Raw genomic sequence first — 128,894 nt, 5'->3', positions numbered from 1 at the left:
CAGCACAGTTCGAAAGCATCAATTCTTCAGTGTTCAGCCTTATTTATGGTCCAACTCTGACACCCATACATGACTACTGGAAAAACCATAGCTTTGACTTGATGGACCTTTGTTGGGAAAGTAATGTCTCCTTTTTAATACACTGTCTATGTTTGTCACAGCTTTTCTTCCAAGGAGCAAGCGTCTTTTAATTTTATGGTTGCAGTCACCATCCTCAGTGATTTTGGAGTCCAAGAAAATAGTCTGTCACTTTCCATTTTACCCAATCTATTTGCCATAAAGTGATGGGCCGAGGTGCCATGATCTTAGTTTTCTGAATGTTGAGTTTTAAGCCAAGATTTTCACTCTCCTCTTTCACTTTCATCAAGAGGCTCTTTCGTTCTTCTTCACTTTCTGCCATAAGGGTGGTGTCATCTGCATATCTGAGGTTATTCATATTTCTCCTGGTAATCTTGATTCCAGTTTGTGCTTTATCCAGCCTGACATTTCACATGATATACTCTGCATGTATAGTCATGTATAGATATAAGAGTTGGACTATAAAGAAAACTTAGCCCCAAAGAATTGATGCTTTTGAACTGTGGTGTTGGAGAAGACTCTTGAGAGTCCCTTGGACTGCAAGGAGATCACACTAGTCCATCCTAAAGGAAATCAGTCCTGAATATTCATTGGAAGGACTGATGCTGAAGCTGAAACTCCAATACTTTGGCCACCTGATGTGAAGAACTGACTCATTTGAAAAGACCCTGATTCTGGGGAAGATTGAATGCAGGAGGAGAAGGGATGACAGAGGATGAGATGGTTGGTTGGCATCACCATCTTGATGGACATAAGTTTGAGCGAGCTCCAGGAGTTGGTGATGGACAGGGAAGCCTGGCGTGCTGTAGTACATGGGGTCGCAAAGAGTTGGACATGACTGAGCGACTGAACTGAACTCTGCATGTAAGTTGAATAAGCAGAGTGACAATATCCAGCTTTGTTGTACTCCCTTCCTGATTTTGAACCAGTTCATTATTCTGTGTCAGGGTAAATCGGTGAGAGATAACAATTCTCCTGAGGCAAAAGATGCTTACTGGGATATGATGAAAGCAGACAAGAAGAGAGCCGGCTTTTTCCTACCCTTGGCTGACATGACTGCCTGGAGGGTTTAAAAGCTTGGAGAAGGGCGCCTCTTTGACTTAGTGGGTTGGAGCCACTAAGTAAGTGTCGCCCGCCTGTCAGGACAAGGATAACAGGTTTTGGAGTCTAGGCCCAGTTCAGCCAGCTTCCTCCCAGCTTTGTGATCTTGGTCAGATCACTTCTCTGAAGCTGGGCTGCTCCTCCCTACCATGGGGTGAGGGCTGGGGAATCAGTGCTGGGCAGTGCAGGAAAGCAGCTTCCCAGTGAACCCAGGGAAACACTTGGGCAGTTGTCTTTCTGCTTTTGAGGTGCCGTGAGGCATGTTCTTTCAGCCAGTCTGGTTAGATACCCTCAGGGAAGTTGGAAGCTTGCAGGGGCTGGAAGTATTCCAAGGAAGGAAAATATATCACCTTCCAGAACAGTAAGTTACTTTTGCAGTAAGTTTCAGTTCTGACTGAAAGTTCTTCCTTGCACTGAATCAAAGTATTACTTCCCTGGTGGCTCAGCGGTAAAGAATCTGCCTGTCAATGCAGGAGACAGGTTCGATCCCTGGGTCAGGAAGATCTCCTGGAGGAGAAAATGGCAACCCACTCCAGGATTCTTACCTGGAGAATCCCATGGACCGAGGAACCTGGCGGGCTACAGTCTATGGGGTCATAAAGAGTCAGACATGACTTAATGACTAAACAACAACAACAACAACATTGCAATAGTCCGTGTATTTTGTGTCTCTAGTCCTGGTTTGAGCCTACACAGAACACCCTTTCTGATGAGAATAACTTCTTACCAAGTTATATATCGGATTCAGGGTGTTGTCTACTCTGAGAAGAAAAAAATGTACAATGAAATGTAGACAGTGTCTACACTAACTGAGGCATAAAAGGACTAAAGGAAAAAAAATACCATCAGTGTTTTTTTCTCATCTGCTTAACACCATAATATGTCATACTCCTCTCAACTGAATATAAGTTTTTGAGATCAGATGTATTATGTCTATCTTTCTATCCCCAGCACCTAAAACAAAGCCTGACACATAGAATATATTCAGTAAGGAGGTGTGGAACAGGCTTAGAATGTAGAAAGCTGCGAAGAATGTGATTCAGCATAATAATGAGAAACGGCTGGATAACATTTAAAATCATAACTTGAGCCCATCAGAGAACTGGGGTTGCAAAGCAACCAAGTAAACAGAATTCCAAAGAGAGACATGCCTCCCCAAGACAGATGGAACACAGAACTCTTTCACCTTTGGCAAAGAACAGGGGAAAGAGGTGGCTGCCATACAAGTGGGCAAAAGGAAATCAGTTAAAATTTTAATGAATTCTTCAAGGCCAAGCATGGACTAGCATGTCAGCTTAGAATAGCTAGGGGCCTCAGAAACAAAGAGAGCTTACTGTCTTCACTCATAAGTTCTTTTCTATAAAACCTCCATCAGAAGTCTTTCTTCACGAGAAAGATGGAGACAAGAGAGATGGAAAGAAACCCCTTGTTGGGCAAGCATCCAACTTTTGGTGCATGGAGGTAGAAGCCCACCCATTTCCTTCTCTCCTAGAAAGCAAAAGCATCAAATTCAGTCTCCCTTGGGCTATAGGCAAAGAGCCACAGCTGCCAGGGGTAGAAGCTGAATCCAGTAATCCCAAATCCTGAAGAGGATAGGAAGTCCTCCTGCTCTCAAGAGTCTAGGCAGAAATTCATTGCTTCCAATCTGAGAAAAATAGAAGGACCCAGTCAGTAGGCAGGTCCACATTGCCCTCTGGGTACTGTCCTTGCTCTCCACCTTTTATGAAGAGAGCCTGGTATGCCTGTGGCCAGGTAACATCTTACGGAAAAACCCCAACAATTTTTTTGGCCAGGGGCTTTCCAGGTGGTGCAGTTGGTAAAGAATCTGCCTGCTCAGTGCAGGAGACACAAGAGATGTGGGTTCGATACCTGGGTCAGGAAGATCCCCTGGAGAAGGGAATGGCTATGCACTCCAGTATTATTGCCTGGAGAATCCCATGGACAGAGGAAACTGGTGGGCTACAGTCCATGGGCTCACAAAGAGTTGGTCATGGCTGAGTGACTAACACTTCAACTTCAACTTCCCAGGTGGCATAGTTGGTAAAGAATCTGCCTGCTCAATGCAGGAGACGTAAAAGATGCAGGTTCAATCCCTGGGGTTGCAGAGTCGGACATGAATGAGTGTGCATGCATGCTTTTTGGCCAACCCAATATTTAGTTTATTCAGTTGAACAGGACCTTGCTGAAAGCCCAGTGCTACTCTAGGAAAAACTAGACATGCTTAGACAGTCATATGATGAATCACAAAGTAAGAATAAGCATAGACCTTATCCTTGCCCCAGTGGCAAGGATAGTTTGTGCTGAGAACAAATTGCTGACTTACAATGGCACAACATAAGAGGTGTGAGTGGTGTTTGTTCACTGCTGAGGACGGTAGCCCAGGAGACAACCTCTCACTTTACCTTGAGGTACTGTTTCAAAGAGATAAGGGAGGAGTCTGGATATATATGATTTTCTTTTTCTGGAAAAAGTGGTTATTGAACATCTGAAGATCACTGCAAATCACAAATAACAGCCATCTCAAATTAATGATTTTAGCGCTTTTCTCTTTTTGGGAAGACATAAGAATCTGCAGTCTCTGAAATTTTTCCTTAGTTGTGTTTCTTAACTATCTAGGGGCCAGTATCCAAAGCACATGCTTTCTGCTTGTCTCCATTCTGAATTCCCCTCAGTGGGTGACTGCCGTGGGTGCTGGCTTGAACCTTGTAGAACTGGAGTGGCAGGCAGCGTATTTTTTCTTTACAAAGCGAACACTGGCTCTCAGACATGCCATTTCTGTAGAGGTCAGATACTTTTGCAAATGACTTCATGGAATCATGAGCAGCCTTATCTGATTTCCACCAACCTCTATATGCTCAGGCAGTGCGCTTGTTATTGAAGTGACTTTAGTCTGCTTTCCTGCCATGGCAAACTGACACTGGGTGAAGGAAAGCACAGCCTTTATTGCAGGCAGCAAGCAAGGAGAATGGGCAGCTCACGCTCAAAGACCCTGACTCTTCAGTGGCTTTCAGGGACTTTTTTTTTAAATTAATAAACTCATTTATTTTTAATTGGAGGATCATTGCTTTACAATATTGTGTTAGTTTCTGCCATACGTCAACATGAGTCAGTCATAGGTACACAAATGTTTCCCTCCCTCTTGAACCTCCTTCCCACCTACCACCCCATTCCAACCCTCTAGGTTGTCACAGAACACTGGGTTTAGCTCCCTGTGTCGTAGAGCAACAAGGGAATGGGTTTTAAAGACAACATTGAGGTGAGGGTTTCAGCTCATGGGCTTCCTTCTGATTGGGTGGTGGTGAGTTAACAGGGTGATGTTTCAGGAACCTTCTCCTTTCAACCAGTCTGGGGTCAGCATGTCATCGACATCCTCCCCCTGGGGGGAGAGGGGCTGGGTCTTAGTTTCTGCAGAACAACTCAAAGATACGCATCAGATTGTTATGATAATTGTTGTGAGGAGGAACTAGGTCTCTGCTTTATTGATGAGTTAGTTTTTTGACTGCTTCTCCTTTGTTTCTACATTCCCTCATCTCCTTAATGAATAGATGCTTGAGTCTGGTCTTTGGAACTCAGGGAAGTCCTGGGAAACTAAACCTGTTTTTCACAAGAAACAGGGGACACGGAGGGGCTTTTGTACCCGGGAGGACCCTGTAGGGGTCTTCTTGATTTCACACTTTTGGAAATTCACACAAGTGTTTTTTTTTGGCCACACTGCACAGCTTACAGGATCTTAGTTCCCAAGATCCTTAGTTCCCAGGGATGGAACCTGCACCCTCTTCAGTGGAAGCACAGAGTCCTAACCGATAGATTGCCAGGTGATTCCCCTTGATTGATTTTTTTTTAATAGAAATTTAAGCTGATGCCATTACCTCCTTTAATGGGTTAAAAGATTTGAAATCCTCTTTCAGTTCAGTTGCTCAGTCGTGTCTGACTCTTTGCGACCCCATGGACTGTAGCATGCCAGGCCTCTCTGCCCATCACCAACTTCCGGAGCTTACTCACACTCATGTCCATTGAGTCGGTGATGCCATCCAACCATCTCATCCTCTGTCATCCCCTTCTCCTCCTGCCTTCAATCTTTCCCAGCATCAGGGTCTTTTCAAATGAGTCAGTTCTTCACATCAGGTGGCCAAAGTATTGGAGTTTCAGCTTCAACATCAGTCCTTCCAATGAATATTCAGGACTGATTTCCTTTAGGATGGACTAGTGTGATCTCCTTGCAGTCCAAGGGACTCTCAAGAGTCTTCTCCAACACCACAGTTCAAAAGCATCAATTCTTCGGTGCTCAGCTCTCTTTATAGTCCAACTGTTACATCCATACATGCCTACTGGAAAAACCATGGCTTTGACTAGATGGACCTTTGGTGGCAAAGTAATCTCTCTGCTTTTTAATATGCTGTCTAGGTTGGTCATAACTTTCCTTACAAGGAGTAAGCTTCTTTTAATTTCATGGTTGCAGTCACCATCTGCAGTGACTTTGGAGCCCAAGAAAATAAAGTCTGTCACTGTTTCCATTGTTTTCCCATCTATTTGCCATGAAGTGATCGAACCGGATGCCGTGATCATAGTTTTCTGAATGTTAAGCTTTAAACCAGCTTTTTCACTCTCCTCTTTCACTTTCATCAAGAGGCTCTTCAGTTCTTCACTTTCTGCCATAAGGGTGGTGTCATCTGCATATCTGAGGTTATTAATATTTCTTCCATCAGTCTTGATTCCAGGTTGTGCTTCATCCAGCCCAGCATTTCACATTATGTATTCTGCATATAAGTTAAATAAGCATGGTGACAATATACAGCCTTGTTACTGTAATATTTATAACATTACAATATTATACAAAATAATTGAAAAGTGAAATGGAAACTTATGTTTACACAAAAACCTACACTTGCAAACCTATACATAAACGTTTATAACACATTTATTTGTAATCATCAGAAACTAGAGAAACAGCCAAATATCCTTCAATTGAGCTAACAAACCATGGTACATTCACTCAATGGAAACTACTCACAGTAAATAGAAATAAAGTATTTATCCATGTAACCATGTAGATGGATTTCAGATGAATTATGTGGAGTGAAAGATAAGACAGTCTCCAAAGGCTATATGTTGTATGATTCTACTCATATGACATTCTGGAAAAGTCAAAACTATGAAAATAAAACAGATCAGTGGTTTCCAGGGGCTGGAAATACAACGAGGGGTTGATTACAGTGGAGCAGGGAGAAATCTGAGGGGTGAGGGGACAGTTCTATATCTTGATTGTGGTGATGGTCACATGACTATATGAATTTGTCAAATTATACACTAAACAGGGTGCATTTTACTATGTGTGAATTATACCTTAAAAAATGGGGAAAAAATGGGAAAGAAGTGCTCAGCGATATGGGACTTACAACACATGAAATAAAGAAGACTGAGAGCCGAAGAATGGATGCTTTCGAACGGTGGTGCTGAAAGAAGACTCTTGAGAGCCCTTTGGACTTCAAGGAGATCCAACCAGTCAACCCTAAATCCTAAAGGAAATCAACCCTGAATATTCATTGGAGGGACTGATGCTGAAGCTGAAACTCCAATACTTTGGCCACCAGAAGCAAATAGCTGACTCATTGGAAAAGATCCTGATGCTGGGAAAGATTGACAGCAGGAGAAGGGGATGACAGAGGACGAGATGGCTGGATGGCATCACCGACTCAATGGACATGAGTTTGAGCAAGCTCCAGGAGATGATGAAGGACAGAGAAACCTGGTGTGCTGCAGTCCATGGGGTCACAAAGAGTCGGACACGACTGAGCGACTGAATGACGACGCGGGAAATATCAAGCAGCCATGAAACATGTCTTTGTGTTAGTCACTCAGTCCTGTCTGACTCTTCGTGACCCACGGACCGTAGCCCACCAGGCTCCTCTGTCCATGGAATTCTCCAGGCAAGAATACTGGAGAGGGTTGCCACTTCCTCCTTCAGGGGATCTTCCCAACCCAGGGATTGAACTCACGTCTCCTGTGTCTCCGGCATTGCAAGTGGATTCTTTACCTGGAAAGAGCTTGAGCCATTGGGGAAGATCCCAAGATAAGTTTTTAGTGAAAGTATATTTAGGGGCATAAGAAATGTTCATGGTCAAATATTAAAAGAGTGAAGCAGGCTACCAAACCACATTCAGAGTATGATCCCAATTCTGTAAAACACACACTTCTGTTAACGGTAAGGACAAACACCTGCGTGTGTGTACATACAGAAAGAAGACTAGAAAAAACGCACCAGCATATCAGCAGTATTACCTCTGCATGTTAGGACTTTAATGTTTTTCTGGATACTTTTGCTTAGGTTCCAGATTTTCATCTGAACCTTTGTTCCCTTTACAATGACCACATTGTTATTTGAAGACGTTATAGAGGGGCAGGAGCAGCCTGGCTATCTTGACCGGCACGTGGCCGATAAGCTGCACTTGGTTTGCTTGCAGTCGGTTTCCCCTTGTTGATCAAACACCACGAGCTGAGGGCTGTCTGTTCTCAGACCTCTGGGCCAGGCCCTCGAGTTTCTGTGGCCTTCAGCTGCCGCACCGCGTGACACGGCTGTAGCCTGCTCACCAAGCCGGGGTGTTAGTTATCCTTTCCTCAGAGAGTGATGTTATTATTATCTCTTTAATTAAAAAAGTATTTATTTATGTGTTTGTGCCAGGTCTTAGTTGTCGCACATGGGGTCTTGGATCTTTGTTGAAGCTTGTGAACCCTTAGTTGCGGCATGTGGGATCTGGTTCCCTGACCAGGGCTCAAACGCAGGCTCCCTGCATTGGGAATGCGGAATCTTAGCCACTGGAAAGTGAAAGTGTCCGACTCTTGCTCCAGGCCAGAATACTGGAGTGGGTAGCCTTACCCTTCTCCAAGGGATCTTCCCAACCCAGGGATTGAACCCAGGTCTCCTGCATTGCAGGCAGATTCTTTACCAATTGAGCTAGCACCTGGGAAATCCCCAGGGAATGATGTTATTTATGCAGTTCATCTTTTCCTTCCTTCATTCATTTCTTAGCCTTCCCCACAGAGGATCAAAGAAGAAGTCTAAAACAGTGTAATCTGGGTTTTTTTGGATGGTTCAAGATTGATTTCTTTTCGCTTTAGTTCCACAAGCACTGGGGCTAGAAAGAAGATAAGGCGCCATCCCTGAACCAATGAGCTTGACGCCAGCAGTGATAACGTGGTGTCCAGAGCACACAGCGGGGCCTCTCGGGTCAGGTGGCTCTGATTCGGCATGACTCGCATCCTGGTAGGTAACTGCAGGTGAGCGGCCCTGGGGGCAGGCGCACCCTCACCCGCCGAGGCCGGCGCGCTCGTGGTCCAACAGCGCGACCTAGTGGGCAGGGACGGCACCGCACCACCCACGTCTGAACCTTGCTAGCCGTGCGGTAGCGATTACACCTTGGGCGAGTTACCTAACATCTCTGTGCTTCTTGTTCCTCACCTATGGAAATAGGAATAACGATATTACATAGTTCAGAGTGTTGCTGTGTTAAATGTTAATAAATGTCAAAGAGTTTAGAACCAGTTCTGGCATAGACTGAAATACCAGTGTTTACTACTGCCATTTTAAATAACCAAAAAACCCAAAATACTCTTGTCATTTATTGATGAGCAAACCAAGGCTCAGAGAAATTAAGTATTTTGCTCAAGGTAACATAACTAATTAAGGTCCCACAATCGGAGTCAAGTTCGAGTGCAGGGAATACGACCTCACAGTACCTTACAGTCGTATGCTCTTGACCACTGGCTTCATCTTTTCATGTTTGTAAGACTAAGTTTCAGAGAAGAAAAAAATATTTTACCAGGTTTTGGTGTGGGAAGTCCAGCCTTCTTATATACAGTTTCATATATGAATGAATATATGGCTTGGAGGAAGCATTCATGCCCAGCGTCTGGTTGGGGAGGATCCAGCATCTCCAGCTGGGACCTGCGTACTTCGATTATTATCCACTTGAGTTGGGATGGCATTTAGGGGTGAGACCACTTTCATAAAGTGGTGCCTTATATCTATGTGTTTTAACAAGCTCGTTCACACTGTTGACCCCAGATGATGATGAAAAAGAAAAGATGGGAACCATTTCCCCACTTTCCAGATGAGGAAACTGAGGCTCAGAGATATGAAGGGACTTGCCTGCGGACACAAGGTGCCCGTCCTACCCTGGGGGGGCGCCTCTCTCTCCACTGCCCGGCTGCCACTGAGCCCTCCCTGCCCCTTGCCAGGGATGGGAGGTCATGCTGGTCTGATGCCCCTTGCTCCCTGTCGCTCTCTTTTTTAGAACAATTTTTAACATTAAAAAAAAAAGATTACTTATCTGTTTATTTGGCTGCTTTGGGTCTTAGTTGCATCATGGGGATCTTTCATTGGGGCGCACGGACTCTCTAGATGTGGCTCTTGGGCTCAGCAGTTGTGGTACACGCGCTTAGTGGCCCTGCGGTATATGGGATCTTAATTCCCTAAAGTGAAAGTGAAAGTTGCTCAGTCTCTGACTCTTTGCGACCCCATGGAGTATACAGTCCCTGGAATTCTCCAGGCCAGGATACTGGAGTGGGTAGCCTTTCCCTTCTCCAGGGGATCTTCCCAATCCAGGGATCGAACCCAGGTGTCCCGCATTGTGGGCGAATTCTTTACCAGCTGAGCCATCATGGAAGCCCAAGAATGCTGGAGTGGGTAGCCTAGCCCTTCTCCAGCAGATCTTCCCGACCCAGGAATCAAACCTTGGTCTCCCGCATTGCAGGCAGAGTCTTTACCAGCTGAGCTACCAGGGAAGCCCTTAGTTCCCAAACCACGGGTCAAACCGACGTCTGCTGCACTGCAAGGCAGATCCTTAACCACTGGACCACCAGGGAAGCCCCCTCCCTGGCTCTCTTTGTCCATACTGTCCCTGCCTCCTTGGCCCAGTCTGTGGCTGATGGATCTCTAGGTCCCCAGGGCTCAGCTCCTGTGGCCTAGAGCTGGCTTAGGAGCGTCTGCTGGTAGTTTCAACAAATCACAGAGGGCATGGAATTGCAGGTTCTTAAGGCAGCTCTGACCTCAGAACGTGGCCCGGGTCAGCATCCCCTGGGGACTTGTTAGATGTGCAGACTCTGGGCCTCAGAAACTCTGGAATGTGGCCCGGCAAGCTGGAGAACGAGCGCCCTTTGGAGCCGGGCACTGGAGTTCGGACCCCGCGTCTGCCCCTGATTTGCTGAGTGCTGCAATGCAAGCCACTCAAGCTCTCTGGTCTATAAAACGGGGCTCATCATCTTGAGGTTTCTATGGTCCTTTGCAGGGAGGGGTGCTCAGCGCAGGGCCTGGTGTGTAGCTGATTCGTCAACAGCAGGCTGAGAAGCTCCCCTTCCCCCAGGAGTGCGGGGTCAGCCTGGATCCTCTGGCCCTGTGCTTGGCAGTGGCCCTGCCTGGGGGGGGATGAGCCTCAGACCTCAGACCTCAGCGGCTTCTGTCCCGGCCTCAGCCTCCCCCTGGGCAGCCCCAGTCTGTCCATTAAGGGCGGTGGCCCCGCCCTTCTGCTCGCTCCCTCCAGAGTCAGCGCAGGGGTCACTGCCGCCGGCTGAGGGAAAACCCCTGAGAGGGGCACAGACCTCCTGCAGGTGTCTGGGGAGAGGGCTGATGACGGGCACAGGGGGCAGCTGCTCGGGTCACTAGGTCAGAGGTCATTTGCCTTCTGAGCATGACCAGGGGGGCTTGCAGAGGATGAAATACCACCCCCCGCCCATGTGCTGGGGGGACTGGGGTGGGCTGCTGAGGGTCCCCTGGGGGTGGTGTGGATGCAGCCGTGGTCTCAGGGGGAGAAGGGGCAGTGGCAATGGGGCTGGGGAAGACAGAGGCAAAGGGGACCTGGTGGCCCGGCATGGAGGGTGGGGGGGCGGCCAAGGATGCCAGGGGGTCCTGACTGGGGCCGGGGGACACAGTGCCAGGCACCTGTGGCCTGTGACCCCGAGTTTAAGCCTCCAGCCGGGAGGCAGGCATTGCTCTGGCTTGGAGGGGATGAGGCCCAGGCGTGGGCGAAGTTTTCCAGCTGACCCTGAGGGCCAGGAGAGGGCAGCAGGCAGCGAGGGCCCCTCAGGATTCCTTGCAGGAGCTCTGGGGGGCACAGGAAGCAGAGAAAAGAGGTTTCACCCTGACTCCTGAGGGTTCCTCCTGCTCAGCCACCCTGTTCTTTATCCACTGATGGAGTGAGAACGGGCTCACCCTCAAGAATCCTGCAAATGCAGGTTTGAACTACGGTTCTGTCGTAGGACCTTGGGCAGGGCACTGGACTTGTTTTCAGACGGGGTGTCTTCTGTAAAGTGGGGACTCCAGCCTCCCCGTGGGCTGGCACCGCAGTATATGAGCTCACGGAGTGCCCAGGACTGGCCGGCCCAGCGCAGGCCGTGGGACTGGGAGCCTGCCCTGACCCCTCCGCTCTGACTCCGCTTGTCTCGCGGAGGCTGCCTGGGGCTGCAACTGGAAGCTGGTGACTGCCGGGGGCAGCGGGCAGCCTCGATGGGCTCAGCGCCTCCTCGGAAGCAGAGAGCAGGGCCCACCTCACTTGCAGCGTGTTTGGAGTTGGGCAGTTCTTTGCAGACGATGTCAGTGAAGTGGGCCTGATGCACAGCAGGGGCTCAGGACATGTTTTCGAAGAAGCTGGGGTGGTGAGTGGTCTCTGGTCTGGTCTTGCTGTCTGGGCCTCGGGGAGGGGGAGGGAAGTGCCAGACTGCTGCCCATGCTGGGGGCACCGAGGCCACACACAGAAGCAGGCTGGAGGGAGGAAAGCACCCCGAGGGGTCAGGGGCCTCGACTCCCCAGCCCCAAGCTTGGCAGGGACGGTGGGACAGGGACGCGGACCCAGGGCAGCGCTCCTGTGCTGGGGTCTTGTCCAGCTCCAGACGCCGGTGAAGACACGTCCACCAGCTGGTGTGAGCGGGAGGCACACGCGTGGCACAGAGACGGTCACAATCACCAGATCAACTGTTTATTGATTATTTTTTTTTCTAAAATACTATACGTTTAAAGAAACTCCTAAACTGAAAAGACTTGACAATTTTTGGTACATCTGTAGCAAAGGAATGAGGATTCTGCTGGTAAGTTTCCAGGACAGATAGACACACATCCTCAGGACAGACAGACACACATCCACTTTCCAAGCAAGACATCAAGCTCACCGGAAACACTGAGTAAAATGCATAGCTTGTGATGCGGCAGCCGTCTCGCCCGTGTCTGGTACACGGAGCAGAGGTTTTCCCTCCCTCGCCGGCCCTGCGGTCACAGGGCAGCTCCTGCCCCAGCCCGTCTGCTCCCTGATGGCGCAGGGTGCTCAGAAGGGACCCTTGTGCTGTGGGGTGAGACCCAGCTTTTGTTTGCTCACGAGGAACACAGATGACAGTGAGATCTGCAGCTGCTTGCAAAGACGCGGGAGTTTCATACAGTGTTCTGCTACAGAGAGGACCAAGGCCAGCTGGACTGAGGGCGCTGGACTCCCAGCTGGCCCGTGAGGACAGACTTCCCTACGGCAGGCTCCACTGGGCCCAGCCGGCCAGCCAGGCCTATGTCCGAATGGTCTTCAAGCAGTTTACAAATTGAAGCCACTGTCAAAAGCTCATGAACACAGTAGACGAGCTCTTTAGATTTTCTGAATATCAAATAGTATATACAGATATACACCAAGACATGACGGTCTAATACAGAGCATCTGAACTCTAGACGCATTCACTTGAAAAGTTAGTCTTCTATTTTAGCCTTTCAAAAATCACTGATAAAATTGTTAATTTGCAAGAGCAAAGTTTTAAGAACAAATAGAGTGAAAATAGATTTTGAATATGGCGACTTTAAAGAGGACTACATAAGGTTATTTGCAAAACTCACATTTGGACATCCCAAATGTGTAGAGCATTCACCATGGAAACCCAACCTTGTGTTCCCATCTTTCCACTGCAATCTCTTGCCTCAGACATGGTCTGTTCAGGCTGCAGGCTCTTGCCCCAGGCAGTGGCACGGGTGATTAACAGAATAGCATGGAAACAGAGATACTGCCTCAAGACTACTGGTGGACATAGACCTATGCCATAATTTAAGTATAAATGAATGCAAGAATGGGAATATAAAAAAGTAACTGTACACAGCCTTTAAATTAAAAACCTCAAAGTGTTCACTCAGAAAATGGCATGTAAGTTTGTTCATTTAAGTTTTAGCAGGCAATGGGACTTGTCAGAGGAAGGAGTCAGTGGAGCAAGGATTAGTGGAGCCCACCGTTACCATCAAGGTGGAGGAGAGGAGGAAAGACAAGGTCAAGAATACACGGATCCATGATAAGCCAACACACAGCGTGGGGGGGTGGGGGGTGGGCGGCGGTGATTCCTGTTGTCCTGCGGCTTCCTGCGATTGGCTCTCTCCATCTGCACTGTGGCAAGGGGGCCGAGTTCCAGGTGAAATGACCAGCTTGTCTGCCTTCAAGAGACAGCATGAAACCAAGAGCAATGGAACCATCATCTTCTGCAGGAAGAGGAGTGGATGCCCGCACGGCTGGCTGGAGGGGCCGCTGCCTGGGGCCAACGGCTAACAGAACTGCTGGGCCTCCGCTCCGTCCCTCCGCCAGCCAGCCCACTGGCCCGTCACTGGATCGCCTCGACGTAATTCGCGGGGTACAAGCCGACCTGTCCGCTGTCCAAGCGCCCCTTGCACCAGCCCTGCTCATCTTCGTCCTCTATCTTGGTCAGCTCATCCCCTGCAAGACAAAGGGAGCGGTCTTGGTGAGCCCCCTGGGCCCACTGAGGGTCTCTAACGTGGGTGGGAGGTGCATGCATTCTCCTGGCGTGATGAGGGCCCGGCTCTTCCTCTACTAAGTCACATCTGAAGTTGTGTGTCTAGTTGGGGGGGTGGCTCTGAGAGATTAAAGACCCCCATCTCTCACACAGTGCCCCTCGAGCACGGCGTTCTCAGCTGCCCGAGGGGCTCCTGCAGAGACAGCAGGATCTTGCCCTCTGACTGCCCCAGGCCAGGTCCGAGGCCTCGTCCCCCAGGGTCCGTGCCTCCCCCGCGCAGCTCTTCCTCCCCGGCCTGGCCTACTCGGTCTTCGTGAATCTCCTCCAGCACTGCTGCCGCGGTCTCCACACCTTCCTTTGTCTGTGTCTAGACGGCAGCTGTGGGAGGCATGGGGACCCGTTCCTTTCCCCAGCACCGAGCCCAGAGCGTCTGTCCTCTGACTTAAAGAAACCAAGCTTTCCCAGCACCCAGAGCGCGCTGGCCTGGTCCTGGGCGCTCCCTGAGGCTGTGTGTGCCCGTGCGGTCTGACTCAGCTTCTGTTTACCCAGGCAAGGAGGAGCCTCTACTTTGCGCCAAGGCCCTGGGTGGTGGAGGGGATACGGAGATGAGGGAGGGACAGATGGAGCCTGGCCTCTCAAGGAGACAGGCCAGGGGACAAAGACCACAGGTGTGATCAGGGGTTGGGGGGAGGAAGGTGCAGGCCTGGCCTCCTCCTGTTCAGGGTGGCCAGAGCAGCCCAGAGCCAGGGGACAGGAAGGAGTGGCCTGGTGACCAGCCCTCAGGGACAGCTCTGAGAACCGGCAGAAGACAGGCCTGCTGAAGTGTCGTCTTCATTGTTCAGTTCACAGCTTTGTGTTTCTCGTTGGCATTTTGGCTCACTTTTCAGGCTTAGCTGCACTGTTTTTCTCAGGCAATCATGCCTTGTCTAGCAGCATACCCTGACTCCTCCTTCTGTGGAGCAGCGGCACCGACCCAGAGGCCTGCAGGGCCAATACTTGGGCTCCCAGAGCTGCTGGGACACTGAGAGGCGCTGTGAGGACTAGGGGTGAAACCCGAAAGGACCCGGGTCGGCGCCAGCACGTAGCGAGCACCTGGTCCTCGTGGCTGCCCTGACTCCCACGAGAGACGGCTCTCTGTCCACCTGGGGACCCACTTCGTCAGCACCAGTGCTCCTGCGAGTCTGACCCGGCGACGTCAGGAGCTGATGCAGGGGGCCACAGGGTGGGCGTCACAAGTGGGAAACCCCTCTTCTCCCAACCCTGGGGGTCCCCTGTGCTCTGGCAGGGCCGACACGGCCACCTGGTCTGTCTCTCATCCGGCCTCGCAGGGCGAGGCTGCTAGGAGCAGACGGGCAGCAGCTCTGAGAGGGGGGAGTGTGGTGGGAAGCTCACCAGGTGGAGACCCTAGGCTCCCCAAGCCCAGAGAAGCGGGGAGCAGCCAGGGCACGCTCGAGACAGGAGGAAGCGGTGTGGCCAGAAACTAATGTGACCTCGGGCGGGGGGAAAAGAAAATTACACAAACAGACAAAACTAAACGGAACCTGCCAAGTTGTAAAAATGTAAACTGGTGATTAGAAAGATTCATTTCCGTTTGCTTTTGATAATGAGACATTTTAAATCTATAAAATTGCTGACAAGTCCAAAAGGTAAGATTTAGAGGGAACTCCCTGGCGGTCCAGTGGTTAGGACTCGGCGCTTTCACTGCTGGGGCCCAGGTTCAATCCCTCAGGGGGGATCTACAAGCCCGCACGTCACACAACAGGGCCAAACTTTAAAAAAAATTCAGAAAGAATAAAGTTAAAAATCAATCAATCAACAAACAAAGTAAACAAAGTGGGGGGGGGGGACACACAACCCCAGTCAAGGATGTCAGAAAACCCTAGGGAATTCCCTTCTGGTCCAGTGGTGAGGAGTCCACGTTTCCACTACAGGGGGGCATAGGTTTGATCCCTGGTTGGGGAATTAAGATCCTGAGAGCCACAAGACATGGCCAAAAAAAAAAAAACAAAACTTGACAAAGGTGTTTAAAGACACATGAGAACTTCCCAGAAGCAGCCAGTCACTCTATGACCAGTTCTGGGGTGGAGTGGGTAGCTGGCTACTTTCTGAGGGCCGAGAGAAGGCCGCCATCAGACACAGCTCTCAGCCAGGGTGGGCGGGAGGTCGGACACAGGGTCTGCCCCAGAGATGGAGAGTGCAGGGCTCACTTCAGCCTGCACTGGCTGAGTTAGGGCCCAGCACCCCCTGCAGTGGAGGGCTAGGGGTGATGCTGCATCTGGGGTGGCTCTGAGCGGGGACAAGGCAGAAGGAAGAACCCTGGCTCCCTTCTGGCCCGTTTGGAGCCAGGCCGACCAAACCTCTGGGGATAGGCTCTAAGACAGTGCTCTTCAGACAGAGGGTTGCAAGCCATTTGTTGAACTGTGACCGGCATTAAAAAAATAAATAGAAACCAGGATAGAAAATTTCCACGCACAGAGCTCGTATGATCAGGATCTAGGCTGTTTCATAAAACCCGAGTTTCAGCTACTGGCAACAAAGCTGTGTTGGTGGCAGGGCTGCAGGGAAGGATGGAAGGCAAAGCCCCGAGAAGAGACTCTGGGGGCCGTGGGGACGCTGCCACTGTGCTAGGGGACCCTCTGCCCGCTGCGGGCCTCTAAAGAAAGGCTCCCCTGGGGACTCGCAGGCACTGTTTCCAGGGAGCCTGCGGGGAAGCCGGATGGCCTGGGTCCATGTCTCTCATGCGCAGGCCTTAGCCTGGCTGGGGCGGCGTCTTGGGCAAAGGCACGGGGCACCTCGCTGTCTTCTAACCTTTAGTGTTGAGCATCTGCCACGTTTGAAATGGAAGGTGGAATGGGGTGGGGAACACACAAATGGAACTAGACTTAAAAAAAGCAGGCTGGGACTTCCCTGCTGGTGCAGTGGGTAAGAATCCACCTGCCAACGCTGGGGTCGTGGGTTAGATCCTCAGTCCGGGAAGATTGCACATGCCGTGGGGCAACTAAGCCCCTGCACCACAACTTCTGAGCCCAGGCTCCAGGGCCTGGGAGCCGCAGGTACTGAAGCCCACACACTTAGAGCCAACGCCCTGCAACAAGAGAAGCCACCGCAGAGAGGAGCCCCCGCTTGCTGCAAACAGAGAAGGCCCGTGCACAGCAACGAAGACCCAACGTGGCCAAACGGACGGACCGGCTGGAAGCAGTGGCCTCAGAGGCCAGCCGGGTGCCCACTTACCGGCCTTGAAGCTCAACTCGTCATGCTCCTGCCCTTCGTAGTCATAAAGGGCCCGGACCCGCACTTCCGTCCCCGAGGGGGTGTCCTCGTCAAAGGGATTAGAGTCCCCGTTGGCATCCGTGGAAGAGAATGGGTTGTTAGACTCATCGTCTGACCAGTCCGTGGGGTAGCTCTGGGTCTTCTCGTAGCTGCTCACGCTGCAAGAAAGGGTTGACCCAGCGGCCCTGAGTGTGGGGCTGGCAGAGGCCTGAGGCCCTGCCCGGAGCCTCAGACCCTGCCCGGGGAGGCTGGGGAGCCCTTGGGCTGGGCTGGCATTCCTTCTGTAGAGCATGGGCCCCTCAGCAGCACCCGTGTTCCTGTGCTCATGGGCCGGACCTTGACGAGGGTTAACACAGGGCAGAGAAAAAGCAACCACAGACTGTTAACTGGTGCCTCCCTCCCTGAGAAATCGAGAAGCCAGAGACCGTCCACCAGCCAGGCTGCCTCCTGCAGGCCTCATGCATTGCCCTGAGTGCCGAGGGGGCGAGACCTTGGACAGAGAGAGAAGAGAGAGAGATCGAGCGAGACGGAAGCCAGAGGGAAACGTTTGTTCACCAACTTTTTGGCCTTAATGTCCTCCTTCTCACTGACGGTGCTCCCCGTGTCGTCCTCATCCTCGAAGGGGTTGTAGCTGGACAGTGACTGCGCTGACCGTTCGGGGTTGCCCGGGACACTAAGGTCACTACGGGGAGAGAGAGAGCTTTCAGGGGACCCCAACTCGGCGGCCCCCCACGGTCCCGGGTGCTCCCAGCTGCAAGATCTCAGGATTTGAAGGGACAAATCAGCTCCCTGTCAAATGGGAGGAATATGTTGTTGGAGCAGAAAGATTGTTTTAGTGAAACACTTAGCAACACTTTGGCTCTTGAATGTGCTTAAAGCATCTAAGAAAGAACAAGACTTGCATTTTCCCTCCTTGTGTCTAAATACAGTCTGTCCTAAACAGGAGCCCTGGACGTGCACAGGCTGTTGCTGGAGCATAGGTGCTTCTGGGCTCAGGGCTTCTTTCCGCAGCCCTCCGCCTGGCCCTCTGCGGGGGGCTGGCAGGCCGGCAGCCTGGGGCTCAGCCTGGGGCTCTCCAGACCCCACAGCCCCCAGCGCCCTCTCCTTCTGATGACAAAAGGGTCCAATAGCCTCCTCCCTGGGTCTTCTGGGTCTGCAACTTCCAAGATCAGAGCCAAAGAATGTTGAATAATCCTTTCTAGGAAGAAAGGAAGGACCCCTTCTGTGCTCCAGAGAGAGAAAAACCTGTCTGCTAACTGCCTACTATGTGCCAGGCCCAGAGGGGACCAAAGAGAACTCTGTCTGCAGCCTGGCCTGAGCGGAGACAGCCAGATGATGAAATGCAGTGACTACAGGTACTGAGCATTGAACAAGACGGTAAAGAGATAAGATGGGCCCCAAGAGCCTGGGGACCCCACCGTGGAACTCTGAGTAGGCATGCCCGATCGCTAAGCCACAGGGCAGGGCTGCCCAGGCCAGCACCACCTCCCACCTCCTAGCCAGGGCAGCATGGAGCTGGCACGCTAAGTGCTGGGTGGATGGCTCAGGCAGGGTGGGGGAGGGGAGGAGAGGACACGCCTCAGATGCCACCAGAGGGACCCCCCAGTGGCCAGCCACTGCTGCACAGGTTTCAGGCCTGGCCGGGGCACCGGGCCTACGCCTGCCTGCTGCCTACATCTAGGCCTCATGTCTGAGGCCACCAGGCCCTCCCTCTTCCTTGGCACCTTTCTCCAGCTGACCTTCTGAGAGGGGGTTGGTGCTGCGCAGCTGAATTTGTGCAGCAGCCCTGGCCAGTATGGACCACCCTACCCCTGCCTCTAGGTGCTGGCCTGACCCCTGGCACGTGCTCACACCTGCAGTCACTTAGCCAAGCCCATCTGCCCAGGCACTGGCACAGCAGCTGAGTGATGAGCAGCCATATCAACCCAGGGAGCGCAGGTGGGGGCTTCAGTGCCCAGGACCACCAAAGGCCCCTGGAACCGTGCTGACCCTTCCCAGGAGGCCCGGAGCCTGAGGTGTGTTATCACTCAGCAGGGCGTGGAGGTCTTGGGGCCCCTGGGGCAGTGGCAGCCTCGACTCTATGGAGGACAGCAATGCTTATTTGCTGGGAACTCTGATCCTCCTCAAGCTGAGGACCTCAGTGCCACCTGTTTGATCCAAACTCAGAAATAACAGCAGGGGTAATTTGAAGAAGGGGGCACTGGACAACGAGTGCCCCACCCTTGAATCAGGCACCTGCGTATGGCACAGGAAAGTAAGTACAAACCTGGCCAGGGTCCCTGACTCCACATGAAGGACGCCCCCCAGTCACCTCCACCTGCCCGTGTGCACCGCTGGGACACACAGTGGACAGCACCCTGCATCAGTTCTTTCCATCACAAGGGGCCCAAAGTGCTCGGCGGCAAAGGCTCCTTGTCCGAATCTTTCCACAGCTCTGGCACTGAATGAAATGAAGATTCTCCCAACAGAGGCCCTTGGCTGCTGCCCAGCAGCGTGTCTGGAAAGATGCCCTGGGGTTCCCTGCAGGGCCCCTTTGGGGAGTCTCCCTGGGTCGGGGCATTCCAGCCCTGGCAGAGGACCCGGGGAGCCTTGCCAGGGACGGAGGTGCCCAGTGCCCACCTGCTGGGCTTGTTCTGCGAAGCCTGGTCACCAGTCTGGTTGATGCCCATGAGGGTCACACCATCAGCATTCTTCTTTTTCTCTTTCCGGCTGAGAGTTCGATTCAGGTCCACAGACCACTCCTGAGCAACAGGCACCAGGGGAGAGGAATCAAGAAGTTCATTCGTCTGAGGCCACATGAGCCTAACACCGCGGCCGCAAGCCAGTGGCCGGCCCCGCGCAGCGTGGCATCTCACCTTGCTGCGTCTGCTCTCCCCTGCTTCCTGGCAGATCCCAGGCTCGTGACACCCACCACTGACCCTCCTCGCCATGCAAGGTGGGTACTCCTTGGGGGGCCCAGCCTCCAGGGACAGACAGGTGATGGGAACACTGGGGCCAACACTCAGGGGTCCTCCCCGTCCAATCCCACCCCAGCCCCGTGGCACTCAGCCTCCAGGCCTCCAGGCCTTGCCAAGTTTCCTCACACTTCCAAAGCAGACAGAGTCCCTCTGAAGGGCTGGCATTCAGTGCTAAAGACCCTCCCATCCATCTCCTGACTGACTGGTGCCCAGTGAAGCAGGAGAGCTGGGTGCGGGACCTGAGCCAGCATATGGCTTGGGAAACGGGCCGTGGGTGCAAACAGAATCAGGTACAGGGGGCTCCCTCACCCCTCAGGACCCCGAGGGGTGGCACTCGCCACTGTCCTCTTCCACCTGAGCAACGTGTGGGGTAACAAAGCAGTGTTTATGTCCCCGAAGGCTCACTGTTCCCAGCATGTGAACAGGCTTTTATAAATTGTGCTGGAAATGGGGAGAACAGCACATGTGTATACATATGTGATGAATTCTTCCCCCCAACCCACTTCACCCATTATCAAATCACTTTATCTGAATTAATATTTGGGATGACTGACCCCACGGCTGCGCTGACATGTAGTTACAGGAGCCACCTTAGAAACATCAAGTATAACTGCCAATTTGTCACCTGAGGAAACTGAGGTCCAGAAAGAAACGTGACTTGCCCACGTACAGTTTGTGGCAGACCTGGGCCCCCAATCCCAAACTTAGGTCACCTATTTTCTTAACTGAAATAAGCTGACTGAGAACTCAATTGGAATTCAGAGTCCCCATAGTGACCTTTTGAATATAAATCAGTCCTGACAGGGTGGCTTCCAAGGGCCAGTGTGATTGACAGCTGGCTGACCATGAGGGGAAGGGCCTGCTGTCAACATAGATAACCACACAGCCTGGGCTATTCTGCGGCCTTGGTTCTTTAACCAGCACATGCTGTGGTTAACCAGAGCCAGGCCATGGATGCCACACACAGACCCACAGGCACTGATCACACCACAGGAGGTTGGGAATTCAACAAGTTAGCCATAAAATAGGAACTTACTTCATCCTTGTGGCATGGAAAATAAAAACAAATAATTTCATTAGAGAAAGTCAAGTAGGACGCTGTAAGAGTTGCAAGCATGTGCCACATGCAGGCATGCATTCCCAGGTCAAGGGGCCTATAGAGAAGAGCCCCCATAGGCTGTGGCCAGGGCACCCATGCCAGCAAGACTGCCTGTCAAATGTTCCTTTCCAGACCATTCTATTCCCTGGGTAGGGACCTGCAGTCCTAAGGGCATCATGGCTCGGAGCGGTGCATATCTCAAGGGGTCTCCAGAACCCAGGTATGCGCACCAGTTCCCTCACCAGGGGGAGGAGAAATGGGGCTGTGCTTTTTCCTCCAGGACCACTTCCACCTGGGAAGGCCCCAGGCCTCTGCTCTTGGCCCCTGTTGGGGGCAGGGGTCTTAACGACAGCGTAAGGGAAGGGCTCAGTTGTAGGATTTACATCGTCATGTGGAGAAGCTTTCTTGAGAAGCTCCAGAAAAAAGGCACTGGTATGAGGGCTGAAAAGATGCCAAGCTAGGATGGGGCTAGACAAGGTTCTCTGTGGGGGGCCCCGGGCAAGACCCAGTATGGACCAGGTCACTGAAGCTCCGGCCACCAGGAAGATGGATGCCACTGTCATCCCCATATTACACACGGGACGACTGAGTCGCAGCCAGGGCAAAGGACCCGCTTAGCATCCCACAGTGTGTAAGTGGGGAGGCAGGGTCTGAGTGCGTCCTGGGCTCCGGCAGTTATGGGTCAGAGGAAGCCAGGTGGCTGGGGCCCAGCGCAGAGGGGTCGCCTCAGCCCCTCCCGGGGGAGGCAACAGCCGTGGCCCTGTGGAGCCTCCCCAGCCCCTGATTTACCATGATGTGGGGAGAGCCCTGTCCCCCAGAGGGCAGGCTGCTGGGACTGTGGCCACTGCCTTCTCTGCGACCCTCAGGGGCCCATGTACTGGGAACCCAATTTGCAGACTGGAAGAGTCCTGAGGGCTCCAGGCCCTTGAATATACGTGTTAAAACACTGGATAGCTTGGACCCGTGAAAATGAGAAAAGAAAGCTAATCCTGCACCAAAGCTGACTGAATTTATCTAAGGAAATAAGGAAAAGATCCTCCTGTGTAAGAACGTGCACTCTGAGACTGTGCCCCCTCCCTCCCTGGACTAGCAGCTACTGAGCTGGTGTCCATGGCCCATCAGGCCTGGAGCACTGTGGCCACTCCTTCCCTGGCTGTCCTGCAGGGCTGAGCAGGGACTGCCAGGGACTCTCCACCAAGGGAATGCTGAGGGTCAACAGGGGACCATCAAAGTTCTCACAAAGAATGTAACTGCACCTTCGCCAGAGACTCAGAAGGCCCCTCAGCAGTGCCCAAAGCCCCTTGGAACACCAAACATCCGCTTGGTTTCTAAGGTGGCCATGTGCAAACACTGCCACGTCAACAGGGCACAGGCCAACTCTGAGCTGGAAGGAGAAAGTGTAGGACTCAGTGCTGTGGGCCCAGGTCCCACCCAGGCCAGCGGGTCCTCCTACCTCAAACTGTGGCCAGTTCATGGACATGCCTGGCCCATGGTTGGCTCTGAACCACCTCAGGTCCTCCACCGCGTCGGCGGCTTTGATGCTCTGCTCCAGGTCGCGGTAAACGTTTTTGTAGCTAAATCAGAGAGAGAAGCATGACTGTTTTGGAAGGAAGAGAAGGCCACCAGGCAGCCTTGCCCAGGGCCTGCCCAGAGCTAGCACCACAGTCTGCAGCCACACCAGGGTCGACATCACAGTGCAGACCAGATGTCTGCCCTGCTTGCTAGACAGTCATCTGGCCGTGATGCACACAGAAGGGGAGAAACAACTGTGGCATAGAAGCCACAGCTTCGGGTTCTGACAAATCAAACCAGGAGGCAGTAACCTGGCTTTGTTCTGTGTCAGATAATACAAAAGGTGCTGACATCTGGGCAACAAGGGCCCCCAGTCTGTGTGGTTCCATTTCACCACGTCCACAACTGAGTGTCAGGAAAGTCCCTCCTCATCCCTTCAAAAAAGCTGGTAAGTTTCCATTCAGCAAGTGAAGACTGGCCAGTGCTGTGGGGCTGCACATGCCGTCAGCCAGCTGGGGGGACTCCTGCTTCTGCTCCACAGCCCAGAGTGGCCCACCTCCCTAGGAAGCTGCCTGTGAGGGACAGGAGGACAACCACCAAGGGTCCCGGAGTTCTCACTTCTGGTCTGTGTGGCCGGCAGTCATTCCCCCTCTTGGGGTCTGTGCCCTCCTCTGTCCAGTGGGCACAATCCACCTGTTATGGGGTGAGCCGTGTCCTCCAAAACAGATACTGCTGGTGTCACCCCAGGGGTCTCAGGATGAGACCCTGTTGGGAAACAGGGTCTTTACAGAGGTAATCTGTAAATTAAGAAACCCACCTTTTTATAAAAAGGGGGAAACTGGGACACAGGGACAGACAGGGGATGATGTGAAGACCCAGAAGATGGCTGTGTGACTGGAGGGATTTGTCTACAAGTCAGGGAAGGATCCTCCCCTAGACCAGAGCCGTCAGAGGGAGCGAGGCCCACTGACACCTTGATTTCAGAACTGCGAGAGAATAAATTTCTGTTGTTGTAGGCTGCCCAGGTATCAGTATTTTATGATGGCGGCCCTAGGACACTATTAGACTATCTGCTCCCCAGGGTAGCTTGGAGGACTAAGTGAGGCAAGGCAGTTACTCCACACAGAGGATCCCCGCAGCCCCACCCTGCCTCTGCCAGCAGGGCAGCCTTACAAATACAAATACTGCTCAGTCCATGGACTCTAGCCCACCAGGCTCCTCAGTCCATGGAATTTTCCAGGCAAGAGTATTGGAGTGGGTTCCTATTTCCTTCTCCAGGGGATCTTCCCAACCCAGGGATTGAACCTGGGTTTCCTGCGTTGCAGTCAGACGCTTTACCCTCTGAGCCACCAGGGAAGCTGGGCAAGTGACTAAACCAGGTCTAGCCTCTACTTCCTCATCCCTGAGATGGGGAACAATGCCACCAACTGCACAGGCACTTGTAGCGCTCCATTAATTGTCGGCACAGCAGCTGAACAATGACTGAACACTTTGCTTCTTTTTAATATTCAGTTTTAGTTCAGTTCAGTTGCTCAGTCATGTCGGACTCTTTGTGACCCCATGAATCGCAGCATGCCAGGCTTCCCTGTCCATCACCAACTCCCAAGGAGACAAAAAGAAGGTAATTCTCTGTTGACGACAAGCTCTGACTTGTAAGTCATTTCTAAATGGCTCGGCTGTGTGGATGACAAGTCGAGGCCCGGGGTTAGCACAGACCTCTGCCCCGATGAAGGTGTCACAGGACCAAAAGGACCATGAGGAAAGTGGGGAAGAACTACCTCGGCCTTGTATCTCAATTCAGCACTGAGGCTCCCGGGCTATGCTGCCCAAGGTCCCAAGCCCCTGGAAGTCCAGGGGCAGACTGGCAGGCAGCTGCTCTGGATGGAAAGGAGCTTGTGAAGGTCCTCACAGTAAGGCCAACCCCCGGGCTGGGTACACCAGCCGGTGACTACTGGACTTGCTCCTGGGTTGATTTCAAGCGCGTCACTGCAGCCAGTCCGAGCTGCGGCCCTCCCTCGCTGCCCAGATGCAGAGCCCTGCACCCGGAGCTGGCAGAGCGTGGCAGGAGGCCATTGGACTTGGGCCAGCAAGCAGCCGTCCGGGACAGCAGGACCCCGCAGGGCCACAGGCGGGCTCTGAGACCACCGCCACCCCAGGTCTGGAGAGCAACAACCAAGCTCCACGCAAAAGCACCATCCACTGACTTCGCCACCCTGTGCTCCCCGGCGAAGGGCACTCACCTGGCCATGTTCGACAGGTCCAGGTGCTTCTGCACCTCCAGCAGGACTTCCCGGAAGAAGCGCAGGCGCTTCTCCTCGAACTGCTGGCACTGCTCGAACACCTGCTCCATGCTCTCCATGTACTGCGGCGTGCCCTGGCCCAGCTCCTTCAGGGACTTCTCGTACTTCTCTTTGCTCTACGACAGAGGCCAGGTGCGCGAATGAAGACTCAAAACCACCCTGTCTTTGACAGTTAAGGGGACCATCAACGTGATGGAGCCTCCTCGGGTGAAGGGAGGGATGGCGGGGCTGGGGTCACCCATTTATCACAGTTGTTCCCACTCTCAAGACCCTGAAAATGGGGTTTGATCATGGATGGGTGGGTTGGCCTTTCCTCTCTGCTCTTCTGTTCCTGACGACAACACAGGGCCTTCTGAGCAGGGAGTGGACCCTCCCTGAGCTTTTGCAGGACTCTGCTTTTAAGACCAAGCCCAGGCCTCAGGCCCGGCCCTGCTGCCTCTGCAGCAGCTTCTCTGCCCCCACTTGGGGGCAGCAGTGAGGAGCATCGCAGAGGGCACAGCTCTCCCACGCTCCCATCACTGGGCAGCACGAGACTGAACCGCTCTGAGGGTCCTCCATGTCCTCCGTCACAAAACAGAGATGCTGCCGCCTAATTCCCCTAATTTCCTCAGAGACTCTTCTGAGGCTCAGGACTCCTGCTTTCCCTCTGGGCATCACGCCGTAGTCCTGAAGCTCAGTGCTCACTCATCTCTAATTTCACCTCTTTCTCCAAACCCAGGCTGGGACTTCCTTCTGTGGACACTGCAGCAGGGCAGGCCCTTGACGGTGACAGCCTCTAGCCACCACCAGCCCTTGGAATAGGGCACAGGAAGGGAGTGGGACCAGGGACGAAGCTGGGAGGCAAGGGCTCCGGAGCCCTTGCTCACATCTGCCCTCTCTTCCCAGGCTCTTAAAGGTTTTTCTAGCAGCTCTCTGTCAGCAACGTCCCAAGCTCCTTACTTGGCCTGACTGTCAAGCCCACTGGTCCTCACAGGCCTCCATACCTGCTCACCTGTCAGCTTCCTGCTGTTGACATTCACGAGCTAGTCCTTCCCACCTCCTGCCGGCGGCCGCCCCAGCCACCCCACACCCTGCCTGCCACGCACAGGAGTCACACCCCGCCTGCCCAGGCTCCGCCCCGTCCTGAGGCGGCACTCAGGGCTGTGGTGAGGTGACAGTGACCTCCCTGATGCAGCCATCCGTCCACGCATCTGACCGAGCAGTGACAGAGGCTCATGGCATGCCAGACACGTGAACAGGTGAGGCATGTGCTCTCAACATGCAAAAAAAACCCCGCACAATTTACCTTAAGAACATCCTGCTTGCACTTCTCTACTCTGTCTTGCAGTTTCTTAAGCTGCTCAGGGTTGAGGGACGGGTCGGCTCTGCTGTTGTTCTCGCGGGATATCGCCAGCTTCTCCTCCTTGCATGCTGCGTGGTAGGCCTTCTTTGCTGCTTCTACCTATAGGGAGAAGGAGTTCCCAAACACCATATTTAAAGGTCAAAATCCTCGCTCAAGGTTACACCGACTGTGGGCAGTGCCTGTGCTCTTAAGAAACAGGAAAGATCAGGTACTGTATGTTCAGTATAATCACAGCAAGTTAAAACAGAGGAGTTCATTCAGCGAATATCTACAGGGTGCCTGCTTTGTTGTTAGACACCGTCTAAGCAGAAGGAGTACAGTGGTAGACAAAGAACCTGGCTTTCACGCAGCTCACCATCTAGCTGGGGGAGACAGCTACAAGAAACAGGGAACAGAGTAAGTGAGAAGATGACAAGTGCCGAGGAGGAGAAGAAAGCAGGGAAGAGAGGCAGGTGCATTGGTGGGTCTGGGCTATAGCCGTACGTAGAACGGCTGGAGAAAGTCATACACGTGACCTGGAGCGAGACTGTGATGGAGGTGTGGGTCTGAGGGAAGAGCTGGCCAAGCAGCTGGAAACCTAACACAAGAGGAGTGTAGCATTGGGAGAAAGGGTTATAGGCCACATTCCTATTCCACATTTTCAATGACTATTTTACATAAATACACACACATAGCTACAGATATAGATGTATGTGTATAATTTAATAGATGCTTCTTAACTGAGCCAAAGTCACAGATTTCATTCTAGAGCAGAAAGCTGAGTTTGTAACCAGAGCTTCATGAGGGAGTTTGTCATCACAAACAGGACCAGAGACAAGAAGGAAGAGAAAGGGGACGTGGCAAAAAAGACAAGACACGGAGTAGACAAGTGAAGCCTGTTGTCACAACCCGGAGACGGAAGTCTGCTCAGGGTGACTCTGAGAGGGAGGAAGGCAATGCGGTTCCTGAGAAAAGCCCCTGATGGGGACGGGACTGGTAGGAAGTGGCACCGGTAGGAAGTGGGGGTACCCTGAGCAATGGGGGAAGGCCAGGCTGCAGGTCTGCCTATGCTAAGGGCTGGGGCGTAGGTATGACAGTCTCTGGAGAACCAAGGCTGGGTGAGACTTGATGGTTTCCACTTGCTACTTTAAAAAAAAATGAGTATCAGCATCATTGTGAATTTGAGAGAAAAACTCATGTAAGAGAAAGAACCATTTAAAAGTTCAGGATTGGGGGTGGCCTTGTTAGCGGTTGAGTGTTTCTGTGTGCCACCAACAGCTCTTCTAAAACCGTGCTATTCAAAATGTAGTCCACAGACCAGCGGGCACAGCATCACTCGGGAGATTACTAAACCTGAGCATGAAGAGGCCCCACTTCTGACCTCCTGACCATTTATCTCCAGAGGTGGGGCCTGGGAATCTGGGTTTTAGGAAGCTTACTTATATTTAAAAAGCACTATACCACAACAGTTTCATCTCAGATAACCTTTGGCAACTGAGGACTTACTATTCTGATAGACCAGAAGGTTCATGACATGGAGCGGGGGGTGGGAGCTTCAGTTTTGAGCTCTAGGCTATGTGTGGGCTCTCACCCTGCTCCCAGGACAGGAAAATGGGTGGATAAGGGTTCTGTAAAAACGGCACATGCAGCACTCAGCACACCTCCTGTGCCTAGGCAGTGGCAGGAACTCCGGGGAGGGCAGGAGGGGGGCCAGGGGAAGCAGGCGGCGGGTGGGGTGGGGGGCGGCCTGTGGGCGGGGCAGGCCCTGGGGCGGATGCACCTCTTTCAGTTTCTTGGCCCAGGGCTTCTGCGCCTTCCGAAAGCCGTCCTCAGCCTCCTTGGTCTCCTTGAAGCCGCCCATCATCTGTTTGTGGAAGGCGTCCTTCTGCCAGTTCTTGATCTTCTCGAAGTCCTCGTTCATCAGCGAGGCCTTCACCTCCAGGTGCAGCTCACTAACCTTCTCCGCCTCGGCCATGACGGCCACCCAGGCCTTCTCCACTGTCCCGTACTGGGGCCCTGGTACAGGAGGGAAGCTGGTGGGTCACTCGGCACTGTGGGGCCCAGACAGGCCCCGGGAGGGGATTTCCTCTGTGAGCCCCCCTCGGCGCTTAGGATGGGGTTTTAGGCCAGCAGTCTGGCTGCCTGGCTGGGAGGCTTCCTTTTGGCTGTTTCAGATATTTTTCTGTCAGTGCTGTTCCTTTTTCAGTTCCTGGGATGAAGAAGAGAATAAGGAACTGAAGCTGGATCTGTTTTCTTTTGTCAGGGGAACTGGGGGATTACACACATTTCCTTTTTGTAAAGACACTGAGCTCTTTAAAAACTCCAAGATGAAGTTTCTTCATTTTGGAAGTTTTGATTTGCTTGAGGCTGGCTAGAGAAGGAAGGCATTCTGAAGTGAACTGACCTCTCTGCCAGGCCAGTCTGAGCCCACCCCTTGGGTTCCTGCTGCCTCCTGGCTTCCCCTGTGTGGGACCACACATTCTCCTGAGGCCCATTCCCTTTTCGACCACACGTTCTCCTGAGGCCCCTTCCCTCCATGAGGAGCTAGGCCCTGGAAACAGCTTGTGGAATGAAGGCCTGAACCCTCAGCAGAAAGGAAGCCCTGGCCTGGGGAAGGAGAGCAGGAGATAGGAATCTGGCTGGCTCTGGCCTGGATGGAGCTCTCCAGACAGTGGGGAGGGTTGCCTGGGTTGCCTCACTTACTGTTCTCAGGAAGAAAACTCCTAGTCTGACCTGTCATTTTGCTGAGGGTGTAGTTGGCCTAAGGTGACAGAGATGGGCTATGACAGAAGCTGAGGATGGAAAGGGAGGACACAGGGCCTGCCCTCAGGGTGCTCCCAGGGCACAATGACTGCTGGCATGGGTAATGACAAGAGAGACATGGTGTGTGTGCTGAGTAACTGTTAGCCCCTCAGGACCTCTGACTTCTCACGTCTACAAGATGAGCAGCTCCTGGTCCTGCCGAGGACCAGGTCCCACAAAGGCGGAAATAAGAGTGCCTTATGAACCTCAGGTTCTGAGTAAGCAGTGTGGATGGTGCTGACAGCTGGATCCTGAGAGAGGGACTCAGGCAGGTGGAAATAAAATAACAACAGCCACTGCTTACTGGAGAAGCCAGCGCACCCCAGCCACCCCACTCTGCACCAGGGCACTGTACTCTGCTCCATAGGTCACCCATTTCAGCATCTGGGGAAAGACAGGGAGCTAGTCTAGGCCCCTGCTGCCTGGGGGCCCCTCGCCCTGGCCTGGCTTCCCCTGGTCAGCTCCTCCAAGGATGGTCAGTTGTGGTAGAAGAGTCCGCCCCAAAACCCACCCTGAGAAATGCCCATTAACCTACTTCTTTCCCAGGAAATCCTAGTCAATAAAGCTCCCTCTCTACTACTAGGAAGTACATTCTCAATACCATCCACACATCCATGTCGCTGAGCTCTAGAATCATCTATGTGTTTTGCAAGGCATGGAGAGGAAGTAAAACCTGCATCATATAATGGGTTTCTCTGGTAGCTCAGTCGGTAAAGAATCTGTCTGCAATGTAGCAGACCGAGTTCAATTCTGCCGGATGTCAGCATCAAGTCTTGCCTGACTGGCTACTTGGCTGAACTTACAAATAAGTAGCCTTGGTGCCAGAAACCACGGTGCTGAGCAGCAAGGCCCTTGACTGGACAGGTGGCTACTCGAGTCTGGGCCCCAAAGGAGCTGCTCTGAGTTAACTCGGCAAGCACAGCATGTCCTCTGCTAACAAGGACTGCCAAGGGAGACTCGGGTGCTGCTGGGGGACAGCAGTCCTGTGTCCCCAGGAAAGGGGAGGAAAACTCACTTGGCCTGTGCTGCTGGGAGAAAATCGCAGCCCCCAGACTGTGAGACAAACTCCTGCCCTGATCTTCCAAGAGAGGAAAGTGGCTCAGAGAGGGTGGACGGTTTGCCCCAGACGCCCGGTGGTGGCCTCCCTACCCTTGTCCACAAGCTGCCTCCAGCGCCGGGCCCACTCGGTGAGCTGCTGCGCGTACGCCTTCTCAATGCGCGCCCGCTCGTGCAGGCAGTTCATGAGGTCTGTGCACAGGCGGTGGCCGTCGTCGATCCGCCGCACGGTCCGCTTGTAGTTCCCGACCTAGGAGACAGAGCCACACTGAGCGCCGGACCTCCACGCTGGCCAGCTCTTGGGCGCTTGCGCCCCCTCCCGCTTCAAAGGTCCCCTGCATTGTTAGATGACAAGCTACCACTGGCAGGAGCAGACAAAACAGAGATTAGGAGCTTCTGCACCACCCATGGGCCAGGGAGGGAAGCAAACCAGTGTGAGAAGGTTTGTGCGGGAGGGAAGTGAGGGGCTGAGGGCACCCAAGGGGGATCTCACAGACAGGACCAGGGACAGCTTCCCAGAGTAGGCAATGTCTAACTAGAAAGATGGAAAACAACAATAGAAACAGAATTTTTTAGTTGCTCAGATTAAAGTGATTTTATAATTAACATTAGAGACCCCTGGCTAAAGGCCTTTGGAGCATTACTGGAATTAGCAGGTTCTCAGGTGTCTACTGGCTTGATGTCACCATATGCTGGATTATTACTTCGCAATTAGAGCCAACAAACGCTATTTCCCACCTACTGAGCACCCACCATATCAGGCACCACAGGAGGTGTTTTACACGCCAAATACTGCCTCTGCCTTAATGAGCAGCAGTAACTGTCCCCATGTTAAGATGAGGACAGCAAGGCTCAAGGAAGTTTCACTGTTTGTCAGGACCCCACAGTAGCAGCCTTAGAGGCTGGGCTGCTGCTGAGAGTTTTCCACATGCTTCCAGGTTGGGGCTTGATGGCAAAGCTCAGGCTCTATCTGCTTTGACAAGGGCCAAGGTGTGGCTTGACTACTTTTTCTCACATATGAGAGTTAGCTAATCTAAATTATAAATAATATAAGAGTAATTGGGAAAATATTAGTGGCTAATGTGGAGTGAAAAATCAAAGCATTTCATGTGCTTTATTCTCTGACCTGCTGATTAGAAAGGATACCATGTAGCTGATACTGGAGCCCTTGCAGGAAATACGACAGAAAAATATAATCTGCTGTATTTGCAACCCTTTCTTCCCGCTGTCTTTAAAAAACGTAGTCACATTTTTTCCAGTTTTGCAATTTCTAAAGGTCTCTGCCTGAAAACACTCTCCGACATAAATCACAGCAGGATCCTCTATGACCCACCTCCCAGAATATTGGAAATAAAAGCAAAAATAAACAAATGGGACCTAATGAAACTTAAAAGCTTTTGCACAACAAAGGAAACTATAAGTAAGGTGAAAAGACAGCCCTCAGATTGGGAGAAAATAATAGCAAATGAAGAAACAGACAAAGGATTAATCTCAAAAATATACAAGCAACTCCTGCAGCTCAATTCCAGAAAAATAAATGACCCAATCAAAAAATGGGCCAAAGAACTAAACAGACATTTCTCCAAAGAAGACATACAGATGGCTAACAAACACATGAAAAGATGCTCCACATCACTCATTATCAGAGAAATGCAAATCAAAACCACAATGAGGTACCATTACACGCCAGTCAGGATGGCTGCTATCCAAAAGTCTACAAGCAATAAATGCTGGAGAGGGTGTGGAGAAAAGGGAACCCTCTTACACTGTTGGTGGGAATGCAAACTAGTACAGCCACTATGGAAAACAGTGTGGAGAGTTCTTAAAAAACTGGAAATAGAACCCATATGACCCAGCAATACCACTTCTGGGCATACACACTGAGGAAACCAGATCTGAAAGAGACATGTGCACCCCAATGTTCATTGCAGCACTGTTTATAATAGCCAGGACATGGAAGCAACCTAGATGCCCATCAGCAGATGAATGGATAAGGAAGCTGTGGTACATATACACCATGGAATATTACTCAGCCATTAAAAAGAATTCATTTGAATCAGTTCTAATGAGATGGATGAAACTGGAGCCCATTATACAGAGTGAAGTAAGCCAGAAAGATAAAGAACATTATAGCATACTAACACATATATATGGAATTTAGAAAGATGGCAATGATAACCCTATATGCAAAACAGAAAAAGAGACACAGAAGTACAGAACAGACTTTTGAACTCTGTGGGAGAAGGCGAGGGTGGGATGTTTCGAAAGAACAGCATGTATATTATCTATAGTGAAACAGATCACCAGCCCAGGTGGGATGCATGAGACAAGTGCTCGGGCCTGGTGCACTGGGAAGACCCAGAGGAATCAGGTGGAGAGGGAGGTGGGAGGGGGGATCGGGATGGGGAATACATGTAAATCCATGGCTGATTCATGTCAATGTATGACAAAACCCACTGAAATGTTGTGAAGTAATTAGCCTCCAACTAATTAAAAAAAAGATTCAAATTGTAAAAAAAATAAAGGTCTCTGCCTGGCTGAGCACTCTCGTATTTCATCTCTGTTTAGGGTCGATCTGGACGTTCCTAGAGAACATGGAAGACTAGTACACACTTCTACCGAAAAGGGTACAGTCCTCTCTCTGCCCTGTACCTCTGACTGATGAACAGTTCAAATGACCTGAGTTCCTCCATCTCGTGCTGAGTTAGCCAGGTGAAGAGGCTATAGTGGAGCAGCAGGAAAATCTTGCAAAGAGACAGAACACATGGAGACGGGCATCGGTAGAGCAGGGGACTGTGGTCCCTTCAGGAAAAGCTGTCCTTGAGGCCAGAACTCTGGACAGGCTGAGATGGCCCCACTCGCAATGGGAACCAGAATCCTGGGGAACAGCAGCTCACCAAGACACAGAAGCTGAACCTGAGCTTCCAACTCCATCCTTTAGCGGCCCCTTTTTAGGAAGGAGAAAGCAAGCATTTCACAACCAGTCAGAAGTGACTTCACATGTTCACTTCCCTTAAAATAGGGCCTTGCTGTCATTTTGAAATTTACAGCAGGAAGAAAAACATAATCAACAAAACACAAACTTGGTATTGCTGAACTGGTGGCAAAAAGAGCTAAGACAGTGGCAGCTCGACACAGACTTGACAGCCGACATGAAATCATGATGCAGACCTGGTTTTCATCCCACTGTTACCAAAAATATTCAAATTGGCAATCAGTATTAAAATATGTTGGCTCCCCAGAAACCTGTCTACCTCTTTGCTTTTCAAAACTCTTGTGAAAAGCTTTAGGGAAAAGGAAAAGATATTTCTTAACAAGGTACACACAGGTTACAGCCCTTTGCATTGGCATAGATCGTACATAAATACCGTTCATCTTTAAATGACAACTCTAGAAATCTGAAAAGCAGCAAGGAATGCAAAGGATGTTTCTGAAAGCATATAGGTTTAAATGCTGGCACTGCTGGGGCCAAGGGGACAGGGGAGTGTTCATGACAACAGGCGCCCAGACACCCCTGCAACATCTGCCTGCTGCTCTCTGCTCAGGGAAAAGGCTGCATGTGGGCTGGAGACAGGCCATCACTTCAGTCCACACACAGGGACATTCATCAGGTATCAATCCATCTCCACCTCCACAGACCACAAAGAAGAGAGCAGGGTGTTGACATAATGAAGATAGTCTGACAGCATGGAGACCTGGCCCTGAGAAGTCCATCAGAACCTGAACATGCACACAGAACGCTGGGGGATGACTAGAGACTTGGTGGGGCTGGGTGCAGTGGGTGGCGTGGGAGGTGGGGTCAGTCAGACAGTGAAAAATCTTGAGGGTCGGGCCATCATCCTGAGGGGTGCTGTACTCAGGGAATGGTGGGGTGTAGGAGGGGGAAGCCCTGGAGGGTAGGTCTGAGTAACCTGCTGACTCCGGGGTACAACAGTGGGGATGGGAGCAGGAAAGCAGGAGAAAGGAAGCATGCTGTCCTCCAGGTGGCAGGTGGGGGTGGACAGAGGCAGCAAGACTCAGCTCCCGGGCACCGCGGGTGGTGGTTCCTGCAGGCTGGACTCATCATGCAGAAGGAGCAGAACCCATCCTTCCCAGAGCTCCCCAGAAACCACTTTCCCACCTCCCTCCACCCAACTGCCTGGTCCTGCCTGGGGCTCCCCGGAAACCTGACCAGCCCGCTGTCCTACTGCACTAAGCTCATTTCGGCTGCTCTACCCTTCCTACCCACAGGCCCCCACTGGGTCTGGGCTGCCTGTGTGTTTGGCTCTCCTCTGCCCCCAGGCCTGAGAACCCAGCATCAGATGAGCCTTGGTTTGTTTGGGTCAGCTAAACGGAGTCTGAGGCTGGAGTTGGCAGAAACATCTGCATAATAGGGGATCAGAGCAGAGACGGTGGACTCTGCCTGAAATCCAGCGGGCTTGTAATTACAGGGGTGCTGGGAAGGGTGGTTCAAACAGGTTGCTCCAGTTCCTCATGCATACTCTGGGTGTAAACAGTCTGGAGCTGCCTCTCACAAGGACACTGGAGAAGGTTTGCTTCTCTGACTTCACAGCCTGTTTACCTTGGCCAACTCCTTTCTGTGGAACATGGTGGCCAAAGGCAACAGGAAGGCTGGAGGATTTGGAAGCAGGTCAGTGGGACCCCCCAGGACCCCAAGTGGATGTGCGGGAACGTGAACACGGGTGCACAGCTCCTGCCACCCGTCCACCCCCAGTGCCGGCTCAGTTACCATCTCCCGTGGGAACTGTGGGCCAACAGGTCAGGGAACCTAGACGGTCACGTCACAGACATCTTCCACTTTGCTCCTTTTACCCTTCTCTTTGGTTGGTGACCATCAAGCCCATTTCCCAGACAAATTACCTGATTACAACCAAAGCTCCAGGGTGAATCCAGTGGCCTGAGTGAGAAGAGAACAGGGCAGAATACCCCAAAGCTCATGCTCTCCCACCCCATGCTGCCTCGGCCCTGAGGCGTGAACCTTCACACCCGAGGCTCAATATCACAAAGAATCCCGGTGGAGTCTGGGTGTCCCCAGGAGCCCAAGGGAGCTTTTGGCTGTCTCACTGTTGACTTGATGCACAACACAGAGGGGCTCCTAGGCCCGGGCCCCGGACCACCCTGCGCTCCCCTAGCTGGCCCCTCTGCCCGTGTGCAGACCAGAGCCTACAGCACACAACCTCACACACCTTCTGACTGTGCCCTAACAGCATGGACCTTTGTCTTCCTCATCGACCATTCTTTCCTGACTGCCTTCCACTCACTGGGTCTCAGCGGGCACTCAATAAAAATGTGAAATGTTAAATCAGAGACAGACTAGAAGAAAACGGAGACAAACACCCTTGTGACTTAGGGCAGCGGAGGATCCCTTAAGCAAACTTTCAGAAGTAAAAGCCATGAGTGTACACACACACACACAAACTAAGGATTTCTGTTCTGAAACCAACAGCACGGGCGAAGTTAACAGATTCAAATGCTGACTGCTCGTTTGGCAAGTAGGCAGTGTTGACAAGGGACTAAAATCTGGAATATCCCAGGAAATCCTATATATTAATATCAACATGAAAGAGAGGTCCCTGGGGGAGATGGGCAAAGGTGTGAAGTGGTAACTTCAGAGAGACGTAAAAGTCCGCAGGACTAATGGCCTGAGTGAGATGCTCATGCTCATGGGACTTGGAGGAATGCCCATGAGAGCAGCAAGACAGTTCTTTACCTCAACAGACAGGTACACCAATAGAGCGGGAAATGCCCAGTGTGGGGCGAGCTGGGCACACAGGACCCCTTCTGAACACACTGGTGGAAAAACAGCCTGGGGCAAGCTTGGGACAGCCAGGCAGTAATTAAGTCACTAAGCATACACTGCAGAAGGAAACAGCAACCCATTCCAGTTATTCTTGCCTGGAAAATCCCAGGGACAGGACCGCCTGCACCTGCAGACAGGCGACACCAATTCCCCACCACAGGGTCCTGCTGGCGGGTCCACTTGGGGGCCACGAGGGCCCTTCCAAACACTGTCCCCATGCTCTGCAGTTGCAGCCTGCTCCACACAGGTCACAGTGGTGCATGTTGAGCTCCCTGGCCAGCTGGACTGCAAGCCCCATGGTAACGGGCCCCGCACACAGAGGTTTTCCATCAGCGGCGGCATCATAATAGAGCACACCTATACTCTGCTAGGCAGCATGCTCGCAGCTCCACATGTCACCTCATGTAATCCTGTGACGGTCCCAGGCAGTGAGATTTTACAGAAAAGGAAACAGGTTTGAAGAAGCAAAGTCACTCATAGTCATGTGACCGAAAGGAGGCAGATCCCACCTTCCAGAATCTTCCTCAGGCTGAGGCGAGAGAGGGTGCAGAGCCCAGGCTTACCGGGTCAATCTCAGGTGATGTGTCTGCTTCCAACCAGCCCTGCAGGTTCCAGGAAAGGCCACAGATGACCTTGGTTTTACCCTCAGAATGCTCATGGCCTTTAACCTGTGACCCTGTGGCCCAACACAACTGCTCTCTCTACACCCTGGAGAGGCAAGTCCAAGAGTGAGCCAGCTGTGCCAAGCTGACTGGACAAGAAAGAAAAGCTGCTGATGGTGGCCCTCCAGGCAAGAGCACAGAGTCAGCGACAAATGCTTCACCCAAAGCTGCTCCAGGATGCCTAAGGCTCCAGGGTTTTCTCAACCACCTTGAAAGACAAGCCTTCAGGAATTCCTTAATTACAGGCCTGCAGACATGGGCTGAGTGGGCCTTGGCTGTGTTGTTTGAATCCATCAGCCCCTGGCCCTCTCTGATGAGGCCACCTTCCCTCTACCTCCTCTCATGAGGGGAGCCAAAAAGAACTGGCCCTGCCCTAACAGAAAAGACTGGGTCTTTCTGCCTGCATTTCTGTCCCTTCAGCTGTACCTGTGCTTTTAGACTGGGGTAGCCATCACACAATAAATCCTGGCCATTTCTTCAAGTTGTCCATTCAGACACAACAGGAAGAGAGGAGACAGGATCAGAGGATCTCTGAGGGACTGTCACAATTCCAGGATTTCTAATTCAACAGTCTGTCAATGCCGCCAGCTGGCTGGCTACCTCTTGGAGCACTCATGACTCAATGATTGAGGGTCTGGCAATATCCTCTTGCCACTCACAAACATGGGGTGAACACCTACTGTGTGCCAACGACTATGCCAGGGACCAGGGATGCAGTGGTGAACAAACTGTCATGGTCTCTGCTTTTGTGGGACTTGTGGTCAAGTAACAATTACAGATGGTGACGACTTCTGGAAGGAACACTCCAGGTGGTCAGGGCTACCTGGAGGAGGGGGATGTCTGAGGTAAGAGCAGAAGGGACCTCCGGGGCAAGGCTCCTTTTTGAAGACTTGAGGTTGAGGCCCACAGAGCTTGAGCTCCACGCCATGCCACCCCCGCTGGGAAGGTCCCCTCTCTGTTACTCTTGCAGCGGTGTCTGCTGTCACATGCAGAATGTGGCAACATGGAGGGTTTGCAGGCAGGGACTGTGCCTTTATTCTCCTCCCTCCACCGTGCCAGGCACACAGAAAGCACCTTCTAACATGTTCTCAGTGCCCGAATGGTGCTGGGAGCGGAGATTCTGTTCTGTGTAGACATGAGGGGACTGGGAAGTTGCTGAGCGCTCAGTGAGAGGCACAGGCAATGAAGTAAGTCGTGCTCCTTTATTCATTTTTCTCAATCCAATGAGTCCTTGAGTTCTCCCCACGAAAGCTAAAAATCAGCTCTCAGAACACGTCATCAGATACACACTCCACAGATGACAAATGAACAACTAATTCTGCCAAGCACAGACCAGCAGAAGAGCCTCGCAGTTCTTTCACAGCACTCACCTGGCTTTCAGTCAAATTCAGGTCCAGGTCAGTGTCTAAGTCCCTGGTGTCCAGGCAGCTGAGAGGGGTCTGGGAGCGGCCCTGCTGTGCCCGCTTGCTGCTGACACTTGCGGAGTCCTCAGTAGACGCCACATCCGTTCACACCAGCAGGGCCTCTTTCTCAGGCACCCTTCTTCAGTCCACCCCAATCTCTAGTCTGAACCTCCCTTTCCTAACAGGAGGTCACATCTGATCTTAAGGCTGTAAGATCTGGGACATGTGCTTGAAAACACCAAAGAGTGAGGGGTATGCTTGGAGAACTGTGAACTCTGTGCCTTGCTCTCAAACTGTCTATGGGTGCCCTCGTTTCTACAGGAGCCCACCCCCAGTTCTCCAACCTGCCCTCCAGCTCACCCCCCCCATCTGGGCTCCCAACTCACCCTGCCCTGGAAAAGAAGGTCTTGGAGCTCCTCACCTCAGTGCTACCCTAAACCTGACCAGGCTCCCTATTCTCAAAACAGGATACTAACGCAGTTCTCCTGGCAGGGCCCTGAGAGGGTCAGACGTGGAGGCTCCTTGCCGGCCTGCCACTGCTGCTGTTCATTTAACAGCCTCCGTTCCCAGCCTCCTCGAGCCCAATCTGTGTGCTCCGGCTCAGCTCTGACCCACGCTGGTCCTGCCTCTGCCTTGGGCCTCACTCTGGCCCAACTCCTGGTTTTCAGTTCTCACCCCCAACATTTCCCAGACTCACCTCCTGTTCCTGGAATTTGTACTCAAGTAGGAGGGTGAAGAAGATGAGGCTCATTAGCCTGCAAGGCACCTTTTGCTGTTTTGAGCATGTTATAGCACAAACCCCGAACTTCAACGTTAAAGATGACTGCATTATCATCCTTTAATCTAAATGCTCAAAATGACAAACTGACAAATGGACGAAGGGGAAACTGAGAGATTCCAATTTTCAGACATAACTCAAAGGCAGAACAAAATAACATAGAGAGGAAGGATGTGTTTTTAAAAAGTTTGTTTCAGACCCGACCTCCTCAAGACTGGCTGGCCAGGCTCACTGCACTCTGCCCCTCCAGGAAACATTGCTCAGATGTCAGGATAAAGGCCCAGTGATGCCTGGGGACTTGCCTGAGCACAGAACATGCCGCACTTGTGAGCCATCGCCCTGAAGACCCTGCACGGAGCGCTGTCTCCCCAGCACACATGTGCGTGTACACAGTCCTTCAGCCGAGCGCCTGGGAAGCGGCAGGAGCACTTGGCTGCCTGGTGACAGCTCACTGCCCTCTTACATTCCCCCTCACACTCCAGCAGGTGCTGTGAGAGTTGCTGCCAACCCAGACAGTGAGATCGGTTCCAGCTCTGTAAGTAAGGGCTCGCTGAAGACCAAGCCGCTTCTGGCAGAAACTCCAGCAGTGAAAGGAACCCCCAGGGTAAAAAGCCAAGTGATCTAGCGCAGAAAGTGTCAGATTGGAAAAGTGAGAACAAACAGCACTTTCTGCAGGGAGCACCCCCTTCCATGCTCACCCCTCCTCCACTTGCTGCTTCCACAGTATCCCACCCTGCCCCGGCCCACCTTTCATGACTCCCGTTTAAAAAAAACCGAACACCCTGCCCCACAAGACACAGCTCCTTCACCCCGCCTCTGCGCCTGGGTCCCTCAGCACGCAGCTCACTGCACCCTCACTGCACACGTGCGCACAGACGTCCCAAGGGGGCTAAGCCACCACGGGCTGCTTGAGCTCTCAGGACTCCTCCAGTTCTAAAAGCATTTCTGTTTGTTACTGAGTAGAAACAGAAAATGTTTTCTCCCACAGGGCTTACACAAATTACTTTTGCCATCACTGAAATCAAGTGAGAAAATCAAAATTAATCTTCAGAGGATAAGCTTGATGCAAAAAAATCCTGACTGTTCAATTCTTTCCAGGAAAACACGGAGTGATTCTTTACCAGGCGTTTACAACAATGGTGTTTAGACAGGGGAGGTACAAGCCTGCAGTGAGCAGAAGAAAGACCACCTGATTTGTCTGCCTTCACCTGTCTCCACAAGTGTGACGTTCACGCATGAAGAGGAGATACCAGTCGGTCTCGGGAGTCATCTGGCCCCTGGCCCCGCAGACGCTATCTCTAGTCCTCACACCCTCCCTGGGAAGCAGGGATTAGCAATGCTGTGTTCCTCCCAGGACTCTGAGCAGGTCATCTCTCTCCTCTGAGCCCTCAGGGTTACACAACAATGAATGTTCCCAGACAGGGGGCGACTTCACATCGAAGCAGAGGCATTTGAGTATGTGGCATCTCTGCAAACGAACATGTCTCTTCTCGCTCCCAGGAGGCCATAAGCAAAGGCAGGAGAGCATTCTAGAGAGCAGGGGCTTGAGCCCCCAGCTGGCACAGTCCCCACCCGGGCCTCAGTTTCCCCACCTGTAAAGTGGAGCTCACGATCGGTGAGGGCTGAGAGCACCCGTGGAAAGCAGAGCAGGGCCCTGGCACACAGCAAGTGTGCAGCAAGTGCCAGCCCCATCACTGAGTTTCATTTCTAAACTCATCCTGGGTCAGAACTCACAGACAGTACACGGGCCAGAAGCACACAGCTTACGTGCACACGGGCTCGATGACTTAGCAGCGTGCACACACCCAGGTGTGGGGTACAGGGCGTGGCAAAAATCACTGCTCAGCGTGGCTGGAGCCCGGGCCAGAGCTCCTGGCGTCCAGCAGCTCCCAGCACATGATCAAGTCCTAGCTACACAAAAGTCACAGTTTCACTTTGAAAGCGATGCAGAAAAGTGAAGCTTCCCGTGCAGGGCAGGAATCACGCAAGGTTGCTTTTCTGATGGGCTGCCCTGGCTGCAGGGAGGACAACAGGTGGAGCACCTGGTGGTACAGGGAGGCTGGTACCCTAAGCCTTGGTCATGGCTCAACAGACACCAGGGCTTGCTTGTAAGAATGAATCGATGGATCTGTTTGGAAACTGTGGTGAAATAAAGGCAAGCCACCAGCCTGCTGGGAGCTCTGTCCGAGCACTGTGGGGTGAGGAGCAGGCCGACACACCTACAGCACGGTTGCTGTGCAGGGCGGGCCCCCCAGATCTGTGTGTGTGGGCGGGGGGCAGGCAGAGGACACTTGGAAGGACCACTGCTGCCCAGAGGCAAGGAGACGGTCGCTTTCACCCCCTCCTGCTTCCATTCACAGCACCCGCACTGCTGCCCAGGACTGCCCGCCATGAATGATGGCTCTGGGGTCCCAAGACTCTGCACTCATTTTGGGACCCCAGGACTCAGCACAGGGCCTGGCTTGTGGTAGATGCCAAATCAGGCTTTATGGAATCCATGAACCTAGGGCAGCAGCATCTTCTAAATGTTACCTACAAAACTGGTCTTGAAGGGTGGGAACAAGGCATCCCATGCCACACGGACGGCTTTCCAGACAAAACCCTGATGCCCGAGGAGATGTTCTCACGTGCTGTGCCACATCCACAGTGCTCAAGTCTGAGAGGAACTGCAGAGAGAAACTTCTCTGAAGCAGACGGCAAATACTAGTCACGTGCCAACTGTTCGGGGCTAACGTTCTACAGCAAGACATTTATGTCCTCATCTCTAAAATACTCTCCTCCGAGGCCCCCTGTGCCCATGGAGAGTGCTCACAGCCAGCCCCAACCTGGTGTCATCCAGGGAGGCCTGAGCTCTAACGGCAGCACCGCTGACAGCTGAACAGGGCTCCTCCTCAGGGATGTGAGCTGGAGGCGGGGCCGGACCCGGACGTCAGCAGGCTGCCCTCCCAGCCCGGCCCCCAGGAGCCCTCAGAGACTGAGGCGGCAGCCCCAAACCCACCTGCCAGGGCAGAGGGCGGCCAGGCTTCCCTGGTGGCACTGGGAGAGCACCGTGGCCTGAAGCCTCGGCTCTCTCTGTGCCCCAGCCTCCAGAGCCAGAGAGGAGACCCAGAGGCAGGGCCTGGAAGTGGAGATGTGGGGGTGCGCCTGCAGGCTCCCCGAGTGAGAATGAGCTAGAGGACTTGCCAGAAGCTTCCCTCGCTGGGAAGCCTGTGGGCAGGATGTCCAGGCTCAAACTTCAGCCAGTTGGCGGCTAAAGGAGTCACCCTCTTGGGGAACCACCTCCACTCGGCCTCAACCTATCTACGCCCACATGACTGCTCAGCCCCAAACAGGCCCTTGACCCCAAAGAGGTCAAGACCCTCAGCCTCTGCAGGACCATGCTTACTGCAATTTGCAGACGCTGCTCCAGCCTAGAATGCTGTCCCTCCCCCGGCCCCTGCCCCACCCACCCCACACGCCTTCTCAGGTGAGGCCAGCAGCAGGGCTCTCTCTGAGCGCCATGACACCGAGGGCAAAGCTGTGGCTTGGCCTCACTGCCCTCATTCTCCGTGGAGGCCACCGTCCTTTCTCCTCCAGCTCCTCCACTGTGGGGATCAGCTCCCCACCCTCCTCGCTTCTGAATGGTTTCCTACCATGTTGCAGTGTTGGGGATACAGAAAGCGTCCCCTCCAAATACCCACTACTTCTGGCTGATATGTCCCTGCGAGTAATCTCTCCTCCTCCCAAGAGCACCGCTTGTTCATTCATCCATCTGGCGAACATCTGAGTGCTTAGTCAGCACCAACCCTGCCCATCTTCCATGCCACCTTTCCTGCTCCCTCCTCCAGGGGGAGCCTCACTGCCCCCCCCCACGCCCCCTGTGTGCCCCAGCAAATTCTATAGTGCCTCCCACAATGATGCCTGTGTCTCCTGCCTCAGGGAGCTTACTTCCGCATGTCACAGCCACAGGCTCCTGCAGGGCAGGGCCACGTCTCTCCTGTGCAGGCGTGCAGCCAGCATGCAGAAGAAGCCAGCATGATCCAGTTACGCGCTGGGTTACTCAGTCAGCACCTTGTGGTGGAAACGGGTAAAATCAGGCACAAAAGACTTTCCACCTCGAGACTTCAATGCTTTCCTTCAACAGCCCTGTGGAGTCACACCCGTGAGAAGTGGCCTTCCACGGGAAAGAGGGACCTTGCCGGCAGCCTGGAGACATGCAGCTGGTAGCGTGCACTCGGGTCACTCAGAGCTGGCTCGGCTGAGCAATCACACCTCCACTCAGGGCACGACCGTCGAGTGGGCGGCGGGGAGAGGCACTGCTGATCTGTACGAGCTGAAGAGCAACGTCAGGGACAGCGCCACCAGATGAGCAGAGCCTGTCTAGAAAATAAACCCATTTGCCTTTGTATCCTTCGGATGAGAAATGTTCTTGTCTACTGACATTGCAGTTAAGAATTTAACAGGGAGCCTAGGGGTTTACATCAGTGACAGGGCTTGTTCAAACCACTTGACTTAATATATGCTGACAATACACACTGCAACTTTCACCTACATTTTATTTTTTTAACAAGCAGCTGAAGACTTCTGCAATAGAACTATATTTAGCTACTTAATTTTTCCACAGGAGTTTCTGACATCAACTGGGTAATTAAGACAGTGCTGACCAACACACCCCACAGGAACAGACTGTACATTGTGTATGTGTGTGTGTGATGACCCCCACCCCTCGCATCAGAGGGACAGAGCTCCCAGCCGGCACCTGTCTTGATGCCTGACACCACTTTACATGTATTCATTCCCTAACTTGGGCTTCCCTGGTGGCTCAGGTGGTAAAGAATCCGCCTGCAATGCAGGAGACCAAGGTTCGATCCTGGGGTTGGGAAGATCCGCTGGAGAAGGGAACAGCTACCCTTCAGTATTCTGGTCTGGAGAATTCCATGGACTGTATAGTCCATGGGGTCACAAACAGTTGGACACGACTGAGTGACTTTCACTTTTACTTTCATTCCCTAACTCTCACAATGATAGGATGTGGCTACTGTTATTATCCCCATTTTACAGACTAGGAAATTTGAGGATAAGAAGAAGTAGTAACTTGCCTAAAGCTACACACACACACACACACACAGAGTAAGTGACAAGGCAGGGAGTCACACCCAGGCCACTTGGTTCCCAAGCCTGTGTCTGAACCTGTCCCTGGCCTCTGCAGGCCCATCCCTCACAAGGCCTTCTGTGTGTGCTAGCCTCCTGTACTTCAGGCAGGCGCTGAGGCCAGTGGCACTGTCACCACAGTTACCAAACAGGAGGTTTCCCCATGACTGTAAAGGATTCTGCCGATAGTTTCAAATCAGTGTTGAGATGGGTGAGGACCTGCATTTCTAAAGGCCAGCTTCACAGGAGCTCACAGGGAGGCTCTGCAGTCAGCGCCAGGTCCCCGAGGGCTTCCACGATGCTGGCGAGGCCACGGGCTCCAGGGCCCAGCAAGCGGGGCCCCAACTGTCTGTGAACCCAGACCTGCCTATGGGCCATGCAGGTCCTGAATCCCAATCATGTCCCCGAGGCACCTCCACCTGCATCTCAGGACTCCCTGTTCTGATCCAGCTTCACTACCAACCCTCCTGCATGCCGTAAGAGTGCACCTGACCACGCCAAGGGCCTGCTGCTGCTGAGCGACTGGGATGTGCCCACAACTCTGTGGCTGCCTTTGCTGAGGTGTTTCCCAGATCACACGTGCCACTCTGGCTACCGAGACTGAGCTCCAGCCCGGATCCCCACCAGGAAGGCTACCAAGGAACAGGGACTCAGGTGGTCGGTCACACTTTTCACGTGAACTCACGGGGCCCAGCACACAGTAGGTGCTCAATAAACACTGACTTCTAATAAAATGATGTAGTCAGCTAAAAGGCAATGATGACCTTTCCCCCAGTACACAGAGAAGAAAAGTGTTGACAGAAGTTTGAGCTGGGCTCCTGTGATCACTTGTCTGTGTTAGACTGTAATATTGATAGTGTTTGATGTTAGACACAATCGCACACCTAATTAGTCACACACCTAATTAATCTAAGCTCCCAGAACTTCTCTGTGCTTGTCTCCAGCAGACCGCAGGCTCCACCATGGGGCTCTGCAACACTTGGGCCTTTTGTCTCAGGAAAGCACCGCAGGGCTCCGATGTTGCCATTCTTGTTTCCTGGTGGCAGCCTCCGTTGAAGACCAGTACCATCATCCCTCTTAGAGTTGAAAACCCTGAAGCTCAGATCAGTCAAGCAACTTGCCCAAGGTCACACAGATGGCTAGTAATGGCACAGCTGGGATCAGAACCCGGAGCTTTCCAATTATAAAGCCAGTGCTCTTTCCACTAAGCCCACAGCTGCTGGGATGGTTCCAGGGGTTTTGACATGTGTTTAGTTGCGAAGTCGTGTCCAACTCTTTTGTGACCCCGTGGACTGTAACCCGCCCAGGCTCCTCTCTCCATGGAATTTCCCAGGCAAGAATACTGGAGTAAGTGGCCATTTCCTTTTCTGGGGGATCTTCCCCACATCTCCTGCATTGGAAGGTGGATTCTTTACCACTGAGCTACCTGGGAAGCCCAAGTAGCCACATAAACAAGATTTCATGGACTCCGTTTTATCCAGCAGGTAACAAGTAAGTGCCCAGTGGCTCAGCGGTAAAGAATCTGCCTGCCAATGCAGCAGATGTGGGGAAGATCCCTGGGTCAGGAAGATCCCCTGGAGAAGGAAATGGCAACTCACTCCAATACTGTTGCCTGGGAAATCCCAGGGATACAGGAGCCTGGTGAGCCATGGGGTTGCAAAGAGTCAGACATGACTGAGCAACTAAACAACACAAAGAAATAAGTGGGGCTCAGGAAGAAGGACCTCCATTAAAAAACAAACAAAAAACCCAAGCCACAACATAATCTGATTAGGAAAGGAATTTGTTGCAGGCACAGACAAGAAGATGCTCCAAGAAGTTCAAGGGCAGTTTGTTCAGCCTCCTGGCCACTTGTCTGCATTGCCCAACATGACGTCACATCACAACCATCCATTTTTCTACAAAACTCAAGAGTAATACCACTTCTGAGACCAAGCCTGGTAATTAGTGTATGTAATTTCAAGTCACAGCAGGGTTAGCATGGAAAGGAAGCGATGAGGATGGACAACCTGATAAGACCTTAATGAACACCTCTAACCTCTTCTGTTATCAAACTTTTCTAGCAAGATAAGCTTACCATCCTCACAGAGAGCTAGGCCATACTCGCTGCCACTTAGATCGGAGGCCTGGCTGGTTCTGGTGTATGTTCATCTCGTCACCCCAGCCCCAGTCAATAAAGAGGGGGTGTTAGGCACCACTGGCTTGGTCTCTGCATTCATCTGGAAGAAACCATGGGCATTACCTCCCAGAAGCTGTCGCTGGACACTTCGACTCCAACGGAATCATCGTAAGTGACAGACATCTTTCCAAAGGGTGAGGGAGCAGCAGGGAGTGCTTAAGTTAGAGGTCCGCTTCAGATGCTCAAAATCTGTGGACACACCTATAAAAGAAAAAACACAACATTGCAGGTTTTAAATCCCCACTATAAGGAAGCAAGCTGTCTCCATTTCACAACTCCGATTTCCGTGACCGCCTTCAGGGCAGCACCATCTGCAGTGCCTCCTTCAGGTGGGAGAAAGCCAACACACTCCAAACTCAGCACTGACATATGTGTGCGTGTTACATGTGTGGTGTGCATTTCACATCAACAAGTAAACCTTTGCAACATCTTACTGAAGACTTCGAAGAGCTTTCTGAAGAACAATCTGCATACTTAAATCTACAGGCTGATAGCCTTAATGCCTCATCCCTTGGAGAAAGAGGCAGAGACCCTGTGGGGATGACAGGCAAAAGCAGAGTCGCTGCATCTCTGGGCTCGCCCTGTTTCAGCCTGTCCTACTCATCCCATAGGACAAGGACCTGGGGCAAAATGTGAGTGGAAATAATCCACCTTTGACACCTGACTCCACTCGCCAGTTCCCACTGGGCTTTGCTTGTCTTGGGCACAGTTTCCCTCTTCCCATGACTGGCTCATCTCAGCCACTGAGGCCCTGGATTCAGACTGGTTTATTCTGACACGGTCCGTGTGAGGGTCAGCTAGAAAGACTGAAGACAAACAAGCTAAAGTGATTGTCTCTGAGCAATGATTCAATGATCTAAATCCAAGTGAGGGCAACAGGGTGATTATTTCCCCTGCTAGGAGGAAGAAGTTGAAGGACTCCTGCTACATTCACAAGCACAAATCACACTGATGGAATGACCCATCCACAGCCCCATGAGATTCCCTGACTTCTTAGTGACAGAGCGAGACTCCAGCCTCCTTCACAGCACCCTGCATTCAGATCTCACAGCCAGAGATCTGAAACGCTCTTACCACAGTCAGGAGACCGCTGAGCCGTGGGAGGGAGAAGGCAGAGTGATCTACACTGTTACACTCACAGGTGCCAGACTCTATTCTAGGCACCTTCTCATGCTATCACACTTAATCCTGTGACTCCCTGTGAGACAGTCTAGAAGCACAGGAAGGAGCACGAGCTGCCTGGGCTCTAATCCCAGACGTGCTACTCACTAGCCAGGCAACAGTGGGCAGGGTACCTAACCTCTCTGTGCCTCAATGGCCTTATCTTGTAAACAAGAGACAATAATGTAACCCGTATCACAGAATTACTGTGAGGGTCCAACACGGCTGGACATACGGGGGGAACACTGCATGCTCCTGAGTAAGTGACACATACTAAGTCACACTGTAATTATTATTAGATAGTAGGTATAATCACTTTCATCTATACTTTACAGCTGATAAAACCTAGGTTAAGGGAGGCTAGGTAACTGGTCCATGGTCACCCAAGCAGGACACCAACTGTGCCTGCTTATGAAGGTACTGTTTTCTATCATACTAAGAGGTTTTCTAGAAACAATCTCAAGTTTAAATAAACCAGGTGTCTTATAACCTAAGATCTAACTGGATTAAAAGGTTTCATCTGATGGATTTCCAGCTTCCAAACTTGAACACAGCCCCCTGTTCTCAATACACTTAGAGAGCAAGTTATGGTGGCTTGTGGTCAAGCACCCCACACGCCTGCACTCCATAACCAGACAAAGCGGCCTGAGTGCCACACATACTCTGCCTGGCAGGACACTGGCAGGACCTCTGCTCCACAGTCACAGAGGCAGCGTGTCCTCTTGACCCTGGATATCGCAATGGCTGGCAGGCTTCACAGGCCAGGGCCCCAGTGCTGCATCTCACAGTATTCCTTTCTGGTGGGATCCCATGCTCTGAGCCAGGGCTCTCCTAGAAGCACCCCAGCCCACAACTGCAGCAGCAGAGAGTTTTCTAACCAGAGCAGCTGGTCTCTGTTTCAAGCTTCTCAGGGAATATCTGAGCTCTGGCTCAGGCGAGTCTCAAAGTGGCCAAATCTAGCCACTGGCTAAGCTGCCTGGCCAGCCCCGGGGAGCAGCTGCAGGGAGCAGGTGCAGAGGAGAGCGGGTGCCTGCTCTGGGCAGAGAAGCAACTTGACACCTGGAAAAGTTCATTTTCAGGAATTCATTTTTTGCCTGGGTTCAGTCCTGGCTTAGACACTAACAGAAGATCAGTTCTGCACAAGATTGATTAAGAGCCTGTGAAGTGCCAGCATATTAAAAAGCAGAGACATCACTTCGCTGACAATGGCTCATATAATAAAAGTTATGATTTTTCCAGTAGTAATGTATGGATGTGAGACTTGGACCATAAAGAAGACTGAGTGCCAAAGAAGTGATATGTTCGAATTGTGGTGCTGGAGAAGACCCTTGAGAATCCCTTGGACTGCAAGGAGATCAAACCAGTCCATCCTAAAGGAAATCAACCCTAAATATTCATTGGAAGGACTGATGCTGGAGCTCCAATACTTTGGCCACCTGATGCAAAGAGCTGACTCAGTGGAAAAGACCCTGATGCTGGGAAAGATTGAAGGTAGGAGGAGAAGGGGGCAACAGAGGATGAGATGGTTGGATGGCATCACCAACTTGATGGACAAGAGTTTGAGCAAGCTCCAGGAATTGGTGATAAGACAGGGAAACCTGATGTGCTGCAATCCATGGGGTCACAAAGAGTTGGACATGACTGAGTGACTGAACTGAGCTGACCTGACCTGGGACCTTATCTTCCCATCAAAAGTATAGAAAAAACAAATTGAGACTTGAGAACAAGAAAATCCTAAGTGTACAAATCATCAGCCCTTCTCCTCCCACTGCTGAAAAACACATCCGTGGTCCCCCATGTGTAACCTGGGTACATAGCAGGCCCTCAGAAGATGACTGCTGAATACATTCTAAGAGACTTTCTTCAGGAATCCAGACATGACTGAGGTGGGGGAAACAGCTCCCAGATCTCTGGGTTCTAGTGACTTCAGCTGCTGATGGATGTAAACACTGTGAGTCAGTATGTACCAAGCTGCTTTAGTCATGTCTGACTCTTTGCAACCCTATGGGCCATAGCTCGCCAGGCTCCTCTGTCCATGAGACTCTCCAGGCAAGGGTACTGGAGTGGGTGCCATGCCCACCTCCAGGGTCTTCCCAACCCAGGGATTGAATCTGCATCTCCTAAGTCTCTTAGCAGATGGGTTCTTTACCACTAGTGCCACCTGGGAAGCCCCTAGTCAGAGCCATTCCTAAAACGGTGGGCAGAATCTCAAAGATTAATGGAGGCTGCCAAGGGTGCCCTTGGTCCAACCTGAGAGCTGGCATAACTTCTCTCCTCCCATCTGGGCCTGATTAAAGATATCAGGTAAGCAATGGTACACATTACATAAGTACATTCAGCTCCCCCTTAATGCCCTTAATTTGTTCCAAGAAATAAAAACAGAACAAGTCATTAGGTCAAAAGGCTATTACTATAAAGCAAGAACATTCAGAGAAAAGGCGCATGTAGCTTGCGCGTGCATGCTAAATCACTCAGTCGTGCCTGACTCTTTGCGACCCCATGGGCTATAACCCGCCAGGCTCCTCTATCCATGGGATTCTCCAGGCAAGAATATTAGAGTGGGTTGCCATGCCCTCCTCTAGGGGATCTTCCTGATGCAGAGATCGAACCCATGACTCATGTCTCCCACATTGGCAGGCAGGTTCTTTACCATTAGCGCCTCATCTACCCTCAAAGTCGGCCTTGGAGAAGCCATCTCTGATCCTCTGTGACTTCAGAAGGCAGAGAAGAAGGGAGGCATCCTCGCTGTTGCCCACACACAACACTAGCCTGGCCTGTGCTACCCTGCAGGCCTGGCCGTGAGCACATGCTGGGTCTAGGGTTTGTTCCTCCCTCCTTATCCAGGGTGGGAGATTCTTCATTGATTAATGAAGTGACTACAATTTCTTCTAAGCCACTATCTGGCCCAGAGTGAGGAGAGAATCATTCCTTCAGTAAGGAGTGGATTTCCCATTCATTCTACAAACCGGTGTTTGAGAACTTACTACGTGCCAGCCACTCTAAGCCCCATGGATGGGGCAACGCACAGGACTGACACAGCCCCTGCAGGCCCAGGGCCTGGTATCTGAGTAGGGCAGATTGACGCACAGGAAAGTGAAAACAGCGGCGAGTGTGAACAGGGCTAGAGCAGAGATAAATGAGGTGCTATATGAGAGTGGAGGAAAGCTCTTGTGGAGGCAGAATGGTCATGCCTCTCTGAGGACCCAAGGTGGAGAGCAAGTGGGTGTGTAAAGGACAGGGGAGGGGTCTTTGCAGCAGAGGGCGGCCCCTGGGAACAAAGGTGCCAGCAGCAGCCACAACAGGGGAGGAGCCCACAGACCTGCCTGAGGCGGCACTGAGGACTCCAGCGGGGATGGAGCTGCAGGGCAACCAGGATCTTCTGTCTGCTAACAGACAACAATTCAAGCCTCAAGTAGCTGTGAGACGCACTACTGAAAATCAAGCATGCATACGCATGGTCTTCCATACCTGTCCTAACCTGCGCTACCTCATAGCCTTGATCCAACTAGTTCTTCTAAAACTTTTCCTACAGATAAACTCACCCAAAGGTCAAAGGTAGGTATTCACAGTGGTACTGATTTTAATAGCAGGAAGAATAAGATACCAAAAGCCACCTCACTGTGCATCAAGAATCTAAAGTGCTGATACAGCTCTGGAGCGGAACACAGGCAGCCAGAGGAGAAGGGGCAGCGGACTGTGTGTACAGCCGCGGATGAAGGGTGCAACAGTGCTCCTGCATATCAAGTGGGATGAAGTGTAACACCATAGATACAGTCTGATCCCACTGGTATTAAAACACAATCGGGGAACTTCCCTGGTGGTCCAGAGGTTAAGACTCCACACTCCCAATGCAGGGGGCCCAGGTTCGATCCTTGGTAAGGGAACTAGATCCCATATACCAGAGCTAAGACCCAGCGCAGCCAAACCCCCCCCCCCGCCCCACATAATCAGGTACCCACCAAAGTATGTCAATGTGCAGAAAGTCCCAGTGGGTCTCAAACTTGTGGCAGTGGGGAGCAAACTTCCATAGTTTACCTTGTAAACCTTCTAAACTACTTGAAAATTTTGACTATCACCACGTAATATTTTTAGGATACAAAAACCCGTTAATGAAAATACCTCACTTTGTTTTGTCAGTGGCCTGTGCAGGAATGAAGGAGTGGCCCTCTGCACCACAGCTCCAAAAGAGGACCGACCAGCCCCCCTTGAAGCCCCAACAGCTCTGCCCGCTAGAAGCACCTCTCCACTGCACAATCGCAGTCATCTCCCCATGGTGTCCTGGCTTCCCCTGCCTTTCAGTTTATTCTCAACACAGTGACCCTTTCAAAACTCAAGTCAGACCACAGAGCAGTCACTCAATAAAAACTTGCTGGATGCATTCAGGATGAGAAAAGTTGAAGTGAAAAGTCTGGGCAATTTTGATTCATACAGACTGAAGATCCACAGATGGGAAATAACTGGGGCATTTATGTGAAGATGTTTTGGCTTCAGTGGTTAGAATTCTTTATAAACACTACTGCACACGTTAAACTAAACTGCAACTGGTTTAGCAACCACAGTGGGGGCTGTGTGGCTCAGGGCGGGGTTGTCTACCACCAGCCACACAGGAAGCCCTTCTCCCGCTCAGCCCCGGGGCCGACCACCAGCAGGGCCCACAAGCTGCTAGGAACCCTCTGCCTCCAGCCTCAGTTCAGGCTCTGTCTGTATGTCCAGTCAGTTCCTCCTAAGAAAGGATGGGGTTGCCTGCTTTTCTTTAGCCCTCAAGCCACCTCCCACATGGGGGCTGCTCAGAGAGTAAGACCTGAGGTAATACACTGCTTTACACAACAGACAAAGAGGGAACACTTGCTTTTTTTTAATGGCTCAAATGTGCAGCACAGCCTATTTTGTTTCCAATGATTTCATCTGGAAAACTAAACATTCCTCAAAGGAAGAGATAGAGATCAGCAAATAAAGTGACTTATATCTCTGGAACGTTGTGTAGTGCGCGTACCTCAACCATGGGAAACCACTCCCTCTGAGGGAGACACGCTGAGGCCACGGCTCGGCAAGTCCCATGCCCGGATTGGGTGGGTAGGGTCCTCCAGAAGCACGTACCAGGGGCGGGGGCGGTGTGCAGAGTGGGCCAGACACACTCAAAAGTACTTCCAGAGATTAACAAGGCTGTCAGCCTCTCTCATAGGAAATGGCAACCCACTCCAGTGTTCTTGTCTGGAGAATCCCAGGGACGGGGGAGCCTGGTGGGCTGCCATCTATGGGGTCGCACAGAGTCGGACACGACTGAAGCGACTTAGCAGCAGCAGCACCAGCCTCTCTCACAGACAGAGCTTGCTGTTGCCCTGAAAACCACCTCCTGAAACTTGGGAGCATCTCATTTTGTCTAGTCAATACTACAGGGCCTCTTTCTCTGACAGAAAACAATCATGTTGGGTTAGGTGAGAGACAAACACATTTTTCTAAACAGGGACGCTATTCCCACTGTCAGACGTGGCACTGCTCTTGCGCAGCGCGGCATCAGTTCCAAAGCAGGCGCATTCCCGCCCAGCTGTGACGGCCTGGCTCCCAGAGCTTTGCTCATTTGACTCACCTTATACTGCTGAACCTGTGACACTTTCACGTCCAAATGTCTATTCCTTCGGCTACCGCAGGGCTGTCAAAACCAACAAGGGCTCCTCTCAGTGGGGCTCAGTTCCGCCAGCTGCATTCTCATTACTCAACCCTTTCCTCTGTCATCTACAGTCTGTCTTTGCTGCAATCACAGCAAACAAGCCATCCTGCGGTTGGCTTTTTTCAGTTGCATAATGAGCATTTCCCCTGTTGTCTGTGCTGTCTTCCCATCGCTCCTAACAGCTACATGACGTCACGTCTTGGCCCACATCGCGCCCAGCCCCCACAGTCAGTAGCCTTGGGGACCTGGGTCTTTCCCAGTCAGTGCCAAGACTGGGGGAAGGTCACAGTACACACAGCTCCCCACTCTGTCCTGTTACTTCACCAGGGGCTCTGGGCTCACACATTCTAACGATATTTGGTGAACCTCTCAAATGTAGTTTAAAAATCAAGAGTTTGATCCAACATCCTCAATCTACATGTACAGGGGAGACTACACACTCAAAAAAGATACCCTGAGAGGCACAGGAGAAAAAATGATTCCAAAACACACCGTGGCCTTTGGGGGCTTCCTTGTTTCACACGATGAATCTGAGGACATTTTAGAAGATGAAATAGCACTGACAATATTACACATGAATAAGAAACAAATAGAAAAAGAAAAGAAAAGAATAAGTGCCTGTAAAAAGGATACTTCAGCTGTAGGGGGGGACAAAGGAGCCTCATCACAGCTTCTAATTTCTCATTTAGTAAATACAGATATCAGACATCCTGGGGTCTTTTGTTTGATTTTAAAAGCTTCTAGTAAACATTTATGAGGGGGACTTCCCTGGTGGTTCAGTGGCTGAGACTCCAAGCTCCCAATGCCGGGGGCCCAGGTTCAATTCCTGATCAGTGAACTAGATTCCACACACCCCAGCTAAAGATCCCACAAGCCACAGGGAAGATCAAAGATGCCGTGCAACACAACTAAGACCTGGCACAGCCAAACAAACGATCTTTTTAAATTTGTGAAGCTTTACATTTGAAATTCCTTTGATGTACACATTTTCAAAACGTTCAGGACTCACTCCATTCAACCTTTCCCAGACACAGCTATCCACAACTGGATATCCTGGTGGGCTGATGTCCTTTCACCTAGAGGGAGGTTGTCAATGCCTGCACACAATTAATTCCCCCTAACAGGTAGCAATGGGCGTGGTTCATCTGTCTGGTTTAGGGTATCTCTGGGTATACATTGCCGGGAATGCCAATTTTTAAATAAAAATACACATAGATATTTATATACCTCAAATAAACAAACCCAATAAAGCTACACTGATCGCATTTAATTTTTGATGATTCAGAAGTCATTTTTCACTCTTATGAAGGGCTCTCACAGCCAAAATTTGGAAGACTCCCTCCAAATTTGCCACACAAACAGCTGTGGAACCTTGGGCATTTTCTCAACATTCCACTGCTGCTGCTGCTGCTAAGTCGCTTCAGTCGTGTCCAACTCTGTGCAACCCCATAGATGGCAGCCCACCAGGCTCCTCTGTCCCTGGGATTCTCCAGGCAAGAACACTGGAGTGGGTTGCCATTTCCTTCTCCAGTGCATGAAAGTGAAAAGTGAAAGTGAAGTCGCTCAGTCATGTCTGACTCTTAGCGACACCATGGACTACAGCCTACCAGGCTCCTCTGTCCATGGGATTTTCCAGGTGAGAGTACTGGAGTGGGTTGCCATTGCCTTCTCTAAACATTCCACTACCTTCAACTAAAGAGTGCGAGATGAAGCAAACTGTTAGATTTCTTTGAGTTTAAATTGTTTTAGAAGAGCCTCCTACTGGCAATAGATGATAAGAGAATTTGAGTGGACTCAAGCCAAGTCATCCTAAGAGTAAGGTCATTTGCAATAACCTTCACTGCTGACTTTCCTGGTGGTCCAGCAGTTAAGACTCTGCACTTTCACTGCAAGGGGCGCAGGTTTGATTGATCCCTGGTTGGGGAACTAAGATTCCGCATACCACACAGCGTGGCCAAAAAGCTTAAAAAAAAAAAAAAAAAAGAGAGAGAGAGAGAGAGAAGAATGAACAGCATGCTGACAAAAACAAAAAAACACCACCATGATTTGGGTCATCCAGTTTTTCTATCTGGTTTGAGCCAATGGGAAAATTTAAGAATTACAAAATGAAAGCTTCTGACAGTTCAGGTTCAAAAGTAAATTTATCATTTTAAGTGAAGTTAAGTCATAGAAATACAAATATCATATGATATCACTTATATGTGGAATCTTAAAAACTGATACAAATGAACTTATTTACAAAACAGAAACAGACTCACAGACTTAGAAAACAAACTTCCGGTTACCAAAGGGGAAAGGGAGGGACAACACCTAAGTAGGAGCTTGGGATTAACACACACACACTACTATACATAAAATAATCAAAAAGGGCCTACTGCAGAGTACAGAGACCTCTACTCAAAACTCTGTGATAACCTACATGGGGTAAGATTCTCAAAAAAAAAGAAAAAAAGATTTATGTATAACTGAAGCACTTCGCTATACACCTGAAACACAGCATTGTAAATCAACTATACTCTAATATAAAATAAAAATCACAAAACAAATCTAACTTTGAAGTACCTAATCTTAGAAACAGATGCTAAATGTATAGTGTGATGATTACTAATGAGATATTAGACTTGTTTGAATACTTTAATTTGAACTAACATTCAAGCTCCTAGGATATTCTTTGTGACTTAAATGTATTAACATGTGCTTCCTTGATTAAAAGAATGACAATATTAAGTAAATGAAAGTAATAAACTGAGAAACCTCACTACTAAGGCTTCAGCAGATGCAGCAAAGGTGTAACAGCATTTGGGCAAAAGTAGGGGATGAGGGGCCATTTCTGTTATCAGTTACTATGGCAAACAGGGGCACTGGTAACACATGAGCTGATATAATAATTTACTGGACTAAAACGTCAAGTCTGATAGGGACCAGGATGGGTATAAGGGAGATGCCAAGTAGAGCAAAACAGGAAACCTGTCAAGCCTAGGACAGCAGGGGAAAAGACCAGGAAAAAAAGGGGGTCCAAAGCTGGCCACGGCTCAGGCAGTCCTGACCCTCACAAGTCTCACCTGGTCAGCATCCACAAGCCCCGTGGCCGTCAGACGTGCATCAGCGAGGGTGGAACTCTAACCTGGATAGTCCAGTACTGTCTCCCATCTTTTCTTCCCTCAGCCCACGTTTACAAGCCCTAATCAATTTGCAGACACCAGGGAGAATTGTGAGGTGTTCACACCTGCATTCAGAGTGGAGTGGGATGCAGTCTCCATCCTCAGCAGATGGCAGAATTAACAAGTCAATATTTATTGAGCGCTTCCTAGGTGCTAGGCACCATTCATTCTCAGAACAGTGCTACCAGGAAGATATTATAACTCTCATTTTACAGATGAAGAAATAAGGCACAAAAGTGCTACAATAACTTGATCAAGGCCACAGAGCTAGGAAGCAGTAGAAAAGTTAAAGTGTTAGTCACTCAGTTGTGTCCAACTCTTTGTGACCCCAGGGACCATAGCCCACCAGGTTCCTCTGTCCAAGGAATTCTCCAGGCAAGAATACTGGGGTGGGTTGCCATGCCCCTCGTTCCAGTGGAAGTAGTAGAGCTGGGATTCAAACCCAGGTGAGGAGCCCAGAGCCTGCCCCTGCACCAGGCTATGCTTCCTCCTATGACACAGGCGATGGAAGATGAAGGAGAGGAGAGGTTAGGAATGTGAGCATGACTCCAACAAAACAAAAGATGGGGGCTTGATGGGATAGCACTCTAACCAAGGCTCCAACAAGGGCAGGCTGTCGGCATCGTTCATTCATTCTGCGGTCACCAAGCACCCGTGGAGGGGCCCTGCTCTGGAAGCACGCCTGCCCAAGAGCTCAGGTGGCTGAGGAGGGAGATGAACACACAGCCCATACCTGCCTCACTCAGGATGAACTCCCGAGGTGGGCACAGTGCCCAGCATGACAAGGCAGTAATGAGAGAATGAACGAACAACAAATGAATCTCTGTGGCACACTAGCAAGATAACTATGGGCAAGTTTCTTAACCTCTCTGAGCCTCAGTTTCCTCATCTAGAAAATAAAACCAATACTTCCTATTACTCCTTGGGATTGTTACACGGATGAAATATCTCAGTCCAGGGTGGAAACAGCTGCTCTCCATCATGGTACTGAGGAAGGCAGGAATAGGATGTCCAGAGCAGGCACTTTCCCAGCCTGGGGACGCGAAGCTGAACCCTAGGAGCCAATGGGAAGCAGGCGGGTGTACACGCACAGGGGCAGGGTGTTCTAGACAGAAGAATCCTTGTGGAAAGGTGGGGGGTGGGGGAGATGGGGTAGGCAGGGGGCACAGGCCACCCAGGCTTCAAGGGTTAGACAGCAAGGCGGGTGCACACCCTGAAACAGGAACAGTGAGGAGGGAAGGAGGAACTGGTGTCACACTTCTATACAAAAATCCCCATGTGGTTCAACTTGATGAGTTTCTCGTAACTTGTAATCTTCCTGCTGCTGGCTATGCTGAGAACTATTTTACACACTATTAACTATATGTTTTAAATGACAGGATCACACAGAGATCATTTGATTATAATTAATGACCAGAGTGCACTTATTTACACAATAGCTCTCCTCACAAAGAGCCCAGAAAACCTGACAGAATCCCAAACTACTAGGAAGGCAGGTGGTATTAATTACTCTAAAATGTCAAAGATAAAATGAAAACAAAAGTTTAATGTTTTTCCAAGTGATCCCAATATTAGGTAGAACAGAAAATCCACCCTCACTTTCAATTTCTAGTCTCCTCAGGACCACCTTTTAAAATACTTAAATCACGTCACTTCCCTGCTCCAAACCCCTCACACTCAGAGCTCAACCCTAAGTCCTCAGCTTGGCCACAGTCCCGTCATGATCTGGCCTTGCCTGCCCCTCTGGCTCACCTCCCTCCCTGGCTGACCCTGCTCTGCCTCAGCCACAATTATCTTCCCACTGCTTCTCGAACACACTGGGCTCATCTCTACCACAAAGCCTTTGTACACGCCGCTCTTTCTCCTTAGAATGCTGCTCTTCCTTGAAGCGAGTGCCTGGCCAGCTCGCGGACACCACAGGAGCCTCTGCCCGAGATCCACAGAGGAGCTTCTCTGACGATCCCCTCCCAGCCAAACCCACCTCCCACCCTCACCTCTGTAAGATCTGTCTGATTTTAACAATAATATACTGTTGTGAGCAATTTCTTTCATGAAGCTGTGTTAGTGACATCTCTTGGATGACACAGAGAAAAAAGACTAGTCACTCAGATTATTAACTACAAATGTTTCTCAAGCTGAAAGCAAAAATTTTTCAGTGATTCTTTAAAAGTCAATCATTCCACAATGGCCAGCTTGTACAGTCACTCAGTTGGAAGACCTTCCCACCTGGAGCCTCCTGGGTAGCCTCTAGAGCACCCAGAACTGGGTTTTATTTTGTTTTGTTGTTCAAAAGGGTTCTCTCTGAATCAGTGGAAGCAGTTGTGTTAGTAACCGAAGGTCCAGTCAGTAATACCACACTTTAAATTCTCAAGTATTAGGAACCGCTCTGTCATTGAGTCAACAATTATATTTATAGCAGAATTTGAGAATGTCTGGCCAGATGAGTCCCCTACAACAAGCCCCAGGCATAGGCCCAGAACCTAGTCTGTTACTAGGACAAGTTGGTTATCCCTGAAAGAGTGAAAGAGGTCAAAAACTTTAAGAGACTAGAAACAAACTACCTATACAATTCCATATTGCTCTCAGACTTTCTCTAGATCCTGAACAGTCCTTTAGGAAATATACATTTCTCAAAGCAATGAAACACAGAAAAGTATCCCCTTGAACAGTCCCGAATGCCAGGAAGAGAGGGCAAGGCAAACTTCGCCACTGAGTGCTAGACCAGCACTGTTTTCCTTCTGACTGCAGCATCTTAAAACAAGAGACCTTCCCAAAGTGAAAGCTTCACTCAAGCCCAAAAATACATGAACAGATAAGAGTGAGAGAACACACACGCGTTCTTGCTTAAGGAGAACCAAGTCTGCTGAAGGTCTGGACCAAAACGTCCAGGGCCATCACTTCCCAAGCAAAGGTGGCAGCCTGCCCATCCTTTAGGTTCCCTCACCTTGGGACCTAAAGGGGAAGCAGCTCCACACAGATGCCACCAGTCCCGTGCTTGGACAGCCGATGAAAGCCCCCAAATCATCTCCACCCACCACACTCACTGCACGGTCCTCCACAGAACCAAACCTCCTCTATCTCCAACATCTGTAGTGGGGGAAACAGTTAACTTTTCTAACTTGGGAAAAAATGCTATTTCAGTTGGAGAAACATTCTTGGATATCATGAATAAGATGTTCTGATTCCAAGGAATTGTAAATTTGATATTAAAGTGTGTGAAAGTATGAACAAGCAGATTTGAGGAAATATTATGGAGCCATGGTAACAGAAACCACGGAAGAAACTCTGGTTGCACAGAACTGTTTAAAAATAAACCGGATACTAAAATACCAGTAAAGAGCTACAATGACTCACACTGTTCTCCTCAAATACTTGTGAGAACAGCCAGTTCTTTGACAGTCTTCCAGGCTTTTTCCCCATTGGAGAAACGCGAGACAAAGAAAGTGAAAAGAAGCTTTGAGATTTTTCTCTAATTTTACCAGCAACTTGATATGAATAGGACCCTATAGGTTCTAAAGTTTGATGGGGGGTATGGAAATGTACATTCATGCAGAGAGAACTGTTTTGAGGCTTTTCATAAAAGTCAAACTAATTCAAAAATAACCAAAGCCCCAGAGTATGCAACACTAAGTGCTCAAATACTAGTCAATGTGGTAAAGAACCTAAGCACAATTTCCATCACTGATGGACAACCTTCCAAGGCATTGTGTGTGTGACCACCTTCTCCCTCGCTTTGCCTGCATGAACACGCCGCCCTCCCCTTTCGGCCCCCATCCCCACTGCACGTCCTCTAACTGCACCCACACACCTTTTACCGTGGCAGCGCTGCACAGGCCACCCTCTTGGGCCCACACACAGAAGAAACCCACAGGTCTCAGACCTGGGGCCCACATGTGCAGCACTCTGCTCCCTCAGACCGCCCTTCCCATCCACTCCTACTCATCCTGCAAAGGCCAGTTTGAGTGTCCTCTCCTTAAGGAGCCCCTCAACCATGCAATGACCCTCTGCCTACGACTGTCCTGGTACAATTCCTCCATGAAGGATATCACTGGGCTGCTATAACTTATTCTCCACAACTGGAACGTTAGCTCCTGTGGGCACCCTGGTACCTATCACAGTACCTGTGGTGACAGGTGACAGTCACTGAAGGAAGAACTGGATTTAGGGAACGAATGACCTCTCAGAAAACCTGAGTCCTGGCATGTCTGTGCCATCTTTCTCATTAATCAAGACCTAGTTCCTCCCTGTTCCCCCTTCCCCAGCCCTGTTCACGGTATCTCTTCTCTTCTTCTCCCATGAAAATAATTGTTCTCCTGGGCAAAATGCCACCCCTTCACATGCCCAAAGACCCGTTTTGGACATACTGTCTATGCATCAACAACTCTGTCTGGAGCCAGAGAACCAGAAAAACTTGTCTGTGAAACAGCTTTGCACCAGTTGGTAAACAGCTTCAATGGAGTAACTGCACTTAGGTGATCCCTTAAATTTTTCTTTGTTTAGGGAAGACGTTTTTAATCTTTTGCAACACAAATTATTTATCAAGTCCCATAATCATCACTACCATTTCAATTTGGTTTAACACCAAAAGCCCAAAAGAATCACCCAAACACACCCAGGTTCTAAGCCATGGAAAGTGTTGCCCAAAGAGACAAAGATAAACTTGAGAACATGCTCACAGCAAGAAAGCAGAACACACCGAGCCAATGGGAACCTGGGAGACCAACCAGCAGCAGCAAACCCACCAGGTATGGGGAGCCGGCTCTCAGACGCTCCCCACCAAAGCCGAGGAGGGGGCTCCTGTGCATCCCATAAGGGGCTTCAGGGGTGTCTCTGACAGCTCCGGCTAGGAACAGGGCTGGCCCTCCCATCTGGGTCTGTCTAGTCGTGCACAGCTAGCAAATCACATTACTGCTCTGCGCTTCTGGTTTTCCATTCATAAAACAAAGAGGGGTGACGATGCATGCCCTGCAGACTTCTCAATGAGGGTTAGCTTAGAGAATGCAACAAGTACCTGTTTCTCATGCGGCAAACAATAAATGTTGATTCCTTTCCTGGCTCTGGTTGCAAATCTAATGAGATGGAACAGAATGACCTTGGTCCCAGCACATGGCTCCTTGGGCCTTAGATCTCCTTGTTCATACAGTAGGTGATCTTCAAGTTCTATGTAGACTCTAACATGCAAAGTGGAGCCTGGGTATACAGGCAAAGGACAGACGGGGCTGGCATCGGCTCAAAGTTTCCAGTGAAAACGAGTACTATGCATTTTGTTTCAAAACAAGAAATGAAGAAAGATGACTTAAAAAAAAAAATCAAAGTAACAAAAGGAGGTTGGTTTTAATTAAATTAGCATATACCCATTGGGACTGCACTGATAATCTATCCACCCTACTGCTTTTATTTTCCATTCTTTCTAATCTATAATCATATAAAGTGCTGGGGACTTTAAAAGGAGCTGGAGCAGGCAAAAATCTCTCCACCCTCACAGAGTTTATGTTCTAGTACAGAGGACTGACAGAGAAAATGAATCACACAGTAGCAGCTATGCAGCCAAATCAAGCAAGGAAGAAGGATGAGGGGGGCAGCAGAAAGGAGCCGGTCTCCCTGAAAAGGTGATATCTGAGACAAAATGGGAAGCAGGAGCCACGAGCAGCTTCAGGGGAAAGGCCCATGCCAAAAGGAAGATCACCCGTGATGGCACAGAAGGCCTGTCTGACGAGTTCAACAAACAGTGAAACAGCTACCGAAGTATTTCCCAGGGAGAAATGATGGTGGCTAAAACTACACAGACAGCAGGAGAAATGACATGTGAGTTTTGAAAGAATACTGAGGCTAAAACAAAATGCCCTCATTCTTTCAACTTCTATCCACCCCGACTTCCTGACTCCCAGGCTCAAGCCTTCAACCAACCTCTGTGCCCAGCAGCAATCATGTCCTGTGTGTCGCTAAGCTCAGCTCCCCCTGACCCAGACTTTCTCAAGACCCACTGTGGACAATGAGTGGAGATGTGCGCCCCGAGCCCCTTCCATGGAGCTGTGGTTCAGAGAAGCAGGAGAGCCCAGTACCCCATGTCTGGGGAACCAGCTGCGCAGACGGGTGCTGGGGCAGCTTCTCCTTCCCACCAAGCAGTCCCGCACCCCCATCTCCAGGAGGCTCTCAGCCTTCCACATGGTGACTTCAGAGAGAGACCAGCCATCTGCTCTGCACAGCAGGCTTCACAAACTCACTTCCTTACCACCCCTACCCACATGTGCACAGAGCAAAACAAAATCATCCTGCTGAATGTTCGATTCAAGCCAACAACCCTAAAAACCAAGGCCATTTAAACTGAGCAGAATGCAAAATGTTTCTGAAGCACACCAGTCACCTCAGGTTAAGTTTAGAGAAAATCTTCTAAAAGTACTCACTCCGGATCTGCAGGTGGGGTTTAATTTCTAAAATGCTTTCTGGACTCAGGAAGAGGCAGAAGATGTGACTAGACAATACTCAGCAGTGAATTCCTAAGGTCTGAGAATGAAAATGATGATGGGTCTGTAGATCCAGAGAAAGGTGTCTGTTTATTTTTACAATGAACCTGAAGAAGGAAAGAAAGTCCCAGATGCAGAAAATGCTTATTAATGCCTCTACCTTTGGGATACACAAGGAGGTGTTAAAAGGCTTGACCTTTCCTTTCTGATTATCTTATAGGAAATGAACTCAAATCTTAAAACGAGATGTTCGATGGCAGGCACAGCAGACTTCAGAAGCAGTCGGGGAAGTTCTTTCTCTTGGGAAAGGCTCATGGAATATGTACTGTGTGTTAAGGACCAAACCACGTAGAGGATGTATCAACATGCACGGCCCCAAACAGGCCACTGGGCAACTTGCCAGGGTCCTTTAGGCTCTGCCTTTTCCTCCAGACAGGCTGGTCAAGTCAGCACTCCCACCACACACCACCTGCGCAGCCTCACAAAGGTCTGTCTCCTACTTTATCTGGAATTCCACAGGGGAAGGACTCTGCCCTCTGCATATGTATCTATGCATAACCCAAAACAGGGGCTCCAGAAATGAGACAGGGCCATCACGTGGAGGGTAGGGAAGGGGAGAGAGGAGGTGCTACCTTAGTTGAGTCTTAAAGGTCAGTGAAGGTGACAGACTTTCTATGCAAGAAATTAGTATTAAAAAATACTAAATACCCTTAAGATGACAACGTTTTGCCCCTGTTTCTTTTGCATCCTAATAGCTGAAAGGAAACAAGTGGTGGTCCAGCCCCATGGTCATTTTCTGACGGCTTTTCACCTTCTGGGTAATAACTGTGTTAGGTTACAGAGAACTGGCAGTGAAGGCAGGATTAGACATCAAGTCCTGGCCTCGGCTGAGTCCATTAGCTGTCCATCCACCTACGTGACTTAAGGAGGAGATGGAGCAAACAGAATTTAGACATGTCCCCCCAAATCATTTTTCTCATGTAACAGAAACATGTCAGCTGACAGGTCCGTGCCTGGGACTGATTTTTGCTGTAATATTTTTTAGACCTCTGGTTGGCAAGCACCCTGGGAATGTGCAGACTCAGGCTGAAGATTTCCCTAAGCTAAATACTGAGTTGATGCTCCATAGGTTTAAAAATAGAAAAAGTTACTTGCAAAGGACAAAAGTGACACATTTTCAAATCTACTCCCTTCCCCAAAGTTCTGAAAAGGGACCAACCCCACAGTGGGAATGGGACACACCCCACAGGGCAATATTTTGAGAGAAATATACCCATGCTTTTAAGATTGGGGTGGAACTGGGCTGCAGAGAGAGATGACAGAGCCAGGAGACCTGGGTTCTACTGCGTGCTCTGGCTTTTACCTGCACAGGTCACTTCCCAGCCAGCCTGGGCTTCCTTACTTACTGAAATAGACACATTCCCTGCCCCGCCTAGCTTTCAGGTAATGGAAGGATGGTTAGAAATCACCACACAAACAGTATCCCTGCATCCTGTGGCTGGTCCCCTGGTCATTCACTTATTTGCCAAGTAACATATCTTGAGCACCTACTATGTTTGGGTTCAGGAGATCACACAAGTAAGATAAAGTCTCTGATTTTTTAGAGCTTGTATTTTAGTGGGATTTGCATATGCCAGGACTTCGACAAACTGAATTTAGAATGCTCCACCTGGCACCAGACTCAATTACTAGCTGTCTAAAGTTGGAGTTTTCCCTGGCCCTCTACAGAGCAGCTCCTTGGAGAGTGTCAAGGCTCAAGTAAAACAGTGATTGCGATCAGCCTAACAAATGTTATCTATTACGATTATCACACAGTTAGCCATTAAAGAACAAAAACTACAACTAAATGAAAATGAAGTTGGAGTAAAACCTCAAATTCCTTTTTAACTACTCAGCAATTAGGATAGCATTTTATTCCAAAAATAGATCTTTATACTCTATGCAGCAAAAGGAAAGAAGCCCATTGCAAAGTAAATATACTGTGATCCACTCAAGGCAAGTCCATGATGTCTTCATCCCTGCATCTGCACAGGGCAGAGCAGCACCACGTGTCTGTTGTTGAATGAGCCACTACAGTCAGCAAGAGTGAAGCTCAGAGCAGAGTCACGGTGCTCCAGGGGGCGTTCACACTCTCTTTAATATTCACTTATCCTTCCACAGACTTAGAAGCTGAGTCGCCACAGTCAGCGGGTTCAGTAGAAGTGGTGTCACCAGAATGGAGCCCTGCACTAGGGATGGGGAGACCACGGCGGCCTGGAGATGCAGGCCCCCCAGTTCCCATCACTCCCCTTCAAGCTGGCAGCCCCCACCTCCCTCCTCCGGCTCCTCTCTTACTATGGGGTTCTGTGCTTAATCCTGGATGTCACAGTTTAGGAGGTTCAAAAAAATTTTTGTTTCTACAAATGAAAAATATCTGAACACATCTCAAGAAAGGACAAAGGAATGGTACTATTTGCCAGGTGGGGCTGTGTGAGGGTTGATGGTTTAAGTACCTGAAACTATGCCATTTTTTCAATACCTTTATTGAGACATAATTCATACATATTTACCCATTTGACATATACACAGTGATTTTTAGTGTTGAGCATTGTGTATCAGGACCACAGCCAATTCTGTCACCCCCAAAAGCAACTCTGTTCCCCCTTTACTCTTTCAGTGCTTGGCAACCACTAATCTATTTCTGTCTCCATGGATCTGACTACTCTGGACTATTCCATCTCATATAAATGGAATCACACAACACGATCTTTTGTGATCATATGTGTTCTTTTATGACTTGTCTCTTTACCTTGGCACAATGTTTTCAGCTATGGTAGAGCACGTATCAGTAACTCATTCCCTTTTATTGCTAAGTAATATTCCATTGTACAGATTTACCACAATTTGTTTACACATTACCAAGCTGACAGACATTTGGGTCTGTCTGAAGAAGCTGAGTCACCACAGTCAGCGGGTTCAGAAGTGGTGTCCACTTTTTTGGCTGTTATGAATGATGCTGCTGTGAGAATTTGGGTTCAAGTCTTTGTGTGGACCTATGTTTTCATTTCTTTCAGGTACCTAGGTGTGGAATTGCCAGGTCATATGGTAACTCTATGTTTAACCTTTTGAGGAGCTATTTTCCCAAAGTGAGTTGTTTCCAACAGTCAGCCAGACTGTTTTCCAAGCAGTTTTTCCATCCATCCCCACCAGCAGGATATGAGGGTTCCAACTTCTCCACATACCAACATTTGACACTATACACTTGGATGAGCTTGAAATGTCTTATGGCGCTAAATAAAAATCCATTTTAGACAACTCAAAGAAAATAGCTTATTTTTTGGCTTTTAGAAAATTTGTGATGTATAAGAACAAAAGACATCAGAGAAAAACATGGATGTGCCCCAAACTTACTTTTTTAAACCTTTGCACAATAAATTGTAATGTGGAAAGCAAAGAAAAATGGATTTGACACAACTGATAATCTTATTACCTAAAGTACACTATTAATAAAGACTGATATGAAGACTGAGGATTCAATTCTACTGCACAAAGAAGTTGTCAAAGATGAATATCCAGGAAAGAAGATAGCTGGGGCACAGACAGAAGTGCACACAGAAGCCCTCTCTGCTAAACCAGGCCACGTGGCTAGTGTGCAGAGCCCCCGACCTTCTCCTGTCTCCCCATCATCTGCCGAGAAAGCCTGCACTGCAGCTACAGAAGAGTAGACTCCTGAGTCTGCCTGGCCCCAGAGTGACTGTGTAGACTTGCGCCCCAATGCCCCACAAGTGACCTGCAGAGCAAGCAAGGACATTCTGTTATGTGAACCTCTGAGATTCAGGGTTAGGTTGTTGCTGCAGCTTAATCTACCTAAATCTACTCCTACAAATTAACATGTGAGGGAAAAGTACAACCTTCCTTTAAAAACAGAAATAATTGGACTTCCCTGGTGGTTCAATGGTTGAGAATCTGCCTGCCATTGCAGGGGACACAGGTTCAATCCCTGGTGCTGGAAGATTCCACGTGCCACAGGGCAACTAAACCTGGGCATCACAACAACTGAGCCCAGGCTTTGGGGCCCCTGCTCCGCAATAAGAGAAGCCACTCCAGTGAGACGCCCGGGCACCGCCACCAGAGTAGCTCCTGCTCGCCGCAGCTGAAGAAGCCCGCATGTAGAAACGAAGACCTAGCACAGCCAGAAATAAACAAACAAAAACAACTGCTTTTACAAATGGAAATAACTTGAGAAAATTAAAATGATAACCCCAGCGGGGCCACAGAAAAATAGGAATGAACTCTAACATTGTTGACAGACTTCATGGAAAAATCTGGAAACAGAACAAGGCAGATGACAGTTACTAACCTCTGACACTGTGGGCCCACTCTGGGGAATATGACCCAAGTAAATAAATTCAAAGAAAAAAGAACTTGAACAAAATGTTCATCCCAGTAATACTTATAATAGCAAAGACTGGAGAACAAGTCAAATGCTCACAAACTGCGACATCAGTGACTTGACAGAGTGGACACTACACAGCCACTATGAAAGATAAGCAAGGGAACCACTTTATATTCAAAATTGGGCATAAGCAAAAAATAAAACAGTGCATAGACCTTTATTACACACAAATGTTAAAGGTAAGGATTATATACTTTCTTCCTTGTAACCCCAGTGCTTAGTATGAAGTAGACGCTCAAATATTTGCTAAATGACTGGATGTCTGACCAGAAAGTAACCATGTCGGGGATGACAAGGTTTGGAGGAGACTCTGGAGATGAAGTTGTGTCCTCCTTATTTCTGTAACATGATTTCAGTGTGTACATTTTAAGATGCATATATCTGAATTAGCAAAAGGGAAACAATATTCTTCCTTCATGTAATAAAGCTAGTTTAATGTTTCAAGGGCATGGGTCATGACTTCACACAAAGAAAAACTCACTAACGGTAACTCATCCCAGGTTTCCTCACAGGAATGGGGAGGAGGCTGGAGTCACTCACAGATCTGTCCCACTCACCCTGCTGACACTTGGTTTTCCCTTCTCCACAGTGTGGGGGTGTGCTAAAGGATAAGGGTCTTTGCAGTTCTGGTTTCAACCATTCCAAGTGGAAAGGGGGGACAACCTATGGTTATCAGAATCTCAGGAAAGTAGCTATCATCCACGATTAAACACATTCAACAAGTGTGGCTTCCTCTGTCCCCAAAATGTAAGCATCCTATGATGATCGTCTAAGCAGTTCCACTCAACAAAGACTGGTTTTACACCTCCAAAGAACAAATGCTCATTGATCTGCCACCATGTCAACCCAGCAAGGAGCCCCAGTGACACCACAGCACGTAAAGCTGCCTTCCAAAGACTGAAGCAGTGTTATTCTAACATAATCTTAGAATGCCTTCGCACAAGTGGCATCACGTACACACACACACACACACACACACACACACACACACACACACACACACACTCCACTTCCTGGAAATTCGCTGCTCCTCTCTCATGTCCAGCTGGCAGTCAGGGGTGGGGAGCAAGCACAAGAGGATGCACTGGCCCATCACTGCCACGACCTCCCCCGTTCACTTCAGGGTATCCTCACAGCCTAACAGAGCACCTGACAAGTAGCAGACGGTCACAGACACAAGAGACATGTATGACAAAGTTACAGGGAACTGGGCTATGGACTCAGGCACTTCACGTCCTCTTTATTCCTTGAAATCCTCTGTGCGGCCCCACCTCCCCTGCGCCGGTCTCTGAGGAGCACCTCCAGAGACAGCTATCAAACTTGTTACCAAACTCGTCTAACAGTCCTTTTCTCAGTGAGAAGCTCCTGCCCAGTCGGATACTTCTTCCTTGAGCTTCAAGGTTTCCACCTCGAGACATACTTAAACACTAAAGAAGAAAAGTCAGATGAGACAGAAAGATTCTTCTGGCAAAAGTTGAAGGAAAAAATACAGAATGGGTCAGGAGGTTGTCCTTTGTTCAGGCAAGAAAATGGGGGTATTCACCACAGGCAGATGTGATAGGGAAAGAGGGGGAGAGAAATGCTGACCACTGAGAGCGGGCACTTATGGGGGCACCCTCCGAGCTCTGTTAAAGCAGGTTCCCAAGATTCGACAAAGGGCATTATTAACAACATGCATGAGTCACAGTGGCCGCAGGTCAAGCACTTCAGCTTCTTTCAAACCCTCCGCTCTGAGGCGGCCCCTTTTAGAAGCAGACTTCCTGTCACACAAAGGGCCTCTGTGGGCAGTTCCTCAGCCTCTTTTCCCCTGCGGCGGCACTTTCGGAGGCTCTTCCCTCCCTCAGAGTCTGACTGAGCGCTGAGCACTCCCGAGGGGCTGCAGCCCAGCTGAAGGGCTGACACTCACTCACCCTGCAAACCAGGCACAGCGAGAGACCACTGCAGAACACGACACCCTGGACGCATGCATCTAGAACTGAAAACTAGCCTCTGAAATCTGCACCAGTGATGCTTCACAAGACACACGGGGGGGGGGGGGGGGGGGGGGATCCCTTGATGGCTTCATCACCTCACACAAAAAACTCAAGAGGTCTGTGATTGGCATTGCTCATTTGCAAAATGGAAAAAAGGAATCCAATCTGCCTTAGCAGTTGTGCAGATCAAATGACATTTGTCCTGGGCCTGACACAGCGCCAGCATGGGGGCCTCCAGGGTGATGGTGACCATGGGCCATCCTCAGTCAAGCAAGCCAGGTGCCGTCACTGAGGCATTCCCCTTCCCATGGCAAGCTTGAAGGACACTTGAACCTCCTCCTCCAACACAGAGCCAAGGCCTAGGAGAGAACACGCTATGGGAACAGGAGGGCCCATAATGGGTCCATGGGGCTGACACTTCAGTGGGAACTCATCAGCTGGAGAAGAAAGGAGGGGCATTCTAGTAGAGGGACCTGCATGGCAAAGAGAAGGCAGGATAAGCCAGTACAGTTGAGGCTCACGCAGATCCTGATGGCAAGCCCTGGGAAGTGACTGTGGCTTTTAAGGAAAGAGGAAAGAGAATTTACAAGGGCCAGGGTGCTGATGGTCATGCCATCTGGTCCCCAGCCTGAGTCACTCATGCTGCAAGAAGAGTGACTTCTGCTCTGTCCACCCATCAGCCTTAAAAAGTAGCACCTCCTGAAAAGAGCTTGTCATGAGAAGCTAGGAAACCACTGACAAGACTTCACACCCATCAGAGCTCTGTCAGGAAATGAACTGTTCAAGTACTTCTCAAGCTGTGCTGTAAATATGTGCCTTTGAAGTTAAAAAAGAAAAAAAAAAGTCATGTAACCACAAAAGGGTTTGGTTTTAAGTACTTTGTAGCTATCTATTCACCTAACTATGGGGACACTTTCTCAAGACACTATTCTTTTCGTTCAAACATACAAGCTGGAGCCAAAGCATTCTGTTATAAGGAAGGAAAGACACAGGGCCAGTGTGGACCTGAAGTGACAAACTGACAACTGAATTCAAACTTGATGATGATTTTATTTTTTAAAAAGTTCCCATAACCTGACGGAGAAGGCAATGGTAACCCACTCCAGTACTCTTGCCTGGAAAATCCCATGGACGGAGGAGCCTGGTAGGCTGCAGTCCATGGGGTCGCTAGGAGTCAGACACGACTGAGAGACTTCACTTTCACTTTTCACTTCCATGCACTGGAGAAAGAAATGGCAACCCACTCCAGTATTCTTGCCTGGAGAATCCCAGGGACAGGGGAGCCTGGTGGGCTGCCGTCTATGGGGTTGCACAGAGTCGGACACGACTGAAGCAACTTAGCAGCAGCATAACCTGAAGGACTATCCAGTAAATTGGAAAAAAGAACAGGGAACCCACTTATCAAGAAACAATCTGAAGCTAATGAGCTAAATAAAGTTTCCTTTACATGGGGAAAGAGAGAGCAGGGCTTGTACTAGCAGAGGTTGCTATGACAGGTGCAAGCTTCAACTTCTAAGCCTCATTCTTCTCACCTGGAAATGAGGATAAACATGGCTGATCTACCTCAGGGGGAAGTAAGGAGAAATTTAAATACCACCTTATATGTGAGTGCCTGCCCACACGAGGCACTCAGCAAATGTCCCTCCCTGCCGCCTGTCCCTAGTACAACTCCTCCCGGTCTCTGGATCTAGCTGGCCATGCCCCACCCGGGGGCAGATATCACTTGAGAAAGCGGGACATACACGCCCACTCCTCAGTTGTGTCACTGAAAACTCTAGGAATGTAAAACAAAAATCTGCAATGTTAAGTCATTTATGTATGCATATACACATATTTTTATGATGTTACCTGCCTAATAAAACACTTCCAGTTACCAGTTTACAAAGCAGAAAAATGAATGGAACTTCTGTTTATGATAAAATGCCTAATTACTATACAAGCATACCTCAGAGATCTTCCAAGTTTGGCTCCAGATCGCTGCAATAAAGCAAATACTGCAATAAAGTAAGTCACGCAAAGTCTTGGGCTTCCCAGTGCATGTAAAAGTTACATTTCCCCTGTAGTGTATTAAGTGTACAATATATAGCATTATGTCTGTAAAACAATGTACCTTAAAGTCCTTTATTGCTAAAAAATACTAACCATTATCTGAGCCTTCAGCGACTCATAATCTTTTGGCAATAGTAACATCAAAGATCAGTGATCACAGGACTTCCCTGGTGGTCCAGAGGTTAAGAGTTCACCTGCTAATGCAGGGAACACAGGTTTGATCCCTGGTCCAGGAGGATCCCACATGCCACAGAGCAACTAAGCCCAAGAGCCACAACTACTGAACCTGTGCACACTCGAGCCGATGCTCCCCAACAAGAGAAGCCACTGCAGTGAGAAGCCTGCAGTCAGAGGAGCCCCGACTCGATGCCACTAGAGAAAGCCCACATACAGCAACGGATACCCACCACAGCCATAAATCAATTTTAAAAGGCACACACACACACACACGTATGCACACACAGAACTGCAGCAAACAGAAGGCACAGGAATGAGAAGGGGCCACACCTCTTCGGGTCCACTTCTGTTCAGACTGTACTGGAGGACTAGCCAGAACAAGAAAAGTAAGTAAACAGTATCAGAATTAGAAAAAAAGAATGAAAACGTTATTTGTAGATGATACAGTTTTAGCAAGGTGGATGGACACTAATGATAACTGTCTAGATGAACAGCCTCAACTATGACTTAAGAGCTGTTGAGTTAAGGACAGTGCTGGGGGCTCTGCACATTTGGTTTCATTTCACAGGAGAGAAAGCATCATAATCTTTATTGTACAGAAGAAGAAACCGAGCGTCAGAGAGGTTAAATATCTTGCCCAGAGCCATACGGCAAGTAAATGGTTAGTTTTGAAACTGAGTCTATCTGTCCCCAAAGCTTAGTCACTCCACCTGCCGCAGGGCGACAGACAAACAGCAGCAGCACATGATAACAACCATCTGCGCTCTCAGGGGCGCATACGGCGGGGTGATCACAAGGACTGGAGTATAATGAGAAGCAGATTAACTGGAAGAAAGCCAGTGAAGGGCTCCTGGGCTAGATCTGAAGTGTGTAGGAGAATGCATGGACAGTGAGTGGTATTCTGGAGAGAGAGAGAGGTTAAAACGTATGAAAGAATGGAGAATGTGGCGGCAGGGGGGCAGACAGGGAGGAGCTGAATACAAGGCAAGACAGGCACTAGTAGGCCCAGGAGCTTGAAGGTCACACTGGGAATCTGAAAAGTTATGAGGAGGGACCTGACCAAAAGCCCATGAAAGAAAGTTCCCTTGGAGAGAGAGCAGTGAACAGATCATCAAGCCTGTAGAGCTGGGCTGTCCAATATGGCAGCCACTAGCAATTGAGGGCTTAAAATGCAGCTGGTGCAACTGGGGGATTGACTTTTTTGTATTTATTTTTAATTCATTTTAATATAAATAGCCACACAATGACTACCAACTACCACATTGGACAGTGCCCCTCCTAGAGGTTGGAGACTGAAGAAGGAGAAAGGGTTAGACCAGGAAAGAGGACTGATAGTCAAGAGAAGAACAGACAGGATGAAGTAATCTGTGAATGGGGGGCAGAGGGGAACAAGGATTGAAAGTTCCTGATTTTGAGAATGGGGATACAAGTAGATGGATGGCTGAGTCCCTTCGCTGTTCCCCTGAAACTATCACAACATGGTCAATCAGCTATGTTGAAAGTGTTAGTCGCTGAATGGTGCCTGACTCTCTGTGACCCCATGGACTGTAGCCCACCAGACTCCTTGGTCCATGACATTTCCCAGGCAAGAGTACTGGAATGGGTTGCCATGCCCTCCTCCAGGGGATCTTCCTGACTCATGGATGGAACTTGGGTCTCCTGCACTGCAGGCAGATTCGTTACTGTCTGAGCCACCAGGGAATCTCCAATACAAAATTAAAAGTTCAAAAGAGGAAAAAAAAAAGGAAGGAGAACCCTTAAAAAAAATTTCGATTTTGGCGGCAAAGTAGCTGGTGATGCCACGAAGAGAAAAAGACAATTTGGAAGAAGGGGGTTAGGATGAAAAACACTGGCCTGGACCTGATAAACCTGAGGCTCCTGAAGCCCGGCTGTGTATATACTACCGTCAGCCACATCCAACTCCTGAACACAGCGTGTTCTCTCAGACCTCCTTGCCTTCGAGTATGTATTTCCCTCTGCCTCTCTTGTCCACCTGACAAATCTCTCTCTCAAAACACACCACCAAACTGAGGTGTGACCTGACCTCTCCCATTCTTCACAGCAGATAAGGTGCCAGTGTGAGGAGACTCCTCACCCTGGAGTTTAGAAGTCTCTTTACCTGTCTGGACTGGGGCTTCTCGGGGGCAAGGACTCAATCTCAACCATCATGGATCCCAGGGCCTACAGCACCATGCCTGACATAAACTGAGCACACAACAAACTCTGCCAAGCAGGTAAGCTGAACACATGCATGCCTGAAACAAGTGATCCATCCAGCCAGCATTCGGGTGGACTGTCCCTCCAGGTAGTGACCTAATGGATGCTGGAAATAAGTACAGAGCTGGCTCAGGTGCCTGCACAGCTATTAACGAAAGTAGTCAGGTGCTGAACAAGCAAAGTTACATAAGCCTAACATTATGACTTTTCATCATTATGACAAACTTTGCCCATCCCAAATTCAAACTCTTCAGCCTTAGAAGTCTACTGGATGTGCCGAAGACAAATTAATGCCTTAGAAGTTAACATTAAATGTGCAATGATTTTGCCTAAAAAAAAAAGGAAAAAAAAAGTGGTCCTGAGACTTCTCTGCATGGCCTCCTGGTCTTGATGTGTAACATTCTTCCTGCACAATAACGGTCGATCTGGAGAATAAAGTGAACCTGAACTGAACACCCTCAGTTGCTAAATTAACAAAATGTTTCTGTTTTCCAAGTCAACAGATATTTGGTCATCAGGCCATTGTGCCCTGTGCTGTTTCCCTTTTGTGTCAGCTGATATCAGAAAAGAACCACAGAGAGATCACTTCATTGTCCCCATATTGCCCTGGGCTTCATTGAGTTTGCTAAACAAGCACTACTAATGTGTTAGGAATGTGAGAATCAAAGGGAATTCCAAATTGGTAAGTTCAACATTTTAGCCCTGTTAATTTCATCAATAACATTTTGTCAGGTAAGCATTTTCCTGAAAAATCATTCTCCCTGATCTCCCTCAAGGACTACTGCAGAACAAATCTCAATGGGAAACAAGACAGTATGAAATGTGTAGCACACGCTTCACATTAACAGTAAGAAATTTTAAATCACATACTATTGTGATAGCCACTGGCACACATTTCAAATTCAGGACACCTTCTGTTAGATTCTTTAAGTTATCCAAAAATAGAACAATAAGCTTGTGAGTCCACATAGAGATTCATGTCTTATGATTCATGTATGACAGTCTAATGAAAACAAAACAGGGCAGATTCCCAGGCTGCTGGAGATGCTAAGCAGACACCTAGCCTGTCACCCGACACCAAGGCAGGACTGAGGTGCAGATGCAGTCAGACCTGCTCGGTGAGACACGGCTTCAGCACCTTCAACCTCTATGGGAAGGGGACCACGCAATCCTTTCATTCACTCATTCGTTCATTCAAAGCAATGGCCCATATTTTCCATTGATACGATCCATCCCCACCCCCAACACACACAGTCCTCTTCACCTGCTTCTAGTGCCTGGGGTCTACTTGGGTTACCAGGAGTTTCTTCAAAACCTCAGAGGAGATTCTAAGGCCATAGCTAGAAGCAGGTCTGAAGAGCAGCCTCAAGCAGAGACGTGAAGATGGCCCAGATGACCCCAACATCTCACACTCTCTGGGACTTCTGGGCCAAGAGCAGCCTCAGGGGCTGCCTTTAAAACCCTCCTCAGCCTGCAGCAAAGCCAACATCATATCCCCCTTCACATCTTTAAACTTCACAAGCAGAATCAGAATTTACAGTACTGTAGGCAATAGCTAGGTGCAAGGAGGAATGTCAAATGTTACTTATTACTGACTAGAACCATTATATATTAATTATATGTTTATATACATGTATAATTATATATATATACATATTAAGAAAGCCAATTACATATTAAGAAAAGGAAGCCATTTAAGATATTCTATATTTAATATGTACTAAAATGTAACAGTACATATAAAATGCTAATTGGGGAAGAAAAGTAACTAAATTATGGGAGAAGTGAACTAAACCACTCCCTGAAGCAGGCTTCACCCTTTCTTCAACCCCCCAATGTGGTCATCTGACTCAGAAACGAAAGCTGTAGCTTCTTCAGGACAGTGACAAAAAGGTGGCTACCAGAACACCACAAGGAAAGACACAGCCCTGACCTAGTACCGAAAAACATTGTTCATGTAACTTACTTTATTACCAGGTTTTATAAATTAAGACAGGTATAAAGCTATCGACCACAATTTTAAGTACAGTTAAAATATTTATGAAAATGCCTATTTCCAAACTGTAGTGTATTTGTTTCAGAAATTCTTGGTAATATATACTCTAAATACTTCAGAAAATACAAATAAGTGCTATTCTGTAACCTCTCCAAGACATTTTAAGGTGACTCTGGGCAGAGTGGGAGCCACATCAAGGGCTGAGAACAGTCACACACTGTTCTCAGCATGCCTCTACTTGCATCTAATTCCCATACTTGAATTTCGGAGGATCCAAATTCAATATTTAGGAGAGACCATTTTTAAATGTCTCTGGAAGGTTGTGGGTAAATTTCATTTTTATAAATTCAATCATTACCCCCTTTACTTACGGTTTAATGTATTGTTTTAAAGTGTATCTATTCCAAAACCCAGTTACTCCAGGCTGAGAGGCAGCAAGACAGAGCTGTCAGTATTCCTTCCCAGGGGCCATAAAGCTCCCCTAGAGTTCAGGGTTCTCCTTTCACATCTTGAAGAATCCTCTTTTCAAAGAACAATCAAGTACTTCAGTCGATTTCTTTAATTATGATTTTATTAAGTTTGGATTTCTCATCTAGCAGATAATGATATAATGAGGTTTTCTTATAACAGTATCAATTGTGTAAGACCTAGTTTAGGGGAGAGGAAAAAAAATTTATAAAATAGAGAACTCTGTTTTTAAGAAAAATCTCTCAGAGGGAGAAATGTCAACACTGTGCTTGAGGTAATGCATTGAGCACCTATGCCAAATGGTACTCAGGGAAATTGCTGAATAAAAGCTGAGTATTTGAAAATAGACTCATCAGAGGAAAAAAGCCAGTGTTGGCCAATTTATCTTGAGATAATATATGGAGAAAGCAGATAAAGGAAAGGCCAATGGCCCAGAAATTGGGAGACCTGGGGTCCAGACTCACCCAGCCACCAACAAGTCAAGTGACCTTGAACAAGTCAGCAGGGCATTTCACCTCTTGGTCTTAACTCCTGGTTTAAAAAAAGGAAGGGGCCTGACTGTAACGACTACAAGAGCTATTACAACTCTAAAGATCATGTTCCAACTTTTTAATTATGCCACCTCCTAAATAACAGAATTATATGGGTGAGCAAAACAGAAGACTAACAATGTATGGGAGGGGGGCTCATTTTCACTACTGGCCTGAATCTCAGGCCTCTAAGACATGCTTCATTTTGAAGCTAGGATACTTGTTTATTATTTTCATAAATGCAGCATTGAAATTCACTGAGAATTAGGTAAGATATCACATTATGAAGACAGAGGGTTTTGAGGAGATATTCTAAGAGCAAGGGTGAAACCTGATTAAGGTCTGAGAGAAATATCATATGTTGGGTGGGGGAGGATTCTAGAAAATAGGAAATATACAATCCTGAAAGTATTAGAAATACATACCTCCCACTAGGAATGACCTAACAAGAAGACATGCTCCTCTGCGCGGCACAGACTGTACTAACATGGCACTTTTTGGAGGATAGAGGACACCACCTTTCTAATGTTAACAGCAATAGGTAACCCAATAAATACATTCACTTAGTGATGAATCACTTAAGTATCAGGAATTTTTAAAAAAAAATCTTGTAACTAGAATTACAGTACTGCATAAACAAAGAAAAGAGAGAGAGGGCCAATGTTTTAATTCCAGAAAATGACTTCCAAGAAAAGAAAAAATATGTATGTAAAGCTGCTCAGCTATTGAAACCATAAAAGTTTTACATTTTACTATCCAATAAAAATGAAAACAAAGTGTCCAGTGATAGCAATGGATGGGGACAAGGGCACAGGGTCCAGCTGAGAAGAAAAATAAGAACTGATGAGGAGAAAGATGGAGGAGGGGCCTTGGAGCAAGCGGCAAGCTGATCCTGGGATTCTGGAAAAGACGGTCATGAAACAGCAATTACAGTCAACTGGAAAAGCTAATTTGTTCATTTTCTCTCACACGTCCCAGTTACATGTTTGCAGATTAGATTTGGCTGTTAAGAAAGGAAATGGCAGCATGTGATAAACATAATGCCTGACAGTAGGGGGGAAAAAAACCAACTCTTTATTAAAAGCTAACTCAAGTAATTCATTCAGCTACTCAGTAAGAAAAACATACAGCTAGAGGTATGCAAGCTTTCTAAAATAAAACATGCCAAAGTTTTTAATTTACTCTTTAATTATTCTTTATTATTTAATCTATTTTGAAATGAAGCATGCACATATGTTCTAAAACCAGAGTAGAAATTATAAAGCATAGACCTTCATTTAGTTTCGGTCAAAATGTATTCATCAAGAAAATCAAACATTTACTTTGACATTTTCTCAAAGTGTTTTGGATAGAACACTCCACACTCTTCAGCCGATATTGAACTGCGTAAGCATTTCCATTAAGAAGCTCTAAACAAGGTGTGCTTAAAAGGTAAGAGTTCTGGTACATCAATCACTCAGGAAAAAAAAAAAAAGATCAATGAAAATTTTACTTTCAAAAGGTCTCTCTTAAAGGAAAAGCAGGTTCTAAACAGCACACTCACGTTTTCCTGTTGCAGGCAGCAGCTTCAACTGCCTAACTTTGCAGATCTGCTTCCGTACCTGCCTCCTCCCGACCCTGCTGGTATGTCTGACCTCAGCTCCCAGCAGAATTCTCCCAGCACATTTCATCATTTCCTGTTGGCTGCCGACTCCTTGCAGCCGCGATAAGGCCATTCCCCTTCGCTGCTGCATTCACCCTACAGGCACCAGGTTCTCAGATCGCTGCTGTGAGCCTGCTAGCACCATCACAGCAGAGCTTCCTTTTTTTTTTCCCCAGAAAGTAGACAAACAGAAATCTCGGTATTCATGAAAAATCAGAGAGACTGAGAACAAAGGTCATATCACCCCCCCACCACCTCAAATCAACCTGCATATGAACTAACTTACACTGTATGTGATCATCTTGGAATCTCTTCCTGTATTCAGGATCCTTCCACTTACGAGGGAAAAAGATCCACTCCGTATCTAAGGAGCCAGGAGTTAACGTGACAGGGATTTATATGCACAGCATAATCTTCCATTGCCCCTACGTGTAGAGCTCCACTTCTCTCTGTGACTCCACACGTTTAAGGCAAAGCAGTCTGACAGGGGGACGTGCAGGGAAACCTGACGCAGACTCAGGCTGGACACTGGCAGGGGACCCCGATCTCAGCAGCATGACTGCCTCCTCGGAGCTCGGGCACTCAAATACGCAAGTGTAATTCCCTAGAAGTGAGCATCAAACACAAAACACCTGACTTCTGAGAGTTTTACAAAGAACTGAAAGTGAAGGAAGAAAAAATATATACATAACTTGCGGTGAGAAGGAAGAGGTCCTGTCTCATTTAAAAATGTATGTGCCCACAAGAACATCCTGTATAATTCTTGTTAGATAAAGAGGAGGCATGACTCTCTGCTGAGTGAGGACAGGGCAGAGGGGAAAGGAAGAGATTACCAGGAATGCTCTGAGCAGCACTCTGATTTTTGAGCTGTTATGGGTGTGATGATTTGTGAAAATCCATTGGTATACACACTTATAATTTGTGCACTTTTATGTGTACATATATATTTATACCTGGATAAAAAGTGTTTTAAAAACTTATGCAACAACATCAAAAATATAAACACTGCAAGAAAGAGAAGATTCAAAGTAATCCGTAAAAAGAGACAAGAACAAATCCTTCAAGGGCTCAGTGTCCCTAAGCCTGCCAGTGTCCCTAACACTGCCCGTGTCCCTAAAATATTTTCTCAGAAAATATGTAATTAACCAAAGAATATACAAGGGAAAATTATGCTAAGTGGATATACATTACTACCCATTTTCATTCAAAAATGTTAAGTTAAAAACAGACATCTAGTCTGACCTTATAACACAGAACAGAATTGGTTAAAAATCTCTTCCCAAAATCTCATGTTTAGAAAGTCCTTAATGGAAAAACACCAATAAAGCAAAGACAATATCAATATCAACAATAGCCTCAATTATTTGACATACAATAATAATTCACACTACTCAGAAAACTATACCACCTTCCCCTCACCCTCCCCATACAACAACAACCATACAACAACAACAAAGGAGAAGCAATGACTTAAAAAAAAAATTCACAGTCTAAAAGTTGACAGTTATGTGACATCCTCATTTACTGATATGGCAGGAAATATCCCATTTCTCAGAAGTCAACCCAACACAGATTTCACTGTGCTCTGCAGCCAGCTGAGTTAGGTCAATTACACCCTTACAAAGGTATGCACACCAGAGTAGCATCCTCTGGTCTGCAGAGAGGCTGGCCACTTCATCCCGGGGTTTGCTGAGGGTCAGGCAGCATCAGGAACTGAGGGTTTAATGCCGCAAAGATCATTTTCTCCAATGATGGACAAGAAGGCTGGACAAGGCTGAGCAAGACGAAAAATGATTTCAGGCTGAAATGATTTCAGCATACTTAACCACACCAAGACAGGCTTTCTAAAACTAATGGCAGTTCTTTCAGAGCATGTGCAGCTAAGTTTAGGCAGCATAAAAACCTGGTCACCAAAGCCCTTCTCTGGGGATATTTTCTTCCACTAAGAAGCAGTAAACACCTGAGTTTTAGCAAAGCAAGCCGACTGTGTACTTTGCCTTGCTGTCAAGTAGCATGACAGAATTCTCTTCTTTGTCCCAGAGCCCCACTCTTGGCTAGAGGGGCAATCATAGCAAAATTTAAAAGCCTCATCCTCTTTATTTTTTGTAAATCCAACAAACACTGGCTGCTCAATAAACATTTATTGAGTGCTTACTTTATGTATGGTTAATCACGAAAATAACCCTATGAGTGTAAACGTTGTTGTTGTTCAGTTGCCCAGTCATATCCGACTCTCTGCGACCCCATGGACTGCAGCATGCCAGGCTTCCCTGTCCTTTACCACCTCCTGGAGTTTGCCGAAGTTCATGTCCATTGAATCAGTGATGCCATCCAACCATCTCATCCTCTGTTGCCCTTTTCTCCTTCTGCCTTCATTTCACCTCCTTCATTTTCCAGGTGAGATAACTGAGGCACAGAGAGCTTATACTACTTGCCCTGTGCCCTGGAGCTGGGGGTCCAGCCCCAGGGGGTCAGCCTCCAGAGTCCATTTGTTACCCACTGCACACACTGCCTCTCCATCTCGGCTCCGCTGAAGGATCAGAAATGGGTCCTGGCTACAGCTGCTGCTTAGTGCAAATTTTATAGGAATCAAGTAAGAACACAAATAGCAGCAGGACTATGAGGTAATAAGACCAGCTCTCCAGTGCGGCCAGGGCACTCTCTCCCTCCCCATAACTCCGGGCACCCCTCACCAGCAGCTTCCTGGCAGGAGGGAAGCTCTCCGGGCCCTGTGGCCGCTCCCGATCCTGGGGCAGGGTGCAGCCCTTTGAACTGGTGCTGGGGCAGAAACACTGCTCCAGGAAAACCCACGGCTAACCTCCAGCACACGGTGCCTAAACTGGTATTTCCAGTTCCAATCTGGCTTGTCCCCAGGATTAAAACCATTGGGCATTCATTCAACAAACATTAGCACCAGGCACAGTGCTTAGGGCCTCAGGGCCCCATAACTGGAAAGCCAAGGTCCCTGCCCTGCATTGCTCATAGCATATGGGCAGGACAGAAGTATAAATAACTAAAATGGCACGAGCTGATAAATACTAGAACCAGCATGCCTCAAGGGCTGAGGGATCAGTGTGAAGGGAGCAGCAACCCAGGTGGGAAGGCTTCATGAAGCAGGGGACATGAGTGGGTTATCTAAGAGCTTATCACTGACCTACTCAAACCACGTGGATTAAAGCAGAAAAAAATTCAGAAGCTGAGAGTCCAGCAAATTAGCTGACCTCTGCCACTGTGACCAACGCACGTCAGCAGGGGGATTCAAACGAACAGTCCTTAACTGAGCACAGTTCACAGACATTGGGACGTCTGACCATCTACCTCTTCCCCCTGATACTTTGCTATATGACTGTCACATGCTGAAAATGGCTGCGCCTGCCGAGCTCGTTTAAAAGACTACATAACATAGGTACTACTAGTCCCTTTTTATGGAGAAGAAACCACTACAGACACCTAGCTAACAACAGCCAGATGGGGATTCAAACTCAGGTTCACCTGACACTTTGAAGCCCATCCCCTCCTGACCACACTCTTACACACACACACACACACACACACACACACACACACACACACACACACACACACACACACACACACACACACACACACACACACACACACACACACACACACACACACACATGCCCCACCCCACCCCATGGAACTAGCGCTGTGAAGAAAACTAGGATATTTAGCAATAGGTCACATCATATGGGATGTCAGTTTCCCCCCCATTCATCAACTGGTCTGTCCTGGCTCTAAACCACACTTTAAAAAAAATGGTTTGAGACATAATTCAGATACCACACCATTCAACCATTTAAAGTGTACAACTCAGTGGTTTTCAGTATATTCACAGATATGGCAACCATCATCCGTGGCTTAGGAAATTTTCATCATCTCAAAAAGAAACGCCATACCCTTTAGCTATCACCCCCGCACGGTGCTTTCCCCCGAGTCCTAAGTGACCACTGCCTCTCACAAGGTGATACTTAGCAAGGTTACAGGCACAGTAATTGGGTTGTTAACAGAGCAATGCAAATACAATTCTGTGCTTCATTCCTCCCAACTGGGTTAGAGCTAACAGCTGAGCCAGGATAGAGCACCACAGCGGCTAGACAACTCCCAGGCCGAGGCTGGGGTGAGAGGCGGGGGGGACCTGGCGACCGCACACCAAATGGGCTTCCCAGCTCCTGTGTCTCTGAACGTGGCCTTGGCCGAGCGCCAGCACGGATGGCGGAAGTCATGCAGAAGACCTAGAGCAGTCTCACTGGTCACAAGACCTTAAATGCCTAGGAATGCCCATCCCCCTATCTCTAGAAAGACAAGTACCAAGATCACACTGGCTGCCACAAGCTGAAGGTAACCAGAAAAGCATTCTGAGAAGCCCAACACTTACAGACTAGCAAGACTCAAGGCTCTGAGTGTGAAAAGGTGACACTCCCCCTCCCCCCACCCACCCACACACACACACACACACATACACACACAGATCTCCATTTGTCTTCCGGCTCTTCCTCTCAGCCTTCCTCCAGTGCTAGGGAAAGTTGGGAGCAGGGGGGGTTACAGACAGCCTATGCGTGTACCCCTCCGGAGCCCTGATTTCTCTGCTGCACTTCTCCATACAGGACATTAGGACACCCGGTGAAAAACTCCTTGGCATTTAAAAGGCAAGAGCCATTAACAGATGTAAAGTGAATGAACCACAGAAATACCATGGTGAGCAAGAAACCAGATGTGAAAGGTACGTACTGTGTGTCTCATATGAAATTGTAAACCAGGCAAACTCACCTAGGGTGACAGGTCAGTGCATGCCTGGGACTGGGGTGCTGCCTGCACAGGGGCACAAGAGACTCCCTGAAGTGACGGAAATGTCCTGTATCCTGACAAGGACAGTGGCTGCACAAGGGTACCCGTCTGTCACAGCCTCTAAATGAGGCCATTCAATTGTATGTAAAATAGTATCTCTGTAAAGAGAAAAGGCAGAGGGAAGAATAAGGAAGGGAGAAGACAGGAGAGAAGGAAGAAAGAGAGGAGGGATGGAGCCCACTGCGGAACTTGGAAAGCACAAGTTCCTCCCGCTCCCAGCATCGGCATCAGCAGCGCCACAGCGACCGGCATTCTCCAGGAACTGCGGGCAAGGTCCTCAGGTGCAGAGGCTAAAGCTACGGCGGCACTCCATGCATTTTACTAGGGCTCAGTCCTTAGAATAACTGATCCTCTAACACACACAAATGACTCTGAGGAGCCCGAATGGTCCACTTTCTAAACAGGTTAGCTCGGTTCTCTCTGTCATCACTGCAGTAAAAATGTGATCACACCAGTCAGCAACTTAGGAACGGCAGCTCTTGTGACAGGTCTCAATGGCTGTTTGACAGTCAGTAAACAAGTAAAATCTAATACAATAATTACAGGTATTCACTTTTCTCTTTTTTTTCAAATGAGAAGTAAATCTTAAATTCTAGAACTCTACCATGCTCATAAATAGGTTATGTAAACAGTCCAGTCTTTTTCTGTTTGGTTTGATTTGGTTGGTTTGGTTGGGGAGAGGGTAGCAGCTATGTTCAAGTCCTCCCAGTCAGCCTCTCGTATCGCTCATGAACTGAAACATAGATAGAGCCATTTTACCTTTACTCTTCTCCCCTGTGTACAGAAAAAGGAATAAAACCAGGCCAAATGTCTAACATTCTCTATCAAAGAAGGTGGCAGGACAAGCTGAACTAAGGGCCTGTTCTATCTTTGGCAAAGTAAAAAAAAAAAAAAGTTAAAACCTTTTATGTAAGCTTCTTTGCTTCTTTGATACTTGACCAAAGGTTTTAAAAAAGGAAAAGAAAGAAAGAAAGGGAAAAAAGAAAGAAAATATGAAGCCAGACTAATTAAAGCAGACAGCCCAATTAAGAAAAACTTCAAAGCACCAATGTGATAGAGAAAAACATGCAAATCTTTCCTCGTGCATTTTATAAAATGCCGTGAGAAGCAACACCTGGACCTCTAACACATCTCGGCGGTTAAGCGGTCACACAGCTTCCTCCACTGCCCCCAGTCCCAGGAACACCTTGAGCCTTCTTTGGGCAACTACCCAAAGAAGATGGTCTGAATTCAAGAGAGGCAAACAGAGTTTGTGGTGAGTTTAGGGGTATTTTCAGGAATAGAGTTAGAGACACACTGTGTTAATGTTTTATTGGAGGCTTATTGGCGTGATTTTACCACTTGCTTACTTATATGGACACTCTCTCTGCTAGACTCTGGAAATCACAAGCTAAATAATTCATCACACTTTTCCTTAAGCTGCTTAGAGGGCAGCATGGTAGACAGACAAGCTCCCAGAGAACCACACAGTGTGACAAGTGACCCGTACTGTTAGACCTCCACACCTAAGGAGTGAAGTAGGGGGAGGCTGGGAGGAGGTGCTGGAAGACTCCCCAGGAGAGGGGGCCCCTGAGCTGAGTCAGGTAAGCAAGGGCTGCTCACTCTGCACTTCTGGCTATGGCTTCCTCTTCCCCAGGGGAGAGCACAGGGCACTGGATGACAGTTCCCAACTTCACTGACCAGCCCCCTTCATTACGGGTATGTGAACTAAAATATAGCCTGTCATATCAGTAAACAAAGGGTGTTGCAGCCATCAAGCCACCATATTACAGCCGCCAGATAGTGAACCCAGAGATGCCCGCCATCTACAGTCAACTGGCTCAGCCAATCCTGACCTTATTTATTTTTTTTGATAGTCCCAAACAACCAATTCAAATCCTCTGTGAAACTAGGAGGGGTATAAATATGTAAATAAATGAAGTTGTGATCCTAAGCACACCAGAATGCTATCATTACCTTTCCCTTTCTCCTTCCCCATTTTGGACCTGTGTTAAGGATCAGATTATGGGAAAGATGGAAAATATCAAGAACTACATGGGCCAAGAAACATCTGAATACCTATTCAAGATTTTCAATACTATACTTCAATTTGGCATGCAATAAGAAGACATTAAGTGTTTAATAAATGGATCTAAAACTTGTAGGCATTATTGAGTGTTACGTAAATTCAATTTAAAAGACATGGTCTCTAACCTCTAAAAGCTTCCATTCTCAGTCTGAAATACAATTTTAAATATAATACCAACTACAAACTTAAAAATGTGTCTTGTTTTACAAATTTTATGTTTTTCTTCTACTTCCACCATTTACAATCGACACTATTATACTGAAGAGTCTTTTAACACCATGTGCCCAGTCACACTCTGGCATGTGTGAAGACACAGACCAGGTAACAGGCTGGTCCCTAGAGGGCCCTTCCCAGCCTTCTGCGTGGGAAAAGCAGCACTGAGTGGGGTCAGGCAACAGAGAGGGGCAGAGTGAGCAGACGCAGAGCTTGGCAAGCCTGTAAGCTTCCTGCTCCTCTACCTGGACCATGACGACAGCCTCAGTAACCACCTCAGGGCTTGGGAAGATTGAGGGGACAAGGTATACCTATGTGCTTAGCAATGGTAGCCATGGAGACCACTTCCTGATCTGGAAGCTCCAGAGGATGTTGATCACAACTAAGTCAGGGGAGGGTCAAGGGGGCTTCTCCAAGGGTAGGGGTGAAACAAAGGAGGCGCATACTCAGGCAGCAGCAGCACAAGGTTGACCCCCAGGAAATTCAGGGAGCAGGTAATCAGTAAATCAGTGAACTGGAAAATTAGTGAACCAATGCCACAACAATCCAAATGGAAACAAATTCACAATGACCACAAGGAACAAGGTATGGATACGGACAGCTAGTTCAGAAGGTCTCATGAAGGAAGATAAAGTGAGGGGACTTTGCCAAGAGGCTGACGGGGCTGAGTATCTGAGAGTGTCCAATCCAGCATAGTTCAAGGACACGCTGCAGGCAACCTGGCAGGAGCCACAGGGAGAAAACGAGCTGCTCAGCCTGGCAGTGGTTACTCTGCACTTGTGTTGTTGTATGGCAGAAACCAACACATCATCGTAGAGCAATTTTCCTCCCATCGGAGGAAATGTTGGTTTCTGCCATACAACAACACAAATCGGCCATAATTACACATACATCACCTCTCTCAGGAGCCTCCCTCCCCTTCCCCATCCCCCCTCTCTAGGTCATCACAGACTGCCAGGCTGGGCTCCCCTGAGGAAGAACCAAGCATGTTTAAGATGAGTAACAAACCTGAACAGCTCTGGTAACAACCAACATCACAACACCTACACTATCAAGACAACCTGGGATTCATTATACCTGTAGACTGGAAATGTTTTTCTCTTTATTTTTTATGGAAAATGTTAAACATATAAAAAAAAGAGATTAGAACAACGACCCCTAGTTTCAACAGTTATCAGCACATGGTCAACCTTTTAGTTCATCTGTGATTATGAAAAGTGTTAAATGCTCACAGAAGCATGCAACTCAAATATGTCTTCACATGACCCGGCGGTCCACAGCACGCGTCCCCATGCAGGGACAGGGCACAAAGCAAGCAGAGCAGGGGTCCTAGCCTGAAAGAACTAGTGACCCAGTGGGGAGGCAGAGCCACAGAAAGTGAAGGGTTAGTCACTCAGTCGTGTCAGACTCTCTGAGACCCCATGGACTGTAGCCTGCAAGGCTCCTCTGTCCTTGAAATTCTCCGGGCAAGAATACTGAAGTGGGTTGCCAGGGGGTCTTCCCAACCCAGGGATCGAACCTGGGTCTCCTGCATTGCAGGCGGATTCTTTACCATCTGAGCGACCAGGGAAGCCCAGAGCCACATAAAACATGTATAGGACCAAGGAATAAGAATACTAAGCCTGCGAGGTGGACCTCTGCAATGACACGCCACGCTGATATCACCACACCCTGATACAACGCGAAGAGGACAGCACTTCACCTGGAAATATTCTTCCTGCAAACTCATAAGCCGGGTCTAACAATGTGAAAAACACCAGTCAGACCCAAAGTGAGGACCCCTCCACACCAGGTGATGGGTGGCAGCACGCTGCTGGACATGGAGCCTTGCCTGTGAAGGTGAACTGCTGACAGCCAGGAGAGACCTCCTAACGTCAAGGCTGCCCTGCTTGCTCTCCCCACTCCACCCAGAGCTGTGCTGCTTAGGCATCGAACTGGTCTCCTTAAGCTGCCCCCAGCTCCCCCAAGTTTTCTCCTGCCAGTGCCCCCTCACAGCACCTCTCTTCATTCACGCAGCAGTCTCTGAGGGGCTGCAGGTTACCACTAAGCTGAAAGCAATAGAAGGAGGAGGTATTACACACTACTGTATAATAGTCCATTTTAAAAAACAGCAGTTTATGTTTCTAGAGAAGGGCTGAACTGCCTTCAGAACTGAGCACCAGGAGACCTGAAGTTGCAGCACTCAACGAGGGGGTGCTGGGAGCAGCACTGCAGGATTCTGCCTTCTGTCGTTCTGACCTGGAGACCGTGCTTGGAACAACCAAGCCTGTGAGAGCTCATTCGTGCTTTTAAATAGCTTTGCATTTAAAGCTTCTTTATAACAGCATGGTCCTACATTTGAAACTGGACGCAGTTCTAGGAAAAAAAGCAGACCTGGATTTTCAAACTATGAACAGTATGTGGGGGTTTTGTGCATTCTGAACCAGATTTAAGATGACTTTTGTGGCCGGGGGCAAGGCCAAAGCAAGCACCTATGGTAGAGCGGCCGGACGTCTGCCTTCACACAGAAGCAAACATGTCGTGTGCTTGTATGTCAGCCCAAAGAACAGTCTATGTGACAGACTCCTGTCCAAAATGCCCTGCAACAAGATCACTGAAAGACAAAGAGAAAACCAGCACTGATGTTTTTAAAATAAGCTTTAAAAAAGACAGCAGTCTAAAACGGTTGTGCTTGTTCTCCGTAACGACAATTTGAAAATGGATAGGACCTGCACGTTTCCCATCGATGAGGCGATCAATCCGTCCTGAGCAACTTCATTCCTTCTGCTTACCCCCGTCCCTGAAGAGTGTCTTACAACATCCTGGTCAAAACTTCCCCAGTGCTCTGAAGTGCACAACTGGGAGTCTGCACAGAGTATCACTGCCCTCGACTGCCCTCCACTGAGGCTTCATCCTTTAATGCCACATTAAGAAAAGTCTGCATAGGCTTTTCCCATTTCTTTTTTTAACCTTTTCTTAAACTAGAAACTTTCCAAATATACCTTCAACTTTACACATCTGTCAGTTCTACAGGGCTCGAGGGCAAGCTCTCGGGCCACATGCCTGGGCTCCAGCAGGTCTGACCGGCCCCACACCAGTGCCAGGCACAGCCCCCTTCCCCAAATACCCAGCAGGGTGGGTGCTCCCGTCTTCGAGCTGCTGCAGAAGCAGGCTGTTGTACTCCATCCAATCTGAGGGCCGTGCCTGTCCCCGCATCCTTCCCCAACCTGCCTCGCAGCCCGTGTTTCCTTGGCACCAAGGACAGCGCTTAGCACCTAGGGGCACAGCACATATCAAAAGAAGAGGAGAAAAATCCATGAGAGAAATGGCAGCCTTGCCCTTGGGCACATGCAGCTCAGGTGTGAATGCCAAGCCTCCACTCGCAGCCAAGAACCAACCCCAGCTCACCACCTGCCAGCCGTGGCATCACAAGCTCATTTCACTCCGCGTCAGTCTGCTCAACTGCAGGAAAGAAGGTCAGCACCTCCCACCTCTCTTCTCTCCATCCCACACCGACGCAAGGCAGCCTCCAGAGCAAGCATCCCTGCTCTGCAGACCCTGACCTCTGTGCAGGCTGTGCCAAAGCCTGGCACGGAGGTCAGGGAGGATTAGCAAGTCCACTGGCAAGCGCTGTGTACGAGTTAGGTCACACCACATCCACCGGGCCTGTTCCAAAGGTGCTGTTTTGGTCACACTCTGACTCTCTCACAGGTCCGAACCTGAGTGAGACGGACTTACACACTCTCTCAAGCTGAGCTCCAATGCTCAATTATTAACATTTATTAAGCTCCCACCATATGCTCACCACAAAGTTAAGTGCTTTCAAGGGATACAGAGATCCTTTCCATCAAAGTCCTCTTTCTTGTGATTTACTCATCAGGAAGATAAAACTAAAATAATTCTATTTAAAAGCAGAACAGAGGAAGGGAGGGTTGCCTATTCTTGTGCTGTATTAACCAGGTATGGACTAGAAATAGACCCCCAGGTTGGGGGGAGAAAGGAGAGGAGAGTTATCATTCAGTGGGGACAGAGATTCAGTTTGGAAAGATGAAAAAGTTCTGGAGATAGATGGATGGATGGATGATGGTGATTGCTGCACAACAACGTGGAGGTACTTAATGCCACAAAATTATACATTAAAATAGTCAAAATGGTGAATTTTATGTTACACATATTTTACCAAACAGAAAAAAAGTTTTAATTTAGAAAACGTCACAGAGTGACACAAATTTCTTGATTTCCTAGGTGACAGAGGCAGAGTCCCAGAGTGCAGAAGGGCAATTCAGTAGTGATGCTGACTCAGTCGAACATCCACTCAGAAGAAAAGAAAACTAGATTTTTACCTCACACCAAAACCCCAAATCAGTTACAAATCAACTCCAGAAAGACTAAGGGTTAAATATGAAAAGCAAAAACTTAAAACTGTTAAAAGAAAATACAGAATATAACTTCCAAGCAGGAAAGTGTTCCTTTTTCAAAGTCCTTAAAAATACCAATCATGTTAAAAAAAAAAAAAAGAGTAATACTGTCAACTACATTGGAAACTTAAATGTTTAACAAAAGACAACATAATGAAAGTAAAAAGACATGCCCAAACTAGGAGACGATTCCTGTATCTCATAGAACCAATAAACTGATTGGTATTTGTAGAATGTATAGGGCTTCCCTGATAGCTCAGTTGGTAAAGAATCTGTCTGCAATGCAGAAGATCTGGGTTTGATCCCTGGGTTGGGTTGTAGAATGTATAAAGAACCATACAAATCAATAAGAAAACTACAGACAATTCAAGAGAAAAATGGGAAAAGATCTAGTCATGTCACCAACAGAACCCATGAACTGTTAATAGAAAGTGAAGTCACCTGGTCATGCCTGACTCTTTGCAACCCCATGGGCTGTAGCCTGCTAGGATCCTTCATCCATGGGATTTCCCAGGCAAGAATACTGGAGCGGTTTGCCATTTCCTTCTCCAGGGGATCTTCCTGAACCCAGGTCTCCTTCACTGCAGGCAGACTCTACCATCTGAGCCACCAGGGAAGCCCGAACTGCTAATACCCGCATGGAAACAGGCTTGTCCCCCTAGTATGTAGGTAAGTTCCAGCCAGAATGAGATAACATTTGACATCCTTTGTGTGGGTATGATTATGAAGTGTGACAGTTAGCCCAATTGGGCTAGGATGTGGGCAATGGGAACTCCTTTGCCAGGTTGGAGAGGAACCTGGCACGCTGCTTGGAGGAGGCTTTTCTGCACGCTGAGCACACTTACTCCAGAGGCAACAAGTCTACTCCTATATAAACCTTAGAGAAATGGAGTGCACCAAGAGATCTTTACAAAAAAGGTTCATAACCACAGTACTCCTACGGGTCAAAAAAAAAAAAAAGCAGCAGCAACCCAATACCTGCTGACAGGAGGATGATAAATTGTGGTCTATGCATGTGATGGTTGTTGAGTTTGCATGTCATGAAATGCATGGATATTTCATCAAACATTGTTCTGGGTGTTTCTGCAAGGGTGTTTTCAGTTAAGATTAACATTTTAATTAGTAAAGTACATTGCCCTCCGTAATGCTGGTGAGTACCAATCCAATCACTTGAAGGCCTGGATAGAACCAAAAAGTCAATCCTCCCCAAGTAAGAGGGAATTCTCCACCTGCCAGCCTTCTGTCTTCATCTGCACCATCACTTCTCTGGGTCCCTTGGGCCGCCAGTGCGGGGAACAAGAACTGCACTATCAGCTCTCCTGGCCACAGCCTGCCGCCTGCGGTGCAGATGTGGGCTCACCAGTCTCCATAATCACGGGAGCCAATTCCTCAACGTGAATCTCTTTCTGTACATACACAGATTCTATTGATTCTGTTTCTCTGGAGAACCCTAATACGATACACACAACAGAATACTCTTCAGGAGTTAAAAATGAAATTTGCAGATTACCTGATTTCCTTTTGATAGAGCTCATAAACAAGAACTGAATATATTATTTATAGATACATATGCATTTTTTTTTTTGAACTGTGGTATTGGAGAAGACTCTTAAGAGTCCCTTGGACTGCAAGGAGATCCAACCAGTCCATCCTAAAGTAAATCAGTCCTGAATATTCATTGGAAGGACTGATGCTGAAGCTGAAACTCCAACACATTGGCCACCTGATGGGAAGAACTGACTCATTGGAAAAGACCCTGATACTAGGAAAGATTGAAGGCAGGAGGAGAGGGGGATAACAGAGGATGAGGTGGTTGGATGGTATCACCAACTTGATGGACATAAGCTTGAGTAAGCTCTGGGAGTTGGTGATGGACAGGGAGGCCTGATGTGCTACAGTCCATGGGGTCACAAAGAGTCGGACACGACTGAGTGACTGAACTGACTGACTGACTGACTGACTGACTGATACATGTGTTTAAGTGTTCTCTTTTTAAAAGAGCAAGAGAATGATCAAATATCCTGGAATACCTTTGCCCTTGGTAGGAAGCCCCAAATAAGAGCCTCTCTGTGGAACACAATGGTTTTAATCTGGGAGGCTGGTTTCAAGGTTTTTATGATTACATTTCAGAACTTACATACCCATCACCCACTGTTTACATGAATTTTAAGTCGTATAATAAAACCTTCCTAAACTAGAGAAGCCAGGCTTCCTTGGTGGCTCAGCTGGTAAAGAATCTGAAGAAAAGTGCCATAAGAAAGACGAGGAAAAAAACACAGGTATTCAACAAATGCCAGGTTAAAATCAGACCAATGCTGAGACTCACACCTCCCACCAAGGCTTTCCAAACCAGTCAGGAAGGTTGGCTAATCTGACCAAAGCCCTCTAGGGTTCAGATCATTTAGGCGTTCCCTCCTTCCCTATTTTTAGCACACTGGTCCACTTATTTATTGAGTGCAGAAGAGGTCGGGGAAGTTTAAGAATTATGACTGGGCTAATTCCTTGCAGAGAATGGCACCTGGCAGGCTCACCCATCTGGTGCTGACCTTCAGTGTCCTAGATGTGACACTTGGTTCCCAGGGCTCCTACCATTACAACTGCTCCCCTGGCCATTTTGAGGTGGCTTATTACTTTTACAATCCTCTTCCCCACTCAACCTCAGGAATTTATTCCTGGCTCCTGCAGGGTGAGACCAGAAGCCACACCCATGGTGCAATGGGAAAGGCAGGCCTTAGGGACAGGTGGTCACATGCTCCAGACAGAGAGGAAGAGAAACACAGGGCCATCTCAGGCTGGACTGACACTGCTCCTGCGGCCCCTCTCCGCACAAGCCTGTCAAGCCCACAGCATCATCTGGGGATTCACAGACTTTGGAGAAGAGTGCTGCATGCAGGCCTCCCTGTCACACCTGGAGCTTAATGAACTGGCCACTTAATTTGCTGGCTGCTGGGTTCTGGTAAATATTTCTGCACTCCTTCTATGACCACTTAGATTTTTATAAGGATTAGCTGTAGAATTTTATAATATGCTTTTCAAGCATCTACTGATATATTCAACATAAGTTTTCTTTTTGCATAGTGAATTGCTATCCATGACATTAATTGAGCACTTACTATGTACCAAGCCCTGCTTTAGCCACTTTGCAAGTATTATTCCATTCAGTCCTGATATCAACTCTGTGCGATGGCATTCTTGTCCTGCTAATTTTACAGATGAGGAAACTGAAGCTCAGAGAGATTAAACAATCTGGCCAGAGTCAGAGTGAGTACATGGCAGGGCTAGGATATACCTTGGGCAAGAACTTCCTCCAGCCAACAAAATTCTTCATGTGATGCCCCCTGTACTTCTGGAATATACCTTGCTTGGTCATGGAGAATTAGTCTTTTAGTACACTACTACGTTCAAGTTACTTTTTATTTAGAAATATATTTAGAAATGTTGTAGATATATATATATATATATAAACATACATATGCACACATACAGAGGATAGGTCTATAGTTTTCTGTAGATCATGGATGGAAGAGGAAACCTAAACGCTACAAAGATTTAGACATATTTTGTTGTTTAGTCACTAAGTTGTGTCCGACGCTTTTGCGACTCCATGGATGGTTGCACACCAGGCTCCTCTGTCCATGGGATTCTCCAAGCAAGAACACTGGAGTGGACTGCCATTGCCTTCCCCAGGGGATCTTCCCAGATCAAGGATTGAACCTGTGTCTCCCACATTGGCAGGCGGATTCTTTACCATTGAGCCACCTGGGAAGCCCTAGACATATCTGACTACATAAAAATCTTTAAATTTTATGGAAAAAGACATGCAAACAAAGGAAAAACCAATTATAGACACAATAGCGAGAGAGGCTATTATATCTGCAATACAAACAACAAAGGATTTACAGCCCAATATACAAAAAGCTCCTAAAAACTGAAAAGAAAAACAGTTCAATGCAAGGTTGGGGGAGGGAACACAGATATAGAATTCACAGAAGAAACACTGATGGCCAATAAACATGTCAAAGCTATGGTTTTTTTTCCAGTAGTCATGTATGGATGTGAGAGTTGGACTATAAAGAAAGCTGGGCGCCAAAGAATTGATGCTTTTGAACCGTGATGTTGGAGAAGACTCTTGAGAGTCCCTTGGACTGCAAGGAGATCCAACCAGTCCATTCTAAAGGAAATCAGTCCTGAATATTCACTGGAAGGACTGATGTTGAAGCTGAAACTCCAATACTTTGGCCACCTGATGCAAAGAACTGACTCACTGGAAAAGGGAGAAGGCAATGGCAACCCACTCCAGTACTCTTGCCTGGAAAACCCCATGGACAGAGGAGCCTGATAGGCTGCAGTCCATGGGGTCGCTAAGGTCGGACACGACTAAGTGACTGAACTGAACTGAAGCTCAACTTAACTAGTACTTCAGTTCAGTTCAGTTCAGTCGCTCAGTCGTGTCCGACTCTTTGTGACCCCACGAATCGCAGCACGCCAGGCCTCCCTGTCCATTACCAACTCCCGGAGTTTACTCAAACTCATGTCCATCAGGTCGGTGATGCCATCCAGCCATCTCATCCTGTGTCGTCCCCTTCTCCTCCTGCCGTCAATCCCTCCCAGCATCAGGATCTTTTCCAATGAACTTAGGAAAGTATAAATTAAAATAACAGTGGAAGCAGCATTTGCTTTCACTGTCAGGTTGGGAACTAAGATTCCGCAATCGGCTCAATGCAGCCAAATAAATAACAATAGGATATGATTTTTACCCATCAGATTAGCAAAAAAAAACAAAAAACAAAAAAACCCATCTAGTGCTGGTGGAAATGCCCATGAAAGGGTGTCTGCATACACTGCTGGTGAAGTATGTCCTACAGAAAGGCTGAAGCAACTTAATCTGGCCTAACTTCCAGAAACTACTGACCCGGAGAGATACCCAGAGGACAGCGTTCATTGCTTCACTCAACAACGAACACCTGCCACACACAGAGCACTTCGTTAGATTTTTGTTCTCAGAGTTTAAAATCAGGAGCGTGAAAGCCAAAGGGAAGTGAAAACAGTAAGTTGCTGAGTGATGCTCGCAGCCTTCTTCCTTTTACTAAAATACGCGCTGGTGTGTGTGAGAGCCTAGGGGAAGCTGTGGAGGCCCCGCAACACTGCAGGGGTCAACGCTGGTTCATCTCAGCAAGTTGGGGCAGGAGGTTTATTACCATCTTTCTGTGTATACATCTTTTTGTTTCTCTTGGCATGAGCGTATGGTAACAAATGCAATAACCTGTAACTCTGAGAAATCTAATAAAGAATATTGCAAACAGCTGTGGTTGTACACCACAAAGAGGAGCACAAGGTCCACACCAAGTTGGCGGAAGAGCCAAGGGTCCGCCCTCTGCCCTGGCTGACCGCACAGCTGGGCTGCTTGCCCCCAGATGATGCCGCTTGTCCTCACTCCAGCTCACCCACCCCCGCAGGACAGAACTCAGGACGGCTGCTCTGCTCACCAGACAGTAAGCTGCAGGCAGCCAGCTGGCAGCATTCCTTGTATTCATGAGAACCACCTATTTCTTGAGCTCCTATGGAGGATGTGTTATGCTTTTTAGCCTCTAGAAGCTTAGGTGGACTCATTTGAGATAATACAGAAGTGCATTTGCCACCAGGTTGCCTCCTGGCCCTTGGTTAATGTGTTATCCATTTCATGAGGACTCCACAAAGCATTTCCAAACAGGCTGCTCCTTGCCCAGCACCCATTCCTCCTCCTCTGGTGATGGCATTCCAACTCGGCTCTGGGGCATCCCTCACCCCTTGGAAACAACCATCCCTCCCCTGACTCCTCTGCAAGGACTCACTGAGTCTGGGTGAGGCCACCCCACCCAATGTCTCCCAAGGAAGTGCTTTTATATGCTCAGGTTAGCTAAGGACCACAGAACTGTGACCGGTACACTATTTCCCAACTGAAAGGAATGCCATCCCTCTTGACCAACCCCCTACAACAGGGGTATTATGAAACTTTGTCACTTAAGAAAAATAGCAAGTGACTCTACAAAGGATAGACACAGAAACCTCAAAAACACTTCAGATGTTCTTACCACTGCCCAAGGCCCAGGGATAGTTACATCTGTTTATACCTCTATTTACAGAAAAATGTTCAACTGAAGACAGAAAGAAATGGCCCAGGTCAAATACTGCTTCTCCATGAATTTTCTGATCCCTTCCTGCTGGGAGTACCCACTTTCTCTGAAGGCACCTGCCACTTTCTAGCTTGTGCTACAGATTCTGAAGTACAGGAACTTCCCCCATGAGGCTGGAGGCTTCCTGAAAACAGAATCCCTGTCTAATTTACTAAAAGACTTCCCTGGCACTGTGGCCACATGGGGTAAACACATGTTGTCCCATGTGTTAAACAGGTGTTTGTCCCCAAACACATTCATGCCAAGGGTACATGTAAATGCATATGTACGTATAAATATTGGGTTGGCCAAAGAGTTCGTTTGAGTTTTCTGTAACATCTTACCCAACATGTATGGATGTGTATAGTGAATGTGTGTGTGTGTGTGTATTATATATATGTCAGTTCAGTTCAGTCACTCAGTCGTGTCCGACTCTTTGCGACTCCATGGACTGCAGCACGCCAGGCCTCCCTGTCCATCACCAACTCCCAGAGTTTATTCAAACTCATGTCCATTGAGTTGGTGATGCCATCCAACCACCTCATCCTCTGTTGTCCCCTTCTCCTCTCGCCTTCAATCTTTCCCAGCATCAGAGTCTTTTCTAATGAGCATCAGGGTCTTTTCAAATATAATGTATATTATATATATATACACACATATATACACTCCCATACACTCACATTTAACTATATAAGCCTATGAAATAAGTTTACAGTTGCTAAGATTTTAAAAACTTTAAAAACCATAACTAAATCATAGATGTGCGTTAAGACAGGTAAGACAAGTGTAAAGGATTGGGTGAAAATTTGTAAAATCTAGGATTGAGCAACTCAGGTTGCTTCATGCATCTAAGTTCTGAATCCTTCTCAGGCAAAAACTGAATATCAAACACAAATAACAGGCATGGTTTATGCAAGAAAACAACTGACAATTCTGATCAGCAGACTCAAGTAAAAGAGAGGGTCAATGAAAGACTGGCACAAGAAATATAATTTTTTTAAAGTTAGAAATAAAATGCCTAAACTGTGTGTGTATGTTTTTAACGATTCTTGCTTTATCTAACTTTTTCAGTGAGCTGACTGCTGGCCAGTCCCAGTCCCATGAGACAAAGGCTAAGTGACCACTGGTCGGGGGTCATGTCAAGGACAGGGGACAGCACTGCCTTGTATAGAAGAAATTCGTATAACAGTTGGCTGAAGGAGCTATGCACAGGCTATGAGGCACCTCACTTAGCATGGCATTAAAAGCGTTCTTCCTTGCCGTCAGTGGAAACAGAAGAGCTATGTAATTTGCTTAAAGGTTGGGCAAATTAATAAAAATACCTAATTCAGAATTCTCAATTTCCAATCTAAAAGAAAAAGCCCCAGGGAACTCCCTAGCAGCCCAGTGATTACGACTTGGTGCTTTCACTGCTTGTAGGCCCAGGTTCAATCCCTGGTCGGAAAACCAGGCTCTCACAAGCTGCACAGTGTGGCCAGAAAGTAAAATAAATAAAGAAAAAGGTCCAGGCTTTCCTGAAGGTGCTCTGATGTTGCTGTGTTAACCTAACAGAACCCTGCTCCCTTCTGGCACTCACCCACCTCCCCAGACTGAGCCTGGAGACAACATGAAACCCATCTGCCAGGGACAGAAGCATGATGTGCGGGCTCAGGACAGCTGGTGAGCTATGCCTGACACGAAGACGGCTCCAAGTGGAAAAACATTCCCTTTGTTTGGTGCTTCAGGACATCTGGGGATAATGGGCAAAGCAAACCAGAAGGAAATGGAAATTAAATTTGTCTCACCTCACCTGTGCCAAAAGATTACAAAGCATTGACCTATGTGCCTGCTATAAGATTCACTTAGCCTGGGGAACTGCTGAACACCTCCCCATTACGGAGAAACAGACGATCTCCTCCCACCAATTTCATAACGATGGGATTGAGAAGTCAAGCTGTTGTGACTAAGTTACACCAAAAGAGGCAAGTGCTTGCCCCCAAAAAGCAGGGGGGTGGGGGAATGGCTGGAAAACAGAAATGGGGCCCATACTTAAATTTTTCTTATTGTATATTAAACCCTAGAGATGGATATCTATTGGTTTGTTTGTTCTGTTTGATAGCCAAAGGTCAGGAAAGCCGGATGCTTCCTATAAAAAATGAAATCAGGAAGTGTGCAGGGATGACGTGACCACAGAGATCCGTCCCTGCAGCTGCATACCTCGCAGGACGGGGAGCTCACCCCGAGAAACTGGCTGGCTCCCCCAGGCTGCTCCTGTTGGGCTCCATACCCTGCCCACTAGGGCCAGCAGATGGGTGTGCTCGGAGGCTCTGTGGCGGTCCCAGCCTCTCGTACACCCCTGGCTTCCCTTCTTTCTACACCCAGACCCAGCTCCAGGGCTCAGTAGGGTTACCCATCACCAACCTGCACCCCCATCTGATCACACACACCACCCCTCAGCCAACCCCTTGGAAGGGCCTGTTGAAACACTTGCTAACAAGAGAGAACACCACAAAGAATAGCGCCCCCTCTCATGCCACACCCCAAACACACACATGTCTGTCATCCAGCTTCAGGTGGTTTTAACCCCTGCCTCTATACCACATCACATTCTGAAAGAAGAGGTCAAGTCTGAAAAAGACGTTGAAATTTGACAAGTGCTCTCCACCCAGAAATGACTGAGTAAACCCACATTCTCACCACAGGTTCCACAGTCCTATCTCCACTTGAAGCCATTCACCGACGTCCATGCCCACTATGTCCTCCCCATGCTGACTGCAGGGTTACTGTTCATTGTCGGTTCGTATAGAGCCGCTAGACATCTGTCCTCACCCTCACACCACCCACACAAAGGACAGATCAAGGTCATCTTGACTGAGCCGAGAGTCTGGCACACCGCAAAAGCCCAGAATCAGGAAGCTCAAACTTAATTTCAAAATCCACAATTCCCTTGCTCTACATAGCGTTGGTCAAACAACCCCAAGTTGATTTCCCTTTCCCCAGAATTAACACAGAAAAAAACAAGCATCAGACAAGGGAGAAATATGGAAAGGGAGACCAGGAGCTTCACTGGGAGACTTAAAAGGGGAATAATAGCTAACAAAAGAAAACTTGCTCAACAGGAAAGGAAAAGCGATCCAAACTAAACAAATGATGCCGCTGTCCTAAGCCACAAAGCTCAGCCACAGAAGTGGTCAGCACATCTGGCAAACATCCCAGCTGTTTAGGAAAGAGCAGTGGCCACCCAACTGGAACATCCACAACTACAGACAAGGGCAGGAGTCAGCTGCTTAAACAAAGTTGAAAAGAATGAAAAGAAAGCCCCTCTCCCCTCTCCAGCCATGCTACCACCAGACCAGCTCCAACCTACCTGAGATCTCACGCCCCGACTGCTCGTTCACACCACACGTTCATCAGGGCCTGGCAAGGCAGTTCTAAGAGGAGACAGTAGTCAACAGGCCATGGCCTGGGTGATGGTCTACTAGAGAGGGATGAAGGCCCGTGTGGGAGCACGTCAGACATACAACAGACAGCAGGACAGGAAGCAAATTTAGACTGAGGAGTAAGGGAAAGCACAGTGAGGAGGTGGCTTTGGTGCTATAACCAGAAGGATAAGAAGATGCCCTTCAGGCAAAGGACAGTCCAGGAAGTGGGATCCACAGAGCAAAGACCCTAAGAAGGGGCAGTTGCTATTGGATCAATCATTTGCCTTTCTACATCCAAACTCTTCCCTTTTCTATCCATTTCAGAAAACTTTCCTGAAACCCAGGTCTGATCTTATCCCACTCTTCGGCTTAAAAAAACTTCGTTAATTCCCAAAGCCTATCTTAATAAAAAGTCTCTAAATTTCTAGTGAATTTTACTGTATGGAAATTATACAGACCTCTGCACAGAGAGATACAGACATCTCCACTGCCTCCACGAAGTCTCCCCTGACTACCAGCTGCTGGCTGCATCCACACCACTGTCCCCTCATACCACCCTGAATGTAGAGTCTACCACTCTCCCATACTTGATTAAGAAGACATTTCCCATGGCTGGGGCATGTCCACATCTCTGCACCCGACCGGGCCAAAACAGAGCCATGCATCTCACAGCACTGGGATGGACACAGGACCGACATCACCACTGATGCCCCGTGCAGAGCTGTGAGTGAGCAGAGACCACACGCTTACATCCCCAGCTGTCCGAACTGTTCTCTGCAGCTAGACACAGAGAAGAGGCTAAGGAGCTCACTCACCAGCCCCATGTTACAGGGGAAAGACCAAGACAGACCAGGCTTCAAATCTTGGCTCTGCACTTGCTAGCTGCATAATACTGAAAGAGTACCTTAGTTACCTCTGAACCTGTTTCCTTTATGTATAAAAAGGAGACAATAGTATTAGCCTTGAAGCACTGTGGTGAGGGCTGGATATAAGGCATGTGAAGTACCTCCCACATGGCAGGTGCTGGAACATTGATCTCTACTGTCAGCATCCAAGCTGGTTAGCTCTCCATGGAGGAGAATTCTATCTCAAGTCCCTAGACAACACCCCTAAACACAGCTGGCTCTTCCCCTCAGGGACCTCCCTGGCCACCCACCATGGTGGCTCAAGACCACCCAGTCTGAGTTCAGGAGGAATCACTGCACACACTGGCACCATGTTCAGAAGACAGACATGTGCTGAGCAGGAATGGACTGTTACTAAATAACACTTGAACCCATTTTCACAAAGATACAATTCAACCTTCTATTTCTCTTACCTCCTTTCCCCCCACCACACACACCATTATGAAAGTAGACAGGAGAAACTGATTAATCCTGCCTCCTAGTAATTAAAGCAAAAAAAAACATCATGCAATGAACTGAAACTAATTCAAAAGTTCATATCTCAACAACCCAGGGGAGTCCGGCTTCAGAGTCCATTAGCCAAAAGTCTAAAAGTCCTTGAACTAAAGCAGCTCAGGGGTAAAACTCACAATCACAGGCATGTGGACTACAGTGAAATGCAGCAGAACATCTCTAAACAGCTCTCTGTACTTAAACACAGTTAACATTTCTTGCCAAACTTCTTTCTCCTTCAGAAAGAGACATCAGATTAAACTTGATCCATTCTAATCAATCCATGCTGGCCCCAACATTGCTGAGAAAGTTTCAAAAATTTATTGAGTTTACTACAAAAATTACAATGGCATCACAACCATTTGTGAAAATATAGAAACTTAATGATCTAAATGATGGGTTTTCCAGGTGTTGCTAGTTGTAAAGAATCCACCTGCCAATGCAAGAGATGCAACAGACTCGGGTTCGATCCCTGGGTCGGGAAGATCCCTGGAGGTGGGCATGACAAGCCACTCCAGTATTCTTGCCTGGAGAATTCCATGGACAGAGGAGCCTGGCGGGCTGTGGTCCATGGGGTTGCACAGAGTCGGACACGACTGAGCGGCAGCACACACAAGCACAGCAAGTTTGAAAAGACGGTCAGAGAGACAGTGTGTTCATCTTTAACACAGGAAAACTCATCCTCAGAGAGGGGAAAGATTTATGCAAGCCTCATTCAGATGGTAAGGAATCACTGAATAATGCTTTTTAAATGCATCAACATCACTTCCCCGATGAAGGCTGCCCTGGGCACTTGCAGTGATGGATGATGACAAACTAACAGGCCTGAGAACTGAGGGTCCTCATATCATTCATGTCACATTCATTCATTCCACAAATGTTTGCCTTCAATTATATGCCATTACCAAGCTATTGGTGGTGGTGGTTTAGTCACTAAGTCATGTCTAACTCCTGTGACCCGATGGACTGCAGCCTGCCAGGCTCCTCTGTCCAAGGGATTTCCCAGGTTAAAGATACTGGGGTGTGTGCCAACTCCATTTTCCAGAGATATTCCCAACCTCCAGATCAAACCCACACCTCCTACACTGCAAGTGGTCTCTTGCCTTGCAGGTGGATTCATAACCAATTACCAAGCTAAGAACAGTGAATCCCAAGGTACAAGGTAGTCCCTGCCCTCCGCCTCACCTGGCCCAGTGGGAAACCAGCAGATAGCAGGCCAATCATACCAGACCTGAGACGCACTGGTACAAGTGTGGACCTTGCATTCTGCAGGCCCAGGGACAGGACGCCTTAAGTCGAGGAGAAGAGGGTAAAACTAGAACTGGGTTTTGAAGGCTAAGTAGGAGTTTAGCAGGCACAGATGGGAAGAAAGGACATCTACAGCCAATGTAACAGGGTTTTGTGGAAAATACAGGTGAAGAGGGAAAACCTCAAAAGTTCAGTGTTGGCAAGAGATGAGGCTGAGAAGGTAAGCAGGGGCCAGATCACAAGTTTGGAGTTTATTCAGAGCCATTAAAGAATCTTAATCTGATCAAATGGTTCAACTGCTCCCCACTGCTGATAAGGAAATGAAGACTTAGAAGAGAGAGCCCCATAAACCACTGTCTCTATTTTGTTTCATGAGAGTTAATGACCAATGTTAAATGATATCCCTTCTCCAACACTGAATAATGGAAAGCATGGCCAAAAGACGTCTGACATCTGGTCTTCTCAGTACCTGAGTTTCCTCATCTATAAAATGTAGCCACCCTATAGCACTGTTGTGAGGACTAAATGGATAATACAGGAAAAGGGCTTAGAGCAGAGGAAAGTAGGTGCTGGTGATGGTACTAGTTGTGCTAGTATTAGTATGACAAGCAGTATACGAGCCAAGAGAACCACACACAGGTCAAAAAACAGACAAAAATTTTACTGCCCCCTGTGAAGCTGCTGGGTAGTGGTACAAAAGTGGGGGGCCTCTCAGACCGCTGTGTGACTGAAGACAAAAGAAGAATGAACACCCGTTCCCTCACAGACAGTCACAAAGCTGGGCTGGGGGGGAAAGGAGCCCAGAATGGAGCCATGTTTTCTCAGGCTGATGACAGGTCACACTGCTGCCAGGCCACACAGATGAGAATGCCCCCACCACCACTTCCTCAACTGCAGCCACACCCCCAGCCTGGGCACATCCCCACCCACCCAGGCACAGAAGGAGTATTGTCCCTGCACCCCTCCCATACCTGGCAGGCTTCCACAGTCACCTCTGGACAAGAGACATTGCCCGGAACCCACCCACCAGGAAGACCTTACAGGCTTTGTGCCCAGACCTCTGGAAGGTCCAGAGTTGAGGAAGAGACCACACAGGATCACGGCAGGCATCTCCCAGCCTCTTACTCACACACTGCCCAGTGACAGCACCTCTGCCATCAAGGGGCTTAAGACACGCACAAAATAAAGAGAAAGCCAGGTTACATGAAAACTGATGAGAACAGGAAACAGTCATGAAAGGGACAACATTTGTGTGCCTAGAACCCCAACTCCCAGACTTTGGGATTTCACTATCTTCCCAACCCAGGGATTGAAGCCGGGTCTCCCGCACTATAAGCAGACACTTTAGCATCTGAGCCACCAGGGAAGTGGCTAAAAACTAACCCCCCACCAAATTTGGAGGAATTTTCAACAAGTAGTACCAAAATAACTGGACATCCACGGGCAAAAAAATAAACTTCATCCATACCTTATTCCATGCACACAAAAAAACTCAAAATGGATCATAGACTTGAATGTAAAAACTAGAACTACAAAACCTCTATAAGAAAACACTTGTGACCTTGGTTAGGCAAAGATTTTAGCTATGACACCAACCAAAAATGCACAAACCATAGAACAGACTTTATTAATTTTTTTTTACTTCTGCTCTTCAAAAAACACCATCAAGAGAATGAAGACAAGACAAGCTACAGACTGAGACAAAATATTTATAAATCATATATTTCACAAGGACTTGTATCCGGAATATACAAAAGAAATCTCAAAACTAATTAATAAAATAAAACCACCCAACTTTTTAAATGGGCAAATGATTTGAATAGGCAGTTCACCAAGGAAGATATTCAGACAGCAAACAAACACCTGAAAAGATGCTCAGCATCACTAGTCATCAGGGAAATGCAAACTAAAACCACAGGGAGACAGTACTACAGACCTATTAAAATGGCAAAAATTAAAAAGATGACCATGAAAAAAAAAAAAAAAGATGACCATATCATGTATTGGCAAAGACATGGAGGAACTGCTCGTGAGAATGTAGCATGACACAGCAATTTAGACACAGAGAATATTTAGGCAGCATTTTAAAAAGTTAAACCAACACTGCCATCATCAAGGGGTACCACTCTAGTATTTATCCAAGAGCTATGAAAGCATGTCTGGACACAGACGGCTACACAAATGTTCATAACAGCTTTATTTGTAATAGCCCTAACTACAAACAGCCCAAAGGTCCATCAATAGGTGAATGAGGGACTTTCCTGGTGGCTCTGTAGATAAGAATCCACCTGCCAATGCCGGGGACACGGGCTCAATCCCTGGTCTGGGAAAATCCCACGTACCATGGAGTAGCTAAGCCCGTTGGCCACCACTGAGCTCACGTGCTGCAACTACTGCAGACTGCGTACCAAGGGCCTGCTCCACAGCAAGAGAAGCCACCGCAATGAGAAGCCCACGCGCCGCAACAAAAGAGCAGCCCCTGCTCGCCGCAACTAGAGAAAGCCTGTGCCAAGCAATGCAGACCCGGAGCAGCCATAAATAAACAAATTAAAACTTTAAAAAAGAAAGTTATTTTTTTTAAGATACTAAAAAAAAAATCGGTGAATGAATAAACAAAGCGTGGCATATCTATACACTGGATTAAAAAGAATGAAATATTGATATATGCTATAACAGGGATGAATCTCAAAATAATTTATAAGAAGTATAAGAAGCTAGACTAAAAAAGTATACAGCGCATGAGTCTACTTATATAAAATTGTAGACAGTGCAAACTAATCTGCAGTGACAGAAAGCAGCCCAACAGCCACCTGGGAGGAGTGAGGTGGAAGGGGCTATAGGGGCTCAGGGAAACTTTGGGGGGTGACAGACATGTTAATTATCTTTCGTGCAGTGATGGTTTAATGGACATGCTCACATGTCAAACCTCATCACACCGTATACTATGTGCAACTGATTGTCCAAGTTATACCAAAATCCTTTATAGACTTCTGGAGGCAAATTACAGAAGGCTGTTAACTTTATTTTGTCAAGTATACTCTTTAAAAAACTACCAGCTCATATCACCAACACCAAAAGAAAGACATTTTCAGACTAAGAGATACAAAGGTCACAATCTTATATCAAAAGACTCCTTCCCAAGAAAAGGCAGTTGCTAACCTTATCATAGAAAAACTACCAAGCCTTCATTTTTTTCTCTTTGGTGAGGACACGGTTTCAGACCAGCTCTTGTGACTCTCTGGGCTGGAACACATTGAAGGCTCCACAGTCCTCAGGCAGGCCCCACGCTCACCTCCATGTCCAACCTGAGGAGCACTTCAGCCCCAGCAGTCCCAGGACGGTCACAGGTACTGGGCAACACTGCAGCTTGGGCAAGTGACTGAGACACAGTTTCCCTCCCCTCTCAGAGAACAAGAAGGCATAAGAACGTGCCCCAAAAGGTTCCTGTAAATGTGCTTTGCTGCTGCTGAAGTGAACTGACTTGTTTCTAGAAGAGCTATTTACCCCCAAGACAGAGTATCTGTGCTTTGCTGCAAGTTAAAGTTCTATATGACAGGATTAAAGCTATTTACTGAATCTTCCAAGCTAGAGAGGAAACAAAACATGAGCTCTAAAAAAGACCATGATGAAAAAAAAAAAAAGACCATGATGTAGACTGGAATCCTTCTGATACTGTGCCAGAATGCTAACAAAATCCCAAAGACCTCCATCAGCTAAGCCTGAGAAGCAGGTTTTGTGTAAATGGCACAGTGCAGGCAGTCCTCCTCTGGTGTGGCTGCATTAACGCTAAGAAGAACTGAGTAGGAAACAGGCCTGATATTGAATCCACCTCCCCAAGTCCCAGCTGTCAGACAGGGAGGGACACCTTCAAGCTCTGCACACTGCCATAAGCAGCAGAGATGGTGTGGGACAAGCACATTCAATAATTAAGCATGGACTTTGTCATTTCCAGAAGTCAAATACACAATGAATCCACAACAGTGAGGGTCCTATACCACAAGGAGCCCCAGTGTACTCCTGGGGCACCCCAGACCCATCTACATGTACACGCCCTGTACACAGCCACCATTTGGCCACCTCTCAGTCTGAGGCATGTGTCCACGATGGCACTGTCCACCTTTTGTGGAACACAGCCAGGGAAGAGGCCCAAACACGTCTTGAAATCACGCTGGGGTCACCGGGACAGGGAATTCCGGGCCTCTGTCCCTGTGCACGGTTGAGAAGAGGAAGCCAAGGAAAGAAGCCACAACAGCTGCTTTGTCCATCCCACCCCGCTCAGAAATCCTACAGGTTCTCTTTTCCACCACCCTACCCCTCACTCCCTAATCTCCATTCTATTGGGCCTTCAAACCTAGACTCCTCCAATCCTGCCTCACCCTTTAGACTGGAAGCTCCACTTAGAATACCTTCTGGACTCTCTTAGGACTGGACTTCCAACAAGTACCCCTTGGTCAGATAACATAGGGACAACTTCCCTCTGCGAGCCTCAGGGCTTTTCTGGACCCAAAAATTCCAGGAAGAATGACTGGACACTGCAGCATTTAAGTAACACTGAGCCAGACCCACAGTCCAGCTGTTCCTCCATGACATGAGATGGCTATAGAGAAACTTCACCCTAGCACTTAGTCATGTTTCAAAATAACTCCAAAGGTGCAGTTTTGCGTATGACATGAAGTTGCAGCAAGTTGTAGAAGAAAGCTGAGATATGAAGTTATTAAATGCAAATATTTAAGGAACTAACAGCTGCTAATGCCAGGGCAATGGCAGCTTGCAAACTTCCAGGCAGAATAATGATTCTGTTATGTCAGGAGCTGAGTCAAGAGCACAAACCCTGTTTTATTCCACCCTCTGCAGAGGACACAAAGTTTTTCAAAGCAACTTTTCAGGAAGTTAGTCTGTTCATTGGGTAGTGCCTTAAAAATTGAAACAAGAAAATAACTGTCTCCTGTGGAAAAAAACAGTGTGCATATAAATCTTTTCAGCCAAGTACCAAATAACAAGCATTTCAAAAGTCACTCATGAGGCAATTATTTGGGACTGATGGAATTATGTAATTTTTCTAACACTAAGAGTGTGTGTGTGTGTGTGTGTGTGTGTGTGTGTATTTGGTAACTCCAAGTGTCTATAACGCCCACCACGTAGAGGCCTGCAGGCATGTTCCTTCCACTCATGTTTCCATCCTTGAGCAAGGCAATTTGATGTGACAGTCAGGTAAAAATTAAATCTCTGACTACTAAAGGAACCAGTCAGAGAATGGACATGTCCAGGGCAAAATGGTCACATTAAATTTTTGGTTGCCATTTCTGATGAAGTCCTCAAGCCTGGCTTGCTGAATTCCACAATCCTAAACTGCACGTTGATCATAAGCACCATACTTCCTAGCTATCAGACCTGTCACTTAACCTCTCTGAAGGCCAGTTTTCCACCTCAAAACAAAGTTGTCACAAGAATAAGTATAATCATGCATGGAAAGGTATAGTACCTGGCACAAAATAAGCCTCAATAAATGTTAAATCTTCTAAAATCTTTATGACAATGATGATAACCTCAAAAACCAGTTCAGGAGGGCAAAAGGGAACAGGGAGATTGGCAAAGAGCCTAGCCCTAAGCAGGGGGGATGAGGCCCGGAGGCTCCAGCCCCCAGGGCCGGCCTTCCCTCGTATGGGACATGAGTTGTCTAACCACTTTCTGTCTCCCCCAACTAAAATGTTAGGCCTTGGCCTACTGAGTTTCTGCTGTGACCCCCAGAGCCTAGAACTGTGCCCTGCACATGACAGAAGTTCAACTATTTGTTCAAAAAATGAATGGGGACTTAGGTATCTCTTGGAATTGCATGCAAAAAATGTCTGGGCCCCTTAGTGGTGTGGAAAGATGGCATGGAATCTATTTTCATGAAATTCTGAAGGAGATCTGAGACTCAAATACAGGTCAAAAATCATAGTGCTGAGGTTCAAGCACATATATCAGAACACTAATGACTAAGGTTAGGTGAGTAAGGCAGTAAAATTACAGAGCAAAATCTAACAAAGAGGAGGGCTCTCCTAGAAGAGACAAGGGCAGCTACCATGCAATAGGCAGCTTCACCGGGGGCAGGCCCTAGCCTTTAAATCCATGGTTTGGGTTCAGGAATGTATTCTGCAAACTAGAGTCTCAGAGGAAGGAGCAGGAATTCATTGAATTGTATAGATATAGATATAGACATAGTTGCTGTTCAGTCGCTCAGTCATGTCCAACTCTTTGCGATCCCATGGGCTGCAACATGCCAGGCTTCCCTGACCATCACCAATTCCCAGAGTTTACTCAAACTCATGTCCATCGAGTCAGTGATGCCATCCAACCATCTCATCCTCTGTCATCCCCTTCACCTCCTGCCTTCAATCTTTCCCAGTATCAGGGTCTTTTCTGAGAGTCAGTTCTTTGCATCAGGTGGCCAAATGATTGGAGCTTCAGCTTCGGCATCAGTCCTTCCAATGAATATTCAGGACTGATTTCCTTTAGGATGGACTGGTTTGATCTCCTTGCAGTCCAAGGGACTCTCAAGAGTCTTCTCCAACACCACAGTTGAAAAGCATTAATTCTTCGGCATTCAGCCTTCTTCATGGTCCAACTCTCACATCCATACATGACTACTGGAAAAACCATAGCTTTGACTTGATGGACCTTTGTCAGCAAAGTAATGTCTCTGCTTTTTAATATGCTGTCTAGATTGGTCATAGCTTTTCTTCCAAGGAGCAAGTGTCTTAATTTTGTGGCTGCAGTCACCATCTGCAGTGATATTGGAGCCCAGGAAAATAAAATCTGTCACCGTTTCCACTGTTTCCGCATCTATCTGCCATGAAGTGATGGGACTAGATGCCATGATCTTCATTTTTTGAATGCTTAGTTTTAAGCCGAGTGATCCTTGAGAATGCATGCAGATGCCATATATACAGAAGGACATACATGAAGATACAGGGCAAGGAAAGGGCAACAATAGATAGCTACTGAATTCTCCCCACAAAAGGATGCTTTGTTTTAAGACTAACAAGGTCCTGAGATTCCTAAATGATAGTACTTTTTGATCCAATCATTCAGGAACTCAAGATGACAAAAGACTACAATAAATTCAAGCTTTAAAATGAACTGATTTTATTAATCATAATCACAGCATCATTTTTATACAGTAAAATATAAATGTTTTGTGCGTCTGTGTCTTTGTGTGTGTACAAGGACAGTTAAAAAAAAAAAAAATCCATCTGCAAAGTACACCTGGTGGGTCAAGTCCTTTGTAATCATTCTCTAATGTCCTGGAGAACCAGGGTCCCTGTGGGGAACCACCAATGCACTGAAGAGAGACCTTTAAGGCAGATCTGGGTCTGAGGAGTTATTCAGCTTCTGCGAGCCTCTTTCCTCAACTGCAAAGCAAGAATCAAAGAGTCACATGGCAGGATGGTTGGGAGGCTTAGAGGCATGCAATGGCCACACCAAATGGGGCTCTCAAAGTGCAGCACTGTCCCAGTCAAGGACACAACACATGCTTATTCATCCTGCCCTCACAACAATCCTATCATTAGGCCCATTTTAGAAGTGAGCCACAGAAAGATCAGGAACTTGCCCAAGGACCCACAATAAACTGCAGAACTGGGATTCAAGCCCAGGCAATAAACTCGTGACATACACCTGCAGCACAGAACACTGGGCTGACCCACGACCATTACTCAGCAGGGCTTGTCCCACTGCTCCAAGAAGGCCCTCTTACAGCAGAGAGCAACTGAGATGAAAAGTCAGGCCCCCATCAACAGCAGGAGCCTGCAGAGGGACCGGGAGCAGTGCTTCACAACCTCTGGATACTGGAATCTTCCACCTACACCCCAAGGAGGGAAAGCTCCTTCCTCTTACCCACTCCCCAGGAGTTCAGGGTGGGGCAGGGCTGCTGACAGAGTTTGCCTCTTGAGAGTGGGCCTCCCCCTTTTCCAGTCACACCACTAACATTAAGTTTTTGTAAGGAAAGGATTTAAAGGTTTGAGGGTTTTTCTCCCTACCTTTTTACTTATAAGTTAAGAGGGCATGCTATTTTTAACTATTTCTAAATTTCAGGAATGTGCAAGTTCCTAGTGGAAGTTGTAGACAAACTAGCACAGGTCCAAAATAGCAATTCTGGATATTTGCTCCAATTATGGAAACAAATTTGTCTGAGCTTTAAAGGGAGGTAATGAGACAGCCCAGTCCAGTCCCAACTAAGCAACTTCAGACCTATACCTGCAAGACCAAGAAAGAAAGAAAGAAATCTAAAAGGCAAAATACCAAAAGTCTGGAATTTACTGTACCAAGTACTTCATTACATTTTCATAAAGGAGGCATACTGCAGCACTCCAATCATCCAATCAAATTTTTTTTCCATGACCTCTGCATGGCCGGACCACTAGCTCTGGCCCCACTTTAAGGCCCATTTTCTGTGAGACTATCAGGTAAGGCCTAGCTCTGGGCTCCAGTCACCTGCACCATTTCTAAAAAGCAGAAGAAACTTGATGGAACAATGTGCAACCTGTCCAACTCAGAATAAAGCTGGGGCTAAGGGCTGCTGAGGAATCATGCCTCATGGTCCAAAGGTCCATGTCCTGAAACAAAGTCACCCCATTCCATTCCATGCCACTCCCTGCCATGCTGGGGCAGTTGGGCAGAGCTTTCTCAGGAAATAAAACAGGAAATGTGGAAAGGACAAAGGGAAGTTATGACCGTGTACCTCTGGGGCTTGGTGGTTACCATTTAGCTTGGCTGAGAAGCCATAGGAAGCCTTAGGGCTTCCATCCAGCCACTACCAGTGCCTTCACCTTACACAGAAACCACAGCTCAGCCAGCTGACCAGGCAACAGCCACCAGACATGTTTAGGCATCTGCGGAAACCAGGGCAAAGTACAATTTCCATGTGTGTAATAAAAACACAGACTACCAAGCACAGAACAAAGCATTACTCTAAAATTTGGGTTTACTGACCGAAGTAACAGGTGGGAAAAGGAAGCAGGAAGCTAGGCAGCACTAGCTGAGCCAATACAGTCAGACAGACCCACAGCACTGGCATCGAAAACTCACTTAGGCCTGAGAAACAAAGCTCTTGTCATGCTTCTGTGTAGTTTGTGATTATTTCCTCTTATTTCTGCCTTAATATGTAGTGATGTTTCGTTGTGTTGTGAACATCAAACTTGCTTAGATAGGATAAGAGGAACCAAGAAAAGAGGAGTTTTTGCCCAGGTCGAGGCCAGAGAACTAAAGAGGAAACAACCTCCTTCGAGTGCAATGGAGGCGAGCAGCAGGCATCCAGGGGCGGGGACCCAAGGGTGAGGGCTGAGGCCTGGCCAGTGCTCCCCACCCGGGCCCCTCCTGTCCCTGCTGAGCAGTTTTTCCTTTGCAGACCCTGAGAAATGAGCCACCAGGAAAGAAAGGACTCCGCTCAATCTGCAGGTGAACACCAAAGAAGAGTGGAATGTGAAAAAGCAAGCCAATCCATGGTAAAGGACAGGTGACTTCAGAAGGGAAAAACAAACAAGCCAGAAAAAAAGAAAGAAAAAGAGTAAACACCCACAGTATAAATGTCCCAGTACTTCTCTGCAATGTTTGCCTCTAGTAATGGCAGAGATAGGAAAGTCCCTCAGAGCTACACTGGAGAAATCCAAAGGATGGCGAGATCCCCCAGGCTGTCCTGGTGGAGATGACATCAGCAGAAACAATCTTGCATGGTCTTTCCCAATATGCATATTACAAGTGAGGAAAAGAAAACAAGAACAAATTCTGAGTCAGACCCTGGTTCGGAGCATCATGACAGCTGAATTGATAAAGGAATGCAATCACAAATATTTACCACTGAAGGAATGCAGAACATTAGCTCAGGTGATTAATAAAGAAAGTAGTAAGGACTTTTTCAAAGGCTGCTTCTTGCTTATGAAGTAAAACATCTCATTCAAGTAAAATTATATCCAGAAATTTGGGAGGAAATATGACTCATTTAAGAAAACCTCACAAAAGTTTATTTCACAGATACTTGAAAGTTCTAAAGGCCAAAGTAATTTAAAGAGGAAAAAAAAAAAAAAATCTCCATTTTTTTTCTCTTAAAAAAATCAGAACTATAAACCCAGAAGTGACAGAGCAGGCTTTCAAAACACTCTAAGATGTTCATATCCTTTAATTCAAGAATTCTAGTTCTGGGAATTTATATCCAGGAACTAATTATACAAATGAAAAAAGAAAAATGAAATTGTCAACTGCAAATGCATCTACAATAAAGCAAAAATAAAAGTGGAAATAACCTAAAATGTCCATTATCAAGGGAATGTTTTAATCTCATTACATTAACAGGCTTACACAACCATTAAAAATCTTTTTAAGAACAATGATAATAATATGGAAAAATATTTGATAAAATATTTAAGGGGATCTGAACAACACAACTGTAACAGTGTAGACTGATGAGGAGAGACAGGGACATGTAGCCAGGCGGTGGGTGTGTGCGCTCAGTCATGTCCTACTCTTTGAGACTCTATGGACTGTAGCCTGCCAGGCTCCTCTGTCCATGGGATTTTCCTAGCAAGAAATACTGCAGTAGGTTGCCATTTCCTCCTCAGGGGATCTTCCCAACCCAGGAATCAAGCCTGTGTCTCCTGCATTGCAGGCAAATTCTTTACCACTGAGCCACCTGGAAATTTTCAGTTTACCAGGAATCTTTCTCACCCTCCACACAATGTAGCCAGTGCAGGCTTCAAACTCTCTCCCCTGTCTACAGCCCTGGGGACCTTGAGTTCAGCACATGGCCTCACTACCTTCGGTACCCTCATATTCAGACTGGTAACCTGGGAGTCTCAAGTATCTCTGTGAGGACAGACAGGGGCAATGCAGCTCTCCAGCCTCTTCTGAAGCTTGGAACAAAGCAGTCAGTTAGTAGGTGCAGCTGCTGCTTCTAAGATAACTTTAAACCGCAAAGCATATGGAAAGTAGAACACAAAGAGTTCTTTATTCAAAAGAACTCTATTTTCTATGTTGTGCCTTCAATTTTTAAAAGACCAGAAAGCAAAGAAAGTCTTTTGACATAAAAGTGACTGATATTTACAAGCATAAAAACAAACATCTGCTGTAATTTACCTGTACAGATGATCTTCCTTTGCTCTCACGTCAATGAAACATGAGCTCTTCTGCAATTTTACAAAGTGTTGTGCAAATGGACACTTTGCAGAACTATAATTTCTTCTCCCCTAAGTGAGTGCTTTTTCAATCTCATACGGCACCTTTTTAGAAAACAGCTAGTGGAAGGCGAGGCAAGAGCACTCCCACCAAAGCCAGGATCTCTGAAGTCCCAGCTCAGCTGTTTAAAAGCCTCTCCCTTTATGCAGTATCTCCCCACTGCATACATTAGTGCAAACTCTTGGATTATCTTTATCAAGTTAGTTGTAGGCAGAGATCCTGTCTTAAACAAAAGACCACATAACTTGTCTCTTTTCTGTGTTTCCGAGGGGTGGGGAAGGAAGATTAACTTACAGATTTTTTTCGTATTTGAGGACAAGTGACTCAGAATGCACCTATTCAAGACAGCAGATAAACGTGGCTTCAGAGTCAGGCTGAGGGCCAGCTCTGCCGGTGACCCTGTGAAGGTCACTTCATCTCTCAGAGTTTTGGTTTACTCTTGTGTAAAGTGGAGTTAACTCCATCTGAAGCAAAAACTGAATGAGCCAGAGCATAAAGCTTCCTGTAGGGTCCCCCACGAGCCCTCACAGCCAGAGGCCTGTCCCAGACGGCAATGCCCAGCCTCTGCTCTGCCCTCTTCACTGGCTGCCAGGCTCCTTAGCTGATGACACCTTCACTGGTGCAGAGGGCACAATCACTTCGATAATTAAAGCATCATCATGTCACAGCTAAACAGCACCCAGGTAGGCCCTCTCCCTCCTCCAGCAATCAGCCAGCTACAGAACCCACTAATAGCAGGCCTGGAGGTCTACATGGGCTGTGGAGCCTGCTCTGTGGTTCTGAAGACCACAGCTCACACTTGGCACACTTAGTTGGCGACAACATAATTGGATACTATGAAACACAAGCATCGTTTAAAATATGAAAATATTCACAAACTATGGCTTGGGTATCACTTTACAATAATAAAATCTCATGTATTCAGTAGGAAACGTCAAAGCACTAGCCACAGTTTATTCTCTATGTTAAAGACCACCCTGCAGGTCGCAGCAGAGACCCCCCCATAACTGGGCTCTCTAAGAACTATGGACTCAGGCTGAGGCCCACATGGGGTCCTGGCTGGCCAGCCTCAGGCAAAACCACTGACCCTCCAGACCTCCCTCTTATCCTCCTCTGGAAAATGAAGAGGGGAGCAGACCAACAAGGCTGTTTTGAAAACAAAATGAGGGCTATGGGAAGATTCCTGGTAAACTGAAAATGCCTATGAAACCAAACTGTTATTTTAATTATAGAGTCAACTTATTGCTTAAATATTAATTTTTAAAGTAAAAAGGCAATGTAACAGTGTGGAAATCAAGAAGAAACTTTCCATTATTCTACAACCTTAACTATAGTCACTGTATATTGTTTTAATATTTTACACATGTGATGAATGTACCTATTGCTTTACAATTTGCTTTTTCAAGTCTTTATATTTTTCATTACCTGAGTAGGAGCTATTGTCACCATCAAACAGGGTCCCTTCCAACTCTGAGTCGCTAAAGCCAGTCACAACACCAAAGGTCAGACTTTCTAAAAGCCTATGTAACACTCAACTCAAGCACAGAATCACCAGCCCAGATGGGAACAAGGCCTCTGGGTGGCAGGGATACCCTCAAAATCCAGGGAGGATAAGATCGCCTTCAGGCCTTCACCCCAACCAAGGGGACAGAATCAGAGAGAAGCTTAGAGGAAGAGAAGAGACAAGACAGGCCTTGTAAGTGGCAGGATGGGAGGGCATTCCAAGCAGGATTGGAAGCCTCGTCCACATCAACCACCCCAACAGCATCCCTGTGACCTTGAGTCACCAAGGAAAGGTCTGAGTATACTGAACGGACTTAGGCTGAGAAAAGAATAATGCATCTTAGGATATTCAGTAGAGTTGGATAGTGTAACATCAGTTTAAGACCTTTAAAGGTGTATTTTCTCTTAATTAGCCAAATCACACAGTAGGCACTGCGCTTCGAGGGATACCAATGGTACTGGGTTGGCACCACAGACCAGGCACAGGTGCTGAGCTCAGGGTCTACAGTCCATTCCCACACATTGCCCTCCTCAAGTCATACAAGGAGGGGCTCCCTGGTTTGGGAGATGTTGAAGCATTTGGCCAAGGAAATTGCCTAGTAGTGGAGCCGGAACTCAAACCCAGGGCTGTGTGGCTCTGAAGCCATGCTACCTGCTATATCTACTGCAATATTACTTTTTCTTTCTCTCTTTTTTTTTTTTTTTGCAGGAAAAAAGTGAAAGTGGCAGTGAAAGATACACACTAACTGCATGGATCTGTGAGCATAAGCCATATGAAAAGAGAAGCAGAACCCAGGCAGCTGCTGTATTACCAACATAAATACAGGCAAAGAAATTGAGTCAAGACTGATGCCAACCCCACTGTGGAAACCCCTCTCATTAGAGATTAGCACTGCTTCCTAAGAACTTCCACGGAAATCCCTGAGCCTCCAGGACATAAGTGACTTTTGTTAAAACGAGACACTTGAAACACCCCTCCCACATCTGCATCCCTGACTTCTCGCCTGAAGTCTCATTCCTGTGCAAAGCTTCAACCTGCTATGTCTGCTACCCCAAAATGGCTCCTCCATCCTCCAGAAGGAGGCCCAAAGCCTTGCCTGGCCTACAAGGCAGGTCACACTATCTGAAGCCTGCCCACCCTCGGGGGCCCCTCTCACGCCTCCACATTCTTTACAACTCCATACCCTCTGCCTGGGACTCTCCTTCCAGTCACTGTCCGCCTGGAGAGTGGCAAAACCACTGCAAGGTCACCTCCCTGAAGGTGAGCTCTCTGCGGTGTCCTGAAGGCAGTCACATCCACCCTCCTGTCTGCCCCTCCTTTGTACATACTCCCATCTGCTACTGTCACAAAGATAGGATCGCTTCTAAGCTCACCTCCTGACCGAGAGTCACCTGAATCTCAGTATCCTAGAACTGCCAGTAGAGCCAAGCATCAGGGGCACCGCACACACAGTGGCCAGGAAGGCTCCCTTCAACCCACCTTGCATACTCCCCTCATCAGTGCACACTCCCTTCAAACAGCTCAGGAAATGAAATTTAAATAAAAAGCAGGAACTTTGACACAGCAGCCTAATGGAGTTCCCCAGCTCACTACTAACAACTCTGCTCCTCTATCAATATTTAAATCACAGACTGGCCTCTGGAAGAAAAGAGCCAACAGAATGCAAGTTTCCTGGCCACAGTGTGTGTGCATCATGGCGTGCATGTGCTCCGTTGCTCAGTTGTGTCACTCTTTGTGACCCTGTGGACTGTAATGCACCAGGCTCCTCTGTCCATGGGATTTTCCAAGCAAGAGTACTGGAGCTGGTTGCCATTTCCCTTCTCCAGGGGATCTTCCTGACCCAGGTCAGAGGAGGGCCCATAAAAACTAGCAGAGTTCACAGCAGGCAGTATAGTTAACTGGATGCCACCTCTGCCCAGTGGCAGCTGCCTGGAGTTTACCCTTCATCACCAGCCTTGCCCTCTGACAGCCTCACCTCACCACTGCCTCTTGCGAGCAATTCCCAGGAAGCTGACACATGACATCAGGCTTTATGTTGGACTTCAGTGAGTCTGTCCATGTCTGCCTCGTTCTCTCCAGTATTCTAAAGAAAAGCACTGTGAAATGAGCAAATAACCCTTTTCCACGCCTGGAGAGTTGGCCAGTCTCCTTACAGGTATCAGACGTAACAAAACACATATGTATACTACATTTGAGAGGTATGTACTATAGACCATCCTATTTCCTCCAAGTCTGATTCTTCAACACATATTCATTATGATGAGTCTTTTCATCAGTAATAAACCACTTATATCTGTGAGGCTTTATAGTTTAGTATACTTTTGTATACACAACTTCTTTACATAGCTGATACTTTGTACTCTGTTAATAAACTAAAAAAAAAAAAAAAAGTCCCTAAAATATTCAGAATCTGACCAGAGGGCCACAGGAAGCCACTTTTGGATAGTCATGGTGGTTGGCACAATCCACACCTGACTCTCAAACACCCTCCCCACCCCCCCTCCACCCCCCCACCCAGTGGCTCTGGGCTTAGGGAGGCGCCTCTCAGGCTGCAGGAAAAGTCTCATCTATGAGGACATATTTGCCAGAACAAGTCAAATGTTAGGAATTTTCTCTTAACATTTATTTCACAAGTTTCTCAAGTGCCATGCAATTGGAAAGTAATCATTTCAATGTACGCTTTAATCAATAAACATGAAACAAGTATGCTCAAAACACTCAAGTCCTACAAACGTTTCCCAGTGAAAAGTATGGCATAAAAAAAAAATAACAAAAACATAATAAGTAACCTTTTGACAGTCAAGAAAGGTGTTTAGTGATCCAAATTCAGACCAAAAAAAAAAAAAACCAGTCCTTTCAGCAGATGAACAAATATTTCCTCTGTAAGTGACACATTCTGAGATATTTACACTGCCAAACATAACTCATAATGACAACCACCAAGGAAGCTAAACCTAATGGAAAAACCCCAGGCTGGCAATCAGGAGCCCTGACTCTGGTCCCAGGACAGGCTGCTGGCTGTGTAATCCTACTAAAGTGGTGGCCAGGCCTGGTACCCCTCTCTCTAGGGGAGAAGAATATGCCTATCCTAAGAAGGAGTATCCATCACCACCCACACCACTCAGAAATGTTTGGGGGATTAAAAAAAAAGAGAGATGAAAATGCTCTGGAATGTGTCTTCCATAAATACGAGGCATTATTATTATTAGCTCAAAGATGACCAGGAAAATAGAATTATAGAATATCAAAGGTGAGAGGGAGCTTAGAGGAGATGATCCAGGAGTTCCTAATCTGGGGTCCAGGACTCTGATGCTGTCCATAGGTGTGCTTTCTGGGAAGAAGTCTGTACTTGTTATCAGTTTCTCAAACGGTTAAGAATCTCTCAGGCTCTCCTTTTACAAACATAAAAACTGAGACCCTAAGGTATGTGGCTGTCCTGGGCTCAGGACTAGTCAGGAAAAGGCTGGACTGAGCCCAGGGCTCCTAGTCTCCATCTACAGTCTACAATCCCACTCTACAACCCCACATTCCAGGGAGGAAAAAAGTCACATAAATCTCATATAGCCATAGAGCACATTAATATTACACAAACCACTGCATATGTTCTTTCTAAAGTTATAGCAAAATTTCCCTCCTTTCATTTTCCTTAAGGCTTCTTGCTGAGGCCTTTGATCACTGAGACAGCATTTTATTCATTTCTACACCCTTATATCTTGTTCTTTCAGTCCCTAATGCCAAGACACTCTCAAATGACATTTTAATATTGAAACTAAAGCTTTTATTCTAGGAAACAAGAAAACTAGAATCCATGATGCTCAGTTTTACCAAGCAAACAGATAAACATACAATCATGGGAATAAATGCAAGATAATATACTAAAGTAATGCATTTTTGTCATGTTGTGTCTTTAATCAAAATACTAAAGCTTGTGCTCTTAGATGGCCATTGTCCCTGAAATAGTTACCTTTGGAACTACATGTATGCCAGGAATGTTGCATTGCACAGAATGTTTTGAGTTCTTCTTTAAAGATCATCTCCAGTCGGCAGAGCACAATCGTTTGAATACAAAAATCTGAAGGAATTCCTACACAGCCATCCCAGGGACAGAACTGAGCCCAGCAGCAATCAGATTTCAGGCACTGACATGCCTTCAGGTGTGTGAAGGATCCCAGCCAGGGCCATGAAGAAAGGTCTCTACGCATGGAATGCAAACTGACTTCCTAACGAAGGCACTGCTGTGCTGCCTTCAGGTATGCGGCTGCACTTCCAAACAATCTTAATTGGGGGGAAAAAAAAAAGGGTGCCAGCACCATCGCTCACATGAATGTGGCCATTACCCAAATAATCTACAGGGTGGCCTTGACAAAGTCACCAGCACAATCCGATGGCAGATAAGGCAGGCCTGAGTCAGATGAGAGGTCCAGGTGAGGGTGGCCAGAGAGCACTTGGTAAAAGCTATCATGATCTCTAAACACAAGCTGCTCTTACTATTATTAAGGAATCTGTGCCATCTTTTTGATATTCCATAACATCCTGGACTCAACCGTGACCCAGTCAGAGGAAGGAAACCTGAGCATGAGGCCCTTAACTCGTCTGAACAGACTTCCAAGTGGATAAACAAATGAGAAAATTTAAAGACAAATGCCCCTCAGCTCCCACCCCAGAAAATACCTGGCCATCAGAAATCTGGACTGGGCATCCAGGACTGGGGAAAGCTAGCTATATGTTTCAGCAACAAGCTGTGTTCAAAACCCAGGTATTGCTTTTTATACACACCTACTTTTAGATTATTTAAATCTTATGACCTATATCTTACACACTGAGGGCTAAAAATAATACAGTTCCAGTTCCCCAACAGTGTGAGTTAAGAATGACATTTCCATTCAAATGAGTTTTCATTCTTCTCCCAAAAAGTGAATTCGGAGTACAGACCTAATCTCTCATCTGTTCTTCTGTGCTTCATTCCTTTCCCACGTAATAAATATCATCAATCTCATGGCCAGTTTCTTTAAAGCTCTCAGACAATTGTCAAGAGAAAAACACAGCACAGAAAAGTTTTTGATGTAGTGGTCTCATATCTCAACTAACATAACTTCACCAAGGAGATTGTGAAACTCTAGAATGAAGTTTAAGTGCACATGTGCACACAGATTATTGTTTCCCACATAACTCAAGAGAAATCCCAGTTGCAGTGGCTCCCCTTCAATGATTGTACGAGGAGGCTGCTGGCAGGCTGGTTATTCAAGTCGAATAAGAAATTTCAGGCAGGAAGGGGAAGGCCCGCATTCAAAAGAGACCATCTGCTTGGTTCCCTTGCCCGGGGCTCCAACCTGCCCATCCTTCAGCATACTGGGAATACTGGGGATGAAGGAACCGCAGAGAAAGGAGATAACCGGTGTGAACTCACCACTTGGAGTTCAGGTTTAAAATCTCTGAGCTGGCCTCCTGATTTTCATCAGGACAGCCAGGGAGTGTTTGGTAAACAGTATAATGAGTAGCCGTGGAGACTCAGAGCAGCCAACCCTCCTTAACCACAGAAATACAGGACAACTGGGGTAAAGGAGAGAAAGGGAAGACCCAGGACTGGTGCACAGACCCCACCTGGGGGCCATCTTCCCTCAGGCGTCCAACCCTCGAAGGCTGCAGCTGTGTGTGGGACCCGAGGAGACAGCAAAGCTCGCTCCCCTTGACCAACTCTGTCTGAAAAGAAAGCCAGCCTCCTCCGGTGGAAGCCGAAACCCAAAGGGCCGCTGAAACGGAGCGGCAGAAATCACTACCTCTCCAATCCCAGGCCTCTCCGGATGCCCCAGCGGGCTGGAAACCCCAGAGGAGGAAGGGAGCTCCGGTTTCTAAAAAGTACGGTCTGGGAAGACTCCTTGGGCCAACGGGGCAAACGCCCCCAGCCTCTCTCCTGCCTGTCCCCCAGCCCTAGGACCTGATCACAAAGAAGGGCTTGCACCCCACGCCCCCACCCCCCATGTAGAGGCGGGTGAGGGACTGGGAGGGTGGGGAGGAAGGAAATGGAGGACAGTCATCAAAGCTCCCCTAAACCAGCGCATCCGCATAAGTGTCCCGCCTGCTCAGGCCGCCCCTCCCCTCCAGGACACCCGAGGACCCGGCCCTGCCTTCTAAGTGACGCCGACCGGCCCGCCGCCTCCTCCTGCGCTCCCCACCGCCCCCCTCACCCCAGGGACCCCGCACCACTCGGCTTCCCCGCCTCCCCTAGCTAAGTCCCTCAGAGAGTCTTCCATCCCGCTTCGGCAGCAGCACTTTGACCTCTACGGGTCCCGCTCCGCAACTTCTGTCTCAGCCGAGCTGAGGAGGACTGGTCCGCTCCCCTGTGGCGCCCCCCGCTCCCCGCCCAGACCCCGCACCCCACCTCGAAACCCGGCCCCCGCGCGCCCTCCGGAGGCCCCTCGACGTCCCCTTCAGCGCTCCCGTCGGCCCCCGGACGCCGTTCAACACCGGCTCCCCACCCCCCGCTCCCTCAGCGACTCGCCCCCGGACGCCCCTCAACACCGCTCCCCCACCCCCAGCTCCCTCAGCGACTCGCCCCCGGATGCCCCTCAACACCCCTACCCCGCCCCCCGCTCCCTCAGCTACAGGAAGTTCGCGCGCGGGCGACGCGGCCCCAAAGGCTGCCCTCAGGCGCGAGCGCGGCCGCGGCCTGACAGGGCGCGGGCCCGGTTGCCAACAAGCGCCCCGCGTCCGTCCCCCCAACCCCCGCACCCCGCGGAGCCCCAACCGTCGCGGCGCGTCCCTCACCTGGGCCGCCGCTCGTCTCCCGACACTCGGCGCGCCCCGCTCCGGCCGCGACTGCGTCTCCAAGCCCCGGCTCCGGCTCCCGCTCCGGCCCCGGCTCCCGCCCTCGCTCCGGCCGCGCTGCCCCGGCCCTGCCCTAATCCAGCCGCTGCCGCTCCTGCCGCCAGCCCCGAACGCCCCGCCCCCGCCGCGCCTGCTGTGCTCTTCCCATTGGCTGCTGAGCGTCGGGCCCCGCCCCCACGGCACCTTCGGCTCCCCTGAATGGGCCGGAGGAGAGCCGAGGCGGCACGCCCCTCAGCGAGCCAAAGGGACCTCCCCTGGGCCTCATTGGCGACTTCGCCTGTCCATCAAAGGAGGGGGCGTGCCTACTTAGCTGATGAGAGGGCGGTTGGGGTCACTTTCCCCGAGTCGCTCCAAAACTGTGGGTCCGTGAGACTTTCTCCCAGGAGCCAGAAGTGTTTCAGCTTTGCGGGCGCGCCGAGATGGGGGCCGAGGGAGGGTGGCACCGCGCTTAATGGGAATTCAGGGAAGGTAGTCTTTCTGAAAGTTTCCTTTCCGACGGCACTCACAGACACCAGTGTCATCAGGGCTTCTTAGATTCACTTGAGCCGGCTTAGTTTTTAAAAGCAGGACAGAGAGCGGTGTGTGGTTGCGCATGCGCGTGTCCGGAGCTCACGCGAAGGTTTGGGGATCCCAGGCCAAGTAACTTCCTAGTGGGGTGGCGACCCAGGGTAAACAGTAAATAAATGGCAGAAGCAGGGTCAGCAGTACCCCAGGCCTGTACTGGTTCCACAACAACCGCCTTGAAATTCAGCCGGGCGATGGTGCTGCAATATGGAAAAACGCTTAAACTAAAATGCTAAAAGGAAAAGCCGGATAGGAAATGGCGGGGACTCTTAAAACTGCTACTGTGTTTGCACAAGGATAGAAGACTAGTCGACAGAAACAGAGTGGGTTTTCCCTTTCTAAAGTATTTGTTTGGTTGCAATGTGCTTGTGATAATAATCATTGAGAAAGAGGGAAAGAAAGGCCACCACCATGCTGTGCCAGATCCACCTACTGTCAAGAAGTCCTCACCATTCTCCAGGACTCAGCCCACAGGGGCCACTCTGCCACCCAGAACACCTCTGGGTCACATGTACAGAACCCAGTCCTCAGCTGAGGTCTCCCAGGCCTCTGAGATCTGGGTAAATTGCGGTTTGCACCACTTTAACTGTGAAGATCCAAAGTCAGTCCCATGGTTTCTGAACAAGTCCCCATCGCCCCTCCCTCCAGCCTCCTGCTCTTTCCCACATGCCCGCTGGTCCTTGTCATCATCCCATCTCCAGCTGCACACACTCACAGAGTCCCCCTTCACACCAAGCTCTGGGGAGGCCAGCAGGGGTTCCTGCAGCCCGGACCCCACGGGGAGGCATCAAACCTGGCACTGCCTGGCAACACAAGACACCTCTTGAGCCCTTTTGGCCTCTTGACCCTGAAGCCACTACCTGGCCACCTGACCAAGGCAGGCCTCTGGCCTCTGGCTCCCTTCTCTTCTCTCTCCTCTCTTCTAAAGACAAAAACAAAATTCCTATCATTGCTTTCCCCAGCAGTTTGAGGCTGATCAGCTCTTTGAGTCTCACCTCTGTCCCCACAGCTTATCAGAGGATTTTTCCCAAGAGAGCTTTCCTTTCCATTCCGTGAACATTCCAACTTTGACCCCCACAGAAATTTCACAATGTTGCATCCAGCCCCCTCCTATCAGATCCAAACAGCCCCGAAGCGCCGTCCTGCCTCTGCTCCTTGAGCACGTCACTGCCACTCTCTGTACCTCTGTGTCTCAGTTTTTAGCATGCGGGCGATGGCAGGGCCCCCCACCACACAGGGTGAGGAGTGCGTGGGGCCGTCAGGTGAAAGTGAGGGGAGCCGCTCTGGCTGTGCGGGTGTGGGTGCTTGACATCTCATCAGTTAATGTAGTTGCGCTCTGTCACTGTCATTTGGCTGCCTCCTCCTCGCAAAACGTGCTCATTACCTAAGTCTGGGGCAAAGACTGACAGGTCCTTTATTAGCCATTTCCCACTAAACAACTGGGATAAACAGGCAGCCCAAGTTAAAACCTACTTTCACAGGGACTTCCCTGGTGGTTCAGTGGCTAAGACTTTGCACTGCCAATGCAAGGGACCCAGGTTCAATCCCTGGTTGGGGAACTAAATCCCACATGTTGCAACTAAGACCCGGTGCAGTCAAATAAGTGGTGCACAGTCACTTCAGTCATATCTGACTCTTCATGACCCCATGGACTGTAGCCCACCAGGCTCCTCTGTCCATGGGATTCTCCAGGCAAGAATACTGGAGTGGGTTGCTAAGCCCTCCTCCAGAGGATTTTCTTGGCCCAGGGATCCAAACTGCATCTCTTGTGTCCCCTGCATTGGCAGATGGATTCCCTACCACTGCACCCAATCAAATGAATAAAATAATTATAAAAATAGTTTCACAGAGAATAAAACAGTCTCCAAAAAAATTAAAATGTCCAGATACAGTTATTGTACAGTGGTACAGGTACATCTTCCAAGAAAAAAAATTCAAAATCTGTTACAGATACTTATTTAATTGATAATTACAATGTTTAGAGAATGTGCAGGACAGGGAATAGGGTGGATTCAGGCTGGGATGGACTTGAGTTCTGTCTTGCTTCCAGGAAGACCCAGCAAGGACATCAGACCTAGAAAAGGCCTCTCAGTGGTCCCCAGAGGGTCACCATATTGAGTGTGTGAGTGTTCAGTCATCACTCAGTCCTGTCCAGCTCTTTGCGACCCCTTGGACTATAGCCCACAAGGTTCCTCTGTCCATGGGATTTCCCAGGCAAGAATACTATAAATGGCTTGCCATTTCCTTCTGCAGGAGATCTTCCTGGCCCAGGGATTGAACCTGACTCTCCTGTGTCTCCTGTATTGCAGACAGATTCTTTACTACTGAGCCACTGGGGAATCCCTGCCATATTGAAGGCAGTGATATTTAACTGAGCCAAGGTGAATGGAAAGGATGAGCAAAGGCCCAGAGGCAAGAGATCCTGCTGTCCAGGGAGACAGGTGGGTTCTTCTTGGCTGGAGCATGTAGCCGAGCAGTGACTGGCCATGCAATTCTGGCAATCTGTTTTGCCACTCCAGGTCTCAGTTTTCTCAACTGTAAAATGGGCATAATCACAGAGTCTAGTATTTAGAGAAATTGCCAGGATTCTTGAGGTCACTCCTGTGACGCTCTTAGGACATAGCTGATACAGTCAGTGGCTGTTAAGTGTTTTACAAGGACCTCTTTGCAGTTTGTAAAAGTATTCTTTTTAAAAATTTGTGATTGGCCTTTCAGCAGCTGAGAAGCTGAGCAGATGGCCTGAAGAAGGACTTTGGATTTCATTGTCCTCCCAGCACTTCGACCCTCTCCTGAAGCCCCTGGCTAAAATGGTTTGAACCCAGCAAAAAAAAAAAAAAAAATGTGGTTGGGACTTCCTTGGTGGTCCAGTGGTTAAGACTGAGCTTCCACTGCAGGGGTTGATGGTTTGATCCCTGACCTGGGAACTGAGATCCCTCAAGCCAAGCTCACTGCAAACAAAAACAAAAACAAAAACATGTGATTAAAAAACAAAACAAAAGGAGAACATGTACTGTGCACTAAGTGCTAATACTCTGGAGACATCAGAGTGTTAACTGTTGGGGCCAGAGAATACATCTCTGGATACACCTTGGAATGAAGTGCTCCCTGCCAAGTTGTGTAAAGATCTGAATTCCTTATAAATGTGTCATTGACTAGGAGGCAGCTACCCCGGCCTTTCTTCCTTTGATTAGTTCTGCTCCATGCTAGCCTGTGCACGTCTGCTCACATAAAGGTGTACCAGCAGGTACAGGGCTCCCCTCATACCTACCACACTCAAGTCAGCACCACTGGGCAAGACACCTGGGCCTGGAAATCACTCCCTTCCAAAGTCAGCAGGATATGGTCAGCATCACGTGGACAGCATTTCCCAAAATGAGCATCTCCAGGATGCTCTGTACTGGGATCACCCCATTTTCCACAAGTCCCTCTGTTGATTCTTCTGCCTCACACAGTCTGAAGCACTATTCTGGGTGTTGACTGAGAACTCTAACTTTTTCTAAGTGAACAGGGTTACACTGTTGCCATTGGTGCCAAAGTGGAGAAAGTATCAACAATGAAACCAATACTTTCAAGTTGGGTGTTTTGAAACTCTGACAGAAGACCTGTCAGGCCCAGACTTCATATGTGATACATTGTAAAGTATTTTCTACCATGTGATAAAGATTTGAACTCCCTTAGGACTCCTTCCTTGAGTCCCTGCATTTCAGGAGGATGAGGTCCTGAACACCACAGTGAAGTCATTCTGAATGCGAAGTATCATCTTATGCCTTTCAGGCTCCTGGATCAGATAAACTGAAAGTCACCCTGTGATTGTAAAACAAGATTTTGTTTACAGTGTTATCATGCTTCTCTACTAATGTGAATCCAGATTTCCTTGATACAAAATAAAATTAGATACTGAAGCTAACTGTTTTTGAAAAACTGGAGCAGTCTCAAAATGCATATTCATCAAAAAAGTGACATCTGTGGGACTTCCTAGGTAGTCCAGTGGCTAAGACTCTGGGCTTCCAATGCAAGGAGCCCAGGTTCCATCCCTGGTCAAGGAACTAGATCCTGCATACCACAACAAAGATAGAAGATCCAATGTGCTGCAACTAAGACCAGGCACAGTCAAATCAATCAATCAATACATAATTCTTTTCATTTGAAGTGACCTTGCTCTTGTTGGTTAGTTGTATAACAAATACTTAAATGTTACAAATTTGAACTTATAAAAGAAGTTGTACCAATACTTATAAAATAAATGTACAGCAATAAAATGCTGCTATTGGTTACATATAGGATATTATGGAAAGACTCCCACCATTAAAAACATAAAGAGGGTTTGAAATCACAGTTGGAGACAGTGGGGAGCTATCAAGGGTTGTTCTTGGCTCCCAGACCAGCTATTACCAAAGGTTCTCCTGACCAGAAGTGACCTTCATCTGTGTATCTGTGCCTGACTTGTTGAATTACCATCCTGGAATGCTGGACAGGGGCTCTGCCTTGGAGATGTCTGCATCTTGCCTTGGTGGATGTGGGCACTTCCAGGTGGGCTGAACTTAGGACTCCCTCCCCAGCCAGGGCTTGGGATTGAGGTGACTGTATGCCACTATCCCGGCAGTGGTACAAGAAGTAGTACTGCAGTCCAGCTCCCACCCTGACTCTGGTTAAACATTTAATTGGGTCCCAGTCCCTTCCTGGTGGCAGAGGAAAAGAGGAGAGGTCTGAGCACCACAGGTCCAGTTTTATCTTTTGCTAAAAAAGGATTCTACCCCCCACCCCCCAGCAATTAATCAAGCCTAGGACTAAGTCAAAGGCTCAGGGGTTCATTGTTCTTTTTTGCTTTGTTCTTGCAGCATTTTTTCTTTCTTTTCTTTTTTTTATTTTAAAGCAGGTTTAGGTCTATAGGTTTGGGCATGTCACCTCACTTCCTGGCCTCAGTGTCCTCATCTGGACAGAGAAACAGTGGCTAGCCCCTACTAGATGGGGTGGGAGGGGTAGAGGAATTAAACATATTAATAGATGAAAAAGACTTGCATGGTGCCCGGTGCAACAGAGACACTCACCCAACCAACGATGCTGCGGGCCTTGGACCACAGGGTCAGGCACATCCTCATCTGTAAAGGAGAGGGAGGAACCTGGCAGGCCCCAGCAGACATGCCAGCTCCCTCTCCCTCTCCTGCACTCCCTGCCCCACAAGGAGCAGAGCCATGGATGCTGCTCCTGAGAGTGGACATGAGGCAGGGAAGGCAGATTTCCCACCCAGGTGAGTGCCAGGCCCACTGGCATTATCACCTGCAAAGGAATGCGGGCACCATCCCTCCAGATCACAGGCCATCCCACCCTGCTGCCCTGTTCCCACCCCCATGGCCCTCTGCTCCTCCCTGGACCCCGTTCCTGCCCCCGCCTCATCTCTTGTCCATCCTTCTCACTCAGTGGGAACCTCCAACCAAGTCTGAGACCTGCCTGAAAGCCACCCTCCGATCCAGACAGCCCCACTGGCAGCAGGGGTTGGGAGGGGCCAGCCCTAGGTCAAGTTCAAGCAGTTCCTATGCCCGGTGGACTGCCCAAGGTCACCTACTTTCTCTGGGTCTGGGCAGCAAATGGTCGATCCACACCAGAGCCTGCCAGGGTAGATCCTGGATGGGTTTTGAACCATCTGAGTTGGAGCTGTGTACACCACGAGGCAGGAGTATGTGATGAAGGACTGTTCCTTTTCTTCTCTAGGATTGATGGACAGCAGCTCAGAATGTGTGGTCTGCTGGGTAACAGGCAGAGGGGTGATAATTTCACACTGAATTGTACTGGGCAAGGAGTGGGGTGGGTGGGAGAGACTGGCAGGAGGAGGCTGCTTTGGGGACCACAGAACATCAAAGCTGGAAGACCCCGAAGGATGAGCAGGAGAGTCTTCCTAAGGTGAGGAAGCAGAGGCCAAGGGAAGTCTGATGAGCTGCTGGAGGTTTTCCATCCATCAGGGCCAGAGACCCTCTCAAACCCGGGCTTTCTGACTCCTTCCTTCCTTCCCTGCATCAAGTCTTTCTCTCCGTCTGACACAGCAGACACAGGATACCAGGTACTGAGCTGGGCATGAATGAAAAATAACACTTTCCCCACTTTCCAGCAACTCATGCTAGTGGGGGCCAGAGAGGGGAGACTGTGAACAATGATCTTGAAGGGTCCAAGCAGTGCCCTGGGGGTCCCAGAGGGGTCCTGGAGGGCTCCCAAGAAAAACAGCATTTCAGCAGACTCTGAAAGATTGGCAGGGCAGGGCTTGGAAGGACACATCTGAAGGGCAAGTCATGGGAGCCATGGGTGCAGGGTTGTCAGCACACGCAGATCCTTAAAGGCTGGAGGGAAACATCCCTCCTGACAGTTCAAGACCAAGGTCAGGGGTGTCCAGCTGAGGGCCTGCTCCTGGGAGCCGTCCTCTGGGTATGTGGGTCCTGGCACCTCCTGGGTGGCCTGGGGTATAAGACAGCAGAGCCAAGGCTCCTCCCACTGTCCCTCTGAACACACCCTTCCTGTTGTGACAACTCTGTTCTCTGTGTAACTGGTTCCAGCCCGTGGCTCAGGTTTCAGATTTCACGCGAACACTCATTGAGGCTGATGGGAGTATCATGTGGGCCCTGGGGACAGCCAGCCTGCCAAGCCCAGCCCTGCTAATTACAGGTCACAGCTTTCTTGTTAAGTGCCCAGACAGCAGGCACCCTGAGCCAGGCCCTCCTGGGGACCAGGCCTGGGAGACTGCTATCGCTCCCTCATTCAGGCAGTCTTCACTCTGCACCTGCTGGGACATACCACCTGCTGGGTGCCTGGGGAGGACCCGAGGGGGCTGAACTGGCCCTGACTTCTCCCAGCCCTCAATATCAATCACAGCTGCCACCCAAAGGACCCCTTTCCATGGGGACAGCCCCATGATGGTGC

The 128,894-nt window shown here is 48.5% G+C and overlaps 1 protein-coding gene and 1 non-coding gene across 5 annotated transcripts; one reads left to right on the top strand and one right to left on the bottom strand.

The window, feature by feature from the left end:
- Positions 1–12,130: 12,130 nt before the first annotated feature.
- On the bottom strand, positions 12,131–121,515 carry PACSIN2 (protein kinase C and casein kinase substrate in neurons 2). 4 transcript variants are annotated; one of them, XM_043440037.1, is made up of 11 exons: positions 121,365–121,515; positions 46,265–46,402; positions 30,343–30,499; positions 28,172–28,407; positions 26,356–26,511; positions 25,011–25,186; positions 22,712–22,832; positions 19,822–19,943; positions 17,762–17,884; positions 17,164–17,360; positions 12,131–13,895 (listed from the first exon to the last, which is right to left on the bottom strand). In XM_043440037.1, the coding sequence occupies exons 2-11, from the start codon at positions 46,322–46,324 to the stop codon at positions 13,783–13,785; spliced, it is 1,461 nt and encodes a 486-aa protein (XP_043295972.1). In that variant the 5' UTR covers positions 46,325–46,402; positions 121,365–121,515; the 3' UTR covers positions 12,131–13,782. The 4 variants fall into 4 exon arrangements, with proteins under 4 accessions (XP_043295972.1, XP_043295975.1, XP_043295974.1 ...); XM_043440040.1 differs by lacking the exon at positions 121,365–121,515 and adding an exon at positions 78,044–78,125; XM_043440039.1 differs by lacking the exon at positions 121,365–121,515 and adding an exon at positions 52,950–53,086.
- Positions 121,516–123,474: 1,959 nt separating this feature from the next.
- Positions 123,475–123,547, top strand: TRNAG-GCC. Its single transcript has one exon. It is a non-coding gene; the product is annotated as a tRNA-Gly (tRNA).
- The last annotated feature ends 5,347 nt before the right edge of the window (positions 123,548–128,894 follow it).

Source organism: Cervus canadensis, chromosome 21 (assembly GCF_019320065.1).
Source record: "Cervus canadensis isolate Bull #8, Minnesota chromosome 21, ASM1932006v1, whole genome shotgun sequence".
Taxonomy (NCBI): domain Eukaryota; kingdom Metazoa; phylum Chordata; class Mammalia; order Artiodactyla; family Cervidae; genus Cervus; species Cervus canadensis.
The sequence above is the reverse complement of the archived record's forward strand: the minus strand, read 5'-3'. Positions and strand labels throughout refer to the sequence as shown.

Coding starts and splice junctions, on each gene's coding strand:
- PACSIN2 (XM_043440037.1), bottom strand. CDS start 46,324: ATGTCTGTCACTTACGATGATTCCGTTGGAGTCGAAGTGTCCAGCGAC. Junction 30,500..46,264: donor CCAGCGACAGCTTCTGGGAG/GTAATGCCCATG, acceptor TCTGTCTCCTAG/GTCGGGAACTACAAGCGGAC. Junction 17,885..19,821: donor TCGCAGAACAAGCCCAGCAG/GTGGGCACTGGG, acceptor CTCTCCCCGTAG/TGACCTTAGTGTCCCGGGCA.